General features: G+C 42.4%; 4 protein-coding genes across 7 annotated transcripts; all 4 read right to left on the bottom strand.

Moving 5' to 3' along the window:
- Window positions 1–28,988: 28,988 nt before the first annotated feature.
- PARVG (parvin gamma) lies at window positions 28,989–50,487 on the bottom strand. Its single transcript, XM_021535519.3, has 13 exons — window positions 50,370–50,487; window positions 44,933–45,034; window positions 44,359–44,423; window positions 41,404–41,506; window positions 40,295–40,435; window positions 39,787–39,902; window positions 38,912–38,967; window positions 38,026–38,048; window positions 36,021–36,082; window positions 35,850–35,918; window positions 34,909–35,010; window positions 31,356–31,428; window positions 28,989–29,392 (listed from the first exon to the last, which is right to left on the bottom strand). The coding sequence occupies exons 2-13, from the start codon at window positions 45,009–45,011 to the stop codon at window positions 29,313–29,315; spliced, it is 969 nt and encodes a 322-aa protein (XP_021391194.1). The 5' UTR covers window positions 45,012–45,034; window positions 50,370–50,487; the 3' UTR covers window positions 28,989–29,312.
- A 1,173-nt stretch (window positions 50,488–51,660) lies between these two features.
- PARVB (parvin beta) lies at window positions 51,661–102,093 on the bottom strand. 3 transcript variants are annotated; one of them, XM_021535509.3, is made up of 13 exons: window positions 101,880–102,093; window positions 81,909–81,998; window positions 80,039–80,109; window positions 73,496–73,598; window positions 70,074–70,214; window positions 69,592–69,707; window positions 64,439–64,497; window positions 62,805–62,824; window positions 61,531–61,592; window positions 60,286–60,354; window positions 59,289–59,390; window positions 57,637–57,709; window positions 51,661–54,719 (listed from the first exon to the last, which is right to left on the bottom strand). In XM_021535509.3, exons 1-13 carry the CDS (start codon window positions 101,992–101,994, stop codon window positions 54,643–54,645), a joined length of 1,098 nt encoding a protein of 365 aa, XP_021391184.1. In that variant the 5' UTR covers window positions 101,995–102,093; the 3' UTR covers window positions 51,661–54,642. The 3 variants fall into 3 exon arrangements, with proteins under 3 accessions (XP_021391184.1, XP_021391186.1, XP_021391185.1); XM_021535511.2 differs by lacking the exon at window positions 101,880–102,093 and adding an exon at window positions 85,288–85,366; XM_021535510.2 differs by lacking the exon at window positions 101,880–102,093 and adding an exon at window positions 84,621–84,706.
- Window positions 102,094–103,585: 1,492 nt separating this feature from the next.
- Window positions 103,586–122,666, bottom strand: SAMM50 (SAMM50 sorting and assembly machinery component). The gene is made up of 15 exons (XM_021535506.3): window positions 122,583–122,666; window positions 120,234–120,344; window positions 119,085–119,186; window positions 118,523–118,610; window positions 117,908–118,014; window positions 115,947–116,077; window positions 115,658–115,745; window positions 115,039–115,167; window positions 114,876–114,947; window positions 113,721–113,807; window positions 112,336–112,406; window positions 111,860–111,927; window positions 110,923–111,069; window positions 109,793–109,934; window positions 103,586–109,052 (listed from the first exon to the last, which is right to left on the bottom strand). The coding sequence occupies exons 1-15, from the start codon at window positions 122,601–122,603 to the stop codon at window positions 109,007–109,009; spliced, it is 1,410 nt and encodes a 469-aa protein (XP_021391181.1). The 5' UTR covers window positions 122,604–122,666; the 3' UTR covers window positions 103,586–109,006.
- A 2,461-nt stretch (window positions 122,667–125,127) lies between these two features.
- On the bottom strand, window positions 125,128–141,382 carry LOC110473186 (1-acylglycerol-3-phosphate O-acyltransferase Pnpla3). Of its 2 annotated transcripts, none has more exons than XM_021535504.2 (9): window positions 141,135–141,382; window positions 136,466–136,698; window positions 136,052–136,117; window positions 133,253–133,462; window positions 132,137–132,197; window positions 129,923–130,141; window positions 129,466–129,598; window positions 128,169–128,285; window positions 125,128–127,324 (listed from the first exon to the last, which is right to left on the bottom strand). In XM_021535504.2, the coding sequence occupies exons 1-9, from the start codon at window positions 141,319–141,321 to the stop codon at window positions 127,033–127,035; spliced, it is 1,518 nt and encodes a 505-aa protein (XP_021391179.2). In that variant the 5' UTR covers window positions 141,322–141,382; the 3' UTR covers window positions 125,128–127,032. The 2 variants fall into 2 exon arrangements, with proteins under 2 accessions (XP_021391179.2, XP_021391180.2); XM_021535505.3 differs by lacking the exon at window positions 141,135–141,382 and adding an exon at window positions 140,717–140,856.
- Between the last annotated feature and the right edge of the window lie 2,797 nt (window positions 141,383–144,179).

The following is a 144,179-nucleotide window of genomic DNA, read 5'->3' as shown; positions in this document are numbered from 1 at the left end:
AATTTAGCTTCCTATGTAGCTGGGCTTCAAAATCCATGCTAATCTTTACCCTCATCACTCCCCCAAAAACATTAAAGAAAAAAAAAAGGTTGATAATAATTCAAGGCTAGGTTAAAAAAACAGCCACCCAAAACCATGGAGAGGATGTCCACAATCAGTTTAAGGCAATCTGATTTTTTATGAGATTAGAGCCACCCAACATGACAGCAAAGAGCCTCATGACAACAGAAGTCCTTATCTCCATTTATGCTCCAGCAGAATTGCAAAATCAGTAATGTTCTGACCATACTACAACAAAACTACATCTGCCAATCCTTGCCCAGTTGTGTCTGGGATAAGCCAAGGTTCTGTAGGCACTGAAAGCACTGTGTAACCCAGAGCCCTGCCCAGCTGTAAGCACCCACTGCAGCTCCTGTGCAGCCACACTGCTCTGGTGTCCAGACACCATTTCAAACCCTCCTGTCCTTCCACCAGAGCCTGTTTTTCCCAGGAGGATCAAACAGTCAGATCCCATTCTCATTACATCCTCTTCTTTTTATTTTAATCACATCAAACACATCGCTGAGCTTTTTCCACAGTATATTTAGAAAAATTTTCAAGTGTGCCTCTAGCTGTTTCTCTTTCCCACCTCACTGTCTTTGATGATATTTGCCAGACTAAACACACCTCCTGATCTGCAAGCTAAGGAGCTTCAGCAAGCTAAGGGCTACTGGTTCTCTGCAGATTTAGATCCAAAAGACCTGAATTCCATTACTGAGCTTCAAATTAACCACAGCAGGACAGAAAGACTTTGCCATGGAAATGCAGATAACAATGAGCACAGAGATTCCCTGACAAGAAGATATTCCCTGGTAATAGATTAATGGGCTCAGGTATTTACAGAAGAGAGACAGGGTGCCCAACTTCAAGAGACACTCTCTTCCTTTGAAAAAAATCTCAGATCTACTTCTAAATACAACCACTGACAGCAGCACTAGCCTGCTGCCTTGGTACAGCACCATGTTTCACATTTACTTTTCCATTGCTAAATGGGAAGGAATGGGTATAGAGCAACAGTGGTGGCTGGCTCTACACCATGGTCAATTTGAAAAATAAAAAAAGCAAAGGGTAAAGGGTAAAGCAAAAGCAAAGGGTAACCACGAGTAAAGGAGAAAAAAGAATATTTAAAAGTGCCTTTGAGATGAGGCAGATGGAAGCATCCCCATAGAAGCAGCACAGTGAAAACTGAAGCAGAGACTGAAGACTGCACTGCAGCCACTGTTTCATTTTCTGATCACACGAGGAAATGCAAACTGCTGTCTCCAGGAAAATGATTATGATTTTTTTTGTGAAGAGATAGTAGGAATTAGGACAAACCAGGTAGATAACAAAAGCACTGGGCCCCTGCAGACTTAAGCCCGGGGAAAAATAGCTTCTGTGAGACTTTACTTGGTACCTCGGGTTGGAGGTCAGAAATAGGTCCTGATCCCAGCTCAAATGTCCCTTGAGGGATGACACACATCAAACATGGTTATTTTCAGGCAAACTCTTTGGGGGCCAGTGGTATTTGTCACTCCACAGGCAGCATACCTCCAATACAGAGCCAGAACACAACGACGTCATTGTCACATAAAAGCAACAAAAATCCAAAGACAATAGGACATGAAAAATGCAGCAGATGGCTTCGTGACTAGAAGAAAATCCTAGAAACACTTACTGAAGTGCTGCTGCACAAGAGGCATGGGAGAAAGCAACAAAGGCTGTAGGTGTTATCACAGCACATGCTGTCTCCACAGTGAGCTCTAGCACATGAACGGGACAGGGCAGAAGACAGAAGGGAGTGGGAGGACTGTCAACACCAGCAGATACAGTCTGCATAGCATGCAGCCTGATGTACTTGAATATTCACCTCTCCCTGTCAGGGGAAATGCCAGACATGCTCTCAGAAGAAATTCTCATAAGCCCTCTTGACCCAGGTAAGCATTCCCACGCTGTTGTATGGTGGGTGCAAAATGCTTATACTATTTCCTCTTTTCCAGATACATAGGCATAGTCTTTAAATTTCCTTTGTTGACAGGTGTTGCCCAACTTCTCATAATTTAAAAAAAAAAGTTTCAATTCTTTGCCATCTACTGATCTTCTTACAAAAGAAAATGAAAATGGCATGAGCAAACAAAGTAGAATAATTGCACTGTAGAATGCATGCATTAGTAATCTTCAGTTAGGTAGGGGAAAAAAAGGCAGGTAGATGACATATTCTATATATATATATTTATGCTGTAGGATGCAGCACTGTACAGAGCAATCCAAGGACACTCTAAAGGAGTTGGATCTTGCAAATGTCCACCAGGCTGGCACAAAGGATGGGATAACTCCCCTGCCAGCAGCAGAAGTGGAAATGCTTTGAAACGCCCCTCCCTTCATTCAGGCCATAAGGAGATAAACTGCCTTAGCTGCCAGTGGCCTGAGCTGGCACCAGGTTAAACTCAGTGGAGGCAGGATCTTTTCCTTTTGCTTCTGGTGTGAGCAATTATAGATAAGCAGTTGTGTGAGGGGTGAGATAATCCACGGAGTTGGAGAGGGTGAGAGGTCAAGAATCCACATCAGAGTTGAGGAGGAGTTTCCTTGCTGCTCACAAGGAGCAGGGAAAGTTTTCTCCCATTCAGCATCAGCGAGAGCCTCCTAACCCAGCTCTCCATGAAAGTTTGTTACATCTCATTTCCATTGCATAGGACAAACACACCCAAGGGATTTTCAAAAGCAAGAGGTCACTCACAGAGTTTTCAGAGCATTAATGTTAAATAAAATAGAGTCTTTAAGATAAGGACTAGATCTTTTTCCTCTCAGGACTGTGCAAAAGCTCTGTGGGAGTGGAGGCTTTGCGCTCCCTCTCATCTCCAAGGGGCTGGGTGGTTACAAGGATTTGTCCTGTCTTGGTCACAGTGACAACAGCCCAGAGGAGGCACCCAGCCCACATAGGGGCACATGCAGGTCAGACTATGCTTCACCCACACACTCACACAAAACCTGCTTTGGGCTTAATTGCTGAGGGTTTCATGTTTCTTACAGAAAATCTGTGAAATTGCTTTCCCAGTAGCTTTAAAATCTCCGTATTCCTTAGAAGGGCTCACGGTATATTCAGACATCCTTGTTATGTTTTAACCAGTGCGACCACATAAGAATAATGTCCTCTTTAAATTCAAAAATGGCCATAACCTCCATATACAGCACAGGGGAAAAAAAAATAGTGCTAAAACCATCATTAAGAATAGCCTATTAGCTAATACTGTAAAATAGTGGCAATGCATTTATGCTGTCCTATTAAAGATGAAAAAGTACAGAAGTCAGATAAAAATGTAATTAAAGTCATAGATTTAGAAAGCTTAGCTGTGCACAATGTCCTAATAGCTCTAGTCCCTATATCATCTCCTTGTGAGGGAGGAAAAATTGACACACAGTGACACTCTGCATTCAGAAAAAGAGCTAAACAGTCCTAACAGACAAGAATTTATGCCACGGATTAGAGAAAAAATACAGACAGGGTCAGGCTGTCAAGGAAGTTCAGTTACACATCCTTTTGTGGAGACCAGGTGGTCTCATGTGCTGGTAAATTTGGAAAGGCTGATTGGTGCACCACTACCAAACTGAAAACCAGAGGTCTTGACAAACATTTGAATGTCTTCTATCTTTCCTAGTTATTATAATTTTAAAGTTCATGTCTCTAGCTCAGAGAAGCCAAGGGCTGTCTTTTTTTTATTTATCTTCCCCCTCTCCCTCCACCTTTTTAATTTTTCTTTTCCTAACTAGATGCAACTATTTTTAATACAATGATCAGATGTTTACTCCTTCAGGGGGAGGTTCTTGTCTTAAACAAGGTATTCAAATGCTGAAATTCTAATTGCCACAGAGTACCAGTCTGTGGGGTTCTCCTATATGTAAGAGATTTGGTGGATTGCACTTTAGGTTATTAAATCTGCCTGACTGTTGAACAAGATGGTTTGGTTTAAAAATTAGCACACAGCCTTCAGCATCTCGCACATTTCAATGTCTTTTTTATTTTTCCCTCCCCAAATCAGTTTTCCTTTCTATACTGAGCATGTGGGAATTCCCCCTCATCACTCCCATAATTCTCAGGAATTATTACAGTTTTAGAGAACAATGGCATGTAGACATCACAGCTTCAATCAGGGCCTCAGTGCAGCAATCACAGCAATCCACAAAGTTCAAAATATTCCTTGTTATAGTCTAAATATGGGTAATCAGGAAAGCAGAAATAAATAATTTAATTTTGTAGCCAGGGAAGCAAAGCTCCAGGACAGCCCCCTGAAGCAAGACAACATTTTCAAGAGTCTTCAAACAAAATTTAGTGCTACAGTGACAAAACACCCACAAACTGCAGTTTTCAGACATTTCTGCCTCACCAAAGCTACTCAGAGAGTCCCTGAGCTGAGCACCACATTATGCACCTTTTCTCTTGCTCTGACCTGTCCAGTAGAGCAACCTCAGAGTGGTTTCCCCAATATTTGTCACATAGCTGCTATCATTGCAAAAAGGAATAGATCCCATCTTCTGCTACGGCCCCCAGTGGCCCATAAGAAATCAGGGTAAGAAATAATAAAATAAAACCAATCTTACCTTAAATCTTTTTCCTTCTGCTTTTTCGTTCTCATTTTCAACAAGTCAACTCAGCCAGGTTTTCCTATCCGTGCTTTGATCTTCAAACCAGTATAACATCTATGTTTATTTCCATTTCTATCCCTGTTCAACCAAGCAGAGAGAGATATTTGACATTAATGTTTTGCTTAAGTCCTGTATGTTTCGGTATCTTTCAAAGGTGTTAGGCAATAGGAGCTTAATATTTTTCACTGTTAATGACATGGAGTCGGTAAAAGATGATGACTGGTAAATAAACACATGACAAGAATTCCTTCTCTTTTTATCAGTAGCAGTGATGATGGCAGGCTCACCTTATTAAAAGGCTTTCCTTGATTAACAAGTTTATTTAATGCAGAGCACTGGAGAGTGAACTTCTGGACTGCTTTAGGAATGTGACAAGAACAATAATGCTCTTTAGTACAGACAGGGTTAGGAGACAGACACAACACTGGTTTGCTATTTAAAACTTTGCCAAACTGTTTTACTGAGAAATCATTGTGATTCCATGATATCATACATTCTTTGAAGGATGATTTTATGAATTTTCAGAGGTTATTTCAGTATTTGGGTATACCTTTGGCTCTCTATCAAAACACAATACTAACTTGGCTACTAAGATATCTCAGAATACATTAACTTAGACATGCTAGAGAGAGAGAGTTGAACAGCTACATACCTTAAGTATATTATTTACTCTTGGTTTACACAGGCCTGCAAAGGAAAATCCAGCTTTCCTACCTGCATTTCTTTTTCCAAAGTTCAATGTTCACATATGGTGCTGAGACAATGTGAAAATGCTGGAGTGTTCCCAGAATCATCAAGGCTATTGCTATCAGGCAATGGTATAAATAATTCCGTAGTTCTACAATCTTTGTCTCAAGAACAGTTTTTCCTCCTCTACCCTTAAATAAGGTTTACTTCAAAATGTTATTTTTCTGGCAGCTGGATACCTTGAAATCTTCAGCTGGGCCACAAACAGCTGTTACTTTTTGCATTACTGCTCTATCAGTGCAAACAGCTCTTTTCCTTCTTGATGCCTGCTACTCTTCCATCCCCACACAGAGAAATGCTCCCAGCTTTGTATCACAAGCAATTCCATTAATGCACTCTTACTTTCTCTGCCTATACTACTAAAGGAAATGCTAAATAACAACAGAATCAACAAATGAAGCCCAAGTAGCATATTTTCTTTCAAAACCTCTTCTTACCTGCCCACTGCTGTTCTCTCTAGCACAACACCACAGGGACACACCCACATTGCCTTCTCCCTTGCACCTGAGCACCAGCATTTAAGACCTCTTTGCATCCTGGGGGCTCCTCCCCACCAATGAAGATTTTTGCTCAATGTTAATTGATCTTGCTCAGTGTTATTTGATTTTGAGCAGCCATTGACTCCACTGAACAATTTTGCCAATGAACTGTAATGGCTTTGGAAAGGAATGTACATCTTTCCTCAAGTACAAACCATTCCTTAAAGATAAATAGTTTTGTGAACCATGAAAATCACAGGGCCAGGTAATTTGTGCTGATCAGACACACAATCAGATGATTAGCTTCAATTAGTCTGGAGTTTGAGTTCTTAATTCTTCAGCCACCTGTTCTCAGGGACCTTTCAATACTTCCCATAAGTAAGTTCTTCAAAAGTAATCTCAGGTGATATCACTAAATTTTGTGTAAATATCTTCCTTCAGGAATTATGATCTGTATCACTTGTTACAAATACAGGAAAAAGAGGAAAATGAGAAAAGCCATGTCCAAGAGTCCTTTGGACACAGGAAATCTTTTTGGAGGAACTGCAGTGCAGTGAACCCTGCAGCAGCAGCTGATGTTCCTGTGTGCACAAAGACTGTACTCACAGCAAATATAAGTGTTTAGGTACCAATAAAAATCATTCATTTATAAGATTTTGCTTTGGATCCTGGTAAATTCAGTTTGGCAATGGCTGAGATCTGCATCTCACAGGTGTGAGATGCCACCAATTTCCTGCCTGGATACAACTTGCTTCACATCTCTCACTACATTCCCCAAAACAGCCCTCAGTTATTTCTTTTTTTACCTGGAATAATTAGGACTGCTCTGATGCTCACAGCAAGCCTCCATGGAGCACCCTATTTTCAGCTGTGCTTACATACAGATGAGGATAAAAATAATTCAGGAGGGCAGGGTGATGAAGTGTTTCCTGAGAGAGATTCCAGCAATTTATTTTGATTTCACTGAAATGACCCCATGGACAAGTTTACCACACAGCTCAAGTGCCTTAGTCATAAAAACACACGTGCACCAGAAAACCACCTACGTGTGAGGAGCACCAGCTGTTAAGAGACCCTTGATATTATATACATCTGAAAACAGAGCAGCTCAGGGACAAAAAAAAAGCCTTTCAGCATCAGTGAGAGCCCTGTCTCACTGCTCAAGCAAGCAAGAACATGCCAGAGAGCTGTCATGGAGCTGGCACTGTGTTATTCCCCTCACAGGGACTCCTCTGTGCTTGGAGATGTGGCAGTGCTGCTGCCATAAAACATGTTCAGTTGTGCCAGCTCTAATATGGGTTATGCACTAAGTGTCCCTTGCAACAAGCATTGTCCTAAATCATGCATAAGCCATGCCATAATTTTGAATATTGTAATATATCAATGCATTATCCAAAACGCATCTTCTCAAAATACTGACTCCTCACAGTAAATGATGGGCGCACACAGAAAAATTCCTGTTTATGACACCTTCAGAACCTTGAAATAGCTGTGATTATTTGCACAGAAAAGAAACAAATGCATACAACAGTTTTAAAAGGGTCTGTGATTTGACCCAAAAGGAAATGATATTAAAAGGGTCTGTGATTTGACCCAAAAGGAAATTATATCCTCTGAGAAAAACGCTCTCCAGGAACTGCCAAGGGCTTGTGTATGAAAGAGTGATGAGGCCCAGTATTTCTTTCAATGCCCCATCAGGAGCTCTTTAGTCCCACGGTGCCAAGCACAGTGGCAGAGGGACACCTCACACCCAACACTCCCATTCATGCTCCTGACTGGGAGGAAGAAGCCTCCATCTCCCCTCCACACACAAACCAAGCCCTGGAGGGGAATAGAAACATTCTTTAAATCCCCCTCACCTTCAGTTCTCCAAGTCCTGGAACAAAGCCTTGAGAGAAGCAGCCAGTTCCTAATGCTGCAACAGCATAAAATTGAATATTATGGTTTGTGAAATGCTTCTAGGTGTCTGAGGGCATCATCCACCCAGTGCTGAGGTACCACCACCAACCCAGTCATCCTCCTGCCTATTTGACCTTCCATTAGGAAGAAAAGTGGGAAAGGGATGTAGAAATACAACTATTTTCTGACTTCCTGCCAGCGAAATGCACAAGGGTGTTTCAAATGAATTTTTTGGAAAAGATTTCTGTAGAAATGTTGTGGGAGGACTTCAAGGGAGACGAGTGATACCCTTGATTTCATTTCAGGAAAACCATATGCTAAATTGTAGGAATTAATTTTCCCAGCTAATATTTTGACATTTCTACAATATGGTCAAAATTAAAACAATAATAACTGTATTTGGCTTATTTATCCTGCGTGGTGTCTGAATGCATAGTGGTGGGGGGAGTGCAGATATATTCATTAGTGCAGATTTACATGAGATTAAAGCATGAGTCACGTAGAAGCCATGAGACACAGCTTAGAGCCTTCTTACACTTCTGAGGAGGAACCACAGACACAACCCCTGGCAGCATCCAGAGATCAACAGAGGGAGCAAATCCTTAATGAGAAGAGCTGCTCCAAACCCATGGGCATTTCACTCTCTTGTGCAGAACATCACCATCACTTCACCAAAGGGAGAATATTTTGGTCAAAATCAAACCCCTCCCTATGACAAGTTAGAGGTTTTTGGTTTTTTTTTCCATGTGTATGTGCATCCATAGATCTCCAGCTCTGACCAGGCAGGATGGAGCAAAGGCTCCAGGCCAGGGCTCAGGCTGGCACTCTCACTGGTCTTTCATACAGGATTGCTTCAAATCTGGCACTATTTTACCCTCCTTGATTTATTAATTCAGCAGGTATCAGCTCTGCTAAGAGTATGCTCAGCTTTACTCAAACACATAGCACAGGATCCCAGTGGTGTAAGAAAAAAATAAGATCAGAGATTAAAAGTAAAAAAAATCATAACATGACAAAACTGCCAAAATCCTTTCATAAACACTGATCCTGTTCCTTCAAAAGCTGACAGAAACACTGACATGTATACCAGAGCTAATTCAAACATTACAGAAAAACATTATCTCAGTAATTTACCCTAATTTGAAAGAAGCTGCTTGGTTTCTCCAGAGGGCTGCTGAAGTGGCAAGTTTTGGACTTCACATCCTACAAGCCTGACTGGCACCAGGTGCTATTGTTTCCCTCTCAGGAATATGTATATTAAAAAATTATCACTCTCTCTGAGGAAGCCCTCAGTTCTGGCTGCCCAAGTTCACTCTGGATTTTTCTTTATTGGGCACATTTTAAAAGTTATTTTAAAAACACCAACGTACAGAACTGAGGCTCATCCTAACATCATCCAAAATAGCAACCCTGTCTCTCACCACCACAACCTGTTTTCTCTCTAGCTGGCCCAATACTCCAGATATTGGGTATCAGCACTGCTGGCTAAAGGTTGTGATCTGATGCCCACTCAATTTCTTTTTAGAGACTGTACTACTCATAAAACTAATTCTACCCTAAAATTAGGCTGCAACTAAAACTCGTAAATATATCATGTAACTCATTTTCTTCAATTGGTTTGGTCCCTCAGGGCCCAAAGAAACAAGCAGGAGTAACAAGAATTGAGTTTCCATTAGTGACACAAGAAGGCACAGCTCTGACAGCACAACATCCATTGATGAAGGGAATGTCATGTAACACCATGCAGCCCGTGGGACTTACAAACACTGACTGAACTTAAAGAAGAAACAGAAATTAAATCCTACAAGCACTGAATTATAACTCCTGACTGAAGCCAGCTGCTGCTTACTCCAGATTAATAGGCAGTATGACAATGCTCACATCCAGCCTCAGGTGAAAAACAAAGGAGAACTTTGTCCAGCAGGTGACTAAAGGAAATGTGCATATTTAGAGTTTTCATTCCTTGTTTTTTTTTGCAAGCAACTTCATGATGTTATTTTTAAAGATATTATACTCTTTGCTCTTGAATTCAGAGGTTACACACATTTTCAGCCATCACCCCACACCCTCTCTTACCATACAAACAGTTGCAGCAAAACATTGTTTAGGTAAAACAAACACTGAGAAGCAATGGGGAATTCAGACCATCACAGCACATTGTAAATGAAATTCTAAACTGGCAACTATAACCAAACTACCCCATGAGGGTATAAATATTGGTGGAAGCATAGTTCTAAAACTTCTGGCAGCAGCATATCTTATGAATGGTAAATATTTCCTTCTTCAGCAGATCATATAGCAAAATCCTAGTACAGAACTTACTATAGGCAGGGCAAAAAAATGTAATTTTTTGCATTCCATAAAGTTAAAACTAAATATTAAATATAGGTAATTTTAAAAAAATTACATTCACTATCATTTCTGATTCAGTGTTTCAGGTAGATACTACTGGAAAATAATTTTAATTTAAAATTTGCCTTAAATATGTCCCATATTTCCCTGAGCTAACACTTTCTTGCTTTAATGATAGTCTTACATCTAATGCGAGCTGGGGCTAAGAGGGTCTCACCCACTGCCAGCACCCAAGTAATTCTGGCAGCAGGGTAGAAAAATGCTCAGGACAAAATATCAGAGCTGAGAAAAACACACTAACATCTCAAGCATTCTCTTTTGTCTTATGACATGCAGGATATGCATCAGCTAACTTGTTTTAAAACTGATAGCATAAGGAAGCAGATGCTGCTAACTTCAACTGGGTTGAGTTGTCCTTATGCCTATGTAGTCCCAATGAAATTAATTATTATTTTCAAAGAGCAAGGCACTTCTTTACAAAGAAAAGTTAGAATCAAGCACAATTTTCAAACTTTGTATACGTGGACTCACTTTATCTGCCATGATATTAAAAGAAAAGAAAAAAAAAAAAAAGGTTTAACAGTGAGATTAATGAGAAAATGTCTTTGCCACAGCAACATAACCAGAGAGTGAAGGAGGTGACTGCTGACACTTCGTAGATGCATTACAAGGTAAAGAGTGCCTGGTGGGAGAAATACTGCATTGTGACAGTCAAAGCAGTAAATCTTTTTAACAATCCCCCAGGAAAAATATCCTTTTGCCATAAGGAATGCAGCAAACAGACAATGATGATATGATAATGATACTGTGAGAATTACCAAGAAGGCAGAGCAACCTGCAGACTGGGTTAATACTTTGTCTCTAATTGAAAAGCTAAAGAATAATAGATGGTCCCAAAGCCCTGCAATTTAAAGCAAGCTGCACTTTGTGAATGCTTTCTGATAACAATAGTTGACAAAGGGGCAGCAGAGGTTCACAGAAGCAAAAACTTTCTCTGTATTCAGTGCCTTTCAGCATGGAAAATTAGGTGAGTTGATATATAATTTAGCATTTAATATACCATTTGAACATTGTAAATTGTTCATTGTAAATGTAAGGCAATGTTGGCATTTGGGGGATGATAGCAGCTAATGAAAGCAAAAATTACTCACAATAGAACGAAGCTAATTTGCAGATCATTAATCTTCCTGCCCCATAATTTAAATGCATAATAACACTAGTTTCTCCCCATGTCTCAGCAGTAGCTGAACAACAGTGCTGTTCTGTAATCTCACATCATGTATTCAACTGTTTTGGAGGCAGGGCTGCTAATATCAACAATTATTGAAATTGCTCAGTATTGCCTGCACAGAGCCCTGCTTGTGGTTGCTTTCAGAACCATGCCTCACTTTAGCTATCTAGATGGATATTAGATGTCTTCCTTATGGGAGATTATGTTTTTTTCAGATTAAAACCTTCAGACGGGATAATTTACTTGCTTCAGAAAATGTGGGCTTGTGAACAGGAACATGTTTTTCTCTGCTAATCTTTTTGAAAAGCTGCTACTTTCCATGTGAGGGTGGCAGCTTGAAGAGGGCAGTAGGTGCTTTTCATGATCCCATATTGTTTTTGACATCAGCAGAGGAGTTACAACACGAGAACTGAAAAATCACCAAAGCCTCGGCCTCATTTTGTCTGGCAGAGTTGCCTGGGCTGAACTGCCAACAAACTCACCATCTGCTTGGTGCCACCAAGTGTGTTCCCACCTTGGGAAGGCTTCACACCTCTTGGCAGAGGACAGCCAGGCTGTACGTTCCAAATCTGAAGTTTGGGGTCTGGAGACTGTGTTGGGCTAGATAAGAATGAGACAGACAGTGGGAAGGGGATTGTCCCGCTCTGCTCTGCACTAGGGTACCCTCACCTTGAGTTTTGGGGCACCACGTTGTAAAAAAGACATTAAACTGTTGGAGAGCATCCAAAGGAGCAGCTGAGGGCACTTGGTCTGTTCAGCTGGAGGAGACTGAGACTCTGACATTTATGACAGAGCTCACTGTGCTCTTCAACACTCTTGTGAGGGAAGAGGAGGGGCAGCTCTGATCTCTGCTCTCTGTGACCAGGGGGAGACCCAGGGAATGGCTGGAGCTGTGTCAGGACAGGGTTAGGGTGGGTATCAGGGAAATATTCTTCCCACAGAGCGTGTTTGGCACTGCCCAGGCTCCCCAGGGAATGGGCACAGCCCCAAGGCTGCCAGAGCTCCAGGAGCATTTGAACAGAGCTCCCAGGGATGCACAGGGTGGGATTGTTGGGGTGTCCTGGGCAGTGCCAGGAGTACTCAATGATCCTTGTGAGTCCCTTCCATCTCAGCATATTCTCAGTTTCTACAGTTTGATTTTCTTTCCCTCAACTTCAGGTAACACACTCAAACATACCAAAAGAGCGTATCAAAGGCAGAGCAGCACACAGCCAGCAGCTGGGATGTGTAAAAGTGAAGGCATGGGGAGGGATTTGCATTCATTTCCCTTACACACATACATGCAGACACACTTTTTAAACATCTGATCACAGGCAGGTTTTCCACAGGGTGCCTCGGAAGGCCTCTGCACACCCCTGGTGGGCAGCCCTCCTCCTTCTGCTTCCTCTGTCCCCATCTCTCTTTACTGCCTGCTGCTCACATCTCTTCTGAAACCAGAGCAATTAGCTTTTCACATTATTATTGACATTATTGCCAATGGTACTGTACCTATTTTTAAATAAATAGCCTCTGCCCTCAGAACAAAACCAAAAATGAATACACGCAGAGCCTAGCTTGATTCCAGTTGTGCTCAGCGTGTCAGTGTTCTGACATTTCTGTCACATACAAGTCCAGATACCCAAACCTCAGGTGAGGATGTAATTAGTGACCACCACTGAAAAGCTGGTTTTACAGCACCAGGGATCAGATGGGAACACATGTGAGCAAGGAAAGCTGTTTCTGTATTTCTGTATTGTTGTTATTATTACTATTATTGCAACTTAATGGCCAGAGCTATGTTTTCTATACACAGGATTAAACAAAAAAAAACCAAACAAAAAACAAACAAACAAACAAAAAAAAAAAAAAAAACACAAAAAAGAGCTTTTTTTGTTTCATTTTTTTATTGTTGAAAATAAATTTTTTTTTTTTTTCAACAATAAAAAAATAATTTCCAGTCAACCTTCACTGTTTCTTTCAGAAAGGAAAAAAAAATTGTTTCATTTTAAAACAGAATAACTTAGAGATATTTTAAATGTCTTTAAGATTAATAAATCTTTAAATAAAAATATAATTTCACACTAAGAAGTCAGCAAATTTAATTTCAAAACTCATGAAAACCATGGTCTTTCAGAGTTTTGCCACGGAAAAGGCCAGAGTCCATACATATTACAAAAAGTGGGAAAATGCTGATGTGATGGTTATGGCTTTCTGTAGTTTGTATGCAGAAGTCAGCGTGTTAATTGAGCAAGCTTTCTAAACAATAGCACTCCCTGACCTTGAAGACTTAGGAGTTTTTGGTTTAAAACCTACTTTGGTGTATGCATTGTTCTCTCCAATTAGTTGCAGCTTCCTGATGAACTCTGCTATTTCTAATAAAGGGTCTTGGCTAGTTTGATTTTGAAGCAATTGGTCATTTTTATGGGGAAAAGTCAAATGAGAAGTTCTCAGGATGTTAAAAAAAATTAAATTGTCAATTTTCAACAAAATTGCAAAAGAAGAAGGCATTATATCTTGATGTCTCCATCAAAGCATCCTCCTCATCCTGCAGCACAGGTTTTTGATACTCAGACTTTCTTCTGTGCCTCAGGCAACCACAGACTCTGTGTGAAGGCAGGCAGGGAAAGAACAGCTAGATACAACTCTAAAAGCTGAAGTTAAAAAACTCCTGCTTTCCTACCAAGTTGAATATCATTGCCTCTCTTTGAACCTCCATAGCTCAACATGCTTCATCTGTTCCAAAATTTCACTGCTTTCACAATTATTATTCAGGGGAAGGCAACTGGCCATGATTTTAGATATAAAAAACCATTCTGAAGTATTTCTACACACATATGTATGTGTTTGGCAAAACACAAGCATAAATAAATAAATTATAAAAATCCATGTTTAGTCACACACAAATTACATAAAGGGCATGCCATGGATTCAGGGTCCTGTTCACCCCAATTTCTAGATTAGGAATAGGGTCATCTGGATGGCTGTCAGGATTCACAGAATGACTGCCACACTCACCACAAGTGCCTGAGATTTCTACCAGTCATTACAGCACTGAGGAGATCCTGAGAATTTAGTGGGACAAAAGCCTGGGGCTCACAGTATTGTAAATGCAGGCAAACCTAATGGGAAGAAATGCTGATGTCTGACTCAGTTCAGAAGGTTGAATTATTCCTTTATAATATCTATGCTAAAACACATTAATATACTATATAAAAGGAGGATACTAAAACTACATACTACTTTCTCGTGACCCTCTCTGAGAGCCCAGCCCCAGGTGGGTTGGATTTGCCATCAGGCTCAAACAATCCTCACCTGAATCCAATCAAGCACTCACCCCAGGTAACCAATTCTCCAAACACATTCCACATGGGAAAAACAAGGAGCAGAAATAGAAATTGTTTTCTCTTTCATTTCTCTCTGTGCACCTCTATGAAAAATCCTGAGAGGGAGAGAAATGTGCTTGCCACACTCACAGGTTGGAGCTTCTTAGATTGTAATATTTGTCGGCATGCAAACATTTCACTCCTCCTTCCCAGCCATTTCAAAGCAGAAGTGAATCAGAAGAGAGTCAAATATTGATATTATTTCCGTGGGAAGTTTATAAATACAAAGTTCCATAAGACAGCAGATTCATAGAGCACTCCAGAAGATTGTCCTTGTTAAGGCATAAGGCATCATCATGCAAATATGCCTTGGGCTGTTAAGATTTCCCTGGATTAAAACAGAGCATAAGCCAACAAGCTGGAAGGGTTCCATATCATGGGAGTGAAGTGTTTGAGGCATCCAAAGCTGTGCTTTAGCACATATCCCTGCCTAAATCTATTCAGAAGGGAGTCCTTTTGGAGATGAATAGTCCTGCAGTGAGAGAAAGCAACCATTTGTTGAACACCAACAATGCCCCTCAGTGTTATTCAAGTTATGTGGAAACTGGACCAACACATACAAACCAACACAAAGTGAACTCAATGTAAGCAGTTTCTGATGTTACCTGGAAGATCCAAAACAATTCAGAAGTAGCATCTGGGAGCAGGGAGCAGCAGCACGGTGTCCTGCCCAAGGCTCTGCCATGAGGGGCTGTCCCTGCATGCAGGGGGAGAAGCCAGCCCAGCCTCCTCACCACGCGTGCACTCACTGCTTCCCCAAGCAATACAGGGCCAGTGGGACCTGCTGAGGCTTTTTATGGATGCCCCCATTGTGACATGGCCCCCATGGTGTCGTGGGTGTCACAGTGCACCACAGCCAGCCCAGCCCTTTGTCCCCATCCCACCTCAGCCTGAGGGGCCCCGGGGTGCAGCATAAGGAAGCTTTTGAGTGAATCTTCTTCAAAGAACTTCTCTTGGTCTTTCCCTTGTCTTTCTTATCAGCTGCCCTCCATTGGCAATCTCATAGATATTCATCTGGGAAGGCACCCTCGAGTCTAATCCTTGACTCCATGCTGAGGTACAGTTGAATCTCTGTGTCATCAAGGTTGGAAAAGACCCTGAAGATCACACAGTCCTACTGCAAATTTAACACTGCCTACTCACCAATCAGCTTGGCTCCCAAATGCCGCATCCACATGACTTTGGAATCTCTCTGAGGGTGGTGACAGCGCCATTTCCCTGGGCAGCCTGTTACCAAGCTTGATATCCAGCTGTTGAAAGAATCCAATCTAAAGTTCCCATGGTGCAACTTGAGGTAATTTCCTCTGGCCCTACTTTTTGTTCCCTGGGCTGGTATAATGACCCCAGCCTGGCTACAACCTCCCTTCAGGGAGCTGTAGACAACTATAAGGCCTCCCTGAGGCACTTTCCGCTGGACACTTCCACTTCCCTCAGGCGTTCTTGTTCTCCAGACTGTTCCCCAGCTGCATTCCCCTTCTGTGCACACAGTCCAACACCTCCATGTCTTTCTTGTCATGAGGGGACCTCAAGTGAATGCAGGATTTGAGACCCAGCCTCACCAGCACCCTGTGAGGGAGGACAATCACTGCTCTGCTGCCCACAGGGGTTCTGACAGGCCCCGGGATGCCATCGGCTTCTTGCAATTTCGCACACACTTGCCCTATGATTAGAGAGTCTTAAAAAAAGCCAGGTCCTGTCAAGCCACCTTTTGCTGACCCAAAGCAGAAATCGATGGCAAAATCTTAGGGCAGGTGTAAGCATTTTTAGGGTTTTTTCAGATTTGGAATGAACACGCGGCCAGCCACTGTGGTACGCTGTCCCACACTCGTGGTGACACACTCATCCGAACCCTCCCTCAGGCCATGGCAGCAGTGGCACAGGCCAGGCTTCACCCACCTGGAGGATGAAGACCAGACAGGGACAGCTAGGGTTTCTGTGGTCTCACCAAGACCCTTCCATGCACAGCTGCAGGGTTTAATTCCAGCACCTGAGCTTCACCCTATGACCAATAAGGAGAGCAACACAACTGAGTCCTTCCATGAAATTATTTTATGTAGCATTACACAAGCATTGTGACTTAAAAATAAAGGCATAAATTCTCCTTTCGTGTCCTTTCATGTCTTCTCATTGTGTTCTAGCAGCTATATTGGCATGTTACTATCAGCCAGGATGAGAGTAGAGGGACAGAACCCCTCATTCCACTCACACCACACCACAGCACTTGGGGTTAGAACACTTGGAGGAAGGAATAATTCCTCCATAAAAATAGTGACAGGCATGAAGAAGGCACCTGCCTCTCTTCAGATCCACAAAAACTCTGGGAGAAATTCACAAGAGCAGCAATATCAAAGATGCCTCTTACACATTTCTCTCTTCCCCTGCCCCAGCCTTCCCAGAGCATCAGAGAGGGAAGGACAAGGCAAAGCTAGGCAAAATATAAAGATCTGCAGCCAGATTCTGCATCTTAGTGTATTTATTGATATGGTGTGGGATTAAGTGCAAAGCTTAATGGGGCTGGGAAAAACAAAGCCCAGAAGAAAGGAGAAAAATTGCATACAAGCAACTGATAATGGCATTAGAATCTGAGTGGAAAAGAAAGGTGGCAGCTCCACACCACTTTTTTTTTTTTGTTTCTTTGTTTAAATAGCAAGACAGTGGAGTACCCTTTTGAAATCAGATAAGCCTCAATATTTCTGTAAGAAATTATAGAAGCACACCCTTAGTATTATTTTTCTAGACCCATTATCTGAGATTTGCTCTCATCTACTTGAGGCAATCATTGAAGAATTAAAAAATACAACTCAGTCATCACTTCAAAGGCTGGTTTTTGGCTATGTTTTTTCCCCAAGGGAATACAAAGGTACCACTATCACAATGTCTCTTCCCATGGTAATTATCAGGAATATACTTCAGACACTGGAATCTGGGAAACAGCAAAAAAGGCTGTAAGTGTGACCACTGTGCCTTAAAAAAAAATAACCTTCCTAAGGTGGTTTCCTGTCCCAGTGTGCAGCTCCTCCATCACAGCCAGGCAGGAGATTCTACCCAGGCAGAGCCATCCCTCAAGGTTCTAGCACAGAGCAGCTCTGTTAGAGGTGCTGGTTTACATCAGTGCTTTTTTCTGTCCCTTTGCAAATTAAAGGATATCTCTGCCTTGATTTGTAATCACAGAGAAATGCAGATTTGCATCTAACTATAGTCTTTCTGGCAAACCCCCACCCTCATGGAAAGTTCTTTAATTCAGCACGTGTTTGTTCAGATTTTCAACTTCTCATATCATAAAATGATTCCTGAAATGTCTTATTTACTGGATTATTCACCATTTAGTCATTATATTCATTTGGGCACCTCTAAAGGGAATTTTATACAGATTTTCCTCATGCAGGAAGGCAGATGAGTACACATACCCTCCATACACAGTCAGAAACTACAGAGAGCTGAGAAACAGCATTGTAGAATTGTTCAATTGCACTGAAAAGTAACAGGGCCTAAAAAAACCTGAAAAACAGGTTATGCAGCAGCATCTCCCCAGAGTCCCTTTCCTGTTGTAAATGTAGGTGAACCTAATGGGAAGAAATGCTGATGTCTGACTCAATTCAGAAGGTTGAATTATTTATTTATTATAACTATGCTAAAATACATTAATATATTATATAAAAGGAGGATACTAAAACTACATGCTACTGTCTCTGACTCTAACACAACTCATGACCCTCCCTGAGAGCCCAGCCCCAGGTGGGTTGGATTGGCCATCAGGCTCAAACAATCCTCACCTGAATCCAATCAAGCACTCACCCCAGGGAAACAATTCTCCAAACACATTCCACATGGGAAAAACAAGGAGCAGAAATAGAAATTGTTTTCTCTTTCATGTCTCTCTGTGCACCTGTATGAAAAATCCTGAGAGGGAGAGAAATATGCTTGCCACACTTTCCCTTTGCAGGAACAGTGCCTGCCCCTGCCATGGGTAGGCAATGGGATGTTTTCCTGTGAAGACCACCCTTGGACACCCCTGCTGCCAGCACATGGCATGAGGAGCACCTCACCCTGGCTTTCCTTTCCTATCAATCTAGTTTGCAAAGCACCCTCCTTTTATTTTTTTAAAATAAATAATCTTCATTAGAAGGCAGCAAGCTAAAACAAGCATTAAAACACATCCTCACAGAAAGATAAATATGAAATTAAACTCACAGCAATTGGATTACTAGAGCTGTCAAATCACAGAAAGAATAATTTTAGAGAGGAGCATACCTCCAGCTATTAGTTAATTTTCCAGTACACTAATTCAGGCTATTTGCTGATGGATTTTGCCATGCCTGATTACCAATCAGTTAAAAACCAAATCCCTTGCTTGGAAACTACTGGTTATCTACAGCCATTTCTCCAAAGATAATGCAAGCAGGATTTCCATAAACTTGCCTGATAGACAATTAATTCTTAAACCACTCATGGTGGATTTGCTTTAGTGCTTGGATGAGAGCAAATCAGAGATATTGGAAAGTAATAAGAAAATATCCTCATTCATGGCCCAATACTCTTTGCTACCTACAAATATGGCTAAGTATGTAGAGAGGCTGCCACTGAACAGTCAGCACAATTATCTTCAGCTAATCCAAAACAGTTTATGAGTGAAACCAGAGTGAGCATTTCATGCTGCTACTAGGATTGCAAAGGAGGTTTTCTTGACTGCAGTGGCTCCAAGCCAGCACCAAACGGATTTTCTGGAGCCGCCAAATTTGTGTTGGATTTTGTTCGAGAGGAAAGTTGTGAGGAGGAGGAGGAGGTGGGATCACCCCCGAGACGCGTGTCCCTGCTTCTCCCCACAGGTCAGCACCCCTGTGCCCACACTCCTCCCACCCTGCCTTCCATTTGTGTCCCATGGCTGGAGTCTGTCACTCCACAAGCACTCTGTGAGGATCCTGCTTGGTCTAGGAGCAGCTCTGGAAGGCATCCATGCAGCATCCCCACCACGGCAGACTATGTATTTTGAAAAGGATTTTCCAGTGTGTTCTAATTTGGTTTAATTCCCACTGAATTCACAGCTCAGTCAGTGGTGGGAGTCTTCAAAAAAGAACACCCACGGGCCAGAGAAAGCACTGTTTTGGACAGTATCAATTCCTCCTCTGGGTAGAGGAGGTAGGAGGGAAGGCACTGCCTGCTTGGCACACATTCCACATCTCCTCACACACAGTCACCTCTGAGAGACCTTTATTCTTCTGCCCTCTGAACTGTGTGGTCACTTCCACCTGAGTATTACCACCAGTGCTGGCAGCATTTCATACCCAGTTTTGTAGGAAAAACCTCACAGGAGCAAGGCAGTGAGAAGTCAGAGAATTTTACAGCATGCTCAGTAAAGGTTTGCTGATGGATTTTTATATACTTGATTACCGAGCCATTAAAAAATCTCTTTGGAAGTACTGTCTAGCCACCAGCATTTCCACAGTGGGTATTGTCCTGAGCATTTATGTGACAGCTTACATGCAGCTGGGTTCCAGCAAAGACTCAGGCCACCTGTCTCAGGCTCTGCACCAGCAAAAGCAGCAAAAGCAGCACAAGCTGGGACCTCAGAGCTGGCACCAAAGCACACCACACTCAGCCTGCTGGTCACTGAGCCCTTTCCTCTAAGGGACACAGACCTAAAGGTTCCCAGCCATCCATCAGGATTGTGTTTTCTCGCCTGTGTTACTCTGTCCTTCTGCTGTCAGCATCTTCTTGGAAGGTAAGACAGGGGGAACTATGAGGCTGTTGAGAAAATATAAACCTTCTTGGTGCACCCTCCAGCTGTCCCCCCAGTACCAGCCAAGTTTCTTCCTCCACCAGGCTACCTGTGCCTGCTTGCTCTCCTCCTCCACAGGTAAAATTCAAATCCACTTCCTTCCTTGCCCTGCCACAACTCACAACTGTCATGGGGTCGACAGCTGGCTGAACATGAGCCAGCAGTGTGCCTTGGTGGCCAAGAAGCCAGCAGCATCCTGGCCTGTGTCAGGAATTGTGAGGCCAGCAGGAGCAGGGAGGTCATTCTTCCCCTCTGCTTGGCACTGGTGAGGGCACACCTGGAGTGCTGTGCCCAGTTCTGGCCCCTCAGTTTGGAAAGGATGCTGAGACGCTTGAGGGGGCAACGAGGCTGGAGAGGGGCTGGGACCACAATTCCTGTGAGGAACGGCTGAGGGAGCTGGGGGTGCTCAGCCTGGAGAAAAGGAGTGACCTTATCACGCTGTACATCTCCTGAAAGGTGGCTGTGGTCAGTGGGATTGGTCTCTTTCTCCAGGCAGAACTGACAGAACGAGAGGACACAGTCTTACACTGTGCCAAGGGAAATAAAGGCTGGCTATTGGGAAAAAGTTTTTTACAGAAAGAGTGATAAAGTACTGGAATTGTCTGCCTGGGGAGGTGTTGGAGTCACCATCCCTGGATGTGTTTAAAAAAAAACTGGATGTGGCACTGGTGTCATGGTTTACTCGAGGTGTTAGGGCATGGGTTGGACTTGATGATCTTGAAGGTCTCTTCCAACCCAGTGATTCTGTGAATTCTGTGAATTTGCTGCCCCTCCTCACAGGTCACTTCCTCAGAGGTGCTGCCACATCCCCTCACCCATGGAGCTGGAGGCTCTGGGCAGGATTTACTCTCCCCAGGAGATAGCAAATGACTGTGGAAAAGAGCTACAGAAAATGATAGTCCCCTCACCCCTCTGGGGGCTCTGGCAGCTCCACTGCTGAGAACGAGACAGGCTGAGCAATGGAAAACTGACAAACCCTGATTAATAATAAAGTCATAATGAAAGCATGCCAGCTGGCAGCAGTGTGGTCTGTCAGCAGGGCTGGATTTGCGCGGAGGGAGCCTGCTGTCGTCTGGGTCTGGAAAAATGTGCAGGAATTGTGGAGAGTCAGGGCGTCCCCCCACCCTCCTCCTTGCCAATAAAAGTCCCACCCTGTACCTACAGACCAGTCACAGCATCTGACACACTGCTGGCTATGCTGGCCACCCATTTGGACAAGGCAGCCACTGGAGGAATGGTTGCAGAGGGGAAAAGATTGGGATTTAGGGCTCACACTGAAGAACTCACTGATCTTACAGACCCCCAGCCTGAGCTGGGCACAGATGGGTTCACAGAAGACACATCTTGGCAGGGGATTTCACCTCCATGATGTGCAACAAGGCACTACACATAAAACATGGACAGTGATTCACAGCTACAGATACAATATTTATTAGAGAAAAAGGCCAATTTAAAGACATGGCCAGTGTGGCAAGCACATTTCTCTCCCTCTCAGGATTTTTCATAGAGGTGCACAGAGAGAAATGAAAGAGAAAACAATTTCTATTTCTGCTCCTTGTTTTTCCTATGTGGAATGGGTTTGGAGAACTGTTTACCTGGAGTGAGTGCTTGACTGGATTCAGGTGAGGATTGTTTGAGCCTGATGGCCAATCCAACCCACCTGGGGCTGGGCTCTCAGAGAGGGTCACGAGTTGTGTTAGAGTCAGAGAAAGTAGTATGTAGTTTTAGTATCCTCCTTTTATATAGTATATTAATGTGTTTTAGCATAGTTATAATACAGGAATCATTCAACCTTCTGAATTGAATCAGACATTGTCATTTCTTCCCATTGGGTTCGCCTGCATTTACAATAAGCCAGCCCTGGGATCACATACAAGCACAGTCTGCAGGACTTGATGCTCCTCAAGTATCACCTGTAAACACTGTCTCAGGCCAGCTCTTTGGGGTGCTCAGTGTATTAGCTCAGCTAAATAGCAAGGAGGTAACTGGACAGTAGTTTCACACTGTCACACATCTGCTAAAGCTAAAAGGGCATTGCCATAGAAAATCACTTGGGTGTAAAGCCTTGCCCTGCCTGCTAAGCATGACAGACCAGTCCAGGTGAGACAGCTCAACAGGGTACTTTTGCTTGGATTACACTATGATGTTTTCAATAAACTGCTTCAAAGAAGACAAAAATATGACTTTTACCTAGAGGGACCTGAAGAATCCAGTTCTTCCAAGGAACCTTTCACAAGATGATCATCCTTAATATGATCTAGCTGGTAGCTTTATTAGTACTTTAACATTCATGTTTGTATGTGCTCATTTCTCATTAAACACTGCTTGGGTTTATTGAACATGGTGATAGCTGGTACTACACTTAATAGCCTACTCTGTGTAGATGTTAAAAGTTTGCAGGATCTATTTTTGCTTTTTTGCAATAAAGCCTGAGACTTTTATGTTTTCCTGATTCTAAAATAAAGGGAAGAATTATTTCAAAGAGCATATTAAAAGATAATGAAAAAAATAATGTTGTATCAGCTGGAAGGAGATTGTGGCTTTGGAATAGGAATCAATTTTCTGGACTTCATTTTCTACTCACATGCTGGAGCTGCCTTTTCCCACCTCCACGCAAGAGAACAAGTAGGGACATAACTTCTACTTTTTTTTTTAATTATTTAAAAAAACTTTTGGTATAGCAGATGACACAAAATGTGTTAGCTGCCCACTTCTGCAGAGATGCACAGTGAACCTCAGTAACACACTATGAGCTGAATTAAATTGTCTGCCAAAAGCAAGCAAACTTTTCTAGACAATCTGTTATTTGACACACTCTAACCAGTAAAGCCTGTTGCACCATCTGCTCTGCATAAAGTCCAGGGTACATGTTTTATATGGTTCTAAACTTAGCAGCGAGCCAGAGTCAACATTTCCACAGCGGGGATCCCCTACAAGAAATTCTATCAACAGCTCTTGCCCTCTTGGCTTGGTGTCCAAGCTGCAGGAAAATCCCTTTCCCCAGCCTATTTCCACCTGTTCACTGCCAACCTGGCCCCCCAGGAGAAGCTACACTGCTGCACACACAATTCCTACCTGTGGGCATCCAGAAATCCCCTATAGAACCACAAAGAAACCCCAGGATACAACAACTGCACCAGAGGAGGCTGACCTGTTGGAGTTCTCAAACCCTCCAAAAATTTCAAACCCCTTCCAGCATTTTCCTGCCAAAAAAGGGAACAGAGCCAGGAAAACTACACACAGACAGACACACATATCCCAGCTGCTTTGCATCAAAAGGTAAAAGGGGGAAGGAAAATTAGCTCATTACTGGTTCTGGCTGTACTTCTGCATCTCTAACACAGTGGCTCAGTCAAAATGTTATCTGCTATCTTTGATATTTTTTTAATGTTGCAGGAAGGATAAAAAAATTATTCTTGCATCACTAAAAAACATTTTAAATTCTTATACACAGCAGCCAGCTGGTGTTTCCAGAGTTTTTACACAGCTTTTTGCATTTCAAATACAGCTTCTCTACCAGATAACTTCCCGTGACATCCTGGCAGCTCAGAGTATGGAGAGGGGAAGGAGCTGTTGGACCACCTGTGTCAGCAGCAGAAAGGCAAAAAAGGGAGGGAAATTGGGGTGGACAAGGAGTCAGAATGCCAAAATACTGAAACATGTAGGGGGAAGCACACAGAAAAATAAGATGCTAGAATGAAGTTGTAAAATGAGGTTTATTAATTTCTTCCATAATTTTAGTCGGTGTGTGTGCAGAATAGCTGACAGAATACAAATATCTGACTCCACTAGGAGTCTTTATTTTACTATGACACTAGTATAATTAATGTGGCCCAAACTATGCAGATTTTTTCCTATTTTATAATCAAATTATGTTCTTCAGTTGTGTTTAGGGTCAGATCACATGCCTCAGTAGTATTTCTAGAAAAAAAAATCCATTACATGACCTACTTTGGTACTTGTGGCTTTTTCACACTGTGAGTTTTGTTTTTCCTGGCTTTTGATCCTTGAAAGCCTGACTAGTGCCAGGTTTAGAGACTTTAAAATATTTGTTATGTTGTCTTGGGGATGGCAAATGGATTATATGACAGGTGTTCTTGAAAGACTTCTAACCCCAGAGACAAACCAAACCTCATCACCCCCAGGAAAAAAAAGAAAAAAAAAAAAAGTATTTTCATTACACCACTACCATTTCAGATCACATATTTATATATTTCAACTTCCCATTTACCAGCATGGGCATAACCCTGTATCTGGTCTCTATTCCCCAAAGGAAGCTGAAGCACCCCACTGCCACAGGTGTGCTCCTTGCAGCCCTAGGAAAAGTCTGGTGCAGGTAAATCCCAATAGCACCTGCAATAGAGTGCAAGGAACAGCATGAAGCACCCCAACTGCAATTCCCCATGACAGCAGATATGGGGAGCTCCCATCTGAGCATCCAGCTACAGTTCTACAGAAAAAACAAATCAGTTTATGACTAAGCTACTTTATTCTCCTCTAATATTAGCTGCTATTCTGTATTATTTTATTGGTTCCTTGCTGAGGGGTGTGAAATGAGTTACCTGCAGGCTGAGAGAGGGCATCAATTAAAAAAATCCTTAGTAACTTTAATTTTAGCCAGTGGCTAGAGCAGAATGGCTTGGAAGACTCTGGTTGTAAAGGAATGGCATGGGGGAAAAGGCTTAGAAAACTAAGGGGGGATGGGAATGGCAAAGGCACCCTCATGCACTTTGTTGAAAACAAAATGCAAAAATCCCAGAGTTGGTTTGTTGTGTTTGGGGGTTTGTTCCCTCATTTTTAAGTTCTAGAAAGTACAGCTGATTGATGGAGAAGATGGAACAGTAGAGATGTATTGTAAATGTAGGCGAACCCAATGGGAAGAAATGCTGATGTCTGACTCAGTTCAGAAGGTTGAATTATTTCTTTATTATAACTATGCTAAAATACATTAATATACTATATAAAAGGAGGATACTAAAACTACATACTACTTTCTCTGACTCCAACACAACTCGTGACCCTCTCTGAGAGCCCAGCCCCAGGTGGGTTGGATTGGCCATCAGGCTCAAACAATCCTCACCTGAATCCAATCAAGCACTCACCCCAGGTAAACAATTCTCCAAACACATTCCACATGGGAAAAACAAGGAGCAGAAACAGAAATTGTTTTCTCTTTCATTTCTCTCTGTGCACCTCTATGAAAAATCCTGAGAGGGAGAGAAATGTGCTTGCCACAGAGATGTGCTAGTCCACAGTACTACTGTCCTGATTTAATTATCACTTATCTCAAAACTCATCTCTCCATACCTCAGTCTTTACATCCTGTTCACAGTCTCCCCATCCTAGAAAATTTTGAGTGGCAGAGGAAACCCATCCATCTCCACAGTGAGCAGAAAGGCTCATACACACTAATTTGTTTCCTCCAATGTAACACTTTCATCTAGTCTTTATTAAAATATTAATTGACTAGAAAAAAAAAACACTTGTGAAAAGCTGACAATGGCTTTTACTCTTCGGGGAAATTTTAGCAGCCTGTAAGAGAAAGAACAGCAAGATCTCTTCATACAGACAAAAGCTCAGCTCATGGAGAGCTCATGGAGAGAAGAATTTGAATGAGCTTCTTTCATGGTTTGAAAGTCTAATTGCCAAAGAGACTTAGAGCAGCCACTGTGAGGATGGCTCCCTGCAAGAAACAACACAATAGAAACCATTGGAAAAGAATAAAGGAAGGGGGAAAAGGAAAGGACAAACACTAAGAATTGGCACTCCCACCCATCAAGCAGGTGGAGGCTGCCAGCATTTTCCATCTGGAGTTCCCCTGCTCCATTGCAAAGCAGCAAGGGCCTGGCACCAGGGCTGCAGCCACATGAAGGGGGGGAAAAAATGTCAGTGTAAACCTGACAGGACCCAAGGAGGAGAAGGAGGTTTGACAGCAGGGACAGCTCTCCAATTCCCTGTCTCAGGCTTTACAGGCAGAACCAATCTCAGTCAGTGGCCTGATCCTATTAATGAAAACTCCTCTGTATCTGCATTCCCTTAAAGTCTCCCTGGTAACTCTGCCCCTTCCACTTGCACTTCTCTCCACACACCCCTGCCACTCCACCTCCAGAAATACATCTTTTTATGGATGAATCTGGGTATTTTGGAAAGAGTGGATGATGGAAAGATAACATCAAGCAGGAGTTGGGAGCCCTTCAGATCTGTCCCACTTCCCAGCTCCTGCTGGGACCCAAAGCCACCCCACCACTGGCCTGTGGGACAGGGAAAGCAACAGAAGCTCCTGTAGGGCTTTAGCAGGGACCTTAAAGACCATCCAGTTCCCACACTCCTTATGTGGGCAGGGATACCTTCCACTAAACCAGGTGTTGGAATATTCTTTTTAGCTCTGTCACTTTATTGTTAAAATAGTGCCAAGGCTGTGGCTACATCTCAAATGTAAATAGTGCATTTGTATACTACACCAATTCATGGAGTGGGTGTCTGTATGACGGATTAGTAAAATTCCACAGCATCTTTTAGGAATCAAACATAGTCTCTTTATCAAAGAGGTCAAGCACATCAAGTGTATTATAAATTTGCTCTCAGCATAAAAAGCAGATTAAAACATTAATTTTTGGTCTCAGCATGTTTTTGATTCAAGCACATTAGCCATCTTTTTCCCCCTGTATGTTTCCAAAAGAATGACTTGTTTATAACAGGTTTAGGCAACCTGGTGTTGGAAAGGGAATATGACCATTTCTTTTATTAAATATCAAGATCTAGACTTCCCCTGTTGGAAGTACAAGCACTAGATTTATTTATGTCAGAGGAGTGGAGCATAAAACTCAGAGCACACCGAGAAAAACCCAGCTGTTTCTTTGAGCAGTAATAACCAGGGCAGCACCAGCTAATCTTCCCAGCACTGGTGGCTTTTTCCTAGCCCAGGTCATATGCCTGGAGTCACACACAGTGGAACTGAATTGTGATCACCAGCACAAGGCAAGAGGTTCAGGACAGCTTCCCAGGAGGAAAAGGCCACACTGCTACCAAATCACTGCCCAGGCCCTCCTGCCCCCTCACCCCTGCTCTCCACAAGCCACATCCTGGGTTTATCTGCTCAATAGCAATTCATTCTACACTGAATGCATGTTCTGTGTGCAATGTTACAGCAACCTAAAATTCTGCAAAGCAAGAATGAACTTCTCAGGCCTCCCAGTTGATTCTTGGAAGCCCATTAAGGAATCAAGCAAGGTGCCTATGGGGACTTGCAAATGAAAGAACCAAGTGTTCTTTACTTAAGTTGTCCAGATCAGCACACACAACTAACATTTGCTGGGGAATCTTGGTAGCTCATTGGCACCAAAGATGGTATTTTTATCTGTAAAAATGCCACAAGCTAATTCTTGGTGCAGAAGGGATTGGTCTCGGGGCAGTTTGCACAGCTCTGTAGCCCAGCAGATGTGCAGTGTTACCATTTTCAAAAGACTTAGCAGCATTGCTATCTAAGGATCTTCCCTGGGCTGCATGATCCGGAGGCAGACACAACAAATTCTCCTCTGTAAATGTCAGCAGTCGCACCCCGTGAGCTCTGGTTTCCCCTTAACACACAGAAGGAGGATCAGACCAGAGATCAAATGTCAGAGTTACCCATGGCAGGAAATTTATTCCAATTAGATGGAAGTGAAAGAACAATACTGAAGCTTTCTCTTTTTTTCTAATTATATTTCTAGTTTTATGCAACATCTCAAATTTAAGGTTGAGAGAGGAGATGGAGGTTTTGAAAGGAGTTCTGATTTAAATCCCCCAAGGAAGACAGAGGGTGATTGTTAATAAATCATGGCTACCTTGAGGCACACAGAGGAAACTGCTGGAAGGCTGGACAAATTCACCTAGGAGAACCTGAAAAAATTTGAGATGACTCAGCTGTCAGAGGTGCTGGGAAGCTGAATTCACTGCTCCCACCCACAGTAGCCTCTACCTCCACCAGCTGCAGAGCTCAGCCAGCATCTGCCCACCTCTTACTGCAGACAAAGTGCAGATGTGTGACTCCCTCTCACAACATGCTGGACAGGCATTGGCATCCCTGCTAGCCAGAGGTGGTGTCAGGGCTTCAATTGGAGCTGGACATGGTTTGGCACCGACTTAGCAAGGAAATAAGGGCATCCTTCTACAGCTGTGCAGGAGAACCCCCTGTTCCTGCAGTCTCACACCAGCATATTGTGCTGAGTGCCTTTTCCATATTCGAGCAAATGAGCACTGAAACATTTATAAAACACTCTGTAAGTTCACATTCAATTTTGCTACCTATTCATTTGGCATCCAATTCATATCCTTTTATCTGACAGCACTGGCCACCTCTCTAAAGCAGGTTTGAACTTCAGGTATGTCTCAACCCTCCCACTCTGCTGGGTCTTTTTTCTCTCTGGCTTCCCAAATGACTTCCCAAAGCAGGAAAATGGGGAGGATGCAAGAACTTTCAAAGTCACCTTCAAGAGCAAAGGATGCAGGGCCCAAAATAAACACACATTTAATTTCTTTGCAGCATTGGGGAGCTCAGAGAATACAGAGGGCAGGATCTGGAACAAGAGCTGCAGCCCTAGAATTACTCCAGCTCTGGACATACATTACAGTTGTTCAGGCTATGTATGTGAAACCTTGCATGAACAACATATTTGCTATACAGTGTTAACATAGCAAGCGTCAAACACCAGTGAATGCCCAGGAGCAGTGGCAAACAAAGCTGGGAATCCAAAAACCACACCATGGTCTGCTAGGGACAAAAAAAAAAAGCCCAAAAAGAAGGCATCTCAAGCTCTTGGCCTTGCTCTTCATGCTTCCTTGGTTCTGTAGTTGGAATACAAGGAATACAGAACTCGCATTATAGCCTTCGTATCTCCGTTCACAATATCTGTGGATACACAAAGCAGAGAGAACAAAACCAGATGGGAAGTATTAGTAATCCCTGGAACAGGATGAGTCTGCACCTGCCAAAGACAGGCTCCCACATTTCCCCAGTCATAATGTGAACTTGGACAATGGAATTGCAAGAGGAAGTGAAATAGGAACTACAGAGGTAGAAAGTAATAATTTGTTAAATTAGCATGAAGAAAAGGGACTTCTGCTGCACTCTGTTGCTGGAAGACAAATAAAGGCAAATAATGCAGAGTAAGAAATTCACTAGCAAAAAGCAGAGTAGATAATTAATAGGGATTTATATCTTGAGGTTTTTATGATTATTCTGTGTCAGAAATCATTATTTTTCGCACACTTTTTTTTTGTTGACACTTTAATTTTTATTGTAATATTTCCATAACGTTTTACTGACATTTGATGCATTGTTTTTGTTGGGTTCTTTTTGTTTTGGTTTGGTTTTGTTTTAATTTATTTTTCAGCTTCTTGCTTCTTCACCAGATAAACTGCTCTTTTATTTAAAAATTGCAGTGGAAGAGAGTAATGGATTCAGAGGGGTTTCTGTTCTTCTTATGGTGCTGTAAATCACTGGGAGAAAGACTAACAAAGAAACACTAGTAAAATGAGATCCTTGAAGAGTTTAAATAGTGTTGCTCTAGCAAGGACTCATAAATAATATTAAATTTACTCACTAGCTGAGGATTTCCCCAGTGAAGGTAAAGGACTTGAGGATGTTGGCACCAGTATTTCTTGTACTGATCAGCTCTGTGTTTGAGGCAGTGCAGAACAGCCAGAGGGGAGGAAGGAAAGCACAGATTTATTTCTTTTCACACAAAAGGTGGATCTCAGCATGGAGACCTGAGCCCACACCCATTACTCTGTTAATGTGAACATAAAAAAAAGCTCTTTAGCTTTCCAGGCTCCTAGCTCTGTGCAGGAAAGCAAAAAGCCCACAGTTTGTGAATGCCCAGCATGCAAACTGCTGACATCACCAAAGCAGTAGTGGAAAAAGAGAACAAAAGGAACAACACAGGAAGCCCTAAATACTTTCTCCCTCTCCATGATACCAATGTGTTATGTCCCCAGCACATGCACCCACTCTCAAATAACTAACAGGGGGCTAGAACTGAAATAATACTTTTTATTTTTAATAAAGATTTGACTTCCTTTTTCAGCCACAAGCTTGTAGAGGAATGTTGGCATTATGTGCCCTTCAAGAGGTCAGACTGCAACCACAGCACCACTCATTAATTAACCACATCCCTCCTCCCATCAAGAACTGTCACCAAATTTTTCTGTGGAGAATTTGAACTGGAAAACTGGACTTGTCCAAATGGAACTTGTTTGTTTGTTTTTGTGGTGGAGAAAGAAAGAGGGGCATGCATGTACATTGGTTCAGTGATGGAAGCATTCACTTGCATGAAGGAGATCAAAATTCAGCTCCCAAGCCTGAACCAAGCATAACAGCAACTAAAAACCTGTGACTTTCATATTCAGCACTGACCCACCACTCTTCAGAGTTTGAATAGAGTGATCAGTGTTTCTGATTTTCCACAGAAATTCTCCAAGATATCTTCCAACAGAAACAAGCTTGCTTTTAATGCACTGAAAGTTTTTATGAGACAGGAAAACAGCTTTGCCTCCAGCTCAGCTGCTGTAATTTCCCTAGAAGCTGTCACTGGTTTAAATTTTAACAAATACTGAATTACTAAACAGTTTAAGTTTAGTGTAAAGTTATTAAACTTATAACAATCCAACTTTTTTAGTATAGAAATAATGATTTTTTCAAAAAGAAGTTCATATACCTCTACAGTTCATTCTGCATGAGGAGCTGTAGAGCAGCCACATAATGAAATGTGCCAGTGTCATTTCCAGAACCTGCTTCCTGCAATTATCCAAACTATTGCTAAGCTGGGACGTTAGCAATTCTATTCCAGGTAAGTTTGCATGTTATGACTCACCTTCAGAGTTCACAGGGAAATTCAGAAGGCCTCCCTCTGCTAGCAACTCCAGTGCCAGGTTAACATTGTGGAGCTGTTGGAGAGAGAGAGATATATTAATATAGCTGACAATATTTCCTAACCAACAGAAGGTTTTAAAAAGTATTTCTCTAGTAGCTGAAGATGATTCAAAGGAACATTCATAAATATGTACTCATATTCCTCTCCTCAGTTTTGATGAAGTGCTCTTCAGAATTTTTACCAATTATCATATAAAATTAGATGTAAAATCCATCTCCAGCAAAACATATCCCATGAGGTGGGCAGAAGAATCCATTTATTTAAAAATAGACCTTGCATGCGAAAGACTTGTGTTAATGAGGAAAACAGGCTAGATTCCTAACTTGATCTAATGGATGCATGGAGCTATTTCTGGGTATTTTTTAAACAATGTCCATATGCTTACCACACTTGGAACAAATGAAAAGGGGAAAGTTCTCTATATTTTCTTTAGAATTGCAAAGATCAGGTATGCTTGTTAGCTAGAAGGTTCTGTTGTACTTCTAAAATGTCTATTCACATTAATAGTAGTAATTATATCCTTCATAACACTCATCAGAAATTCATCCCACATGTATGAATGAAGACTGAGGATTTCTTCCTCATTGCTTTTTACCTCCCTTCCCCACATAAAAGCAGCATCACACACATAAGCAGGAGTTGTAATCGATTTTTTAAAAGTAATAACCCCTTCTAACAGCTTAAGGATAGTTGTTTACTTGGCTGGTAATTAGCAAATTCCCTTCCTCTAAAGGAGTAATAAGACCTGAATGAACTTCAGATTGTCTTTTCCTGCCTTCCCTGAACTACTGGACAATTCTTCCTTTTGGAGGTCGCTGTTCCCTGTTATGTTGTGACAACAAGCACAGGAGTCCCCCCTGCATAAGCCAAGCAAAACCCCTGTGCTCTGAAGTGAAGCAACAGATTTATATTTCACCTGGTTCTCTGGTTTACAAGTAACTGAGGCTGCCTGTTTGGATTCAGGTTGGTTTCCTTCCTCTGATGGTCAGCAGACAGGAGAGCTTAAGAACATGCAGTTCTACACAGTTTACTGATTGGAATGAATAAATCAAATGTTTCCTTAGTGAACCAACACAGCTAAAAAGGCATATTTCCCTCTCTGCAATGCATTGGGGATTTTCAAGGAATGGCAACATGCACACTTCAAAAAGCACCTTCAGACAGAAATAGTAATAATTATCCAAGAAAGGGAAGCCTTGAAAATAAGATGCTTTGTCCAGCTGTGCTTCCTGACTCAAAAGAGCTGGACAGTTTTCTTGAACTTACAACTGGGCAGTGGCCAGGACATCTGGGGTGTTTCAGCTCTGGGCCTGCTTTGGCCAAAGAACCAGTTCTGACAAGCACACAAGCCCTCCATCATCATCTTCTTCATCTCCTGACTGCACAGATATCACCCCTAGTTTCAGCCTGAACTATTTTGTGATCATATTTTTTGTCTCAGAAAACACACACCTTTCTACACTCATAAGCACCCAGGGCTGCACTTCTTTACAGTTACTTTTAAGTGCCTTTTTTTGGCAATAAACACCCCAAAAAACCCTGCAACAAACCTGCCCACATGCAGCGTTATCTTTTTGCACCTCAAAATTGATCACCTCCTAAATTTCTGTCATTAAATGGCTTTGGTTAGAAGGAACTGTATGGTGGATGCACCACACTGATCCCAACAGTGCATGTGGTTGTCACCATTCCAACAACAAATGAGATCTTTTAAATCCCAGCAGAGGCTATATCTTTATACTTTACTGCAGCAATTAATGTCTAAAATGACAGGGAGTTAGAAAGCACAGGGGAATTGAAAGACACACTTTGTGTACGAATGACAGCTGAACTATGGCCGATCGATATTTTTAGTTGTCATCCCGCTTTTCATTTTGTAATGAGCATCAGAGGAGAAACAAATGGGAAATACCACTTTGGCAAAGTGTTCAACAGCAAGTCCAGTCCTTGGGAGTAACTTTGCTAAAATGAAATTATTACGTTTTGTAAATGTAGTACACGTTATGTAAAGAATTGTATTGAAGCAGTACCCAACCCCATTCTATTCTTCTCTGATGCCAGTGATGGGCAGGGTAAGAATCAGGAAGTCTGAGCTTTGATTTGTACCAGAATTTTAGGGCTAGCTCATTTCCAGAAAGATATCTGTGAGGCTAGAATAGGGCTGAACCAAAAAGAAAATGATTGTTTATGGAATTTTAAATAAGAATCTATTCCGTTTATTCCTCTGAATAAAGCGAACAGAAAAGTTAAAAATTTCTGTCCAACTCATGGGAACAGACAAAACAATTTTGAAAACTGAGTGGAAGAGAAAGGGAAGAAAAACAACTCTTAGGAAATGCTTTGATTATGTCTGATTAGACCCTTCAAAATATATTTTCCCTGTTCTTAGATTAAAAAAAAAAACCCACTTTTTTTTTTTCCTAATACTCGAAACAGTTACCAACTGACTGCAATGAAATTTTGATGACATTTGAACCTAGGTGCCAAAGAATTGTTCTTTTAAACTTTCTGATGAAAAGCTCCATGGGAATATTTATTTGTTAATATAGGACCGCTGAGAATTTTTGTTACAAATAAATATTGCCCAGGGGCATTAAATTCTGCCAAGGTTGGGAAAAAGATGAAAGCTTCATTTGCACAGGGAAGCCGTAATGCAAACCATGCCAGAGGAGAGATTTTCTTCTCTGGCAGCTCTCAAGCAAAAAAGATCTGACACATTTCACTTCCAGAGATTTGAGCACAAACCAGGAAAAATAGCTACAGTTTCAAAATTTTCAGAGCTACTCAGAGACCCAAATGAATAAAAGCCTACCCACGCTAGAGACAATCTGAAAATACCTCAAATATCTCAAAATATATCAACATTCTAGACCTGCGGAGGAGGCAGCCCAGCACACACTTCCTTCTGGCTGGTGACAGCTTTTACTTTTAAAGCACAGATGAAATCTGCCTAGTAGAGGTGGAAAAAGGTGGCAAGCAGGTCTGGCTGAGTATGTTGCAGCCCCCAACCTCGGGGGAGGAAAGGATGTAAACTCTCAAGAGCTACCCAAACACAGACAGGGCCTTCAAAATGTTCTGGCCATGTTCTTGATTAATGTATGTTTTTAAGGCAGCAAAAAGAAACTCACAAAGATCCAGTTCTGCTATGTAAGATGTTTCATCCTCTTCAAATCCTGTTTGCAGGACAAACTGGTAGAAGAGAACACACCCATTCCCCAGCACACAGAGCCCTGAATTTCATCAGAAGGCTGCAGAAGCGTGGCCATGCCAAACAAGTGCAAGTAACAGGTGTTTGCCTCCCATGAGATGCTAATTTTGAAGAGGACACTGACCTGTTCTGAGATATTTTGACAGCCTGTGTTGGCACTGCCCCAAACCCCCCTCCTGCAAACACCGTGGGCATGGGACTTCACACACAGCAGCAGCAGTGGAAGCAAGAGGCAAAGCACACAGTTTGGTGGCTCAAGCTCTAAATAATGACAGAACAACCTACCATCTCCATGGTGCTGGCTGGAGTCAGGAAGAAATTCCTTAAATTCAGAAAGTAACCCTCTAGTTGTCCAGTTAGGAGAAGTAAGATAACCCCATCTGAAAACTAGATAAGAATGACCTAAAAATTATTTGGCTTTAGTAAAACATTCCAGTAAATGCCATTCTATCAATAAAGGAAATAAAATGTTGCTCAGGTAAGGAGACAGTCTAATGACTCAGCTCCCTCAACCTCTTCCACACTGAACTTCTTATTTAGTTCGATAAGGCTCCGAAATTCATATTTATGAAAATACAACCTGGTAAAAGGACAGCTATTAAAGCAAACTCTTCCAAATAGGAAAACACTTCAGATGAGCATAAATACATAACTATAAACAATAGAAAATTGTGCCTAGTTATGCATGACAAAACACTTGAAAATTTTCTTTTCTCACAGTTGCCCAGTGGAAAAATCCAGAAGAGAACCCTGTTCAACAAAGCCAGGGTGCTTAGCCAAAATTCTCTTGCAATTTCATACTCTAAAGAAGCTCTACATTCAGAGGATGAGATTTTGAAATGTGATGAAAATAAGGCCTTCATACCATGAAGCAAATGCAGCATCAACAATCACTAAATACAGCAATCAACTTGGCTTTCATTTTAATGTTCAGGACACCTTTATTTCCATCCTGACAAAGAAAGCACCCTTAGGAGTTGGGCTGACTCTGAAAATTACGTCCTGTAGCATTACAAGGGCAGCATTCAATACACAGGCTATATTCTTGCATTAATTATTAGCTTCAGAACCTCAGAGACCAAAGCTTGATATCTTAACTTAAACCTGGAAATCATTATGTTGCCAAATTTCAAATTACTGCAATAAAAAGGAGAATTCCTAATGGTGAGAGGAAACATGCCAATGGCTGACAAAACTTGGGTAACATGTAGCTTGGAGTACACTACCTGAGATTCAATGTCTTTCACATTTAATCCTAATTTTCCAACATGCTGGTCAACAAATTGCAAAAGTGCCTAAAGAAAAAAGAAAGAGAAGAAAGTGAAAGGAAAAAAATAACTTTTCCAGTATTTAAGCTGAGCCTAACAGATTTTGATGTCTACTAAAAAGTAAATTACCTTTTTTACAGCATCCAGTTTATCTGGAGCACAGCTAAATAATTCATCAAAGGCATCATCTTCTGTATCAAAACAACATTAATTGGTTTCATTTTTAATAACTGAGAGATCAGAGCTTTAATGTGGTTACAGAAGGAGAAAGGTATATACAACTTAGAATCCAAGGAGGAAAAGAGCAGCAGGGAGGCAGAGAAAGATGCTTCTTTTATATTTATCAGAGGACAGGATGACAGGCTTCCTTCAGCTTGACCACATCAGAGAAAACTATTTACTTCATTCAGTTCTGTAATTTTCACCTGCAGAGGTTTTCAGTTTGTGCTGCCACCATTCTAAACACTGGCTAAGTTTTACATCACCACAGTTTATAACTTTTCACTTTTTTAGGTTTTTTTAACCCTGAACCTCTGGGATAAAATGCAGGGAGCAGAAGAGCTGTATGTTTTACTGCTCTCCCTAAACAGAAATTTCAGTTACACCAAACTTGGGGAAAAAAAACCCAGCCTCCTTCCTTCAAAAAACCACAAGCAAGATATGGAGAAGTTGCCCTTCCTCTGAAAACTCAGAGACCTCAAAACCCGCCAGTTCTGCCACCCAGTTTAAAGTGGGCAAGGAGCTGATGCCAGCAGAGCTGTGCCCAAGAACTAGCAGGAGTCTAAAACTTCCAAGGAAATTAAATCAATTCTAGCAATAAAGAGAAAATAAACGAGTCCCACCCTCACTTCCCTTTTCTGCCCAGGTGCAGCAAAGGCAGGATCCACCTCCTCACCCAGCCACAACCCAGCTCTGGTTCAAGCATGAGCAAAATATTTGAAACTCTGGCAGCACAATTAAATGGAGAAGCAGCTTCTACAGCACAGGAAAGCAAAGGCAGCTTTGCTTAAGGGAAATTCCTCCCCAAAGACAATGACAGAGAAGGTTCCTTTATGAAAGGGATTCCTCAGGTTTCTCTGTTCTGCCTGTTGAGGGTTGCTGTGGAAGCAGTGTCAGGGAATAGGTGAATCCATCAAGGAAATCAGAGAGAGCCCTCTTCTGGAGCCACGCTTTGGGATTTCTCTCTTTGCTAAGGCTGTGTCAAAAATAGAGAGCATCTTGAAGAGTGAATTGCAGATTTCTCCTCCCAGCAGAATCAGCCCACTAGAAGAAACACCTAATTATGGGTTGGGATTTTTTTTCTTCATTTTTTTTTCTAGTGTTATTTTCTTTTTTAATTTTTTTTCTTTTTTTTTGTTTAGGGCAGAGGGTAAGAGTTGGAGTGTTTTTCACAATTTCAGCCCACACTATAGATCACTCAGTGGAATAAGTGATAAATAGATATTAAATTATATAGTTTGCACCTCTGCAAAGGATGAAAATGCTAAAATAAAGGACACAAAAAGCAGAGAATTGAAATGGTTGCCTTGGTTCTCTGTGTGCTCCTTTGCGGCAGGGAAGAGCAGCTCACACTGAACCCTTCTGCAGGCTTTGCACACAGGGACATTTTTCACCTCAAGTGTTTCCCAGCCCTCAAAAACCCTAAGGGTAAAAGCTCTGGGAATTTTGCTTGACCGAGCTGCCATCCACAACCCAGTACCAGTGGATTTCAAAATCTCATTTGCAAACTGTGGGAAGGAAAGTACAAAAACCGGTAGCAATGAGAAGCACAGCTCTGAAGCCTTTATAAATAGTTCCAACAGTGAGCATGGTCCATGCACAAATCCAAGCTGGCATTTTGCCCTCTGCCAGGTTTCTTTTTTGGGTCATCAACCCCCCTTCGTGCCCTGTCCCCCCTCCCATCAGTTGCCTGTAGCCCACAGGCAAAGTGACCACCCACTTTCCAAGCTGTATTCTCTTGGTATGATCAGGCATTAACAGAAGGCTTTTGGAAGAAAACACCAGGAAAAAAATCCATGAATCTCCATTAACTTTAGTGGGAGCATGCTGATTTTATCATGGGGTAAAAATGGATCAGGACATAGTGTATAAAAGCACATAATGAAACACTGAACTTGGCAATGCCAGCACTTACTTGACTGCGCTCCTTTGGTCTCCCTGGAAGTGCAATAAGAAGCAAGAATTAGAAAAATGATTCAGCAGAGCTGATCTTATTCATAAGCTTTGCTTATCTGCTATCCTGTAAAGCAGGAAATAGAATTCAAGGTGGCATTATCTTTATGCCAGAGTGACTTTCTAACAGACATTTTTAAGTAGATTGTGTATCTGTGTAGGGTCTTGGAAGTATATGAGATTTTAACTGGCTCACACACCAATGAACATTTATTTTACAAGCACAATCCTCAATATCCTCTTGCAATAAGCTGCTCATGATATTAGAGCTTGAAGATGATAGTAGGAAAATCTGTTTCTAGTTCTTAGAATGATATGCATTTTTTTTGGTATATAAATTGTATCCAACTAAACTCCTTTAATAATGGCAGTACCTCGCACACTCAGCAAGCTAAAAAGATTTCTTTCACAATAAAATAAGAAAATAATTGCCTCCTTTCTCTTTATTTAAAAACAAGATAGCAGCAAATTTCAAGTAGATTTAAACCTTTGTGGCTTTAGAAAATTTCTAGTTTAGTCTGGCACAGGTAAATTTACAGTACTGGAATTTTGTTACTATATTTGCTATGAAATTCCATGGCAATAACAAATGCTAAGCTTAAGGAATAATCACATATATTGTTTTATATATAGAATAAATAAAGGTATTGCACCATAATGCCAAAGAGGAAGAGGGAATAAAAAAAAAAAAAAGGGAAGAAATAAGAGAAACAACTCACATGCATATGCATGTCTGGGCTTACACCTTTTTCATCATCATGATCCCAGCTACTTTTTGTAAGGAGGAACACACCCACAACGTTTCTTTTCTGATTGACAGTGTAAAAACCAGATATATCCCCTCTTACTTGTTTTCTGTGATATATTCCACTGCATTTGATGTCTTTAATCCTCCGGAGGTGGTCTGTTGAAAGGACAATAAACAATGTTGGGTTTGTCACACAAAAAAAAAAAAATCCATAAACAAGCTTTCATGACCTGTCTGCTGCCTTAAATAATTATAACAGGGCATTTATTCAATAACTCCAGTACAGTTAGCACAGGTGTTTTGAGAGATTTCTGTTTCCTTCTGCTCTCTTCAGTCTCCAACAGGAAATCTCTTACTTCCCCATCAGAGCAAGTCATTGGTGTTTGCTGCTCTTCCCTTTTATGCAGTGAAAAACATTCTGTGTTTACATACACTGGTGGTGCTAATTTTTGCAACTATATCCCAAATTGTAGGATATTCAGTATCCTCCTACAGTCTCAGAATTGACTTGAAGAAACAAAATAGAGGAAGACAGCATGTAGATATCTGCTTGCAGAGAAAACTACCAAAATGTCACCCCAATGGAAGGGGAGTAAGAACTCCTGTCACCTAAATTCAGCATTAAAAGCCTTCATGATTTATGAATACAATCTTCTATTTTAAAATATTTAGAGACAGTAACAGCAGAATTTCTTCATTTGCTTCTTTACAGAGATCAACATCTGCTTTCAGTTTGGACCATTCCCTTGTTTGGCTGAGGAAGAAAAAGAGCATAGTGTTTTTCCCCTTTTAAAGATAGAGTATCCAAACTGAATACTCAATCTAACCCAAAAAATTCAGAAACTGAAAGGTGTGGTTTACAGGAAATACTAGTATCTGTTTCACAGCTGCACACACAGCTGCTCCTAATTCTAAGCAGGTTTGCCTTGGGAAAGGACTTCTAGGATCTGTAACAAATACTGAAACTACAAATACCTCGATGATGATTGTCTCCACTTGAACATTTGGAGGCAGAGCCAGGGTGGGTTCAAAGTGCTTTGCTATTGCAACCAGAAGATGCAGTGTGCTCAGTAAGTCCTTTGCCAAGATAGCTGTTGAGTGTAAAGGAAGAAAACAATGCTCAGTGTGCAAAACATGTGAACTTCCCTCCAACATCATGAATCCTCTCTGTGCAGAGAGCCCCAAAGTCATGGAGGGCCAAAACACAGATTGGGGTTTATATAATATCAAAATTTAGCAATAGCACAGCTTAAAAATGAGACATACAGGGATGCTGAAGGCTCTTAAGTGATCTACAAGCCACACACACAGAGGAGGCAGACCCAGGCGGGGTCAGATATTTCTGTCTCACTTTTGATTCAACTAGTAGCTGAAAACAGGTTTTAATTTAATTACTGTTCTGGCAGCACACTGCCTCACAGCAGCCTTACAGCACAGGAAGCCTGTGATGGAAAATTTTCTTCAATTTCACTTCTGCACCTACATTCCACACTCCATTTCAGCTGACTTTCTTCCAGTTGCAAACACTTGGCCACAGCTTCCAGAATCACAGAGAGTTTCTGTCGCTGTTTTTTTTCTGTCAATGCAATCTTCTCAACATCCAGCTTGAGAGAGCCTAAGTTTTCTTTTACAGAGGGTTCACAGAAAGAAGGATGCATTTTAACATCATTGTAGAGAAAACAACCAATTAGAAACATAAAATGACAGCAAAGCACACAAAGTATTGTTTTAAATGTTCAATATCATTTAAGAGCTCTGCAAAAGGGAGAGGACTCAAGTCACTCCTTGTAGCATCATCCTGCAGCCCTAGCTCTTTCTATTTCTTCTACAGAAATCCAAAGAGTGAATCTTTCCTGTAGATAATGTACAAAGTTGATATCAACTCATATATAGAAGAAATCTGAGGTCATTGCTTAGGCAATTAAACTATGAAAATCCGCCAGTCCTACTCATGCTGCTGTGCTCAGCCTAGGTGGAAAGGAGATAGATTTAAAAGATGTCCCCAAAGAGAGTGAAAAGAGAAAGAAAAATGTAGTAGGGACAGGAGAGATTGAGAAACAGAAATAGATAATGGGCTGCTCCAGGAGGTCACATCTTTATACAAGCACCACATAGTGCCAAAAGCCTCTTAGATTTTTACCAGTTCCAAACCAGAACAGTTCTTTGGACCTAGAGCTTTTAAGTTTTTGGTGGGTTTTTTTTTGTTTGTTTGTTTGTTTTTAAGGCAATAAAACATATGCAGTATTCAGCACAGAGAGTGCTGATTCCATCCAATGTTTCTGGTAGCACCACAAGCCACCTTTGTGTTCCTGGTTTATGAAACTCTCCTTCATCTCAGAAGCACTGAATTTCACACTTCATAGTTAACATTTTCATTATGTCAATTACAGGTATTAAGAATTTCTTAGAAGTACAATAGCCACATGAAACGATAGTGGGAACTTATTCCGAATTGTGATTATCACAGCTGGCCCCCAGTGCAGTGAGAAGTGATGACAGGTCCCTGCTACCATGATTCCTGAGGTTTATTCTCTGATTGGAAAGTCCCTCCATGAGACGTCTGCAATAACTAAACTCAAAGGAGCAGCTCACCCAGGAGATGATGAAGTACCAGCCCATCATACAGATCTTCCTCCAGACTTTTAACTACTATGTGCTCCTCTTTCAGAGTTCCATTGATCCAATCAGTCAAGAACTGCAGGGGAAAACAAAGCAATTATAATCCTGTTGTTCACATAGCACAGCACTCAGGACTATATTGTCTTTCACCTCTGTCTTCAGCCTCTTATTTCAGATCTTGGTTTGCTTTCAATCTCCACTTCCTTTGTGGTTTTTGGTTGTTTTTCAAAGGGTTAGTTTTCCCTAATTTTTAAGTGAGACAGACATCTTGCTACTTATATTCCAAGGAATTATGTTATACAGCTGGGAAAAAAGACCCTCTTTCCACTTCCACCAGGGAAAAGCCTGCACAGTACACTTCCCATTCCCTGCCTTCATCCCACATCACAGAATTCACAAAAATTCAACTGCCAGGCAGAAGTTTGTGAGAAAAGAGGCTTGGCTCATTCTGTGGGTAGTTTCTTGTACTTATCCACACTACTAGCACTCCTCCCTCTCATCTCCTGGTTTTGTTTTCTTTTTCTTTCTGCAATATTGTACCACTCAATCCTCAAATACCTCCTTGGAACTTTCTTACGTGGCAGTCCTCCCATTGGCCTTCCAATATCCTTCCTGCCTTTGCAAAGGGGAAGCTGCTCAGGAAGCCAAGGTCTGGCTACAAAAGGAGAGGAACCACATGTGCTCCTAGATGGGAGAACAAAGCAGTTCCTCAGTGCTTTATCCACATGTGTTTTATCCACATGTGTTGAGGGAAAGGGAAGCATGTGTTTTATCCACATGTGTTGAGGGAAAGGGAAGGTGACCTGGTGAAGCAGAACAGAAAAGCAGTAGCCCTAGCTGGCTGCCAACATGAACATCCCTCTTGTAAGAGGGAAGGGTATTGCTTTTATTGCTGTGATTGTTACAAGTGAGCGTCTGGAGTGGATTATATCCTTCTCACTTGCTGTACACAGAGGAGAAAATTCGTACCAGATTCCTGTAAGCTCGCCAACATTAACAAAAATGTAAGAAGGATTTGAAAAGAAAAGTCTCTGAGAAGCTTGAAACTGCAAAAGAAATAAAAAAAGCCTGAACTGGGAAGCTGTCAAACTGTAAAATGCATCCTCAGCTAAGAAGTAACAAGAGCAGAAAGCTGTGCTCTTCAGCTGATACTTGGTGACACTTCAGATGTGTGAGGGGCAGAGCAGAACCCCAAACACAGGAGAGCAGCCAGAGGGAAGTCAGAAAAGGAGCAAGCACAGCTGAGCACAGACCCATGGCATCCCTCCTGTGCTCTCCCAGCCACATCCACAGCCTGCAGCTCACAGTTCTGCTTTCTGCCCAGTTGTGGGGGCCCCACTCAGCTGCAGAGCAGAGCCTCATGTCTAAAAATGAGCAAACAAAGAAAACAGAAAAGGAATACTTTGAGAAGTTTGCTGCTGGCTTCCGAATGTAACCATCTCCTACTTTACATGCAGATAGGTATTTACAGCAACTACAGGGAGCCATTTCGGATTTCTCACTTCTCCAAAGCCACCTCCAAATGAAAATTCAGTGAAAGCCTCTCTCCCCAGTGAGTTTCTTTGCTTCCCTTGTTCTTCCCTTGAATATTCCTCCCTGTCCCTGTCTCCATCCCAAATGTTTCTCTAGAGAAGCCATCAAATTTTTAGATGAAGAAGGCAATCAAGGGGCACTGATGGGAACCCAGAGGACTTTGTCTCTCTCAGGACACAATTTCCATCTCCTCATCACACAAACAAAAGATGTTAGACAGTGATGAACATCATTCCAGTAATCTCTGACAGGAAATGGATTAAGCACTGAAGATCACAGAAATTTTCATAACTGAGGAAAACTCTTCATTTTTGGCAAACTCAAAATAACAAATCCAGTCTTTCTATAGACAACATAATTGCATTTTGCAGCACTACTTTTCAGACTTTTCTTTTTGTGTAACTTCATGAAAACCTGATACAAAAATCAAATCTTTTTGATCAAATGTGCATGAATACCTAAAATAGAAACACACCTATCTACATGTTTATAAATGCTACAAATTATGACCAATAGCACATATCTTAAGCTGCTTTTCATAATATTTCTAACAATTTCAGCACCTCTATAATGCAAGGAGTTCTGGTCTCATAAGACACATGCAACTTTTCTTCCAGGAGGTTTCATTACGTGAACTGTGCCATTAGAGAAATCGAAACACTGATTGAACACACCGGGGAGACTTTCAAAATTAGATGGAAATAAAGTACTCGTCTATGGAACAGGACTCATCCTTCACAGTTACCTCAAGAAGGCAATGTACCATACAACAGCAGAAAGCTTCCATCCCGAATTCCTGGTGACTTGCACACTCTTCATCCCATGGCCCTCTGCTGACCTTGCCAGCTGAGCCAGCTGCTGCTGAAGGCTGTTGCAAATCAGCAGAGCAATCCTAAAAGCTACCATAGGATCAGTGCAGCAAACCTGCACCATATCTCTCCTTAGTCACAGCAAATGCTGACACAGGTCTCCTTGTGGTCCCAGCCTGGGTTTTTGGCTGGATTCTCGTGGCTGTTTAGCTACCATCACAATGCAAGGGCAACTGGGTGCTTCTGATGTGGCTCGCCCACACAGCTCAGGTTAGGAGAGGTGTCACATCAGAAGCCACTCAGGTTTATATCTGCACTGCACACCCAGCAGTGCTCATGGCATTGGAAGCTTGATCCTGTATGGCCCCAGCCTCCCTCACACTGTGTTGGATCAAAAGCTTATTTGGTTTCACTTGTCTGGTGCCCAAACACCAAAAGAAGAGCTCATTCCCATCTGTAGAGAGTGGGGGACTGGGGTCAGAGAGCTGGGCAATTTATAGGGCCGAAAGAAGTTGAAGAACCAGGTTCCTTGTTTCCTTTAGCACAGCTCAAGGTGAAGGTTAAACTATACAATAAAAAGTGGTACCAGTTTCAATTCTTCCAGTCTGGGGTTGTTGCTTGAGGTCGGCTTTATGAGTTTCCTCTTCTCGCCTGTGGTAAGAAGCAAACAAGATCCATCACAGTTATCAGATATGACTGTGTATAAAGCAAGTGTGCAGATAAATCTGCTATCAGTTTGATAGTCCCAATATAGCTAATTGCCTGATGTAGAAACATTTATTTTTCATTTTAACTCATTCCTTATGAGCAAGAAACTGGTGTAGCAGACTACTAAGTCTGCTGTTGGAAATGATGCTTCAGTGTACTTCAAATGAGTAAAATCTAGATGGACAGTTTTAGAAAGAGGAAAACACTTTGTCAGATCCACATGCGTGAAACTTAAATTTCAGTTAAAGAACCAGCTGGACTTTATGTTGCTTCTTGATGATCTGCCCTCAAAGAGTCAGCAGGCAAATTGCACACACAGAGCTTACTCATTTCTGATACAGCCATGGGATCACTGCTGAAAAATATAGAATACATTTGTACAGCACATTTTCTGTTTGACCCTTTAGGTGGTTCTTTGGCCTTTTTTCTGTCCTGGTCCATAAAGCACATACCTTTAGCGATGACATTCTCAGTTAGGAATCGATCAAGTGTAGAAGGCTGTGTAAATGCATTTAAAAAGTCTGGATCCATTGTCTTTAATCACTCCTGGCAAACTGGTAAAAAACATGGGGGGGGTGGGGGGAAGGGAACATGAGCAAAAGCACGTAAAGATCAAAATTAGTGCTAAGAAAACAAAAAACTGAAGGGGTTTGTTTGTCAACTATTTCATCACTAGCTGCTTTTAAAAAATCTGAAAATATATTTAAATGTGTGCAAATAAAATAGAAGTTTAAAACCATTTTCATTTTTCTTTTGTGTTAATCATCAAAATGTAGGAAAAAATAACCTGAAGACCTGAACTAAAACTTCCTTTAATTACATTTAATTTTATTTTCCCTGTATTAGATAAGTAAAACCCTATTTTAACTGAAGTGAAAAAAGGTTTCAGTCCCTAGATATTAATGTATAAAAGCTAGAAAATATAAAAGTTACCGATACTTAAGGAGTATTAAATCCAGAACCAATAGTTAAATTACTGAGATAAGTTACTAAATATAAGCAGATTCCTTTATTGGTACAGATATGAGGAGACAAGGACCGCTATTGGCATCTGAATAGTGTCTTTAACAAATTCTAGTATGGAGTCCTAGAGTCAGATTGGAAAAAAACTCTGAGATCATTGAGTCCCAACTGCTCACCCACCACTAATGCTCCCAAGTGCCACATCTGCATTGTTTTTGTATCTCACCAGGGATGGAAACTCCAACACTTCCCTGGGCAGCCCCTTCCAATGTCTGAGCACCCTTTCCATGGAGAAATTCCTGCTGGTGTCCAACCTGGCACAGCTTGAGGCTGTTTCCTCTTGTCCTGTCCCTGTTCCCTGGAGCAGAGCCTGATGCCCCCGGCTGTCCCCTCCTGTCAGGAGCTGTGCAGAGCCAGAAGGTTCCCCCGATCCTCCTTTGCTCCAGGCTGAGCCCCACCAGCTCCGTTCCCTTCTCCGGACACGCTCCAGCCCCTCCATGTCTCTCCTGTGCTGCGGCTCCCCAGGTGCCCCGGGCTCCGAGGTGTGGCCCAGCAGTGCCAGCACAGGGACAGTCCCTGCCCTGGCCCTGCTGCCACGCCATGGCTGGCACAGCCCCGGCCCATCGGCCTCCTGCCCCCGGGCACAGCCGGCTCCTGTCCAGCCTGTCCCCAGCGCCCCCAGGGCCTTTCCCGGCTTCCCAGCCCCTCTGCCCAGCCTGGAGCTGCAGGGTTTGGTGTGAGCCAAGGACAGGATCCAAACCTGACCTTGCTGAACCCCACACAACGGCTTGGGCCATGGATCCAGCCTGGCCAGATCCCTCTGCAGAGCCTGCCTGCCCCAGCACATCCACACCCCACCCTGTGGGAATCCAGAGCTTCCCTCTGGCTGCCCTGGCAGGTCTGGGACCCTGGCAGGGGTCAGGAACCCCCCTGGACAGAGCCCCCAGAGACACTGTCTGTGATCTCTGCCCATGGAAAACAGTTTTCATTCTTACAGGATTAATTACCAGCTCTGAGGGTTTGATATCAGTAATAATTAAGTGTGGCATGGGTGCAAAAGTAAAATTTTAGGATTCTAGATTAGGGGTTCAAAGGGGACAAGCTGGAGGAAATTGGGTGTGTCCTGTCCTTTTTCTCCTTCTTCATGCCCTCCATGTTTCACTGTGGTGTTGGCAGTTTTCTGTTGGTTCAGGCTGGGGACACGCTGTCCAACGTAGGTGACAGATATTGGCACGTTATTGTAAATCCAGCCCAGGGAGTTTCTGGTATTTAATGTTTGTAACATCCCACTGAGGGCAGAGCCCCACACGCTGCCCTGCAGGACAGAGCTGGGCAGGGCAGCAGAACATGTTAGAGATAAACAGAATAAACAACCTTGGAACCAGCACAGACCAATTATGGCTTCTGCTTTGGCAGCGAGGCTGAAAGACAGAGACTTTCTACAATCTCAGAATCATCAATACCTCAGATTCTGACACCACCCTGCTGGCTGCTGCCCATGAACTGACTGGCTGTGCCTCCATCCCCTCCCCCAGATCATCAATAAAAACAAGAACCAGGACTGGCCCCAGTGCTGAGCCCTGAGTCCTTGGGACTGTTCACCATCTGGATTTGACTCCATTCCCCACCACTCCCTGGGCCCAGCCTTCCAGACATGCAAGAAGCAAAATGGTTCTCTTCATAAACTAAATGCACATTGATTAATGTGCCAGAAATCAGAATTACAAACTGCAATTGTACTGTGGCCTGCAGAGGTGGAAGAAATTATAGGAGGATGAGGGCTCCAGACACTTAGAGCAGACTATTGTTCTAGCATGAGTAAGAGAACTCATCCTTCCCAACAGTCTCTGGAAGTCAGAGCAGAACAGATGTGATGACCAGCAATACTTTTACTGCTGGCCCACTGCAGAAGAGGGGTTGATGACCAGTTTTGTGCTTTTTAACAGAAAATGAAATGCTCCATATTAGAGGTTCCCTCAGGAGAGTTCTCCTACTCTCTACCCAGGGTGCCCACATTGGGAGCCCTAAGGCTTCCTGTGAAATGAGTGGGAATGGCACTTTTAAAAAACAATCCAGAGCACTTCAATGAGTGGCTAATCCTAATTTTAGGAATGGCATTCCCTCCAATTCTGGTATCAGAGACAGCCCTAGCTGGTGCTGCAGGTGCCTAAAGTGAGATGCTCCCACCACCCAGACAGGCACCTGCTGAAAATACTGTGGTACAGAGATCTCCAAAGTGACATTCCTCTGCTTGATAGCTTTATACACCAAACAGCACAGTGCTGCTCTGAAGGCTTTCACAAATTTCTTACAGGTTCCAGTCGGTGTGTTATGAACATGTATTTTAACACAGATTTTGCCAAAGCTGAGAGAATATCGGGAGAAAATAGCAATTGGATGCTTTTGCACATCAATCTGGTAAAACAAATTGGCACAAAATTGCCAGCAAGGCACCAGGAGAAAGGGTCACAAGAGAATTCATTTCAGTATGCTGGTGGCAAAACTGAATGCTATCTGTAAAAAGCTGCTTGATAAAAAAAAAGATAGGAGAAATTGAGTGATGTAGTGCCTGAGGAACAACTGAACTGTGTGAGATAAGACTGCCCAGATTAAATTAACTGAGAGAAGTTAATTAACAGAGAGCAACCCAGAGGACAACTTACTTTTAAATTAGGTTTCTGATAGCTGTGATGCCCTGGGAAAGTCCAGCTTATAACAGAAATGGTCTGTGTAAACCACAGCTTACTCTCACTCAGCTTTGCAATATTCAACTTGTGTATCTCTTACTTCCCTCAACTATCAAAGTGGTGTGTGATGCCTGCTACACCCCCAGGCTCTTTTTGGTCAAGGAAACTGAACATCAGGAGCCATTCTCAAATTTGGAAACCTGTAGGGCAAGGCCTAAAATTCTGAATTTTCAATAAGGTAGCATAATACCCTCTAGGGCCACAGTCCTGTGTGTCAGTCAGAGTTAAATCTGCTAATTTTAATTGGGTAAGATTAACTTGCCTGGTATCCAGTCCCCCCCTTTCAGTACCTTAGGAGAAAAAACCAGAACCCCAAAATCTATAAGCAGTGCAAGGATATAGAGACACTTCCCCAAAACACTTTAACAGTCTGCAGTTCAGCCTTCCTAAAGCAAAGCTGGGGGCTGGTCACCAGGAGCTATCAACACATTTACTCCCCACTCCCCCCTTGAACATGTCTCTCACCCCTCAGCAGTGAGGAGGTGCAGTTCACATCACCTGAAGCTCCATCTCCTGTTTCTTGCTCTGACCCACCAGCCCCCCATGAAGGCATCAGGCAAAGGCCAACTGATCCACATTTTTCACACCACTGTGTTAATGCTCCGTGTCAATCCTGCCCTACTGCCCCAAAGCCTCCACATCCATCTCTTTCCAAAACTGAGAAAAGACAGCCTGGCGTTACTCTTCCCTGGAAAACCAGCTGCTCATCCTCAGTGCTGTTTTCTGAGCTTCCTCCAGCACTATCACAGCCTTTTGGAAGTGCTAGGAACCAGACCTGCCCAGATTTAGAAAGGTGCACTGCAGCATTCACAGTGGTCTCTGCTCCTCTCCTCATAAGTCCTGTTTGCTTTTTGCATCACTGCTGACCCTTTATTGGGAATTATCTACAACATCTCCAAGATCTTATTCCTACATAGCAACACACCATTGAGAACCCATAATTTATTGTATTTCAGCTCATATTTATCAGTATTGATTTCCCAAAGGCATTTCAGAGTCTGAGAACTGCAGTTCTCCAGCATTTAATAGACTCACTGCTTATTACTTATAATTAGCATTCCCAAGCTGTCCTTCATGTGGCTCTGCAGCATATTGGTAAGGCTTGATCCCAGGCAACAGCCTTTCAGAGGATAACATACTGCAGAAACAACATAAAATGGAACATGCCAGGGTTGGGACACCTCCTTGGGTGAGCTGTTTAATGAGAAATAGGAAAGGTCAGAAGAGTTGGTTCTCACACACAAATTTCCACATTTGCTGCAATCAGCCCCTGACACCCATCAGTTAAATTTTCTGCTCAGAGCTGTGGCTGACATCCTGGTTTTCCAGCCCCTATCCTCCTGCACACATTTTTTTATCAGTACTTGGAATACATTGTAAGAGACAACTGCTTGAATACTGACTGTACAGGCATTTCATTATGGCAACTTTAAATGAAATAGATGCTTAATTATGGGCTAGTCAAAGGAAATGGCATTCTCTGAATGAAATACTCATTCTCTGAGTATGCCATGGATGTACAGGCTTTGATTTAAACCCAAGGGATGTTTGATTTCTTGTGTGCCACCTGCAGTGGCTGCCAAGAAAGTTCTTAGATCAGGAGCTAGGCTATTGCACAAACTTGCAATGTCACAACTACTGATAAACAACTAATTCACAGGGTCACTTTCCCTCCATGAGTCTTCACAGGGTCTGTCTCCCAGATATCCCCAAGGCACCACACAAAGCACTAATGGGAGTCTCTGGCTTACAAACCAGCTGTAGAATATTCACAAGGCACTTTCCAAATGCTACCCAACTGTTTCACCTGTTTCATTTCCTGTTCAAAAAGACAAAAGTCCTACTCTGCCTAGCGTAAACACATTTCATAAGTAAATTACACAAAGGAGGAGGAAAAAAAAAAACAAATGGGAATGTTAATAGTATTATTTCCACCTTTGGGAAACTAGAATTAGAAAACAAGAAAAAAGAAAAAAAAGAATGCACATTTTGCACCCAATTTAAAATTTAATTTTCACTTCCCTGTGTAGTGCCACTTTTCAGGAGCCATCTTTGCTTGTAAGAAGCAGAAGAGATGTTATCTTAGTAAGAACAATCCACACAGACCCAGAAAATCTTCCAGTTACGAACACTGATTATGAAGAAAAGCACCCAAAGGAGCCCCATTTTCCAAACTTACTTTTCTCTCCTTCAGTAACGCTCCAGAAGCTCTTCCAAGACCTTGTCCCAGCAGTCTGGATGCAATTTCTGGGGGAGAGGGCTGAGTCCAGGCTCGGAGGCTCCCATGCAGGGCAGCACAAAGCACGCCAAGGGGAAGTCGTGCCGCAGTGCTCCGCTCTTAAAAACGAAACCATGGTCCCATCCGGAACTGAACTGGCTGTGTGCTGGTCCCTGCTGCAGAGACTGAAACCATCAGGAGCACAAGTGCAGGAAACATGCAGCCCTGCAGCTCCTGAAGCAGCAGAAAATGTTAAAAAGGTATGATCTTTCTTGGATGGCACTGCCCAGCGTGACTGGGCAGCTCTGCCCCTGGCGCGACTCACAGAGCACTTTTGTTTTCTTTGCAATAAAAAACTAGCCAAGAGCAGACATCATGCTCCAATACATCTTTTCCTCATGCTCCTTCAGGTGTTTTATAGAGCAGATCAGGACCACTCTACCTACCTGGCAGAAGGAGAAACCTAGAAAATGAATTCCTTTGTCCTCAGAGAGGAAGTTAGCCACACCAGGGCCCAAACCACTGATGTGAGACAAGAGTTATCTCCAGCAGGCAGTGCTGCTGCTCTTCCTCCCCTTTCACATTTTTTCCAGGTGTGAATTGTATTTATTAACACACCTATTTTCCTCCAAAACCTGATGTAGTGACCAGTGCATGGAGTATCCAGACCTCTGTAGAACAGCAGTAGTCAATCCTGTATGAGTTGCATTTGATTTCATGCCCATGATGCCTGAAGATTTTTGCTTTTTACACATTTTTCATGTATTTTTAGCTTTGCAGACTGTTATATGGTTCCTAGAATTTTCCTACCCTTTCTCTTAGATTTTAGAGAAATAAACAAACCCTTTTAACTTTCCTGAAATTCTGTTGAGTCCTAATCTCAAGATGAGAACCTCTAAAAAGGATATTTTGCTTTACAACCAGAATCTGAGGAGACATCACAAGAAAACAGGGCAAAGAAGTCCCTGAACCAGCTCCAAGGGTAGGTGTTCCTGTTAAGTTCTCAAAGCACATCTCATGCACACCCCCCCACCACAAACACCTGGCTCCACATGAAAATAACCACTGAAGAACAATTCAAGGATTCAACAGCAATAACAAGTTCTGATAATGCATTTTCCTGCTTCTCCACATGCTGCTGCATTGGAGAGCCACTCTACACTCTCTGCACACCAGAGCAAAGGGAAGCTCACCATTCCTAAGTTCTTCCCACAGGTTTTTCCATTGAGAAAAAAAAAAAAATAGAAAACAGTGATCATTATTTGTTTATTTGAATAAATAGTACAGCTGTCCAAAACCATGCATAAACACTCCTGCTGTGAATTTTAGCAAACATAGCATTGCATTGCAACTTGCTTACAGTACACAACTCTTATCACTAAGATGGATGTCTCCAACATATGACAAGTCCAAAATTTTATCTGCAAGGCTTGTTTTTAGTAGTTAGAAATCCAGAGTAAACACTTAAAAAAACAATAGAAAAGACTCTTAAAAAACACATTAATACTGAAAGCACTGAGGGGTGGGGAAGAGGAGTAAGAAATTCTGTAAGGTTTAAATTGATTTTAAAAAAAATTTGCCACTGTCCATTTTTCATCTTGAAAAATAGAATGCAGCTGAGGACTATCTGAGCTTTTTCAGTGGTAATACAGCTCAGTGTAACTGAGTGTTGTCAAGTAAATGCACCTAAAAGTCAAGTTGTATGGACTGGAAGAGACAGACATTCATTAAGTACTTACAAACGTGGGAGCTTTAATGCTGCAGAGCATTCTAGATGAACTCAAAAGGATTCAGACTGGTACCCATACGTAGAACCCCACTCACACAAAGATACCATGAATAACATTTTTAACACTGACTCAGGTTTCTGAGAGGCAAACAATTATGGTGCATGTGTCACAGCAAGGCATAACATAGGCAAGCTTTCAGAGAAGCTTTACCTAATGGCTGCTCCTGGAAACTGGGATGAAGCCACACTTCAGTCCAATCTGCCCTGCTCACAGAGCTGGTTAGCAATAAATAAATGTTTACAGAACAGTGAGCTGGCCAGACAGCCAGGAGCCAAGGAATGAAAAAGGTATTTTCCCTGTGCATCATCTACCAAAAAAACAGGACCCCAACAGAACAGGCTGTGACCCCTGATACAGGGAGCAGTCCTGGCTGCCAGGGACATTAACAGAAGGAATGCTAAAGGAAACCCATGGTTGTAGCAAGGGGACCAGAAGCACAGAATTCAACAAAATAGACACTCTTTTATAACCTGTCATAACCTGCTCACCTCTGCTCATGTGCCCTGAAGATGCCAACTCTGTGATGCCAGCTCAGAAACAGCCATTCCCCTTTCCAAAGCCACATCACCCTCACCCATCTCTTCTTTTTTTTATCTTCTGTTTGCTTTTGACATTAATACTGCTTGCAATTGCAAAAACTATACTCTCTGGAGGTCTTTCCCAGCAACTCAGAGAATATAAACAGAGCTGGCACCTCCACATCACCTGAAGGAAGTGGGGGTGGAATAACAACTCTAACAGACTTGCTACCTGCAAATAACCCTGCATTAAACTAAGTTTGAGAGACCTTTCAGCTCAGTGACCTTCCAGCTTCGTGATACCTTTATTTCTCAACATAAAAGTTAACCCAATTTCCTTCACCTGCCAAGAGAGCTGCCCACCAGGCCTCAGCACCTGTGCAAGTCTCCTCTGTTGGTGCTGTGGGGGAATTCAGTGGCCCCATCTGAACTCAATCTTTGTTCCAGGCTCAGTGTAAACAATGAGAGGTCAGCTCCTTCCTGAAGTACAGGCATCCTGAGATTCCCCAGAGAGCCTGGCAGAGCAGAGGAGACCTGAATTTTTCATGCAAAGAAAGGGTAGCTTCCTTCTTTTTCACACTTCCTGGTTTTTTTTAGTGGTGTGAGGGGAGGTAATCCAAGTAATCCAAATACTAGAACTCAGAATCCAAAAACACAAAGCAAAGAAGCAGAAGCTCATTTCTTTCCCTCCGAGATGAAAAACTGTTTGAGAGGGGAAGGAGAAAATCCTAATTGTAAAATTATACCATTTAAATAGCACGTTTCCTCTTGGATCTGAGCTCAAAGGCAAATAATGTTTGGTGTAAAAAAAAAAAAATTGATTTTTAGGGAAAGGAGATGTTGACTTCCAACAGGAAGCCCTTGGAGGAGAGCAATTCTACCTGCTCTCCTTCAGGGCACTCTGTCTAGTGTTTCAGCCAAAGGAATGGCTGCCCATGAAACAACAGCTGCTGCTGTGATACATAAAAGCAGCAATCAAATTTATCCTCTACATGCTCAAAGAAAAAGGGTGATATTGAAACACATATTCCACATACCATTTACTCTGGAAATGCCAATCCCATTTCCTCCACAAAGCTCTCCTCAAAAATCCACTCAGATGGCTCCTGTTCCAGCACATTCCCTCTGTCATTTCTGGAAGGACAGGGGAAAATGCACTAATCCAGCCTGTGCCTGTGTGACCAGCTCTGGACCAACCTGACTGAAGCTGCCTAACGAGTGACAGTGGCCCTAGCAACCAAATTTCTCCTAGAAAATAGATTAAATAAAAACTAGACATCAAAAGATTAGCTGGTCATTCCATTGCAAGTCGTAGTCTGTGTAAACACTGAATGGAAGTAACACTGAGTAGAAAGAGGTGAAAACAAAAAAATGAAGCTTTTGCCATTAGCTTCAGACAGTGCCTATAATTCCCCTCAGCCCAACCCACCCAACAGAACACACAAACCCTTATTTAACAGAAAAGGCTCAGCTTCTGAATAAATTCCAATGGTGATTTTTCTATTGTTAACACTCTAAGCCTGGAAAATCATCAAATGCCAGTTGCAACCAAGGAGTATGCAAAAGAAAGCCACCTGCAGAAGCAAAGAATCTCAAGCCATGAGGAAAATCTCATGTTTCCCCTGCTTATTAAAGTAGTTAGTGGTATATTTCCTTTCTCAAAAGCACATTTGTGGATTATAGCAAACAACAGATCTTTCTGGCAAAAGTGTGAAATACCTATACATTTTCAAGTGACCTGGGGAATATACATGCATCATTTTTAGCAGGATTGTCTTACAAACAGCTACAGAGAGAACACATTAGCTGTAGGAAGAATGCATGAAATGCATAGCATAAGGCATAATGGGAGCATGCAGAGGTGTGTTTATTGTAACTTCTGCCTGGGGAGGCTGAAGGATGAAGAGACCTCAGCAGCTTCCAGGATCACTCAACATTCTTGTACTTGGTGAACAGGTTGTACAGAACCCTGAGCGTAGACTTCAGGTCCAAGTTGACAACATCTGTGGAAGGAGAAAACCTTGATTTGCATTGTGTTTTCCCTCCTTTTTCCTGGCAGGAACAGAAGTCCCCACATCTCTGAGCTGATGGAATTGTGAATTAAAAAAAAAAAAAAATCCACAGAGTTCTGACCTCCCCAAGCCTTTTAAATGTCCCACACAATGTGCTTCAAAACAGCTTTACAATCATACAGTCACAGCCTAACTTCTCTCTGGGGAACAGAAGGTAATTCCCTTCCCCAGCTAAAATTTGCTACAGAGAAAGTCTGCTTCTGTCAGAGACCTGGGATAAAGACTTTGGGAAACACTCCTGAACCACATCCACAGGTCTGCAATGATGTGAATTAACAAAGTTTGAATCCTTAACAGACTCCGAGCTTTTTATTATTTAGTAACTCATCATGCTAAGCCAGGGAACAAGTCCTGGAACAGCTCTCAAGAAGAAGCTTTCCTGTTAGCACCTCCCCACCTATACTACAATAAAATGCCAAGAATGCAGGGATTCTGGGGGGAGGCACAGCACAGAGAAGGCTGAAGAGGTAGAAAGACAGTTTGGATACAACACATCAGAAATTAGTGGGAAGAAGCAAAAAATATACAGTGAACAACACATATGGAAGCAAAAGTGAGGAAGAACAGATAATTAAAAAATCATCAGAAGTCCTAGGAAGACAGCAAATTGTTATAGGACCAAGCACAATTAAGGTGAGGTCCAAGAGAAAGCCGCAGTGTCTGCTTTGAAGACTCATTGCAAGGACCTCTCCACCCTTCCCTCCCAGCCCACTCTAACCCCCACAATTCATCTCATATTTTTAGCAGTCTCTCAAACATTCTTTCTACCCTTTTTGCCTCTATTATTTTACATATTTCATTTATGATTTTCAGTTTGCATTTGCAGGAGAATCTTCTCCTGCCCCAAAGAAAGATCCTAATTTCTGTGAAGTCGTGCATCCTGAAAAAAGAAATGCCCTACTGGAATAACTAATATTTTTTCCTGGTACCATAGGAAGTTGATACCCAAATTAAAACAAGCTAATCCAAATCAAAACATAAGCTTAACATTGAATATTTTCTTCATTTTTTTTTTTTCTTTTTTCCATCTTCCAGTGCTGGAAATTCCATCTCCATTCCTTGACAATGCAGACCACTGTCACACTGTTGGGGGGGGGCTCAGCCTGGAGAAAAGGAGGCTCAGGGGGGCCCTTCTGGCTCTGCACAGCTCCTGACAGGAGGGGACAGCCAGGGAACAGGACAAAATGAGAAGAAAGAGTCTCAAGTTGTATAAGGGCAGCTTTTCCCAGCTGGGTATTGGGAAAATTTCTTCAGCAAAATGGTTGTCAAGCATCAAAACAGGCTGCCCAGGGAAGTGGTGCAGTGCCCATCCCTGGAGGAACTCAGAAGCTGTGTAGATGTGGCACTTGGGGATGTGGCTTAGAGGTGAACACGATGGTGCTGGGTTCATGCTTGAACTCAATGGTCTTAGAGGCCTTTTCCAGCCTTAACAATTATATGATTCTAATCCCAGAGGCATTTAGTACCCAATTCATGCTAAAGAACGTGGATTCACCTGACAGCTTTCCCAGCCTATTGATGAACACACAATGGATCAGAATATGGCACTAACAGAACTATACACAGATTTCTTTTGCAGAGCTTCAGATTCTCTGTCAAAATGAATTACTGTTCTGTGAAACACATATTGCAATACATGACTGGCAAGATTTTACAAATGACACTGCAGTGAGAAGCCACTGCAGTTTTTCAGAAGCCACAGTCACAGATACCCCATGAGCACACTCGCTCCAACAGCTGGGAACTGCTGGGAATGGCCACACACAGAGAAGAGGAAGGAAAAAATACAAGAGATGGTACATCATGCAGCAGCAAAAAGCAAAAAAAAGAATGTTGTACAAGCTGATTTGGCTCTCCAGCTTTTCTAATTACATTTTCAATCAATAAAACACTTAAAAGCATATTTTGCTCCTTATTGAATCTCCACAAGCAAGATCTGCTATGGTGTTTTACCATTCATGATAGTGTAAGGATGTAAGAGCCTTATGAAAAGGTAACCTCTTCTAGTTTTCATCATTTTTTTCAGAATTCTCAGCATTCTTCAGGAGCACTTTTCATCCCCAATTAAAAACAACATACTGACAGCATATATAAGCCATTTAATACTGTCTTTTGCCTTTTTCCCTCTCTATAACCATCTCCACTGTTTGTTAATCTATTTACTATCATCACTTTTTCTCCTGTTAAGTCAGACCAAATGTTTCTTGGAGAGTCCTCATTTTCCTTTGTTCTGCAGAAGCTTGTGACACATACAAAGTAAATAACACCAGGAATAAAAATTGCTCATTTAGCAGTCAAACTTTTAATTCCTCTTTTCATCCCCAGTGCAAGGGACAATGCAGACCTCATCAATAATTAGAGTTCTGAGACTTAAAGGGAAAACTTGGGTTTTACACTTCTTAGTTCTGACTCCCACGCCCACATGTGGAAGATCAAGATTGTTTGCTACTGGTTCTCCCTAAAAAGAAACCCTAAAGCCTTCCAGTTATCTGTCACTGAAATCCAATTACAGGAGTCCAGACTAGCACCAGCTGTAAGAATTACAAGAATTGGACCATGAAAAGCTTTCTGCTTGGATTGTTATTGAAAACACCAGCTGAATTTATCATGTAGCACAGAACAGCTCCTGAATGACTCACTAAAGCTCCACTTGGACACCTCAGTGAATCTGTTCCAAACAAGCAGCACGGGCAGGATATACCCTAGACACAGACAGTGAATCCTCTGGAAAACTCTCAAGGGGCCCATTCACAGCTCCACTTTGTGGTACTATTGCTAATTTGAATGGAATGTACTCAAAATACACCTGCTCTGATGACTTTCTGCACAGTTTAAAGCCACTAAATACCTTCAGGGCGAGCTTTTGGCTTCTTCAGGCCTCCATCTTGCATCAGCTCAAAAGCAAAAGAAACATTGTGCACCTGAAAGAGGTAAAGGGTTTAGAATCTCAGAGTTACATAGGCATCAAAAGCTTTTAATCAATTTTTTTTAGGTGCTTTATTCTCTCCAGACTTGATAATTCTATTTAAATCAATATTAAACATTTACATGGTTAAGCACAGGAGAACCACACAGTGCTCGGTGACAGCAGTTCCTGGGCAGGCTGTGCAGAGAACCTGCAAAATAAGCTAAGCACAACTGTACATAAAGAGCTTCTGAACAAGCCCCCAGAGGTCACACAGGAGCATAAATTTAGAGGAAAGAAATAGGCAAAAAGGGAAAGCAAATGCAAGTAGGTGTATTCATTTAATCTCTCCTTTGAGGAATAAAAATTACAAAGATATTTGTACACCAGATTTCTTGTCCATGCTTAGGCAAGGTAATTAACATTATGAATTCTGTGCAGTTTTGTCACTGTACATGACAGTTCTGGAGATATATAACTTATTACTCAGGACTTTATTAATAATCTCTTTTTACCTGCTGCAGTTCCTCCTTATTTGTTGTGACAAAACCAATCACTTTCAACGTGGTGTTTTTTCCCCCCAGAACACAGAGCCTACCTTTCCTTCTTCATTTACAAATCCCTCATTCCTCAAGGCTGAGTTTCCACACAAAACCACACTGTGACTTCAGCAATACTGGGTAATCTTTATGAATTCCAACCATTAATATTAAAACTGTAACCAGATGCTGGCTGCAACTCAGCACCCTGCATTTCTAGAAGAGCAAAAATTGAAGATAATGGGACAAAGAAGCAAGAGAAAGCTATAAAGGATGTGTGAGGTGCAATAGAGAACCATCCCTCCCAGAGATGTACCTCTGCTGAGGGGCTGACAGCACAACCTGTGCAGGAGTTGTTGTGAAAACCCCATTTTGAACAGCACTCACAAAGCATTCCATCTTTTAACTTCAGCCAATATTTCCACTTGTAACATAGCCTCCTCCTGCTGCAGCTCAGCCAACATAAATCCCATCCTCTGCCCTGCAGATCCTGGCAGAATGAAAAGCAGGGGGCACCTGCAGGACTGCAGCAGGACCAGGCTCAGGGAATTCTGACAGACCATCACCATATATACCCAGATGCATGTGCAGGTCTGGGAACAGCTGCAGACAGAAGCAGCTTTGGGATGTGACAAAACACAGCCCAATTTTCTCATTGTGAGCATAAGGAGGGACCCAGGACAATGGAGCAAGAGACCCACACACAAGAACGCTTCAGGCACGACTACAACCTAAAAAATTACTGTGATCATGCCAAGTGCTATACAGTACAGAGCACTCATTATTGTATTTATCCATCCTGGATATTTGTGAGCTTTATGTGTTGCCTGAATCCAGGAACAGAATACCTTTCTTCCTCAACTACAACTCATTCATTTCACAATTTTTACTGTTTTAACCATCAAATGCCACAGCCTCTTTGCTAGATCTCCTGAAGAAAATACATCAGCTTCTGTTTCACCTGGCACAAGGAGAAAAGATAAAACAATTGGGGAAAAAAAATAAAACCAATGTGATAATAATGCAGAAAGAACATAACCTGGAGTTTCTACCCACCTTTTGATCAAAACTTTCAGGTGTTAAGTAGAAGTTGTGAAGTGGAACAAAATAGTCCTCAAGGAGACCCATGAGTAAAACCAAGTAAACACCATCTGCAAACTAAAGAAAAATATGAGGAGAAAGCATCTGTTTGTAAATCAGCATTCATAAACAAAACAAAGAATGCTTGGCCCAAATTATGTATTCTGATTTTTTATTTTTTTGCTAGCACAGAAGTGTGACATGGTTCAGGAGTCTGTTCTTGCTTTCCTCATATTCATTTACTTTGCTTGAGGAATCCTGCCAACTTCACAGCAGTGTTAAAAAAACCCCAAACTTCCTGGGGCACATTATATACCCCCAGTCCTACTGCTACAATATCTGGTCATTTCAATCACAATCCCTCTTAAGTTGTATGTGTTAGACATTTGAATCTTTGCCTTTGATCAAAACTTGAAAATAAGACTCCCCTGTCACAGATACAAAGTTGAATTTCATAAAAGAATTTTTCACCCAAGTCAAAATAGACTGTTTATGGTTTCAGCAAATACAAAAAGAAAATCCTACATATTTTCAGCCACTCTGATCAGTGCTCCTACCACCAGATGGCTACTGAAGGGGTAAGAGGGATAATGTTATGCAGTTCTAAGACTTCCCGCTTGTGATCCTGATATGTCACATGTGACATCCTCTAAAACAAAAATTCTTGGGTATCCCTAAGGCACGAAGCAACAATTTCTTGTGACAGATCAGATCCAGTGGCCCATTTATTTCAGCAGAGATGTAAAATAGAAGTGAGTTAATGGCTGGTATTACACCAAGCCAGGCTCAAATGAATTACACATACTCCTGATGTAATTCTCTGGATGCTGTGCTTATCATTTTGCAGAGACAAGATAACCACCTCTCACAGCTCAGTAAACTCTAGAAATAAGATCTGCTTCTGCTTAGCCAAGCCCCTGTCTGAAAATCTGCAATTTACACAGATTACATCCAAGAAGACAAAGCCTCCTACCTGGGTTTCCAACTCCGTCACTTCCAAATTCAGTTTATTCAAGTGTTTGTTCACAAAGGTGATCAGAGACTATAAAAAAAAACCAGCAGAAACAGCGAAGTCAGACACTACACTCAGTGCTGATGTGAAAGGGTTAACATAACCTTTAAGGACATTTTTAAAAACAAAATAGGCATGTTTGCTGCCTGCTTTTGCACCAGTAAGTACACGGTTTGTTGCACCAGATGCCAGAACTCAGCAGATGGAGCTGTTCCATGCAGCTTTGCCAGCACATCAAGCAAACCTCAGTGGCCTGGGAAAACACAGCAATGACATCAGTGCCTGAAGATGAAGTGAACAGTAGGTGCATTTACTGTCCCCATTAATTTTTTTCAGGTTCTTAAAGGTGCCAACAGCACAGTGGTGCACACACAACTCTGTTCCTGGAGGGATGTGTGCAGTCAGCACACGGATTACAGCCAGGATGTAGCCCAGGTGTGGGATTTCTATTCCAGATGCAAATCCTGCCTCTACAAACCAGACCTGTGCTAATGGATTGAAGCACAGAGATCTGTCAGCCCACTTACAGAAGAGCAGAATGTTACCACTTTTATTGTGTGGAAAGAGTTAAGTTAGTTCTTTATCCACTTAAAAGGACTTTTCTAAAAGACATTTAGGCTGGAAAGATAAAAAAACTTCCTGAGACTTCAAAGCATTATTTTAAAAGCACACATCCTTTCTTTCACACAAGGGGAAGGGACAATTTACAACACTGATCTTCACATACTGCTCTCCTAATAAGCAGCTTAACAGCCTGGCTGGAACTATCTGATGGAACTACATGGAATCTCTTATACATTCCCCCATATCAGCAAGAGCTGGCAGAGAGAGATAAAACAGCTACATTACCCCTCTGCTCTAACACAAAACCATGTCAAAAATACATGAGGATGGACAGGTTGTGCAGTGATGCTCAGCCTTAAAGGACAAACCAAGGGACCATAGGAATAAGTGCTTAGCAGCTGGGCAAAAGCAGATCTTTTGTAAAAGCTTTGTATTCAGGAAACTTCTTTATGGGTGAATCACATTTTAATGTTTGGAAAACATCTCCTGGCTCTGATACAGTGATCCTTGGGGATAAATACCCTTTATACTACTTCAAATTCCTCTTCTATTATTTGCTGGATGCTTCTGAATTTCTTTCCAAAAGCAAAAAAAAAAAATAAAACGCAGTGTGGAAAATAAAGCTAGGATTTAACTTTTTACCTTTTTGACTACGCTGAGCTTGTCTGGTGCGTGATCAAAAAGCGTGTCAAAGGCATCACGCTCTGGTTTGGGGGAAAAAAAAATGAAAATCAGAACACCTCCAACAACACAAGTGTGGAAAGCAGGTTTCCTGTCCACAACCTAAAAGTTTTTCTCCTCAGAAAGTCATGTAACAAACAGAGAGTCCCAAGCTAAAAGTCAGCACCCTGTTTTGGTGTCTGGCTATATGCCAGAGCAATCTGCCCTGGGAATTTTAGAGGTAACTGAAAATAAACATATTCACTGATTTCCCTTTTCCGCCATTCAAAATTGGTACACAAAATATGTGGGTGAAAGAAAAATTAAAATGACACACCAATTCTGACTATACCCCAGTCCTAACTTAAACAGCTATGGTTGCATCCACATGCAGTGTCAAATTCAGACATTAATTTGGTTAATTTAAAATTGCTGGTAGTACCCCTGACATCCATACAGCTCAGAACTGAACTCAAGTGAATTCTGATTCAGCAGTGTATGAACAGCAAAGCCTACAGACAGCATAAAGATTTAAATTATGTTTCTACCTTCAAAGCACTGTCTATCAATACCTAATCTGTTTTCAACATAGTTTTTAACAGTTTTTCCATGATCAAATACTTTTTATTTACAGAACACATTTTAATAGTTTTTTACTGTCAAATAAAGAAACACTTATTATCTAAATCCTTTGGTATCTGAAGATACATTATTTAGCCCCTGACGTTATTTATTTTCAAGTGCCTTATTAATATTTAATGCAGATACACTGCAAGAGGAGAAATTATAATTTTGACATATTATAATGGGCAAATAAAGAAAATAAATTACTTCTTTTCATCCTTTACAGGAGCATACATATTAAAATGAGAAATATCTTAATGCCACTAAAATATAAATGCAAAAAAGGAAATCTCTTGGCAGCAACACCAAAAGAAATGGGCTTTGTTTAGAAGACCAGACATACACTTGGTAAAGCCTAAACTTCAAAGTCTAGGAAATACAAAGGAGATAAGATTCTCCATGCAAAGGAATTAGATCTGGTCCTACCCATTATGCTCCACATCTGCATGGAGTAACAAAACCTGCCCCCACAACACATTCCAACCTCATGGAATTGCTCAACCCATTGTCTTGGTCTGCTGAAAGAAAAAATGACCAAATTTCTGTGTCTGGCACAAATCAAACAAACAAACAAACAACAAAAAAAACCAAACCAAAACAAAACAAAAAAAAAACAGAGTTAAGTTACTTACCAAATCTTCCCATCATCATCCTGCAAGTCAGAGAAATCAAAAACATGAAGTTAGTTAGTGAACAATCAGTTTAGGAAGACAAGAGAATGGCCCTAAAAAGGAGGTGTCCTTCAATAAGCAGAGGGCAAACAACTTGTGCAAACTCAAGGGTCTGAGCACATCACACACCAGACCCAACATGCTGCAGGAAAGACCCCAGCAGAGCACCAGAGATGTCAGGGAAATCCATTTGAAATGAATGGAAATGCTTAATTACATTTTGCACACGTTTATGACTTCTTAGCCACACTTTTTATGATGAAGGGTGAGTGACTAAAAGTGCTTGTGTGTGTATTTCCACAAATATAATCTAAACCACACACCTTACAAGAAGCACAGCTATCTATCTCACTTTGTTCCCTCTGAAGAAAACAGATTCTGTGTGAATATGATGTAAATAAAACTGCCACATATGAAATACATACATAGCCAGTGATATCATCAGACATATGCAGATGTTTATCAGCTGAGAATCAGGCCCTGATTTGCACAGAGGAATTGGAAAGCATTCAGTGAATGTTGGATTCTGCTGATTGCTGCATTTTCCATAGGTGTACTTGTGCCTCGATAGGCAACACATTAAGCAGTAACCTTTTAATACTGTGTAATATTAATTAGCTCCATAAAATATATGTATAAACACCCATGCAAATCTGCAAACATCTTTCTTGCTAAAAATTGTCCAAGCCCCAGCCTGCAGATCACATCTGGCAAACCACATCTGGAGGAGAGCACAAGCTCACTTCATTGTTCAGGGGCACAGGACAGGGAGAAGGAATTTTGGCCCACAAACCTGAGCCAGAGCTCTGATCCTCCAAAAACCACTACAAGATCTTTAATGTCCACACAGAGACATTATGATCTCATTTCTGAGTGCTTCCATCTGAAAGATCTTCCCCACTAAGCTCCACATGGTGCTCCATTTATCTTCAAAGCCATGGGAAGCTGAGCCAACTCTACAGGGAGCCAACACTCTGATAAACTCAGGGAGGGCTCATGTAAGCCCCTCTTAGAAAAGCTGCCTTCAGGCCATGTGAAGGAAAACCTCAGCTTTCAGCTGAAGCCAAAATCCATGTCTAGCCTACTCCTTATAAAAAGGACTGTAAAAACATACAGCAAAGTAAGTGGTACAAAAAACTGGAGAAGGAAGAGGTTTATTTATTTATTTTTGCTGAGTTCTCCTCTCCTTACAGTTTTAACTGTTATCACTTCAGTTTGGAGAGCTATGTCGAAGAATTGCCTTTCTTCAAATTAATTCTGCCCCAAAATATCTACATTAGCCCTTCACTTAATAGAGAAAATAGCACTAGGCAGAAAGCAGATATATATATAGCTACATCCAGTAGGCAGGGGGAAAAAATGGCTCACTAAAGTCACTTTTGTGTGTTTTGTGAAGTTAAAAGCTTCTAAGACACAAGAATTTCCAGAGGACACTTCACCCTTGTAGCGTATTTTCAGAGACCAAGTCATTTCCATGTAGTTAAAAAAGCACCACATGAAAGGACTTCATTAATTTAGCAAGGATAAGGGATGATTTAATTTGTCTCATGCTTAGAAATGGTCTCACATCCTGCACAGAAGCATTTGGTGCTTACTCTGTCGTGGTCGTCAGCTCCTCTGAAACATGAGTGGTCTGAAGGAGGCCTTCACGTTTCTGGAAAGGAAGATGGAATTAGCAAAGGAGAAGCTCACCAGAGGCTCATTCAGCATCTTTCAGAGCACCAGAGGACAGAACTGGATGAATTCACTGAGTTTCACAGAGGCAGAAGTGAAACAGCCAACACGGGAGGATTCACCCCCAGAACAGTGGCATCGATCAGGCTGACAGCCAAAGGGATGTTTGGGACATGTGTATTCACACCTATATTTGCAGCTAACTGCCTCACTGACAATCCTCCTCCTCACACCACAGTCAACAGCATGCCTGGAACACAATTTAGAGTTTGTCAGCCCCACCTTAGGTCCCTGCAGGGCAGCTGGTCACATCACGGTGCCAGGCAGCAGCTGGGCACATCTGGCAGCCTGACTCTTCTGGGACAGAAATGACACGGAGGGCTGCTCCCAGACCAGGGCTGCCACAGCCCTCCAGGAGCAGCCTGGCACTGGGGCCACTGCCACACACCTGACAGGGACACACACATCCTCCAAGGAAACACAGGGAGCACAAAAAGCTCAGCTAATGATTTCACAATGAACAGTACCTCCCCATACCAGGTTGTCTCTCCTTATTCTGCATGAATAAGGAGTCTCTACTACAGAGAAATAGCTGTGTGTTGAGAGAGTTTCAAAATGCCTCAGAGGGTGGAAGTGCTTTCACAGAGTGAAAATCTTGCTTAGTTTTGAAAGGAACCCATGGAGATGCTATGTCTGAATGGTGGAATTTCTTTCCACCCTTCTCTGTGCTCAAAAAGCTGACAGAAAGAGCTTGAATCTCAGCAGCCATCTAGGAACCAGGTCTGTCAGAAGGACTTAGGGGAGGGTTAAGGGAAACAAACCTCCCAGGCACAAGCTCTTGTGCCTGGGGGGTTTGTTTCCCTTAGCCCTCCCCTAAGTCCTTCTGACATCTTTACCATCTCAATCGTTTTCACCAGATGAACTTCAAGCAAGAACTTACTAGGGAGAACAGCCTTGAGGAGAAACACATCCTTCCCCAGAAGCAGCTTGAGAATTGAAATCTAAAAACCAGCAAGAGGAATTCCTGCTTTCCCACTCCCTAGTGAATGAAAGAAGGCAGGCAGAGCTGCTGGAAGGGAGGGAGCCTGGCTGGAGGCATGGGGGGCCCTGGGCTTTGTGCTGCCAGCTGGCCACGTTTTCACAGCCCTCACTTCCCTATCTCACCCCTATCTCATCCTGCTCCCCCCAGGGAGCCACGGGAACGGCGCCAGGAGCTTTGGGGGACAAGCCAGCATGACAGCATGGATGGAAAAATGAGGAGGCATCTGACAGGGCAGTGTTTTCCTGCACACAAAACAATGCTGTCTTTATTCCATCCCACCACGTCTCTGCTTCATGAACGCAGTGCTCAGGACCTTCCAGGCACCCTGAACCCCAGGGAGAGGATGGTGCAACCTGTGAACAAAAGTGATGACTCGTGAGTAATGCACCAAGTGCCTGATAAGAAAGAGGAATGGATTCCAGCACTGGCTCCCCAGCTGGTGGAAAAGGAAACACTGCCCAGGCAGCTGAGCATGCTGCTCTCACAGCAAGCCTGCGTCTCCTGACCTTGCAATCCAAAAGCAAATGCCATTCCTTGATAAAATGTTGATTCCTTCCACCACTGGCACCAGACACATTTATTCTTCATCCTGCCTTGACTATGACCTTTCAGTCTGCAACTCAGACTAAAAGGGATTTACTGTCAAAATACCCCAGATCTCCCAGCAGCACTGAGGTGGGACATGCTGCAATTTTAGGAATGAGGCTGAGGCAAGCTAAGCATAAAAGATGGCAATTCCTGAGCCTTGCAAAAATAACCAATACAGCTAGCCTTAAGGACACTTTTCCCAGTTCATTCTGAGAACTTTTTGTTTTTGTTTTCCTGAATTAGGGTATTTCTTCACCACGCAACCTTACATTTAGAATAGCAGGCAGTCAAATCAGCTGGAAAACCTCAGTATTTTCAGTCCTCACTGGAAGCACCACCAAAACCAACAGTTTCTCTCCTCCCTGCCCTCACTGAGGAGGGCAGGAATGACAGGCATGTGTTGAGTGACACCAGCATTAAATCATGTATCACCCTAGACTCTTAACTCAGCACTTAGAGCTGCTCACAGGATTTTAACTAGAAAGCCCACCTAAACCCTTGCTCTGCCAGGACCCTTCTTGAATAACTTGGGCATACAGTGCCATGGTTCCCCAGTTTCCTATTTCACACAAAGAAACCAATTTCACCAGCAAGAAAACTAATTCTAGAGGTGATTACAAAAAGGCTTTCCAGTTACTTCCAAGATACTGTTTCAGGAACTCTGCTCTTGAGAGGGGTTATGTCATGGAGGCCATCATGAAATAATAAAAACCTAAGTGGTTTTCTGCTGGGTTGGTCTTGTAGTTGTTCCACATAATATGGAAAGACAGACAGATAAAGGTTCTTCCTGCCAAGGAAGGTAAAACAGAAAGTAATCTCTAAAATGCTTGTGGGTTTCTGAGCAAACTAACAGTGCAGGACCAAAAAAGGATAGTGCACTGTTTGACAGATTGAGAAATAGCTGTAGCTCAACCTCTAAATCAATTATTTTTAATTAAAAAAACCCCAAACATATGCAACACCTTAAAGTCACAATCTGTCACCTCAAGATGCTAAAGGAAGAGAAGAATTTAATGGAAGGGTAGAATCACCATGGAACTGTGGAGATCTGGATAAACACTCTCAACGTAGCACAGTGCTGTCATATTATCTCACTTTATGGATCAGGACAGTGAAAGTAAGAGAAAAAAGAGCTCACAGCTCCGCTCATAAGATGTTCTGCATTGCTCTGGATGGGCTGTGGAAATGCACAAACCTTGGCTGAGCAGTCACTTGCTAAACCACTTTCTTTTCACGGTGTAAGCACAGTCCTTTTGGGGAAGAAGCACCTCAGGCAGCTGCACAGTGTGAGGACAGCTCAACAAATGGATAAAGATAATCAAAGTCATCCATGAAAATGAGACTTAGCTAGTTTTGCAAATTTCAGAGTGGGTGTGTTCCTGCACCATACCCCCCCCCTGCATCTTGCATGGTTTTCTTGCTGCAGGTTCAGTTTTGAAAGATTTGCACAGAAGTCACTTAAACTGTTTATTTACCCCCTCAAATGTATATCCAAGCAAAAAGAGGCAAAAAGAGGCATTTAAATGAAAACCTCTCCATTAACACCTGATGTTAACTGTGATCTAGTTTGACAGAACCCTGTTCATTACTGGGATATGTAACAAGAGATCACTTAAAAACAAATTGGTAATAGTGGAAAGCACCTTCTTAATAGTAGTTCTCTTACCTGGATTAGGAACAATATTCTCCTCATCACTATTCTGTCATTAGTATAACAGAGGCTAAACAAAGTCCATTTATAGAGATCTGTGTTACTGTACCAGCATGTATTTTTAGACTAGATTATGGATGCTGAACTACAAAAATTCAGTTTACTAAACTAGAAGGCAGAAGTTCTTTCTCCAGAACAAACATGCTCTGTTTCATACCACCCTCTGCTTGCCATTTAAATAAACAAAGCTGAAGAGTTGCAAGCTTTTCCTAGCACTGGGTTAGGGGCTGAGAGAAGCCTCCTCTTGCACAGGGCCAGCTGTGGCCATGCCCATCTCCAGGCTCTAGGATTTGACTTAACTCCGACTACACCTGACACCTTGGGGACACACGTGTTGTTCTCTCTCCTGCCTAGCTTCTTGTCAGCCTGCATGTCATCATGTCATCCTAGTCTCAAGATCCAGGGACTCTGGTGAACCAGATGGAGTCTCCTCTATATCCCTCCAACAGGAAAAGAAGTGAAAACCTTCTCCACAGCCTTCTCTCTGCTGTAGAGGTGGATGGTTCTTAACCTTGAACTAAGGACAAGGAAAGGGAGGCTCTACCTCTCTACCTAATATTTTTTTCTGCCTTAGCAGTTACAGAAGACACTTCACTGTGCTGGGCAGAAGGAGGTTTTTCACATGAGGGTGTGAGAGAGCTGCTGACCACCTTCTGTTCACTTATTCCTCCTTATCTTTCCAAGGCAGACAAAAGAAATTTAAAAATAAATCAGTCTCCAATTTATATTCATGTTACTTTATAATGAACTCACTGTTCTTAAATTTCCTATAGAAAATACACACATTTATTGTGAACCAGGGAGCATCCATCAATTTCTCATTTACATCACACCCTGCATGTCTAGAGCACCCAGGCAGGCAACCTGGAGAACACCATTACTTAAATATAAACGAAAATGAAGCTCATCTAATCAACCACCCTGCCTCTTGTAAGGGGATCCAGGTGTGCAAAACAGGGTGTGGGATCACTTTATCTTCTTCATTCTTGATAGGAAACTCAGCTGTAACAGCAAATGGCACTTGCAAACAGGCACTTGCAGAGCAGAGTGACAGCTGGAACACATCTGCCTGCTGGGAGAAAAACTGGGTTCCCATGGGAAGCTTTCACTGTGATAGAAGGCAAGGAAAAAGAAGAGGTAAAGATGCTTGAAAGTAGAGCCTTAGTAGAGGGAAAGGTTGACACAAAGCAGAGAAAGGAATAACCAGAGCAGTATCTAGGGCAGGGGGGAAGCAGTCAGGGTTCCTTAGGTCAGATCTCTTCCCCATATCTAAGGAAAGCTAACAAAAACACAGGACTGTGAAAGAAATGATGAAAGCCTATCAGGCACGCCAAGGAAAACAACATGGCTAAGTCTGCACATGAAGTCATCGGGGAAAAACAACACTGCTAACAGGCATTCCAGACTGGGGGGATTTTATGTGCTGAAACTCCTTCCTGTGCTGTTCAGCTTCCAATGGCTTCTCTGCAAAAAATGCATGGCCAAAAAGACCTGTACCGGGGTGACAGAAATCACAAGCCCAATGCTCCCTTTTACAAAATCCCATGGCACGCTTTGAGCTTGCTATCTGCAATTGCAAAGGGCGGCCCCAAACCTACTAAAAATGTGCTGTCCTTGGGGTCTCACTTAAGCACATGCAACACATTCCCAGGCATGGGGCTCACCAAACAAGTGGGACACACATTTTCTGAGCCACAAGAGATGGGGTTCAGTGGGTTGGAGCTGGTACTCACCCGCACAACCACCACCTGCACGGCCACGTGCTCGGGCAGCCGGATGGGAGCTCGGAAATGCATGGCCAGAGCCACCAGAAGGTGCAGGATGGAAATCAAATTCTTGCCATGGATGGCTGCAGGGAACAAGGGAAATGAAGCAAGTGAAAAGACACCGAGGTGTTATTTTAAACCAACAGCTCTAGGGGGGAAAACGCAGTGAAAAATGCTTTTGGTCAACACAGCCTTGATATCCTTCTTCCTCTTTTTCCTGAATTACTAATCATTACATTTACTAATGTAACTTCACAGGTAGCAAAGCCTAGATTAAGCCCTTCCTTTAAGTATAACTTACAAGTCCCAACTCTCTCTGATCACAGACTGGCACACCTAACCCACTTGCTTTTCACTACACTGGAGGATACTGGGGAAAAATGCTCTTAGCAGACTTCTTAAGTGATAACACACGTACTGAGATAGAAAATATAATAAAGGGTCCTTACAGTCAACATTCCACTTGATTGTCCAGCCATGGGGTCGGAGTAAATCATGGACAGCTTCCAGGACCGTCTGCAACTTCTGCTTCTGGCCAATTTCTGATTGTGTCACCTCTGCCACATTCAGTTTACGGTCAGCCAATTTTTCTGCGTTTGAAAAACAAACAATAAATAAATAAAAAAGGCAGACAAAACCAAATTAAACTATGTGGAGATAACAAGCACAGATCACTTGAGTCCACTAGGACTTTTCTAAGAGAATTATTTCTCTTGGAAGGAAAAATAGCTGGAAGTAAAACTTTCAACAAAGTGTGTCAGTTCCAATAAAAATGTGACAAAAGTGGTAAAGTCTGACTGAACATGCTCATCAATCAGGTGTCAAAATATCTAACAACTTTCAGCTAGACATCAACCTAGCAGCAATATTAATTATACCTCCCAATTTCTTTCACTGCAGAAAAGCATTTGGCACGACACAGCTTTCACTGCACAAGGAATCTGCACAGGTGTAAAGGACTTTTTTTAAAGATAGTTTAGGACAATAAATGGGAAATATTTTGTGTGAACATTTACTTCAACTTGACAAGCCTTATTTCAGGTTAGCTGAAGGTATGAATTTAAGCTAAAGCACATTTTGTATCCTCAAACCCTCAAGATTCATATGACCCAGGATTAGCTCAGTGGAACTAATTTAAAAAGTAAATGGGTACAATCTTGTCATGTTGTTGACATCGTCACATCATAGTTGATTACTTCCAAAATAAAATAATGCAGGAAAATGCGTAAAATTCCATTACTAAAATTTCAGTTGTGTTCATGTAATGTAATTATTTGTGGCCAAAGTCATAGACAACTCATTCTTTTATTATTTTCTTCCTCTGTGTTGTGGCCCTTGCAAAAGAGACAGGAGCCAAAATTCTCTACAAAAAGAAAAAGCAGAGAGCTGAGGAAGGTGGGGTAGAGTCCTGCAGCCATGAGAGCAATGGGAACAGCTGATCTCTGCTCTCCCTCCACACCCATAAATAATGTGGCCAAACTTGCTGTGCTGATCAGTCCAGCAGACCAGGACTGTTTGGCCATATTCCAATTATATACTATTTCCCTCTCTAAAAGAAAAAAACATGCTTCACCAAAAACTGTTTACACAAAATGAGGTTCTAAACAATCTGAAGACTCTTTCAGAGATGTTTCAGAGTTGTCAAAATTCCTTTTTCCAACAATGGATATATTTCTGCTCTCAAGTTCAAGAGTACGCTTCTTCTGGATGTTTAATCTAGCTAAAGATATCTTTTTTTATTTCTTTGTTTGTTTTTTTTTTAAAGTGGGAGCAACACAAAAGCACTCTAGTAACCCAAAGGGAAAAGACTTGCAGGATATCAACTAACAAATATTTTGAACATCTTGGCTATTTCTAGCAATCCGAAGTAGGGATTTTTAATCAATATTATTTTATCAAGATTATCAAAACAAGCAAAATAATTTTTCAGTCACATGTTAAGGCTCCTGCCTATTCTCAGCCCAGGTTACCTACCAGTCAGCAAACAAATTTATTTCCTTTCACACCAACATCATGTGTACCAGGCCATTCCAGCTTCTCTGAGTGGCACTGCTTGCACCTTGACAAAAATAACCAAACAAGGAGCTCCACCTCCATCAGTCATTTACTAAAATCTTACTTCAAACCACTTCAGCATGAGCCCATTGATAAGCTGTTTCTTTCATCCTTTTCTTTTTTTTTTTTTTTGGGCCTGGCTATCAAGACAAAACACCTCTCTCTCACAAGGAATGGTTAACTAATGCTTGAAGTTTAATGACCACACCTTGTTAGTTTTTCCAGGAGGGAGAAGGAAGGTGCAGGAAGGCACAAAGACATTGCTGAGAACTACACAAGGCTGGGGCTGAGCTCTGATAGCTCCAGGTCAGGGGAGATGCTTCTGCTCTCCAGTCAGGGGCCCAAAATGAAGGAAGTGAGTAAAAGCTGGTGCAGTAAAAGATCTCAGGCTGCAAGATGTCCAGGTCCATCTTTCCTCCTGTCAGATGTGCTACATCTGACTGATGTACACAGAGAACCATAGAACCATTTGGAAAGCCGGGAAAAAACCTTCAAGAGTCCCAGCACTAACCCAGCACTGCCAAGTTCACCACTAAACCACATCCCCAAGTGCAAGACCTGCATGGGTTCTGAACACCTCCAGGGATGGTGACTCCCAACACCATCCTGGGTAGTCTGTACCAAGGCTTAACCACCCTTTCAGTGCAAAAAAAAAATTCCCAATATCCAACCTGAACCTCCCCTGGCACAGCTTGAGGCTGTTTCATCCTGTTCCCTGGGAGCAGAGCACGATCCCTCTGGCTGTCCCCTTCTGTGAGGAGCTGTGCAGAGCCAGAAGGGCCCCCTGAGCCTCCTTTGCTCCAGGCTGAGCCCCCCCTGGTGCTCCAGCCCTTTCCCCAGCTCCACAGAGTTTTGAAGAGCAACAGGATTCAAGCAAATACTCCCCAGTTTAAATTACCTGTACAATGCTGATCCATACCACATTTGGAGGCTCCTGGCTGCAGGCTAACCCAGAAGTGCTAAAAGTACTCTTGCTTCATTCCTCAAGTTATTCTTTTTGAGGAGTTTCAACTGCACACAAAGCTAATTATCATTAACTAAGTTTAAAAGCTTGTGGATGTTCATCAAACACCTCTCACTTAAGGGACCTGTGCCGAAAATCCAGCAACCAGTGGAAGCAGCAGCATGAGGTCCTCCTGCCCCACTGTGGCATACACACACCCCCCCACAGCCCAGCCCACCCCTGAAAACACATCAGAAGTGAGCTGAGAGCAGCCTGGCTAAGAAAAAGTGTGGATTTACACAGTACTGGAAGCCTCAAGCCTCTTTGTTTTCTAAAAGCATCATCACTGGATGATCCCGAGTCTTCACTGTGCTACCTGCACCAGCACACACTTTGCAAAGATGGAAGGGGGCTGCAAAATCCCAAATTCTCAGAGTGTGACCCCTCATGTGTCATCCACACAGGGGTGCACATTTTGAGCACATGCCTAATGCCATGCCTTCTTTTTTCTCTTTTTTCCCCCCAGAACTAATACTATCAGGACCTCAAAACAGCTCTCAACCCAAAAGTAAAATACACTGACAAAAGTTTGGACCACATGGCTTCTGCTTTGCACTACAAACACAAACCTCTTCATTCCTTTTTCTACCCCATTTTTCAGCTGCCTGGACCACAGTTAGGCCACAAAACAGATCAGGAATCATCTGGATTTCCTCCCCTCTCAGCAGACAGCCTAAGGAGAAGATGGAGAAGCTGAAGCAGCTTTCAGTGACATCAACCATCTCATCACATGCTGAGTTACTGCACAGCCTGCAGCTTTGGGAGAGGTGAATTTTGGGCCACCCCAGTCTTTGGGATCACCTTCTCACTCACCCAGCAGCTTTTGCAGCACCTGCCCATCATAAAGGTCCTCTTCAAGCTGTTTGACAATGATTCTCTCCTCCACCAGCACATCATTAATCCAGTCAATTAGAACCTGCAAGCACAGAAAAAGAGGCAAATGTTTAAAAACAACCAAAATATGTTCCTTTAATTCAAGGCAGTGATCAGGACTATAAAATAGGTGAAATGCAAGGATATTTATGTATTTCCAATTTGCAGAGATGAGACTTGAATCAAAAAAAGAAAAAAAAATAAAAAGAAAAAAAGCATCTGATTGCCCCCTATTGCTTTTAATCTTTTTGTCCTGACAACAGGACAAGGCATTTTATCCTCACCTATTGCGAAATATAAAAGTCCAGAATTAAAATCTTGGTCAAATGGGTCTTGATAACCATTTTACAATTTTAACAGTTCCCATATGCTGACTACCAATAACTATGAAAACCAGCCAGTCACCTGTAAAACAGGAATAAGCATAAAGAATCTTTAAAAAGTAAAGGAACTGAGCTAAGTTTCCCAGGTGCAAAAGACAATTATTTATGAACAGCTACAGGAAAACAAGCCTTGACTATTTGAAGGTGGTAGTGATAGTCTCCTCCAATTTATTACTTGGAAATTTAAATTATTTTCACAAAAATAACACATTTCTGTAGGAAGAGACATACTTAACTCCTGCTGCTTCCTAGGTTCCCTAAGATAAGAGTATTGCCAATCACAAATGTGAAAAATCCATTGACTAGAGCCACCTGAAACAATAAGCTTCCTTTAAAGATTCTGTAATCTTTAATTTGCATCACATAAAGTTGCAGATTCTTTAAATTCACTTTCTGATTAGAACCCATATTTCTGCCTCAAAAGGTTCTGGGGTTTTATTATACAAGAGGTGGTGAAACAAAAGCAAATAAAAAATATGCAGGCTTGCAGTGAAAAACAGCCACCCTGGGAATCCTAGGGAACAAGAGCATCTGCATATGTTGGTCACAAGGGCATCCAGCCCGGCTACTGATGTTCATTCAACCTAAAAACCTCAAATAAATCTGGCTAGGCTTAGTGACCATGAAAAGGTTTACAAGCCAAACATGAAATCCTAATGCTTCATGCACCTCTAATCCCTGTCTTCAGTACTTCCAAAGCGTGCTGAAAATACACAGGGCTGAAAGTCAGATCCAAAAATAGGGACAGCGTGTAAGGGGCAAGTTTTAGCTGAGTGATTTGGCAAGTGCTCCATCCATGGAAAGCAAGGATCAGCATCAATGCTCACCTAGGTAAATCACCTGTGCCATCTGTCCAGAAGGATTAAAACCTCAATAATAAAAAATGACTCTTCCAAAGACCTGCCTTTGAAAAGAAAGGTTTTTTCTGGTAAATTATTCACTATTCAGTATCAGCAGCTTGTGTCTGAAGTGGTCTGTCAAGGATGAGCTCTGCAGCAGCAGCATCACCCCCCATTGCTCCCCCAGGACAAGTCAGCCAAGGATCACCACAGCTGGAAGCCAATGAGAAGCACAATGCTATTTTTCACCTCAAAAACTTCAGTTACACGGAAAAAGCAGTTCTAGATAACAAGACATCATCCAGAAAGAGATATTCTAAAGGAGACTCCCTAATCCCATAACTATACAAGCTTGAAACACAGACATCCATGAAAAAAAATCAACTGAAGAAATCAAAATCATAAAAGGTTTAGGTCTTCTGCGAGATACAGACTTCCAAAAATTATCTGAAGCTCAGCAGAAGATATTTAATTATCAGATCCCATTACAGTCCTTCTAAGAGGTTGGATTTCAAGAAGTCCTCAAAAGCTTTGTTAAAGAAAGACTCAGGATGCTAAACTATTTGAAACCATTAATAAACATTTTCTTTTGCTTGTCCTGTGTTGAATGGTATTGAAGTCAGAATCTAAAATCTGCCAAGGAATTAAAAATAAAAGAATAAAATCTACGACCCAACATCCCATTTCCAACAGTGCAGATACACAGAAATCAGTACAGAGTCTTAAAAAAGGAAAATACTTACACTATGTACTAATTAAAAGTCTCACAAAAATTTGGCACTGAAATACTTTAAGTAAAAAAAAATATTAAAAAGACAAATTAAACAGGTCTAGCCATAATTATTTCATCATTTTAACAGCTTAATACCCAAATCAAAGAAAAATATCCTAAAGAACATCTAACTTCTCTACTATTCAGCTACAACTGAATTACAACTTCAAGCTCCACTAGAAAAAAAGAGCTTGCAAAGTGTTTTTTTCAACAGCTGTTAAGAACGCAAAATACTGTAATTAAAAATATCCCAAGCCTTTCTTGATTTCTTGATTATGTCTTAATTAGAAACCTGGAAAAATTTTTCAGCACAGATTTTATTTTTTTTAATCTTTTACAGAGGAAAGACCATACTGCTTATTGGAACTAGGAAGGTGCAGGAATGGTTTCTGACTCTGCTCATGGAATGTCAGCTCTCTCCAGTTCTTTGTGATTTCTCCTTCAAAAAACGCAGAAGCAGGAAATATTCAATAACCTGAACATCTCAAAATTTTAACAGCCTGACACAGGCACATTGATGCTTGGTGGGAAGCAGCCAAGAGCTCTTCCTATGCATGAAAAGATGCTTAGCCTCGATTTTTCTGGACTCATACTCCTCTACCCATTCCTTCCTTCCTGTGCTTGCACTTCATACTATTGAATTTCTATTACTATTCATAATATTGAGCTGTAGCTCAATATTACATTTTGGGCTCATAAAAAGCTAATTTTCTACAGCCTTCTGTCATATTTGGGGCTAGTGCTGTGCTTTTAAAAATTTAATATGATATTCTGATGTCCTCACAACCATGCCTGATATTTCCTGCACATCTGCACTCATCTAAGGCACTTTTGAACTGGACCAAATGCTCAGACATGTGCACTTGTAGCTGCAAAAATTCAGAGTTCAAGGGCATAAGGACCCCACAGTCACTTCTGTACAGTAGTGGAAAAAATGCAAAACAACACAAAACACATGAACACATCTGGCACAATGGGAAAACAGGAAGGCCAGCCACCAAAATCAGCCCAGAAGGAAAACCCTGGCTTCAGTGACCCACTTCCCCTCAGCTTCTGGGGAAATGAGGAAGCAGAGATCAAAGGTATGAAACTGGCTTCAGGGCTGAGCATGAAAATTAATAGCAAAAATTCACATTCAGGCCTCATCAGCACAAAGCACTGACATCCTGAAACCAAGGGGAAAGCTTCTTGTTGCCAAAAGCAACCACAGAGCATTTGGGGAGCTCGGTTTCATCTGGGCACACGTGACAAACCACATGCCAAAGGGCAGTGGCCTCATTTTGGTTTTCTCTTCACCTCAGTAAATCTAAAATAAAAAAAAACCCATAAAACCAGACATGGGAAAAGTCTTCTAGGCCAGTGAGTGTTTTACTACAAATGAGAATGTTTACTCTTTTCAGGCAGCGTCCAGAGCAGCAGTGTTTGGATCTGTAAAAAGTTTAGATAAGTCTTTTAAAGGCTGGAAGTTGTTGCATTATAAGCCAACCTTACAGAAAGCTTTGCAGGGAGGAAAACCACCCTACAACTGTGGCTTGCTGCCTGGGATCAAGGCACTTTCAGACAGGACCCAATTCTTGCAAGCTGATGTTTTCAAATTTTGCATTCAATTAGCAGAAGCTCTTTTTCATATTTTTCCTACTGAAATACAGAAAACGAGCAAATATTGGACAAGTAAAAGAAGCTCACATATTTCAGACACTAAAAAGAGAGGATTTTGTGAACACAGTATTTATACACACATATAAATAAAACTGGTAACTCATCTCTCTTTCCCTGATTTGAGTTTTCAGCTTTAGGTCTGTTCAGCCATGTACCAAATTTTCATTACACACAGAGTAAATGAAGTGAGTTTAAAAAAGCTGCTGGTCAGAGAGGGAACTCTGCTGAACACTTCATCCTGACAAATTGTGACTATTTTTAGAAAACTGTCCACATGGTGATAGCAAACAACACTTACAGGCATAGCTTTTCATATGTGCAAGAAGACTTAGAGCAGGTATTTTCATATCCCCAAGTAAGCAGCCTTCAACAAGGAGATTCTCTATATATTTGCTTTGCTATGAGAGAGAAATGAGGTTTTTGTTGTGTTTTTCATCTGCTAGTCTCTGTATGACCACAATGCTGTACGGTCTGTGTCTCTAGAGCTACAAAGGCACTGTCCAAATCACTTCCAAATGCCCAATCCACAATGCAGACAATTCCTACGGCATGAGGTTAGCAGAAATTAAACCAACATTTGGTGGAGACAAAGGGGTACTAAAGCAGCATCAGCAGCAGATATCTCTGCTGCTTCTTTTGCACTGAGATCCATTTACCCCACTGCATGCAACACTCAGCATCAGTGGTGGCAAGCTGCTGGCACGTCTGACTGGTGCTGAAAGAGATCTGGGCTGGCCCCAATGAAACTGAGTCCCACTGCCAGCTTTGAAAAGCCAACAGGATCTGCTGCTGCCATTGGCACATTCCTGCCTGAGAGAGAAGGAACCACTTGGAGCTATAAAAAACTTCATCTATTCAAGCTCCCACTCCTCACTAGCCCGTGGAGAGCTTTCCTTTCAGGCTCTGTGGGGCAGACACTTTCCTGCTGGCTGAGTTTCTAAAGCACAGCAATTCTCATCCAGCACTGGGGCTCTGGAAAATGCCATGAACCAACAAAGAACAGAAAACAAGGAATAAATTACTCTTTTTTTTTTTTTGCATTATACAAATCCTGTACTATAAAGTAAGCTTTGCCAGCATAATTCAAACCTCTCCCTGGCTTACAGGCTGACACCAACACAGTGTGAATTCACATGGATGCTGCTGAATCTCTGTAAAAACTCTAACTGCTGAGAGGTATGCAAGTTATTAGCAATTAACTGAATTACACAGGCACTCTACAGAACACATCTCTCCTCTGGGGATGATCCCAAGAAAACAAGTCTCCAGTTCCATGCTGCTCCCTGCACCAGGTGATCCCACTCCATTGGAACCTCTCTCCTTGTGCAAGTATGAACTGGCCTAGTGACCCTGAACCTGATTCTGCAGTGCACTCAGACATCCTCAGGTGGTGTTCTGGCCCTAGTTTTCATTCCTCCTGGAGGTTTTCGGGTTTTGAATCTGAAAAAAAAAAAACCCTTGCTGGACTACAGCATCTGGGGAAGACTCAAACTTGTATTAAACTCAACAGGAAAATCAAGTGTCCTGAATCACAGAGCACCTCTGGTTCTTCCATGCAATGGCTCTTGTTCAGCTGATATCATCACTGCTCCACTAGCTCCACATTACATTCTGAGAGGGAGATGCAAGACCACTGTACTTTTGAGAGAATTAAGGATTTAGATGATATTTCAGGATTCTTTCTTAAAGAATGTGCAGTCGCTTTATTTAAAACCACAACATACTCCCGGTGAATTAGAAGAACAGAAATTTGAGCACAGCTCCTTGTTAAGCTCAGTTTGATGTGGTTTTGTGATGCTAAACACATCACTGCAGTGGTAATAACAGATCACTGGGCTTGTTTTAAAGATGTACCAGGTGAGCAGTTTGCTGAGGCATTTGCTGAAGCAGTTGACTTTGAATAAGCAGCCAGGGTGCATCAGGTCTCCAGCAGGGAATATGCCCAAGCTCAGCCCCTCTCAGGAAATGGCATACACTATCTAAAGTTTTCACAGCCATGCAGATATAGCTGGATTGTTGTTTCCAACAAGATGATTTTTAGAATTATTTTAAAGAAATGAAGGGAAAGTGTAGTGGGAGCTATAACACCAGCACAAATAGCTTTTTGAAAGGGATCACACTTGTTCAGGCTCGCCATCCCTTCTCTTCATGCTCAAGCTTGCACTATGTTAACCCCAACAACTTTCTGCACAGAAAAGGTTCTCCTAAACAAGAATCCTTCCAGAGCAAGCCCTCTGTCATGCCAGGCAAGAACTAATGGTACTGCTGAGCCAGAAAGTCTCATTTAACATTAGCACATCTGGGTACACCTCATCAACACCTGAGGCAGCTGGGTCCAGTGATGAGACAGACTCAGAACCACCCGTCCCTGACCCAGCACACAGGTAAACTGAGGGCAGGACACAGGGCAAGAAGAACCTCAGTTCCAACTTTCCCAGGAGATCCTTTCCTTGTCTCCTAGCATTTCAGTCCTCTTTCTTCTCCTGAAACCTCACTAATGCTTTGCAAAGCTCCTTCCCAGCTTTCAGAAACAGAAGGTACTTACATTTTATGGCAGATTCAAGCCAAGCACTGATTCTTGCTGTGCTCATCACAAGGATAAAAATGGACAATGAGCTCTGTAACTCCATGAGCACCCTGACATTCAGCCTTTCCTTGCTCCTCTCCCTGTTGCTTTTACCCTTACCTTGTTGTTGACCTTCCTCTCAGTTTCCACAGCTACATTCCAGTACCAAGCTGCCATTCCTCAACTGTGTTCTTGAGTAACCAACTTGCAAATTACTCCTGCTCACTAGTTAAAAGTTTGAAGGACAAAACATTGATTTCCTACCTTGATCAGCTCCTTGAACTTAGGGTCTTCTTTTGAGTTAGGATCGATCATGGTGCGTTCCTCATTCTCCTCTGTCCAAGGAAGAGGGGAAAACCTTAGTGAGATCCACTTTAAAAAGCACTGCTGAAACTGCAACAACTCCACAGGATGGAGTGGCTCATCAGCTGACAGAGAAATGGCAGTGCCTGCTCATCCTCTTAGCCAGGGGATGTCCTGTGACCCCGGTGTCAGGCAGCTTTAGAGACACGCAGAAAGCACAGCCCCACTTCCCCAAACCAGGGCTGCCTCCCCCCAACCTTCCCCTGCTCTGTGCAGAATGCTTCAGGAAAATCCCTGTCCTCACGTGGGGCACATTCATAGCAGCACATCCCAAACCACAGTGAACTCCTTTTCTCCTTCCCCTCAGCTTGAATTGAACTTCCAATTGAAAACTCCTTGTCCCAGATTGCAGCACCTGGAAGAGCAGAGGGAGCTTCATGCACTACACTCCATGCAGCTGCTGAGATTTGGCCTGAGAGTTTGTGCCTCCACCCTCTGCTTCCCCAGAACTTGGTCACACATGTGCTCCTGAGTGCAGGAACTCCTCAACCTTTGATTAAGCTCATGAAATAAAATTACCCCACTTTGTGTCAGCTGTGCTGGTACATGGGGGAAGAACATGAAATAGATTTCACAGGTGTAAAGTCCTCTATTTCTTCTGCTGATGAGATGGGTGAGAAGTGCTCTCTAATGGCCAGAAGGCAGGCCATATGCAATCCAATCTTCCTACTGATTTTTCAATTCTTCCTATCAGGACAATAAAGGATGGGTTTTGGTATCACTGCTCAGTGAACCCCTAAAACCTGGCAGTGACCAGACCACAGTAACTTCCTGCTGCAGAGCCAGACCTCACTGCTGTCAGATGGGAAACATGACACATCCTGTGCACCAGACTGACCACACAGGATTTAGTAACCAGTATCCAACTGGTTACTTTAGACCTCACCCACACATTTTGGGGTCAGTATTTTCCAGGGCTCTTTATTTTGATTACAAAAATAAGACCGTGCTACCTAAACACACTTGAAAAACTTGCACAAATGAATAAAACATTAATTCTTTTGCTGCCTTTTTCCCCATCCATTCCTTTACTTCCTCATTACTGCCTAGGGTGAGTCAGGCAGTCCATCATTAGGAAGTGACACCCAAAACACTAACCCTGAGTAGGACTTGACCCATAACAGAACATGATTTACCACAGAACTCGTGATGGTCATGTCTTTGCAGGACAGACCTTCAGCAGCAATCCTGCATCTTTTAAAGACACATCCAGCTTTAGTGGTATGCAGAAAAAAAATCACTGCAGACACTCCTAGTCCAGACATATCAACAAAGAACAACCAACACTTCACCCACACCTTAGGAAAAAAGTACTTTGCATTTCCTGCTACTCTCCTAATCAGAAAATCCAAATGAATAACACTTTCTGGGTTTAATTTACTATTTTATTATTTGTCTTGATGTTTGATTAGCTTGCTTCAACTAATTGCATAGATTGAGAGATACGTGGCCAGGAAAGAGAAAAGTGGTTCATTTCAAGAAGTTTTAAAACTTTTTGCTATTAAATTATGCTGTTTCTCTTGTAGGGATTCAGTGTGAGGGAATGGGGATGGACATGGGAGAGAGTCCATGAACTACCTCGCTTGGAACTGCTCTTCAAACTCCATTTAGCCTTTTTAATTTCTAGTCTACAAGTAACATGCAACCTTTTTCAATTGTCACTTCCAATCCCCTCAGCTCCAACTGGGCAATCTGCATTCAGCAGAGAAGCAATGCTGTGTGGGCCACAGTGGCCCCCTTCACAAACCACCCCTGCAGCACCAAACTTTACCTAATAGTGTGTCTTCTGGATGGATGTCCACAGTGCTCGGGTTCATTGGTGCATTGATGGCATTTTTGCCTTCTTCTTGGAGGTCACTCACTGGATAGGAAGGAAAAAAAAAAAACAGAAAGTGTAAAAAATGCAAAGTTGGTTTAAGTGTAGGGGTTTGGTATGGCATCCATAATAACAGACAACATCTGGTAGATCCATTTCAGAACAGGACCACAGTTTATGGCATGAAGAACTGTGGCCACACTGGAAAATAAAACACAAGTACCATCCTTTTATAGCTTCCTAGTGAACAGAGCCACCACAGAAGTGGCTGGAAACTTTTAGCAAGGAACCAAATTCTCTGGTAAGAACGAGCTCAGAGCGATTATTTCTCCAGGAGGAAGGAGTGTGAGCTTTACCTGCAGGATGGCCCCAGCCTGGAGCAGACAAACTGTAAAAACAAACCCCTTTTCTTACAGCACGACCACCACTCATCACCACCCTTTCTACTTGCTACTGGCCTTGTTAAATCCTCAGAGATCCAGGCAGACCCACCAAATAAGATGAAAATGTATTTCACTCCAGTGTTGCCGCTTGATAAAAGAGATGTGCTGTGATCTGGTGAACACAAATCAGAATTTTTTTACTTCAAGCTGTCCTAAACTTACAGCTCTCATTGGGAAGCTCAGTAAAGCACGCTTCATAAATAAAATGGATGTTAAAATACTTCCCTGCATCCTGCCATTAGGAAGGAACTAAACTTGAGGACAAACACTGAATATTCCTTCAGTATTTTCCCAGAGCTTGTCAGTAAGCAAAGCACCAGCACTGCTGTAACACTGTCACATTCTGCAAGGCACATCTCCCCTTAAACTCAGATGACATTGATTACAAGGCATGAAACCACAACAGCCCTAAATTTTCAATGACAGTTCTTCGTAAGCATTAATTAAAATGCCTTATGGCAGCATTTGTGGTAGTTCAGTCTCCTTTGGGAGGGGTCCCACACTCTTTCAAGGGAAAAGCAAGAACTTGGAAATAAATAAGGTTTGCTAGGCAAACTTTTCTCAGGAAAGAAAAGGAGGAAGAGTTAAATAATGGTCACAGTATCCCTGCATGCTCTTCCCTTCAAGAGCAGCCATTATTCCCCTTTCCCACTGGAAAAATATTCCACAGGCTTGACATTAACATGCAGTCTGTGAAGGTTAAAAAATTCTGCATCAGGACTTGCTGTTTTCCTGCTCCATAGAAGTGGAAAAGAGAGATTCTACTGCCACAGAGGACAGAGAAGAATACTCTGCAATCCCCACTCCTTCCCTCACAGAAAATTCAAACAGGTGCTTAAAACAAATTCTCACATTCCTTAATTGCAGTCTTAAGAGGTTACTTAATTCTGGTTCACAGATCACCACTAAAATCCTCGTTATGGACTGCACGCAACAAACCCCATTCTTGTATTTTGAGACCTGATGGTTATGCCCCGTAGCTCCCCACTGCAAACAGAACATCCTCAGGCTGAGATTCAACCTCCTGAATAAAGATGCTGGTACAGAAATTCTTAAGTTTCCCTTTTCAGCATTCCTTCTCATTTTCTTGAAAAAGTCAGGGAGCAAGAAGGCCAGATTGAAGAAGCTCTAACAATGTGCCTTACCCAGCCCTGTTTGCATTATTCCCAACTAGAACTTTCTTACTCCAGCAACTTCTACATTGTGATGCTGCCAGGAGGCACAAGACAATTCATGTGGAAGCTGAAGTTTGATTTTTAAAACCCTGCTAGGACTATAAGTGCCCAAACTTCAATTAAGCCAGACTTATTTAGGAACTACCAGCCTTATTTCTAGACGTAGCACTCTTCATTATCACAGCAGTGCTGTCATTCTGGGAATGCCAAGTGTTAAATTCTGCTTCCAATACTCTGCAAATGTAGAGGAGAGCTGCTAAGTTCCTCTAGGTATATGAAAAAAAGAATGATGCATACATTTCAAGCCAGAATACTTCTAAATGCAGCTAAACTAGATTTATTCCTAAAAGTTCAAATAATGTGATAATTTTTATATTAAAAGTGTATCTCTACTCTTCCTAACAAAAATACTTTGTTTCGGAGCAATTCACTAAAATGGAAGAAAACATTAATGCAAATTTGAGTATTAAGCCCTCATCCCTCATGACATAAAGAACCACACAAAACCTTCACACTTGTCTTCAGCCCGGGTGCAGTTGTGCCAGATCCTATAGTGTAGGAATGTGCCCCCTCTTAACGGAGTAAACAAGGTCCCCTTTGTCCCCTTAAAAAGGAAAAAAGCCCAGAAGTTTCTCTCCTCAATTTGGTTAGAAGATACCTCATAGGACCTTGGGAGCTTCACCTGGAATTTAAGGATAGCAAATTGGACAGGAGCCAAAAAGTCCCACCTAAGCAATTCACTCCTCTTGCCCTGGTTTGGCTTTTCTCCATAAAGAGCTTTTTTATTTTGCCTTTTATTAAAACTTGCTGTTTCCAACACTGTCACAGGAGCCATCCTGCTTATTTGGAGGTAGCTGAGCTATCAAGGGTATAATGCTTATCTCAGCGAGCTTATAAAACCTGGCTTGAAGAGAAAAACCATTACCATGGGACCAAAACATTCTCTGCCAGCAAAGCAAGGCAGAGCTTCTCAAATCTGCCTCCCAGGGAGAGCCCAGCACAGGGGGTGCTCACGGAGACATTCCTGCCACAGAGGAAGGCTTTCCTACCTCCTTTTTTGCGCCTCCTGCACAGCAGCCCGGCCATCCCGGCCCCAGCAGCGAGGCCAGGTCGCAGGCAGAGCCCACGGGGTGTCCGAGTGCCGACGGAGCGGCAGCAACCGGATAAGGCACTGCCACCTCCAGCCTGCCAAACCCCCCTAATTTGGGCACGGTGACACGGGAGCAGGCGCTGAGATCAGCTCCCAGCTGCTGGGGACAGGGGACAGGAGGAGGACACGGAACTTGGCCGTGTCCCAAGTAGGAATCTTTCCCTTCCCACCCTGCCTGCCCAAGGGCAGGCACTCAGGGATGCTGCTGGCTGCACGTGGAGCTTCCCAAGAAGTCACCTGCACTCAGCAACACCAATTTTCCAGGGCATCCTGTCACTGTAGGACACGTGAAAGCACGACTGCTATTTGCAAGGTAAAGAAGAAAATTTATTTCTCCTACGCCAACTTTTATACTTGCCCAAAGGTGACATTGGATTGGAGAGTGAATGGGCCACCTCTCCAAAGACATTGGACAAACCACTAGCACATCAAGTTTCTCCACCCCCATAAAGGAATGCAAAACAATAAGTTGTTTCTAGAAATTGTGTGGGAAAGTTCTCCAACTGAATGAAAACTCAGAAGGCTTTAGAAAATCTTAAGAATCGGGGTGACAGCATTCCCCTCACCTGCAGCACTCCAGAAACCTTTCAGGGACTTTTTCCCTGCTCACTGCCCCGGGCGTTCACTTCTTACTGCTGAGCAAAGAAACAGAAGCAGGAAAGGAAACGAAGCCACAATGCTGGAAAGAAAAGAGAACCCACAAATGAGCAAGCAGAAGCAGTTAATAATCAGGATGGAGCAACAGGTACATTTCTGAGGCCTCAAAAACTATTTTAATGCAAATTTACAACAAAGAACGGCTTTCAGCCCAACCCAAAAGGTACTGTAGAAGATGATGGATATTAAAAGATTGGCAAGTACCAGCAGCAGTGGCTTTGCTGTGAGGTTTATACCAGAGCTGTCCATGCAAGAGGCACTGACTGGCAGAGCAGAGCTGTGCTTGCACAACAAGTTATAATCATGATAGGTTCCACGTGAGGAATTAATGCTCCTTGTCTGCCCAGTCACAGGGCTCCATTTCCCCTTCCCTTCCCCACATGGAACAGCTTCCCCTGTGCTGCTGGCACGGGTCTTTTACTCCCTACCCAATGCTGGTGTAAAACACCTTTCTCTAAAGCCTGATCATTCCATTTCAGAGACCAGTCCCAGCAAACCTGCAGCAGAGAAAGCAGGAAGGGGTAGGACATTGAGAACAGGCTGAAAGAGCAGGGCTTAGTCCAGGCTGGCTTTCAGCAAAAACCCTGTGTTTTCCCCTAAACTAGAAATTTAAATTCACATGAAAAGGTCATTGTTCTACCAGTCCCCTGAAAGCAGCAAGGGTTCCTGGCAGCCCTGCAATATTTTGACAATCTCCTGGCAGTGTCAGCAGTCAACATGATTAAGGCACATGGGAAGCTGTGCTGGCCTTTCAAACAAATTAACAGTGATCAGATCACACACACAGAGACCAGAGCACCAGCTCTGTAAGCCAGGCAGGCTGTCTCAGACATGGGATTACAGGCAGGATTGCTGCACACAACACAAGCAATTAGCCACAGGAAGCTGGAAGTGCCACCAGAGCTGTCATGGATTTCTCAAAAGCCAGAAAATTGCCTTTAAAGTTAGCAGGAGCACTATAAAAAGATGTCCCAGCTTTCTCCTTTTTAAAAGAAAAGAGTCAACTGATATCAACAGCTTTCTACCTTCACTCTTAATTTTAGTGTAATTTTAAAAGTTATCAGCAACAGCACAGGTCACTTCAGTCTTTGCCATTCACAGCTTTGGTAATAAAAATCTGACCATGAGTCTCTGCATTTTACACAAACAGGTGGAAAACGCTACTTAATTTTAGCTCTGGTTATTTCTGACAGCAAGGCTGAATCCCACCCTGCAGAAAGCAGCAGCTGTTGTGACACTGATCCCAGGGTTCCTGTGCTTTCCTTGGCATTCAGCTCGTGCCCAGCTGGCTCAGCATTGCTGCCTGACCACAACTTCTACAGGATGCACTTCCACTAGTGATTCAGTCCTAACTTTGGAAGCTGTCAGGCTGCTTTGTCAAAAGGCAGTGCTTTTGATGTGCTTGGCTCCAGTGCAGATGATCCATTCATTGGGGTAACTCTGTCCTCCTCTCTGGTGGGAGCAGCACGCACACAATAAACTTGTGATGCCCAGGTAACTCAAACTGCACAGGAAGCTCCCTTCCTGCCAAGTTCTTACTGCTTCCCAAGTTTCCTTCCTCTCACCAGAGACAAAAGTGTGATCAGCTGCACTTTTTCAGATGGCAACTCACCTGCCTGCATTCCCTCATAGTCCAGAACACCACGTGCAAAATAGAAAACCCATATTCAAGACCATCCTTAGCCCTTTCAGTGCAGTGACACAACCCTCACTCACATCTCAGAGGAGAATGTGGATCCAGGGAAAATCCCCCTGGTTAAGCAGCAAACCCTGGCATAAAAGATCAGGTTAGCAGCTGGAGCTCCTGCTTTCCATGGGGGAAGCCAGACCAGAAGGAAACAAGTCCCTGAAGACTCTGCAGTGCTGACCTCTTAACTTTAACTTGCTCCTCTGCCTAACACAGGCAGCCCACAACTACATTCCCATCTGACAGCTTAAACATGTACAAAAAGCTGTCTTCAAACCTGCAAGCTTTCCAAGCTTTAACAAAAGGCAGTTTTTCGCCAAGTTTTGCATTTTCTAAGAAAAACTGATAAATGGAAGGGTTTCAGAACCAGGCCCAAACATGCTGCTACACTCTGCTCTTTTCTAGAGACAAACCACTCACAGCTCATACAAAATATACAAAAGGCACCGAGATCCTTCCATAGAGAGAAAAGATCTCTGTGTGTCTTTCTCTGTGGGAGAAAGACAAAGCAGCCATTAACCATAACAGAGAACTAAAAATCCCAGGCAGATCAAAGGCAAAGACTTTACCAAATCCACATAAAGGCACTGTATCAAGGGACTGCATTCAAAGCAGAACTGCGCTAATAAAGCAAATTATTTATATGCCTCAGCAGGCAAGGCACTCACAATGGCTACACTATGGTACCTAAAGAAATGGAAAGGTGTAAATGAAAAAGGAAAAGCAAAAGTCTTTTAGGAAAGGGCTGTAATAAGGCTTTTGGCTTAGTTGCAAAGATCAGGCCACACTTGATTAAACAGATGTGTTAAAATTTACACAGGTAAGTAGCCTATTCTGTGACTGCCAAAAGAAGGATCCCCCCTTTATTTCTGCCAAATGTAAAACATGCATCCAGCATGGTAACAGCATATTCAACACTTGAGCCAGCTGGAAGCATTTATAAGAAATCTGGGCTTTGTTTTGTTTGTGAGAGTGAAATACTGCTTTCAAATTTTCACAAATAAGAATGTTCCTTTCTTGCTAGGGAGTTGTCTGGGGGTGTCTGTGGAAAGAGGATTTCCATTGTTTTGGTGGTGTTATGTTGCTGTCTTGATCAGGCAGGGATCCCTTACAGCAAAGAGGCATTCAGACTTCATCTTGGGCCCAACCTGCCACTCACCCCTCCTTTTGCAGACATTACTGAAAACCACATTATGTCACAGAGTGAGGAAACTGTGTGCCTAGCCCGATAAGAAAGGGGAAAAAACCATAAAGTTAATTTTCACTGTGTAGTCACACAAACATTAATGCTGGGCAAAAATATTTAAAAGAGCAAAGCAAAAAAACAAACAAACAAAAAAAAAAAAAAAAAAAACAAGCTAACAAAAAAACAACCAAAACCCACCAAAAACCAAACAAACAAACAAACCCACTCCACCCCCAGACAGCAGAAATACCGGTGTGGACACGAATGGTGTTTTAAAATATTTGTAAAGTTAAACTTAAAAACATAATGGATGGATACCCTCAAAGATTCAGAGCAGATAGATTCTACACTCCAGGACATGCACTAGCTTTGTCCTGAATAGATTGCTTCAATCCCAAAAGCCAGGCAAGAACTGAAGCTGAAGAGCGCCCTAAAAGCAGCCAGGGAAAGCTACACTCCTCCCCCTGCACCCAATTTTCTACTTGAACATGGGGAAAATGTACTCTTTCAGCCTCCCCCAGCTATAATTCCCTCCCAACACAGAAAGGGTCATTTCTCCTCACAAAGTGATGGTGGAAGGCTGTGTTCTCCCAAGGACACTGCACGACCACCAGAACAACTTCCAGCAGAAGGGAGGATGTGGAGTCAAATCTGACATTTGAGAGCAGAGGGAAAGACAAAGTCTGGTAAGAAAAGGAAAAAACTGAAGGAGATTTCAGTCTTGTGTCCACTCCCAGTATAAAACCATTAAGGCATTTTCAATTTGTTACCATCCATTTTCCATGAAATGCTGTGCTCTCCTGGGAAGTCCTTAGTGTTCTCTCAGGCTTTGGAGCACTGCTACAACCAAAGCTGGTGGGCACAAGCAGCTAAAGGAACAGCACCTTCATGTCTAGGAACTCAGCCCAAGATCCCAAACAAAGCAGGTGATTTCCACAAGATACCAAGCACCAACAAGGCTCCTTTAGCCAAAAGCCACTTCAGAAAATAGAATCAACTCACTGCTTAAGGTATGCACATTTAATGGGTCCAGTGAAAGCAAACCACCAAGGGAGAGACAGCAGAAGCTGTCAGAAGCATTTTTCTATTCTATAATTATATTCTATTCTAAAATAGAGATACCCAGCCCATTCATTCAGCCCTTGTCTGAAATCTGGGAGAAAACAGCACTTCAGTTTTCAGCCTCCTCCCAGCTCTACCTCTGGATCCCACATCCATCTAACCCTGCAAGCTTTATCAAGCAGAACACTCTGCTTCAAGAAAAGTCACTACTGCAGCTCAGGCATACACATTTTACAAGTGACAAGTTTTCCCTTCCTCCACCAACCTTTTTCTACCTCCTCCACATGGTTTGGCACTTCATTTGTAGGTAGGTAAGTGAATGAACCCCCCTTAGTTATCTGCCAAGCCAGTTCCACCTGCCTCAGCTTCCTGCTCTCCCCATATCCTTTGCACAGAGGGATGAAAAGGTCACCACCACCACAAGTAATCTACTGTGCAAATATTTTGTGCTGCTTGTTCTTCTGGACATGCCAAGAGAAGCACAGAGTAACAGACTCACTTCCAGAGGCACTGATGGCAGGTGAGCAGCAGCAAAGCTCCTTCTTCCACAGCTGACAGGACAGAGCTCGACAGCCCAACTCCAGGGGAGTGGAAAGGAGGCTACAGATATGACTTGCACTTCAAAAAAAGCAACTATTTTGCTCGTGCAACATGATTCTACAGGAAGAGCAAGACAAGATAAATGGCTCTGCAGACCACAAAAAGTGCACATGCCTCATTGCTGCAGTTGCCCAAATGTCACACAGAAAGACAAGGAAAACCATGAAAAACACTTACCTGCAGTGTGGCAAGCACATTTCTCTCCCTCTCCGGATTTTTAATGGAGGTGCACAGAGAGAAATGAAAGAGAAAACTATTTCTGTTTCTGCTCCTTGTTTTTCCCATGTGGAATGTGTTTGGAGAATTGTTTACCTGGGGTGAGTGCTTGATTGGATTCAGGTGAGGATTGTTTGAGCCTGATGGCCAATCCAACCCACCTGGGGCTGGGCTCTCAGAGAGGGTCACGAGTTGTGGGAGAGGTTGAGTCAAATAAAGTAGTATGTAGTTTTAGTATCCTCCTTTTATATAGTATATTAATGTATTTTAGCATAGTTATAATAAAGAAATAATTCAGCTTTCTGAATTGAGTCAGACATTGTCATTTCTCCCCATTGGGTTCACCTGCATTTACAATACCTGCAGCAACTCTACTTTGCCACACACACATTGAGAGTTTGCTAGTAAATACCAGAGGACCAGTGGGGGGACAGGCCATGCTCCAAACTAGAATCTTTACCCTACAGACTCAACATAGAGCTTTCAGTGTACCACATCCCAAGGTTGCTTTGCCTTTCCTGTGTCCTACCTGCAATCAGGGCAGTAAAGCAGTGCATTAGAACTGAAATGAAACAGCTGTGTAAGTAAATGCTACAAAATATAAGGGAGTTTTCTCAGTGCTTTCCAGGCATGTCATATGGGGGAAATTATTTTACTTGTTGCTTTGAGCACCAGAGGAGCCTGTAAAAACCAGCACTTCAGTGAAAAGCACTACAGACCTCACAGTAAAAGCCTGGAACTCAGAGCCCACAGCCAGATAAAAGCCAGTCCATGAAGGAAAGGTACAGTGGAGAAAGTGGCTGCCATAAAAACATTCAGATGTTTAACTCTGCTGGGTTTTAGTAAGAAATAGCCCCAGCATTTCCTAATGGAGCTGCTGAAGACTACATAGAAAGAGAGGAGCCCTTCAACAGACTTTGCAGTCCAGTCTCCTAAGAATAGCCCTCAAGGGACATCAAAAACAATCATGAAACAAGAGCCAGCCAAAGAATCCGATCAAAACAAGTCCAAAGCACAAGAAAACATCACCTTTCACAAAGTATCAAAAAGACCTGCTGCTTTTTTTATTCATGCACTTAGTCAGCACACCAAAGCTTTACAGGATTTGCAATTCTAGCTTTTTCTGTGGTGCCTTTCAAAGCCTTTGCACTGGTAACAGCAGGCCCTGTGAGCTAGAAAAGTAGTGCTGGACATCTTAAAGACTTTCAAGCTCAGTTACAGGTCAGTCCCAGACCAGGGAACAGGACACATCCCAAAACATGAGACAAAGAGCTCACGCAACGCAGGTAGAGTCAGGAGGATCTCTTCCCTCTGCTTCTTGCCTCTGGTCTTACTCTGTCCATGACTGCAATGGATCTGGAATCTTTCACGTTCCCCAAACAGAATCACCTGGCCAGCTATGCTACCACATGCTAAACCACCCAACCCCCCTGAGACAACAGTGCCCATCTCCTGTGCATTCAGCACAAGAGTGGAATTCCCCAGCTCAGGCAATTCCAAATGGTGTCTGCAGTCTTGGAGAAAGCTCTTGCCAACCACTGGATCAACAGCAAATGAAGCACTCCACTGAGGATGCCTTCCACCAGGATTCTGATGCCATTCAATGGAAGAAAAGTCCCTCACTAAAAGTTACAATTTCTTTCATCAGATGGAAACAAATATTTAACTTTCTCCCTCAACCATACAGCAGAGAGCAGACACCAAGGCCAGCCCCTCTCAACTTCCCATTACCATCTGTCTCCTTCCCTGACAAGAGACCCTTAAAAAATCTCAGAAACAGAGTCAAATTCAGAAACTAAGAGAACATAATCAGAGAAACCTTCCTTGGAAGGACCTAAAACAGCTCAGGTTGAAGCTGGACTGTTGCTGTGTTAGGTGAGGTCAGGCACAACAGCTTCTTCCCTTCCACATGCAAAAATGAAACCCAGCCACAGTTTGTGTGGTAGACAGCATCAGATCTGCTTTGCAGGCAGCACATCTGGTTTGCTCCTGGCACAGCAGGGTCATTTTGCAGCATGACATCCTGGATGCAATTAAAATCCAGTTTCCCAATGACAGTGCTCCATTACACAAGCTTATTTAATTACCTAATTTCATTACCTCTCCTTCCAGTTGCAGAGAGCTATGAGGGAAGTAGCAGGAAGAGTCAGCAGATCAATACCTGGCTCCAAGTCTGGTTAGGGTCTTGAATTTTGGATTTTATTTTTGGTTATGGATCAGTTTGCATGACACAAAGCCTGGTGGTGACAGATGGGATACATTCTTCAGGAAAAGAGTTTATCACCTTGGAAGGAGGGCAGGCAACTCAAGAGGACTACAAGGATGGCATGAGGCTATGCGGGGAGAAAATTATGGGGGTCAAAGCCCAACCAGAACTTCATCTGGTTACTGCTGTCAAGGACAATAAAAATGTTTCTACAAATGCATCTGCAGCAAAAGGAGTGCTAAGGAAAAACCCCACCTTTTATTGCACACAATGGGGACACATAATGAAAAAAGCTGAGGAAAAGGCAGAGGTATTAATGTCTTACCTGCCTCGCTATTTAACAGTTCTTTAACTGGCTGTTCTCCTGGAACCCTGAGCTGGAAGACAGGGCAGGGAGCAGATCAAGTCCTGGAATCAGTTTTGGGCCCCTCATGGCAGAAAAGACATGGAATGTGTCCAGAGAAGGGAAAAGAGCTGGAGAAGGGTCTCGAGCACCAGGAGAGGCTGGAGCAAAGGAGGCTCGGGGGGGGCCCTTCTGGCTCTGCACAGCTCCTGACAGGAGGGGACAGCCAGGAGGATCGGGCTCTGCTCCCAGGGAACAAATGATGAAACAAGGAGGAAATGGCCTCGGGTTGTGTCAGAGGAGGTTCAGGTTGGATATGAGGAGAAATGTCTCCACTGAAAGGGCTGTCAAGTACTGGAACACCTTCCCAGGGAAGTGTTGGAGTCACCATTGCTGGTGGTACCTACAAGATTTGTATATGTGGAACCTGGGGACATGGTTTAGGGATGGACTTGGCAGTGTTGGGGGAACAATTGGATTTTATGATTTTTTGCAACTTAACTCCAGAATTCTAAGCAGAGCATCAAGATTCCTGTCAGATTAAATTCTGTAGAGTTACCATGCCTGAATTTCCACTGGAATCAATTCGCTGTAACAATACTGGGAGCCATACAAGGGAAAGAGAGCAAACAGTAATCCCGAGGTACAAATTAATAACCTTGGTCCTGTGGGAGAATGTTAAGTGGGAAGTGCAAGCAATTGCTTTTTCCTATAATTTTTGAAGAAAAACCTGTTAATTTTGCAAAGCCTCCAGATCCATCTGCTGGACTAGGCAAGCCAGAGAGCAAACAACACTATTCTATTTTAAAATGACAGAAGTGTCTGCATCTGTTTAATGGCACAAATGCATGCATCTGCCAAACAGACCTAGTGGAACAACACTTTCTGAGGATTACACATTCTTCTATTTAAAGACACTAAAAGACACGACAGCATGCCTCTATACAGACATCTCCTCATCCAGCTCTCAGTGTCCCTCCTTACTCCAAATAAACTGTGTGTGCAACCATCCCACAGCTAATTAAAAATTAGCAGTAAGGCCATATGGCAGCTATAATGGAAAATACACTATTTCTTTTTTTCAGTGGATTTCATTATGATTCAACTGCACAATGAAAGAAATACTAAAGAAGGAACTGGGATTCCAGGAGCCAGAAGAGTTTGCTTGTTTTATGACCAACATGCAGCATACATTGAAAAGAGTCTTTATAAAAGTCTGCATCTGATTGCCAGACAGGTCTTGGGGATTATAAAAAAAAACCTTTTTGACCTGGAGAAACAATCACTGAGAGGCAAAACTGAATTCCCAGTTTGCTCACCACCCGAAAAGCCAAAACCAGAATCTCATCCCGTGGCCAACCCTCTCAGCCTAAAGCCTCTGGAGAGAGAGGGGTCTGCAGAGAGTGCAAGGAAACAAATCAGTGTAAGGATTTATAATCAGGAGCCCCATTGCTCCTCCAGGAGGAAGTGACAGTGATTTAAGGGCCTGGAGCATACACACCCACAGCTCTCAGAACGTGCTGCCAGGTGTGCAGGTTCTCCCCACATCTGGTTTTCAGAGCAAGACTTCACTGGATTCAAATTACAAAAGGCTGACACCACGTGTTCTCCATCATCCTGTTCCAGACAAACCAGACATACACAACAAAAGTCACGAATTGCAGGTAGCAGCTTTCTACTTGGCCATCAGAGGAGCACAAATGAGGGAATCTACACCTGAGCACGATATGCTTCACCCTGGAGGGATCACTTGGCCACTGGCCTATTAGCTATGCACCACAGAAGTCTCTGCTCCCCCTTCCCATCAGCTCTGTGCCCACTCCCAAAGGCAAAGAGGGTTTGCTCACACACAGCTGCTGGTTTAGCCCCAGAGCAGCCTGTCCTGGGCAGAGCTCCAGCACCCAGGTTAGGAACTGCTCCTGAAGGCAACCCCTGGGTAAGCAGTGCTGTCCTGCTGGTCACACTCCCCATCATCCCCTTCCACCTCCATCCTCCTTACAATTCACAGCTCTCCCAGCAGGGCAGAATGCTGATGCAGCCTATGACACCAAGCAGGGACAGGAATGCTGCAGCCACCACAGAATCACAGAATATCCTGGGATGGAAGGGACCCACAAAGCATCAAAGTCTAAATCTGGCCATGCACAGACACCCCAACAACCCCACCTTGTGCATCCCTGAGAGCATTGACCAAACACTCCTGGAGCTCTGGCAGCCTTGGGGCTGTGACCATTCCCTGGGCAGCCTGGGCAGTGCCCCAGCACCCTCTGGGGGAAGAATATTTCCTAAACTCCAACCTAACCCTTCCCTGACATGGCTCCAGCCATTCCCTGGGTGCTGTCCCTGGTCACACAGAGCAGAGATCAGAGCTGCCCCTCTGCTGCCCCTGGTGAGGTCTGACTTCAGTCTCCTCCACCTGAACAGACCCAGTGCCCTCAGCTGCTCCTCATAATGCTTCCTCAAGGCCCTGCACCATCTCAGGAGCCTCCTCTGGACACCAGGCCTCCACCAGGCAAAGCAAGGACCAGCCCACACGTGTGAGAACAGCTCAGTGGGTTGAGCAGTGCCCTGAGAAGAAAAGCTGAGCTCCATCAGTGACAGTGCACACCCACAGCACATCTCACATCTCAGGCAGAGGGTGTACAAGGATGGGGACAAGCCACTACCAAGGTCACCACGCAGAAGGGCTCAAGGCTGGGCAGAGTAAGGCATGTGGATATGGTGAGAGCAGAGCAGAACAGAGCCTGTGCCATCAGCCTCACCCCGACCCTGGTCTGATCATTCTCTGCAGCCACCTCCACGACCTTCAGGTAGTTGGATTCTCTAACAAAATACCTGATCCTGTCAGTTCAAAGAACCTGGAGGTGTGCTGAAGTTATGATTGCTCTAATGATCAGAGGTCAGCAGAAGGAGAAGCCTTTGGGAAACATGGTCGACTCCCTTTCCTTCTTTCTTGCCAACCTCCAGGTCTCCTGAAACAGCTGAGAGGAGCTGGAGGGCTGCAAAGAGAGCAAGAGTCCAGGGCTGGGAAGGCACACACAGCCCCTCCTGCACTGCAGGAGAGACAAGGATCACAAACTGATGATGGTGCAGCTGAGGCAGAAAACTCCTTCTCCTTGTGATACACACCAGTGGCTCTGTGTGCTCACATTCCCCTTTGAGACACCACATCCCAGGAACCCCGCCAGAGACAACCTCAGCAATCTCACAGCTGACATTTCGAGCGATGCCCGGCAGATCTGCACACTTGACTGGCTGCCTTTGAAAGCTGACAGCAATTTGGCATCCAAATCCCACGTGGGCAGCTCCAAAGCAGCAGCTCTGCTGGACTTCCACAGCTACACACCTGAATCTCCTCAGCTGTGACTGTGAAACTCGTGTGCACAAGGCACACACACCAGAGCTCCTCCAGCTGAACAGCAGAGCTGCTGAGACACCAATTCCTGCACCCAGCAGACCCTGCCTTGCCCTGAGTTTGCCTCACACCACGTAAGCCTGGATCCCTCAGCAGCAAGTTGTTCTGACACGCTTCTGCAATGCAAAAAAGCTTGCCAGCTAATCTCCCAAATCTCCTAACATCAAAGGACAATCCAAAGCTCAGAGCAGTGCATTGGAAAACTCCAGCAGCTCTGTCTGTTCTCAGATCCACTGGCCTGTAACAGTCCTTGAAGTACATAAAAAGGCATTTAGCACTGTTATGCATAACTATATTCTCTCTGCTGCACTGCCCTGTTGCCAGTGTGCACATCAGCGTGATGAATGTGTATTAATGAAGTAATCTAAATATCCCAACTCTTACAAACATGAGCACACAATCAGTAGGATGAATGTATTTATGATAATGCACTGCAGAAGACAGCCTGATGTCCCTGCACAGAATCACCAGTGAGATCAGGAGATCCTTCCCACAGACTTGCCATCAGCTGTGGAATGTCCCCCCATCCCATCAAGTGCAGCTCTCCAATCCATCAGAGTCTCACCCACACACAGCCAGATGCCCCCTTCTAAAAGCCTCTCTCTCTAGCTGACATAATTAATAAATCCTTTAGAAGAAATTGAAACAGGTGTGACTGAACACCTGCTCTGAAATAAGGGTAGACTTTAAGGAGAAAAGGATTGAAATTCTGGTTTTGGAAAACTGTAAGTGTTGATTACCACCCTGCTGAGGTTTTACAATGAAGTTGAGCAGAATCCTTACAACGAATCTTATTTTAAAGATTGCAACTCTGGCAGTAAAATTACTTTTAAATGTCTGTTTAAAGACAAGACATTCCTTTAACACTACTGAAGAGCTAAAGAGCTATTTGTGTGTCTTGCTGCATCATGTCTGGGAGAAAACTTGGAGCTGTAGCTCCAAACTCTGTCTCACCAGGAGACTGTGCCTAAAGCTGCACTCTGGGTGAACCACCCTAGCCTAAGTGCAGCTACAGGAGGAAAATGTGGAGGTTATGATACTGTTAAAAGCACAATTCTTGTGCATGTGAAGTTCTTTTCAGTTGAGACATTGACACAAAATATATTCCCAGTACAGCTTTTGCCAGAACAGAACACAGAGCCCAAACCAGCAGTACTCTGCCCAGACTGCAACCAGACCTGGTCAGGGGTGATCCCTACAGGAGAAACAGCAACTAGGCTACACAGGCTCCAACTGCAAATTTAGGTCTGTTTAAATCAGTGGTAGAAAGGATAATAAATTGAGGTTGAAATATGAATCTATGTGTGTTTGCACAGACTTTCTATATATACACACATATCTGGAACAGTATGTAGCTTCAATGCAACTACTACCACTGCAGATAGGAACAGCAAATTCCTTTCTTAAAGAGCACGTAATTCTACTTCACCAGCACTCATCCCATCTTCTGTAGGAGCATTTCAGCAGCAGGAGCACATCACAATGCACAGGCACACTTCTCCAGCTAAGCATCCTCTCAGTCTGCAGCTATTGAAGCCACGGGAAACAGGACAGAATCAGACCCCACACATTTTGTATTTGTTTCTCCATCTGCCTAAAAACTCACTGCCACATCACGTGAGTATGGAAAGCAAATGAAGAAGGTGTGACACCATCAGGACATCTCACTGCAACACCAAGACACGGATTCCAAGAACAGCACTTCAGCATCCCTTGATATGCACAAACCTTGCCCCTTGTTGAGCTGCTGTTCAGTAATCCTGCCCTCTGCAGTGCCATCCTCTCTTTCACTCCCCTCTCCTACTGATTGCAGCAGGCACAAAGGAATGGCACTTTTCCAGGGCAGTTTTGCCCACCCTCAACCATGTCACTGGGACACAGGGCTAATCAATTGGTTCTGTTTGATTTTTCTCACCGACTCCCTCAGATCAGCCATACACACACACACACAGATACAACAGAAAGCTTATTTAGCCAAACACCTGCTGCCCAGAACTTCCACACAGTGTGTCATGAGGAAAAGAAAACCAAGCTTTTGGCAACGAGGCTGGGAGTGAAGTTTGCAGCAAAACTCCTTTCTTTAGTTCAGTCCAGCAACATCACTCTGACAAACAGGAAAGGGCAGATTTTTTCAATTTCCTTTTGCAGATGAAGTTGAAATACAGCACTACCTGAAACAGTATCTGTTACAAAATCTGAAAAGAAGCTAAGGAATCATCAGGTTTAAAAACCATAACCTCTCTGGGCCCTGCCAGCACCCCAACAGTTTTCTAAGGTATTTAAGGCAGATTTTGGAGCTCTTGAATGAGCAAATAAATAAGGATTTAAGGATTTTGGAGCTCTTGAAGAGGTGGCACATGTTGAAAGACCAAAACCACAGAATCATGGAATGCTCTGGTTTGCAAAGGACCTTAAAGCCCACCTCATTCCATTCCTCTGCCATGGCACCTTCCACTAGCCCAGGTTGCTCAAAGCCCCATCCAACCTGGCCCTGGACACTGCCAGGGACGGGGCAGCCACAGCTGCTCTGGGAAACAGAGCCAGGGTGAAAAATTTTCACCACCTTCATGGCAAAAAAATTCTTCCTAATATCTAATGTAAACTTTGGATACATCAAGACAGAGCCAAGTGGAACAGTGGAACAGCAAACATCAGACAAACTTAAAACATTTACAGATTTCCACATAGCCTCAATGGGGGACAGGGAGAGAAATAAAACCCAAAGTGGTCGCAGAGCACTGGAACTGATACATCCCACTTTTCTAAGGATGTGCATCATGACTGATTGTAAGATTAGGAACATACATCTCCCTCCATACTATCCCATAGCCTCTCCTGTCCTTTCTCTGGTCAAGTGCCTCCCCTGTGGCTCTCTAGTACGATCACAGTAGGGTTGAGCTCATTGCTGGTTTTCCTGCTGCAGAGCTCCACTGAAGTGTTCCTACACTCACTGGTGACACACTTTGACACAGCCTGCAGGCATTAATAATCAGCAAGACTTTACTCCCTAGGGCATTTTTACCCAAACTAGGGTTAAAAATATTCCTGGGAAGGAAGAGGAAGGGAGGAGCCAAACAGACAGTGAGATCACTCACCCGCCTTCCATAGGAAACCAGGGTAAAAACGGCTTCCCCACCAGCTGCTCTTTTTTCCTCTCGAGTCAAGGCTGCCTAAAAACCCTCTCCAAAAATACATTGCAGCAAGTTATGAAGTAATTAGCCAAAAAAAAAAAAAAAAAACAAAAAAAAAAAAAAAAAAAAAAAAAAAAAAAAAACAAATTTAGATGCTCATGGTTAGTAGCCGCACATCATGGTTATTGACGATCTGTGATTAAAGAAATTAAAACCACAATTGAGAACTTTTTCAGTATCATTACAAGGAGCTGTGAGCTGTGTGGCTCAGAAGTTGTGCACAAGAAGGAAAAGGATTGATATAAGTGGATTTTAGCTCTCCCACAGACCCTGTCAGAGCACAGCTGGGACAGTGACAGCTGCAATACAAAGGCAGTGAAAGCAAGCAGAAGGCATAAAGAGCCCTCAGGCTAGAGCTTTTGGAGCTGATGGAGGCAAGGATGATTTCGGGCTGTGGTAGCCCCAGCATTCTCATCTGCCGTGAAGAGGACAGGATTTACTTTGGGAAGATCGTTCTGACCTCTGCTGGTCCCCTCAGGCAAACTCAGCAGAAGCCTGGAGGCAGCCCATGAATTCCCAAGGGCTGAGCACATGGGGAAACGCTGACCACATCTGCTCCTACCAACTCATTCAAGGAACACCACTCAGATGACTTTCCAGTTTACTTCTGCTCCACACTCACATTAAGAAAATTTCGTTTCTAGCCATGAAATTTGCTCCTGGGGCTGCCCAGGTCCTTCCACAAGCCACGTTCCAGCCTCTCTCCCCCTGGTGCTCATCACTCTTACCCTTGGTCTCCTCCCATTGTACAGGCATGGCTGGGACAACTTCCACTGCAGAGCTGCCCCACAAAGGGAAAAAAAGCCATTTCCCTTCAGAACAAAGGGGGAATGTCCCACCCACCAGCTCCTCAGGCTTGCAGACAGTGGCATTTCAGACTGGAAGGAATACTCTCACCAAAAGCTGCCCCTTGCGCTGCAGATTCCTCCCCATCCCAGCATCAGAAGAAGCAGGGCTGGGAGGTTCTGGTGTGGTTCCCCACTAAGCAGCAGGCACAGCGACCAGAAGAGGCCCTTCCATTGCCAGGAGGAGCTGTGGCCACACAAGTAGACAAAACCACAAGCAATCTCAGCAAAACCAGCGGGTGGCCCCTGCTGGAAGTGGTCACCTTAAGAACACGTCCTAGTCATGTTGAAATGCCTGAGAAGGGAGGCTGCCAACCTGTCTTAGCTTTGCAGTCACCTTTGACATGCACTTTTTTGGAGCACGTGCTTGGCCTCCTTGCCAGAGATGAGTTTTTTCCACCATCTTCCCTCGGAAGCAAATGAGATCATCTCAGGAAGGCACAACTGCTTGTGCTGCTCCTCAGTAGAACCACGTCAGGGAAACTTGATTAAAAATAGATAACAAAGGAAACACCAGTAAGTCACACCAAAACAGGCAGCAGAAGGAAAGGGAAGCAATTCCTTGAAGCCAGGCTTCAAGGCTGAACATTGTGTTTTTAAAAATTAAAAAGCTGTCTTCTGAATGTTGCTGGCAATTCACAGACTCAATATGGGCAAAACGTGCTCAACAGCCAGCTGAAAGGAGGCTGAAACTTGAATTACATCCCTACCTCCATACAGCAGACACTAGAACAAAACCAAGGCCAGTTTTAAGCAGCCATCAAGTCACAGTTGTGTTAAGCCATAGGGCAAGGACACAGATTTCCTGCTGGCAGATTCCAGGAGCCTGGGGATAACAGGGACACAGTTTCTCCACGGAAGGCAGTACTGGAGAGCTGGGGAAGCTGGAGAGAACAGCACACACCATCCCTGGAGGACACTGCACTCGGAAGGGCACACTCGCAGCATTCAGGGCTGGGCCAATTTTATCAATTCCAGCAATGAGACACCTCCCGTTTTCAACAGCAACAGCGCTGCTATCTGCACAGCCCTGGCGAGGGCCAGCGGCTCTGGGGACACCTCACAGATGTGCCCACGCCCCGGGTCAAGGCTTGAGCCACCCAGCGTGGGTGCTGCTCCATTGGGCTTGGGCTGGGGAGCTTCTCCAGGCTCTCTGCAGCGAAGGGAAGGCTCTTGCCTGCCTGCCCAGGCAGCACCAGCAGTGACATCCCACACGGACACACTCGTGCAGCCTGGAGTGGGTGTTCCCACGCGGAATCCCTCAGAGCCAGGTGGGTGGGATGGGCGTGTCTGGTCTCCGGGCACAGTGAGCACACCAGCATAAAGCCCACGGATGAAGCGGACGCGGAATGAAACGCGGGCGGACTTAACCATTCCCTCTGGCGTCTTCAACTCTCGGACCACAAGAAAACGACGGCCACAGTCTCGTTATTCACCAGGAATTTATTTTCTAGCACAAAACGGGTTCTGGACTTACCTTCGCGGCCACGCGACGTGGGCTGATGTCCCGCCCTCCATCACTTCATTCTCCCCCGTCGATGCCATCAGCCGCTCCCCATCGCTGCCATCCGTCCCCCACGGTTCCCGTCTCCCCCATGGCTCCAGCCGGCCCCACGCCCGTCCCCAGCCGCGCTGCGGCTCTCGGGGCCGGGGGGCGAGCACGGCCACCGAACAAAGCGCGGCTCGGGGGCTCCGCGACGGGACGGCGGAGCGGCACTCTCCTTCCTTCCCCCCGCGCCGGCCAACTCACCCTCCTTGGCTTTCTTCTTCCTGGCCAGGGTCCCGCCGAGCTTGCCCAGGAACGACTCCTCTTTCTTCATCCTGTGCGGCCGCAGCGTCGGGGAGCGCACGGGCGCGGCGGACATCGGCTCTGCCGGGGCTGGCCGGGGGAGCCGCCCGGCCCTGCCCGGTCCCGGTCCCGGTCCCGGCCCGGTCCCGCCCGGCGGCCGAACCAAGTCCGGCAGCGGCGAATCGCCGGCCCGAGCGAGCGGGGCGAGCCCGCGGCGTGCGCTCGCAGCGCCGGGGCGGGCCGGGAGCCACAGCGCCCTGCCACGGCCGGGAAGTCCGCGGGAGGAGGGGCGGGACGGGCCTCGGACACCCCCGGGGCCGGGGGCGGGCACCGAGCCCACCGAGCATCACCTGCGGCCGGGCGGGCGAGCCCCCGCCCCGGAGCGCCTGGACCCGCGCGGGGGCGGGGAAAGGTGGGCGAAAAGCATTGCCCCGGTGCCAGCACAACCGGACCAGAGTGGTGTTGATTTATTAAAAAAAAAAAAAAATATATATATATATATGGATATTGATCTAGTACCGATATCCAACTGTGGCGGACAAAAACTCTCTAACAGTTTAAAGTTAGAAAGTGTGTGTTTATTGTGTGTGGGATAGCTCCCAAATCCACACCGCACCTTCCAGTTGATTAGAGTCCTTTTATCCGTACAAGTATTGAATACCCAAAATACAAATACATATTCATAATTTTGGTACATCCCATTCCCCGCTTTGTATGCTAATCACTCCAAAAGCTATTAAGCATGCGTAGTTTGTTCCTTGAAATGGGTCGGTGGTCCCTTTCATGGGGAGGGGTCCCAAAATGAGGAAGTCAATGAAGTTTTCCTCGTTCTGACCTTTCTACCTTGTCAATGCAAATATGACAAATGAACTCTTGGTAGAACTCCCTTTCCTTGTCTTCAATTGGTTTCAGAACAGAGGAGGCCACAATTGTCTTATGTTCCTAAAAGCTATTTGTCAGTTTCTATATCCTTCATTATAAACCCAGATAACTAAACGTTGTGCTGACAAGCAATCAATTATTAATTAACTCCTAACTCTTAACTTCATCAAGGCCTACTCATTTATTTTAATTAACTCTAGTAAGACTTATTTCTAACTAAAATCTTAGCTCCTCTAAAATCTCTAAATTCCTCAAAATTCATGTTTCAGTGTTAGGCTTGAAAGTAGGCGAAGATCAAACTTGAAATGACATCCTTTCTTAAGAACAGATTTATGTATTCCACATTTTGCAACACAAGCTTTGTGCTCCTGCCAGCAGTGTCCCTGTCAGCAGCCCTTGCCCCAACAAAGGACCGCAGTCAAACCAACCCAGCTTGGCTCGGGAGCTGCACACCCAGCTTATATGGGACAGATTTGCAGGCTTGACCTGACACAGAAACAACACTGCAGGACACATCCACAGCAGGATGTAGCAGAGAGAATTTTCTGAATGGGTTTCACTCAAGATTTAACCCGAGCTAATCCCCTCTGTCACCCAGACCCATTCTTGTCCCTCACCTCCAGCTGCTTTTTTTTACAGTCACTTTGGCAACTAAAAGTAAAACCCAACAAACAAAAACCGAAATAATCCAACCCAAGCCTTCCAGTGTGACTGAGCACCAAGTCACACAAGGGCAAGTGCTAGCAGAAGGGAAGTGAAGGGCACACATGACCAGGCTGGAAAGGCTCTTTTGAATGGCAGTGCACACTCTGTGAACTTTATTGAAACTGCTTCTTTGGAACAAACAAATACATTTCATTTCCTGCAACAACAGTATGTTGCCTGTAGCAGAGGCTTTTAGACTACAAATAAGAATTTACCAGGGGTGGGATCAATACCAGTTAAAAAAACACTTTGCAAAATTAAATCATTAGCAAGGATGTCAACTGCATTCTCCTGGCATAAGCCACATGAGACCTTTTGCAAGTGCAAGCTCCATTTTCAGTTCATCAATAGCCTGAATTCATACAAAACCCACACATTAATGTTGATGCCAAGCAGGACTAGTAGATATTTTCATTTCATAAAATGCATACTAAAGTCTTAGATTACATTTAGCTCTAAGGCAGTGTGGGAAAAGCATTTTATCCAACCTCTGGGGGGAGAAAGCCCCATAAAAATCGATCAGTTCTCATACCAGATTTTTTAAAATGAAATTGCAATCAGAAAATGTGTGAGTACAAACTTCGAGCAAGAAAGCAAACAAACTGGTTCATTTACACACACAGAACAAATGGTAAATAAAACTTCACTGACTCCAGTACAGCACTCAAGATGTAACCTCTTTAATTAAAGTGTCTTTTAATAATTGAAATTAAGCCACACAGATAGATCCATTCAGCTCTGACTTTGAGGTCCTATTTATTTATAATGTGTAGCTAAGCAGAGAAAGCATTCAGCCTATTGCAAAGAAAAAGGAGGCAAAGTTGTTTGAGACAAGGGAGAGCCCATGGCAACAGTAAGTCAAATTACACTTCAGAAACACCAAAACAAAACCTGGAGCCTTTTTAAGACCCATCAAACAAATAGGGCTCTTCTAAACAGGAAATGAAGAGCTCCCACGGCTGCTTTGATCAGTGTTAGGGTGCAGTGATTTAACTGGCTAATGGCCACTAACAGGGACACAGCTGCTGCTGCACCAGGTCAGTGGCCTGCAGCTCGCAGCAAGCCCACCTACAGGGTTTAAACTCTCCATAATTAATGAGATGCCAGCCCTCTGCAGCCAGAAAATGCTCCGTGGTACCTTCCTCTCATTAGGGATGAGATTCCTATGTATCTCTTTAAGAATATATTCAATATTCCAATAGTTAAGTGAATGCTCATTAAAATAAACTGCCAGAGCATAAACATGTCATTTTAGAGAATTACACTAAAAAACTAAGCCTTGTTTAAAATTTGTTTTTATTTTCAGTGCTGAACTGCTACTTTAATATTTAGCAGAACATTTAAAGTTCTGAATCCACATCTGCTCATTTTGACATTGCTCACTTTCTTCTTGATAGAGGTGTTGCTTCCTTTATTTTAACCTCATAGCACTTTATAATGCTTTCAAAATTTTAGCCCACCTGAGGTTACTGTAATTAGATATTTCACAAAGTAACAGTGACATTAAATATATGGTCTCTCTTCATCAGATATTGAAGCAAGGCAAACCCAGCCACTTAAACCAGCAAATCATTGCAGTCTTGCTCTATTATAACACCACCTGCACTGACTTTGGATATAAAGACACAAGACACAGTTAATTTTTCTTCTTGGTCTGACAGATAAATGAAAATGTGTTTGGGTTTGCTGGTGTTCGGGTTTGATTTGTTGTTTGGGTTTGTTTGTTTTTTTTTGGGGGGGGGGCAGGGTTAATAATGTTATTTTTTAAATATTGAGAAATGTACCACCTAACTGATGCCACCGATTTGCTTCACAGTGTGTTCCATTATGTATTCTATTTACCTGAAAAGCTTGTACAAAAGACCATTTATCCATGCAGATGTTTGGGTTGCATTTTTTTGCTTAACAAGAGAGGAAAGCACAGGATACACTCAGCAAAGTGTCTCATCCCAATTACAGTGAAATAATCCAACATCATTGCAGTTGCTAACAGCAATTTAGCACCACTCTCACAAAACATACATCCACTATCTCAACAAGTTTGCCATGGTTGAGAAGCTGTGCAGAAATTCTCCTGGAAAAGATTCCTACTGAAGCTGTGGCTGCAAACTCCAGCCACAGTTTTCTTTTGTTTTTCTTTTTTGTTTTCTCTTGAAAACAAGAATAGCAGAACTGTAGTGTACACTCAAATTCTGTAATTTTGGGATTATTTTCCTTATGCTCTCTCATACAAAGTTTAGGATAATCTTTTAGATATCTGACCAACTCCTTTATAGTCCCACAAAGGACTCATGGTGTTTTCTTTCCCCGTAACATCACAGTAAAAATTCACACTTTTTCATGTGAGTGCTCACCCAGCCCAGAGAAGAGAGCCAACCTGACCTCCCCTCACTTTTCAGTGTTTGATCACACATGGGAAAGTCTTGGGATGCTTCCCTCAACAGGCACAACAGGGACAATTGTTTCTGCACAAATGCCTGACAAAACCAGCAGGTATTTTGCAAAGGGAGGAAGTACTAAACTTTAGCTGCTACACCCCTGCAAAGACTGGCAGCCAGATCTGTGTGAAAAAAGGCACAGAGTGACAGCAAAGGTACTTAAGCTGAAGCACACTTCTGTATGACTGAGGTCAGCACTGGAATTTATTTTTAAAGCATATATTTTCAAATACAATATGCCCTTACTATGGCAGCAAACCTGCCCCTTACATTCTCACAACCTCCCAGTTTCCTCTTCCATCTTCACCTAAGCCCCCCAGAAATATATTCATTAACAGCACCCGAGAATACCAGATCTTCCAAATATAAAGAGCAATTTCAACTTTTTTATATAAGCAGAACAGCTGGAAACCACCCACAGTCTTAGAAGTGGTGATGGAAATATTTGCCATACTTCTGGCATGCTACTGGCACCTTCTCACAGGCTCGTGGGTGCCCTGACACATCACTGAGATCCTTCAAACCTTGTCCCAGAACAATCCTCTCCTCCCCAGGCCTCCCTCAGCCCCCAGGAAGGGCTGCAAGCAGTGACTTGAGACCACAGCTGAAGGGACTCTGCCAGCCTGGTGGGACCTACAGCCTCAGCACTGCTCACATGAGATCAGGAGGCCACAAGCACATTCCAGGTGTGCTGTCTGGGGACACTCCTTGATACCTTGCTGTCCCTAACAGTGGCATGCCTGAAAAGCAAGAGCAAGTTCACTAATCCACCGGTAAATGATATCCAAAACTGTCCATTTAAACAAACACCAAGCTTCTGAATCACAGTTCTGACTGCAGCCCTTACTCCTTTTATCCTTTCAACTCTGGCCAGAAACACAACCACAAAGAACATGGATTCAGATCTGCCCAAAGCTGCTCTCCAACTGAACACTATGGCAGCTTTTACTGGAATTCTGATTTCTACCTTACCCATTTTAAGTATCTGGGCCTCTGCAGCAAAATTTAAATGGAAGTGTATTAATCATACATTATTCCATAGAAACAACTACATAATCCAGATGCTTCTTCCAGAGGAATTCAGACATACTTTCTGTACTGGATAGCTTTTGTGCACTTGTGGTATGCCGTAAGGAAATGTTACTTTTCAGCCTAGTGCAATGCCAGTAGGAAAAGTGATGCACATGGAGCCTCATGGAATGTGATTTTGCTCTCCTTATCCAACTGGACCATTCTCTGGTGAATGGCACAGTGAGGTCTGTGAGATGTGCTCAGAAGATCTCTTCAGCCTTCAGCAGTTTCTTCCATTCCTCCCTTGATGCTGACAGAGTTCTCTCAAAGCTTCATTGTAGCCTGGCTGGTGTGTGGTGTGCACACCGAGTTTGGGCTGAGCTTGGGGTCTTATGTCACAATAAAGTATGGCACATGAGCAAACACAGTGTGCACAAAATAGAACTCTTAAGGCAACAGAATGCAGCTAACTTTGAACTCCTAGAAGAAAACCCTAACAGTATTTTAGTATCTAAACATTCACATTAAAAATATTTTTATACGTCAAAATGTCAATAGTGCTGGAAAAAACTAACAACATTTGTTAACATTCTTAACATAGTTTCATATTTTATCTCATAACAACAAAAGAATCATCAAAAATGCTAGCTTAAATATGTACTTGCTACAGTATCTTTTAGATAAACACACTGAAAAAGTTTTTTTGTATCAAATTTTGCTATTTGAAACAGCTGACTTCTGTCATTCACACCATCTTGAACATCTGTAAGCCTAGTGCTGCCACTTTATAAGGGGGGAAGGATGTTTAATCAAGCAGAGCTCTGCAAATCCAGACAGTCCAGTTTCATATTTTGGAGAATTATCAACTAAACCAGATTAATTACTGTGTTACACCAACAGCAATACATACCAATGCTAAAGCAATGTATAAAACTGTGTTCTCTTTTAAAAAGGGTGGAGTTTGAGCGCTGACTTGATTGGGAATGAGCTTTCATGGCAGTCCTGACATATTCAGCAAAGTCAGGCAGAGCACCATCATGTCCAAAGCTGTCTTTAGCTGAGCAGAAATAAAATCAGTTTAACAGCCACGTATTTCTGTTCTACTCCCCCAGAATCTTCTTTGTATTGTGATTTTAAACCTGCCAACACTTAACAACAAAAAAGAGTGAATGTAGAGACAGGGAAAGTCCAAGTTCACATTCTCTCAGCATGACAACACAGGGTTGATACACATAAAAACCATCAGTATGCAACTACCTCCAAAGATGTTAGGACCAAAGTAGTGAATAAGTCTACCCTTATAAACTGGATTATACCCCAAGTGATAAAGTCAGAGGTGACTTGGAGATGAAATTAGCATCTCAACAAGTCAGAAGATAGACACAAAGAGAAACCAGGTAATTCTATACATTTGTATGTCTGGAGACACTTTTTGCAGCTGCTACAAAAAGCTGCTTTTGCAAGACATAAATCAACAGCTTTGCTGAGAGCATTAAAACACTCAAAGTTCAGAGCCCTGAACCTTTCAAAATTATAATTTTAGTATTTACTATGCTACACAGATGACTTGAATTTTTACACAATTCAGATTTTAGGCATTTAAACAGGTGATTTATAACAGTGAAACATACTCAAATCAGAACATTTTGATTCATTTAGAACCATTAAACTGGTATAATTTTTGACTTGTAACAGCTTTTTCAAGGACTTGTGGTTGGAGAAGGGAAGGCTGTGCAGACCAATAAAACTCTAATGATATGAGCCATATCCAAGAGCCAGTATCTGACAGAACTCTAATACTTCAAGAAAAAAATAACAACTAAAAGGTGTAAGATAGACTCCTACAAAGACTCTCCCATCTTTGATAAGAATCAGAGGTACAATGAACCTTTAGAGCATAATTATTTAATGTAATTTCTTGTGGAGTCCAAGAGGTAAATCACTCAGCTGTGTATCTGCATTCCAAGGAAAAAGGACCATTTCGAATTATATTATAGTCTTCATTTCATCTCCAAAGCACAATTTAATTCCGTGATGAAAAATATTTCTGTATTATAGAAATCTTATTCCTGCTCCAAACTGAACACCGTCACATATCCTGAAAAGAAACAAACAATAAAAAATGTAAGTGATATATAAATTACAAATGAAATGAAAATCAATTCTCCCCATCTCCAAATTCCCCAAATTAACTGACGAAGGTTTTTTAAAATAAATGTTTTGACAATCTGTTATCTCTATGGAGTATTTACATTTCCAAATAAAGCCCATAATTTTGAAATTGCTATTATACATTCACATTGCCCACAGAAACAATCCTGCTGCTGTATGAAAGACTGGAAAATACTCACAGATAAGAACACGCCTCCTGAAGCTTTTTATTGCATATTATATTTCCTTGATGCAGGATAATTGGTTGCTAACAAATTAATTTGGTTTTTTTTTCTCTTTATCTATAAACTTGTTTTCATTTTTCAAGCAAAGCCATTACACTAGGTATTTACCAAAGACAGCAAATGAGGTATTTATCCAATCATTTGGGTTTAGAAGGCTTAAGAACACCCCACAATCTGTTTGAGTGATCACTTCTCCATGAGAAATGAAGCTGCTGCACAGCTATTGGAATATTTCAACAGCTGCTCTCAAGGTAAATGAACTGTGGCACTTGGGAAGCAAAGTCTTAACCCAGCTGTGAAACCCAGGTGAGTAAAGTGGGCTGGGAAACAGCACCGAGACGTCTCTGTTGGTATGGACTAAACAAAACCACAAGGCACAAGTCTCTCTGAGACAGCAGCCAGCAGTGCAGGGACTCTGCAGAAGCTGGTGTAGCACACCGACCTGTCTCCAGCCTGTACTCCCATGGGGAAGCAGTAGTTGAGCTCGAGCCTGGCAATGTTGCCCAGGCGCAGCACTATCCCCGCGCCGTAGGACCAGCGGATGCACTCTGCCAGCCTCTGCAGGTGCGCCCTGGGACCGTCACCTGCAGCCAAACACCAAGGCATGAGCAGCACAGCAAGAGAGCAGAACCAGAGTACAAATACTGTGATGCCAGCTGGATTCTTGGCTGGACTCTATGTCCCACTATAGGGCACCTACTAGCAAGAAGAAGGAAATGAGTATTAAAGATTTCAGTGTTTTTACTGCTCTTTTCCAGTGCTTGAAGGAAGCCCACAGGAAAGATGGAGAGAGACTACTGACAAGAGCCTGGAATGACAGAACAAGGGGGGATGGCTTCACAGGTTTAGATTGGATATGAGACAGAAATTCTTCCCTGTGAGGGTGCTGAGGCCCCGGCACAGGTTGCTCAGAGAATTTTTTCCCATCCTTGGAACTGCCCAAGGCCAGGCTGGATGTGGCTTGCAGGAACCTAGGATAGTGGAAGGTGTCCCTGCCCATGGCAGGTGGGAGAACAAGATAAGCTTTAAGGTCCCTTTCAACCCAAACCATTCTGGGACCCTATGCTATGCTACTATTTTTAAGTTGATTGAAGTATCTCGTTCCCATATGGATGCCACATTTCTTACATCAAGTGAAGCAGACATCAAATATTACTATATTCTACAACTGACTGAAATCATATTGAAAAGTCATACATTAATACACTGAAATGTATCCTGAATAGAGTTAGAGATGGGAGGAAAAAGAATCCTATCAGCTACCACACCCTCATCTATTGCCACCACTTTTTCTTTAGTTCACCCAGTAAACACCAGAACTCCACTAAAATATCATTAAAGACATAAAAAAACCATAATAGACACTACCATTATTCTCCTGGCTCTCTTTCCTACAAGTTGTGCTGGAAATCATGGAGAGAGCTAAATAAACTACTGGCAATCTGTCAAATATAAAAGCCAAAAGCAGCAGGTTTTTGATAGGCAACAAAATATGAGTGAACACACACAGAACAACTCTTCTTTTTGCTTTTATATGAAGACAAGAGGGTTTTTTATTCTGTTGAATCTTACCATAGTTAAGATTGCAGAGATTTCCAGCATTAAGGAAGAAATGTGTTCGGAAAAGGTCTCCAAACCCTCCACGGCCAGGCCGGAAAGGGAGAGGAGTGTAGAGATGCACCCCTCCAGCCCAGTAGGCTTCTCCTCCCAAATAATCACCTGTTTGGCCAAAATGTTGGAATAAAGGCATTTACTGTGGAACATATTAAAGGAATCACTTGTTAAAGGTACAAAAACACATACACAAGTTGTTTTACATTCCATAATTATATTCCACTTCTACCCTTTACAGCTCTTCCCATTTGCTTCCAACTCGCTCCAAACTCATCACTATTAGTTTGAAAAATTAGAGCTTCCACATTTCTTTAAACCTTCCAAGGGAAGTGCACTTTTCTTCCTTCCCTCATCAGAACAGCCTGAGGCATGGCAGTTCATCAGAATTACCTCCTGATCACCTCTGCAATACTTCCCTTGGTAATAAAAATGGGCAGTTGATACAATTGAACTATTAACTTCAAAACAGACTGGATATTGAATCCACTGATAACAGCAGAGTAAGGAATAGAACTGAGGAAACTCCTGGCACTCCAAACACCTTTCCCCTAAGCTACATGAACATAGGCTGGATCAAACAAACTGTTGCTATAACCATGTTTTGGGAACTTTTCCAGCTTGAAGGTTGCTTAATAATTAAAATGACACACTGGAAGTGTGCAAGTTTGAACACACACGTAGTTTATATAATTAGTAATTAATCACAGCTTAACTAAGAACTATCTGGCTTTATCCCATGGTGAACTGATCTGTAACAGCATATCAAAGCCATAACACCTCTTTAAAGTAGAGAATGAGTGTAATCTTTATCAGGTTATACAAAGTTTAAGGACTCTCTGTGACACACAAATATTTACAGTATTGTCAGAGGAGGGGGATTTAAAAAGTGTCAGACCTTCACTCTGGGGTCCAATGCTGTACATACTGAATCCACGCACACTTGTTGGTCCACCAAGGTAAAACCTAGTGAATATAGATAAATTTAATTTAATGCTTCACTTAAAGGTGCCTTTGTAACAAGTTTAGTAATGTAATCTTTAAACACCAGCATTAGAAGGCAAAATTGGCTACAGAGTGAATAGAGTCACAATATGGCTTTGTGTCTGAATAAATCTATGCCTGATACAGAATTTTGCAGGTTTTAAATACCATTTTGCAACCATAAATATGGGTAGGCAGAGCTACTACACAGCAAATTATAAATTTTTACCACCCCAATATGAAAATGGCTTGAGTATGAACATGCAATTACAGCTAACTACAAACATTTTATTCTCCTTCGAACTACTACTGTTTTTCTCTTGTGCAGAGTTTTCTATGTACGATACCTCTGTTGCCTGTAAAAAACCCCCAAACATTTAAAAAGCTTGCCTGTCAGCTATACTGGATGGCCTGTCTCCAATAGGTACCAGCATTCCACCCCAGAATGATGCTGAAACAACCTTTGGAGAGAAAAACAAGTTGTTTATTAGCAATTATTCCTCAGGCAGAGCCCCCATCAGTCTCTCAGAGTTATAGCTCCTCACATCCTGTGGATATCACACCCTGTATGCCAGATTTGCAAGAGGATTTTCAGGAAACTCTTGATGGCTGCTGCCCTCTTTCTTTTATGCAGTGCTGTGCCTTGAAAACGTCAATATAGCACATTTGAACCAAATGCTACTTCAACAACAGCTTAACAGAGCACTCAACTTCATCCAGCACCTCTTGTCTTGAGAATTTTCATGTCTTGGATTAAGACAACACTGCTGCCATCAATTATTCCTGGCAATTTGAAACCCACAGGAGACTGAGTCCAATAAGAAGTTGCCAAAAATGTACAATTATAAATGAACCTTATAATTACATGAAACCACATTCTGTGACTCACTATACTGACATAAAATAAATATACGGAATTACTCTTTATCTATTAAAAGTAATTCTTGCAATTCAAGTCACTGAAATAAGTAGATTTAATCATTTGCTTGCTGCCTGTGTGCCAGGTAGAAGTATTACTGATAGACAATGACATCTACTGTCAATACCTTTAGGATAGAAATTATTGTAGCCCCTGACTTTTAAATCTTCATGGTACAAGGTGCTGTTTAATTCCCCATTCAGCTCTGAGAAGAATTTACTGCACTATCTCCATGTGATAAAAAACTTCTTTCTAAATTCAGTTAAGAAATATTCCTGGGATATGTTGAAATCCTTATTTCAGATTTTCAGTATTTCAATTCAAAGTCCTATTTCCACCTCATACTAAATCAATGCTGTCGAAATCAGCCTTCCCATTTTTTCCCAATAATCTTAAACACAAGAAACAATTACATGCTCTGATACCAAGATGAATAGTTATATATTCGACATTTCAATTAAAAAGGAAATTAAACCAAGATTATACAGAATATTCGTGAAGATTTTAAACTCTTAAGCTTTTCAAAAACTTCCAAGGTTTTTGAAAAATCCCTCCTAAGGAAGACCACAAAGCACAGACATGACCAACATCACTTCTGGAAGGAAAATCATTCTTATGGATAACTGTGAAACAAGTTCTCTCCAAAGTTTCCACTTTTCAAGTGATCGTGCACAGCAGGAACGTAAAGTTAAAAACACAGATAGTCCATTTCCCAGAAAACAGAATCAAGTGATCTAATCCAGCCATTTTTCAGAATCTTTTTCCTAATCCATAGTGGGAAATAATCGTAAGACATAGGTTTAATAGCCCCATAAAAACCTCAGGTCAATTACTAATGTATCTTTAAAAAGTTTACCGAATCCCAGAGAAGTTGCTTATTCAACTGAAATTCAAAATCCTCTTTCAGAAAGCTCACATCTCCACCTACATAGCCAGCCAACTCCTGCAAAGACAAAAATTTATGGAAGTTGCAACAGGTATTATATGTTTCTTTCCTCTAGAAGTTCAGCATGTCTGCATCAGCACAGGCAGTGGGTTTTTTTTACAAGAAATACAGAAACACTGGCATGCTGAGGCAGCTGGTTTTTGGACTGAGCCTCAGAATAATGAGTTGCATTTTTTTCCTTTTCCAAATATTAAACCAAACTATTGCTTTCCAAGACATTTTGTAAATGAAGGCAAAATAGCATGGAGCTGGAAAATGCAGCATGCGAAATCAAGACTGTATTTTCCTAGATCTGAGAAGATTTCATGTGGTGAAGAAGGGCATGACACAATTTGTTATTTTCCACTCTTATGAAGTGACTGAACTAACTTAGTCTTAGAGGCAGGATCTAACAAATTACACAGTACCTAAATCCTGACTTGCAACCACTTTTCTCGCTCACAACAGTACACTGCTGCTTATTTTTAGTTCCAGTGGCATTTCAAATCTGCCTCTAAAGCATTAGAGAAATTAATGCTTCTGAAGTATTACCTATAAGGCAGAAAAGCCAACTTTTAGAAAGGCTCTAACTGTAACAAGAGGGAAAAACATTTTCTCTACCAAAATGATACAGGCATATGCCTTGGAGAGTTATTTTTACCCAGTCTTTCATTTTTAATTCTCAGACATAGAAATTATGTAAGTAGCAAACAGGACTACAGCCTGGCAATCTGCATGACAGTGTTAAAAAAAGAAGGGCTAATTAATACCCACTGAAAGTGTGGTGCAAATACTGTCAGGGATATTGTCTCTCAGCTAATAAATAATATAATGCTGATGGAGAGGCTGTGCTCTTTAACTAATGACATACAAATGAAAATTTTCCACCATAAAAAAAAGTTTATTAGGCTTAAAAGGCACTCTGGTAAACAGAAAAGGTAATTACCAGTCTGCATTGCCTCCTAGTCAATTTTAGATTTAATTTCTAACTTTAGACGTTGTTAACATGAACAACAGTTAGATAAATTAAGACTTATTTGAACACACAGATAAACCCCAATAATAGCACAAATGATTTAAAGCTACCTGATTAATTTTCAGCAAAGCACCACATTTTGGCAAGATTGAGGAGTTCCGGGAATCAATTACCATGGCATGCTGAAAAGAATAAAAAAATTTTGGTTAGGTTCTCATACCTGATGACTCAAAGTCACTGTGTTTTTAAAATAGTATCATGCAAAAGCCTTACAGAGAGAGAAGATTTTAGAGAGTGTCCACTTTCCTCTCGAACAGAAAAGGATGCTGTTCTAGCAAGGCAGCCAAGCTCTCTCCACACACCTTCCCACTTCAGTGTGTGATTGGTCTTCCAGATGGGAAACTAAAATAAAGAATTGAGAAAGTAATGAAAACAACTGTTACAAAATTAAAATAAATATTTTTTATATTTGAGTCTATGGCTTTCTTCCCAAACTTCTTGAAACACACAGAAACCTTTTTCCATTTCAGAGTTATGCTAATTCTGCTCCAGCCAAGAGAGATGCACACTAATTAATCCATTCCAAATGAAAAATATCTTGGATTGGGCTGATACAATAAACTAGGCAGTCAGCCCCCTCTCTGAAATAATAATTTTTAAAAAATTGAAGAAAAACATATTGGCATTTTTATACGGCCAAAATGAGACTGAATTGTAACAAAAAAATCTAAGATGCAAGACTTCTATCATTTTCAAAGCACTGACCTCTTTCAAATGAAGACAAGTCAGCCCTGTGCATGAGTGCTTCAATTATTCAAAAAGTAAACCAAGTATTTTCAAAAGCCCAACTGAAATGTAAATGAAGCATGTGTTATACTCGCGCTACACTCACATTAAATTCTGTTGATATTCCTCTGTCTGTTTCTCGAAGAGAGCTCCACGGGAACTGTCCAGTTACTTTGTACACATTAACTGCAAAACTGAAACACAACATTACTGGCAGGTTTGAAAGGGAAACAGGGAAACTCTGAATAACTACAAACATTTAAGAAACCAGCTCTGCTACATCATTACCAGACCCTCAGGAAAGAAAAAATATAATTCTTACTCAGTGAAAGATCTTATTAATTGTTTTATATTCCTTCACTAAAAAAAGAAGTAGTGAAAAATGCATCCCCTACTTTCTTTCAAAGTTTCCAGGCCGTGGCTTGAAGAAGGACAGGCCATATGAAGTTTCCTTTGTTCCATAGGAGAACTGGAAGGTCACCTTTTCTGCACGTCCAAGGAGATTTGGGAACTTGAGCCCAAGCACCTACAGAAAATAAATAAAAAAAACCCCAAACACTAGACCAACAAACAAAAACCTCCCCACATCATAACATTTTATGTCGTTTGCCGTCTTGCATCTTAATCATATGCTGATGACAATTCAGAAACAACATGAGAATTAGAAATTAAGGTATTTAAAAATACTTCTAACTGAATATGGGTTTTTTCTCAGTTTTCTCTCTGCACTGGCAGCAAAAGCCAACAGTGCAAGTTACAATCAAAACATCAGATTTTTATTGCTGTTTAGTAGCTGCTGACTTCATTTGCACTCTCACTGAGCCATCAGTAGTGATGTTACTTCCAAGAAAATCTCCAAGCCTGCCTCAAAGCCCTGGAGAACAAATCTTTGGTACAATAAGGAGCAGCTCTGCAACTGCAGACTCTCCCACTGATCCTCAGGAAAAACTCCTGTCAGGGAGAGTTAATCAGAACCAAAGCAAGGGAAATTATCATGACAGAGCCTCTTCCCTGTAGTTTTGTTTTGAGCAAGTTTTGTTTTGAGCAACCAGACCCGATGGTGGCACAACACAATTCTACAGTTCTCCAGAAACTACTGGAGCAGTTTTGCCTATACTAATACAAATTCCTTGCATCCTTCAGGCAGCTCTTGGCCCTCTGGCAAAAAAGATGGACACAGACACAGGCACTATCACTGTACTACTGTTGTGTGGTTTATTGGAAAAGAATATTAAAAAACTCACAAATCCTTACTGCATTTGTCTGACAACTGTTGGAAGCAAACCAGTAACTTGAGCTTTGTAATGATGGTTTTTATGCCATAAAGAGAAAAGGCTTTTAGTATGAAGTACTAGATGTCTAAACTTCAGCTGAATTTAAGGGATTATAATAAATAAATCTATTCAGCTTTGAAGGAAACAATCTGGGTTGCCAATATCAGTCTATTCAAGTCATGCTTTTAGAGCGTTCACAAATTGTACTTCTCTGTGATAAATTAAAATCAATTAGAAGAGGAAGCTGAGCACAAAAAGAGAACACAAGAAGCTTTCAGTCAGCTCTGAGCAGCACTGGAAGCAACAGGTAGGATTCCCTGCTGGTTTCCTTCAGGCCACAACACCCTGGAGCTGGCTCCTGTGCAAAACACCATCACCTGAGTCATGAGGGATCTTATCCAGGTTAAAAATACCCCTAAGAGGAAAAGGATGAGCCCTTTGATCTGGCTTATCCACCAGCCTCAGGCACAGTTGCCCTGTGCAAGTGAGAAGGCAAAAAGGGTGCAGGATGAGCACCTGAAAGCACTACCTGCTCACAGCAGCACTTCTGGTAAAAGCACATTCACAGAGCAGCAGTACAGCTGGTACTTCCTGGGGCAATTGGTAAATATTGTTCACACAAGACTTTAATCTGATGCATCCTTAATTGAGTCATATGAAAACAAGTTCCAAAGTTTGTAGAATTCATGAAAACCTACAGCCCAGAATAATTGATACCAGGCTAAAAGAGAAAAACTAGAAAAATTTCTAAGTCAAATATAAAGCATTTTGACTGAGAAGAAAAATACTTCAAGTGTATCTCATAGAAACACAATGCCAAATTCCTTACTAATCTCTCCAGTAGATGAAACATCTTAAATAGTACAAAGAAATAATTCATGAAGTTTCAACAATTAAAAAACTAACATGCTGAGCTGGAAGCTATGAAATAGGCTTTGGCTGAATGAAAGCCTGGCACAAAGGCCTGACAAAGTCTTAGTAAGACTGGATTAAGACTGGATCACCAAATTCCTTGCTAGGCTTGAAACTGAAAGTAAGAGAAATATCAAAAAACCTTACAAATAATTTGAAATAATCCGTACCATGCTGCCTTCATTGTTGCCAACCATGGTGTTATAGCTCCCAGTTAACCTTCTCAATTCTGTTACCTCAAAGGTCACATCTAAACCATTTGGAAGGGCATCATCTCCTAAAGAAATAAATTAAGTGCATGTTATCTCTAAAGAGATATTTTAAAAATTGCAGACAGAAGGTTACTTGAATTATTTGAAAACTGAGTTAAGGTATAATATAAATCCATGCTACAAAGGGAAGTGGTTTGAGAAAAAGATGTTTGGATGTGAGTACAAATTTGACTCAATCATAGGATTACTGGCTTTAATCATTTCATGTCAATGTGATATGCAATACAAGTACAGGACACATTTTCAAGTTTTCCCCTCACATGTCCCTTGAAACTGTGGATTAAGGATAACTTACTGTAATTATTGTAAGCGCTGAAAATTCACTCATGGACCTACACATATATGCAAACACGTGCAAATACATTTCCTTCATAGGGATAACTGATGTAGATACATCTGTATCCACAGCATACCAACCTGTTCATCTAAAATATATATAAAGTTATACAAGACAGGGAAATATAGGTATGAATATATGAAAATAAAGGTGAGGATAAATGAGGGAATACACACCTTGGCAGGTATCAATCAGAACATCCACCTGTCTAAAGATTCCAAGACGAAGCAACTTCTCACGAGCTTCATGTGATTTTCTCATCACCTACAGCATGAGAAAAGTAGCTCAGTCATAGAATCAGAGGATATTTGGGATAGAAGGGGCTTTCAAGATAATCTAGTCCCTTTGAGTCTTTCAGGTTAACAAAAAATAATGAGGATAAATTAGTTAAAATGCAGCTAAGTTGTAAAATATTCACAGATTTTGTATCTAAAGACATACACGTGTGCCCCTTCAAAACAGAACACAACCACTTTAACACTTGCATATGCAGAAATAATTTGAATCCAGGGCATCTGGCTCAATACCTTCATATCTTTCATTAGTTTGCTTCCTAATTACTTTAATAGTTAAAACAGTTATTCAAATACGTGCAAGTAGTTACAACTTATTTAGGGGGCCCCTGCTCTTGACAGAGTTGTCCCATGTCTGAAAGGAGTAGCCAAAGCAGGAAAACAAAGAGAAAAAAAATTAATTAATTTTTTTAATAGCAAGCCTGTTAATCACTGCAACACTTACATCAATGAGATTTTTTGCCTTGAAAACATCAGAGATTTCATACATGATGATGTCATCTTTGGTCCTTCCAAGTCCATCAAAGTGCACATGCTGAACCACCACCTAAACACACCAAATGTTTTACACACAAGTACTGGATTTGCATCTAATAACAAGGATCAGGGTCACCAATGCACAAAAATTATTGTGAGAAACCCTGATGATTCCTAGGGCTAATTCCTGCTAACCTACACCATCAGAAATTACTGCTTTCTAAGATTCTGGGATGTAGTTCCCATAACACGAAAATGAAAGAAAAGAGATCTCTAACACCAAAGCTAACACTGGTTGTAGCATAAGAAACACTGACAGACTGCAGCTGCTGGGGTTTTAATTAAAAATGTTGTATGGACAAAGAAGCAACTGCAGAAATCACAAAATCATTACGTACATAAGAGAATTATGCAGTTAGTCATAGTTAGCTGCTACTTCTTTCATCATCTATACATAAGCGAAGAATTAAAAGAAGAAAATCAAACAAGTGTACAAGCCACAAATATTTAAACTTTATTAAAATCATCCCTACCACAGAAGCAGTGCAGTTTGAAATGCAACTGAAAATCACTCCCATTATGAGGTTTTATACTTACATTTTGATACATAATCACCTGAGACAATTTCATTGTAAAACTCACAGCACCTTCCATTCCAGTACAAATGAAGTACAGCAACTGCATTTCCCTTATTTTTCCAATATTTTCAGTGAATTATAATTTTAGGGGTAAAGGTCAAAAAAATCCTGCTTCAAACAGTTATCAAGGATTGGAACAGACTGCCCAGGGCATTCACCACCCCTGGGGGGATTAAAAACCACATGGATGTGGCACTTTGTTTAGTGCTGGACTTGACAGTGCTGGGTTAACAGTCAAGATTCTGTGATCTTAGAGGTCTTTTCCAACCTAAACAATTCCATGATTCTACACCAGAGTTTGTAAAAGAGACTATGCAGATTATGGTACCTCTATCATAAATATCTGTGTGACTCTGTGCATTCATGTATAATACAACAGAAAAATAACAGCAACCTCCTATTACTGCCCAATTGCTGAAACAAACTGCCAAGGTATTTACTTCTCCCCACAAAATTCAAGATGTTGCACAGGCACTTACATCTTTGTTTTCAAGAATTTCCTGCTTGCTCTCAGGTTCAACTTCAACCAGTTCAGCTTCCTCTCCCAAGGCACCAAAGTCTGGCCCAGCCATTGGAAGAGGCTCCAAACTCTGAAAGCATAAAAGAAAACTGCATTTAGTAGGGTACATGGATTTGTGATTGTTACCTTTTGTAAATGAGAAAAACCCATGGTTCTCAACATCAAATCCTAAGGGAAAAAAGCAAAAGACAAAATGAAAAAAGCAAAAGCAAAATTAATTACCTGAACACTTGACACCTACCTGCTTGCTGAAATTTATCACAAGAGCTAAACAGCTTCCACATTGAATGATTTCTGAAAAATACTCTGCATTCTTTCAAAAAAATAGCCTTAACTTTTAAGACAAGCTTTTTATGCAAAAAGATGAATTCCACCTTCTTAAAAAAAAAAAAAAAACAAAAACTAAAAACTCAGGCTGTCACTTCTCTAGTTTGGGTTTTAGGAGGCAGAAGACTATGAATGTCAAACAATTTTAAAAGAGGGTGTTCTCAGAATGTTAGTTTGCTTTGCATGTATTTGCCTGCCTTTATATTTCAGTATTTCTTTTAGGGGTAGACTTTCAAATATGGCTTGAGAACCTCAGGTTCTGACCATCAGAGCCAAACACATTAATGAAACACTGCATGGCTTTATTTACTACACCTGAAAGAGTTCTAAAAGAAGACTTATCAGAATAGCTGCTTTCCTGAAGAGCAAATTGTTGTTGCATATCAAACTCCAGTTAAAGGAAGACAAAAGCTTCTACCACTGCCACAAATTTCAGACAAGTGTGAAACACTGTGTATCCACACAATATTGTCTAGCAGTTCACACCACAGAGAGGGACACAAAACAGAGACTACAAGAAAAAAATCTTGAAACAGAAATTGCATTAATCATGGTATTCATATACTCTAGAGCCTTAACCAAAGGCAGCTCCCTGCAGCTGTTCTTCAGCCTTAAAACTGAACAATTAGACCTCTATGTTTCTTCTTTAAGCACTGGTAGATGGATTTGGAGATTTGTGCATCTCCTCAGGATGATTTCAGGCATGTGAGGCCCCTCAGCCCTCTCCAAACAATGCGAGGCTCCAGCCTCCAATTCTCACCAGAGGCGCTTCTCTTTGCGCTGTCTTTTTTCACCTGCTTGGTTTTGGGTTTTGTTCAGTTTGAGTAATTTTTATTTCCCCAGCCTCGTTCTTACCAGCCCACCTGCCTGGGGGAGGTCAGCTGGGGGAAAGCCTTGGGAACGACCTGAAAAAGGTATTCTAGAGGTATTCTACAGGAAGAAATTTTGTACTTAGTAAGATTTTTTTCTCCTTTGTGAGGGATTGTGAAAAACGCCAATTGCTTGGTTTTTAAAATCTTAAAAATAACAAAATGGTTATAAAAATAATAATACAATTAGAGTAACAAAGTTTAGAGTTAGGACAATTACAAGACAATAAAAAGCAAAGAATTACGGACGTCCGGATGCTCTCGGACACTAAGTCACAAAAAGCATGCCTTGTGAACAAAGGAATCACCTTTAAACCAATACACTTGTTGCATACTCATACATCCTTTATGGTTATGCATACATTCTATTTAAAACAAGAAACTCTGTTGTATGTCAGCTGTTTCCTTTAATCCCTATGGGATCTTTGAGTCTGAGCAAGGCCTGAAGAAATTAGCTTCTTCTGTTAAGAAACAATAAATTCCTCTGCTTTGGAAGATTTAGGTGTTCCTCTAAGCGAGTATCTCATTCCTAAAAAAAAACCTTCCCCACAAAACTAGTCTCTATTTTAACATTATGCTAGAACCTAAAACTACAATTAACACACTACGTAAGACAATTAATACAGCATAACTGACATTGCACCTATAACATTCATTGTAACATTTGCGAAAAGCCCATCATAAAATATGCATTTTTCACATGAGGGTGCTGAGGCCCTGCACAGGTTGCCCAGACCAGCTGTGGCTGCCCCATCCCTGGAAGCATCCAAGGCCGGGCTGGACGGGGCTTGGAGCAACCCGAGACGGCGAAAAATGTCCCTGCCCTTGGCAGCGGTGACCGCACGACCATAAAGGTCACCTCCAAGCCGCCACTACCAAGGATCCCACAAACCCCAAAAAAGGAGCTGGGAACGAAGGGAAGGCGCCTCCGAGCAGGGGCCGCGACCCCTGCGCCCCGCCGGGCCCCAAGCGGCACAAGCGGCGGGCTCGGGGCGGCTGAGGCGGGCACGGCCCCGAGCGCCGCCCCGGCCCGGAGGGCGCGGCGGGGAGCGCCGCGGCCTTTGGGCGGCCCCAGCCGCGGGGGCGGCGATCCGCAGGGCCCCGGGGCTCACCCGGGCGTGCACGGTGCCCATGGCGGCGGCGGCAGCGGCGCGGCCTCGGCGGCTCCGGCGGGCTCGGGCGCTCAGGGCCGCGGCGCGGGGGCGGCCATGACAGCCGCGCCCGCCCCGCGCCCATTGGCCGGGCCGGCGGAACGGGCGGGGCCGGGAGCGGCACCGGGGCTCGGCGACAGCGGGGGTCAGCCCGAAATCGGGGAATTCAGCCCGAAATAGGGGGTCAGCCCGAACACAGGGGGGTCAGCCCGAAATAGGGGGTCAGCCCGAACACAGGGGGGTCAGCCCGAAATAGGGGGGGTTCAGCCCAAAATCGGGGGCTCAGCCCAAAATCAGGGAATTCAGCCTAAAATCAGGGGGTTCAGCCCGAACACAGGGGGGTCAGCCCGAAATAGGGGGCTCAGCCCAAAATAGGGGGTCAGCCCGAACACAGGGGGGTCAGTGCAAAATCGGGGGGTTCAGCCCAAAATCAGGGAGTTCAGCCCAAAAGTGGGGGGCTCAGCCCGAACACAGGGGGTTCAGCCCAAAATCGGGGGCTCAGCCCAAAATCGGGGGCTCAGCCCAAAATCAGGGAATTCAGCCCAAAATCAGGGGGTTCAGCCCGAACACAGGGGGGTCAGCCCGAAATAGGGGGCTCAGCCCAAAATAGGGGGGTCAGCCCAAAATCGGGGGATCAGCCCAAAATCGGGGGGTCAGCCCAAAATAGGGGGCTCAGCCCAAACACAGGGGGGTCAGTCCAAAATCGGGGGGGTCAGTCCAAAATCGGGGGTTCATCCCGAACACAGGGGGGTCATCCCAAAATCGGGGAATTCAGCCCAAAATCGGGGGCTCAGCCCGAACATGGGTTCGTCCCAGACCCGGGGAATTCAGCCCAAACCCGGGGAATTCAGCTCAAATTCGGAGGTTCATCCCAAACCCAGGAGGTTCAGCCCAAACTCGGGAGGGTTAACCCAAACCCGAGGGGTTCATCCCAAATTCGGGGGCTCATCCCAAACCCATGGGATTCACCCTGAACACAGGGGTTCATCCCAAACCCGGGGAACTCATCCCAAACCCATGGGATTCACCCTGAAGACAGGGGTTTATCCCAGACTCAGGGGTTCAGCCCAAACACAGGGGTCGATCCTGTGAAAAATGCATATTTTACGATGGGCTTTTCGCAAATGTTACAATGAATATTATATGTGTAATGTTAGAAAGTGCTGCTGTATTAATTCTCTCATGTAGTGTGTTAAATGTCATTTTAGGCTACAACATAATGTTAAAATAGAGATCATGTACGTGGGGGAAGTTTTTTTTAGGATTAGAGGAACACCCAAATCTCCCAAGAGAAGAGAAATTTATGGTTTTCTCATCAGAAGAAGCTAATTGCTTCAGGCCTTGCTCAGACTCAAAGACCCCATAGGGATTAAAGGAAACAGCTGACATACAACAGAGTTTCTTGTTTTAAATAGAATGTATGCATAACCATAAAGGATATATGAATATGCAACAAGTGTATTGGTTTAAGGGTGATTCCTTTGTTCTCAAGGGACGCTTTCTGTGACAGTGTCCAAGAGCATCTGGACGTCCATAATTCTTTGCTTTTTATTGTCTTGTAATTGTCCTAACTCTAAACTTTATTACTCTAATTGTATTATTATCTTTATAACCATTTTATTATTAAACTTTTAAGATTTTAAAAACCAAGCAATTGGCGTTTTTCACAATCCCAAACCTGGGGGGTTCACCCTGAACACGGGTGCTTCATCCCAAACCCAGGGGGTTCAACCCCAAACCCACGTGTTTGTTTCACCCCAAGCCCACTTGTGTCAGCCAAAACCGAGGGAATTCACCCCCAAACTGAGAGGATGTGCCCAAAACATAGGGAAATTCACCCCAAATGCACGTTTCATCCCAAACCCAAGGGATCCACCCCAAACTCGGAGACTCGGATTGGGCACTTGAAACTGAAAGCTTGTGTTGCAAATTACTTACAATTGTGATTATTATTATTACTATTATTTTACATTAAATTGTTATCGCTGGGTATTTCTGTACTTCATCTTCATGTCTGTATTAGGTATTTATAGACAATATAATTAATTATACTTTACTGATATATTTTATATTGGCTTTTAAATACCTATTAAATATAACATTTTAACATATCTATTATTCATAACAAATTATTTAATAGGTTATTATTTTATTTATATTTAGTTATCTGCTAAGTTAGTTTTAGCTCAGACACAATGCACCCTTTGTTATCTCCTTTTACACTCAACTTCATCTCTTTTTCTATTATTTCTGTTTAAATGCAACAAGGTATTAATAAAATAACTGATTGCAGAAGACAAACAAAAACTCCCATTGAAACCAAAAAAGGACAAAAACCCACAAAACTTTAAACTGAGGTAGCATTCAGGTCCAGCTGCAGTGTGCATAAGCATCTCTCGAACTTCAGAGTAGTACTCTTAAAAAACACCTCAGAACCATCAATGACATCAACACATTCTGATTTAACTCACACAGGGGTGAACTCAAGAAAGCTCAGAGACCATGGTTACAGAAGAGATTGTGGTTTTATTTTAAAAAAGGAGACAAAATGGGAGCTGTGCCCAACAGAAAAAGTGGTTAAGGTTGATTTAAACGTAGTTAATAGAAGTATTCCAACAAAGACCAGAAGCAAAATTTGGCATTTCTGATTTAATTCTAAAAGAAACTGGCAAGCTATTGCAGGAAGACAATTTAAAATAGATATTGTATATTTTAATTGTAGTTAGAGTAACAATTCCAATATTTTTTTTGCAAGTCTGATGATATATACACCCAAGAAATGAACAGAAGAGTTGAAGTAGCACCAGCCTTGTTGAGTACAGAAAGAGAGAGCTCAGCACTTCCTCCCCAACCTGAAATCTATTTGAATATTGTAAAATGCAGCACTGCAAGTTTAGAGAAATCACAGCTGAGAGACTGTTTGAAAGGCAGGCCCAATTCAAGTGCTACATTTTTCCCAAAGCTCACATTCCCATATCCCAGCTCCTGAGCATCACAATCCAACCCCTCTCCCTAGAGAAGAGACCCTCAAGCAGCTCTTCCCTGGGTTGCACAGAATTCCCTTTCTTGAATGAGAATCTTCCCAGGGTCATATGCTCCCCCCAAACAAATGTGCAAATCAATTTTAAAGCCATTATTGTTTCCTTCTTCTTAAAAATTGTACAAGACCTGATAAGCCAAGAGAACAGTAATTAATCCTAACATCCACTAGGGCACTGTCTTTGTTAAATCATTCAGAACCTTTCTAGTGGAAATGTTTTAAGCTGCCAACTTCTCAATAGAGGTATGATTTGGCTAAATTTTCTACCTGTTATTTGAGATCTCTACAGAGCTCCCTGAATATTGATACTTCCACCAAGCCTCACACTTTTGCTGCACCTGACAATCTTGGGAAGCCTCCTTTGGGTTATCCTACCTCCCTGAGACAGGAGAGACACCTTTCTTTTTCTTCCTTTAGCAACAGGGAAGTGAAAGAAGGAAAGAAAAGTCTCTGAAACTGGAGGAGAACAAATAAAAAACCATCAGGCAACAATTAGAGAGACAACCTAAACATCATTCACCACTTGCTATACATGGATTTTTGTTTACATCTTCTGTAAAGCTTAACACCTTCTCCACACACTGCTTGCTACTAATTTGTCACAGTCACTATTTTACCTACTTTTCAATACTTGATCAAGTATTAAGCCTTTATGTTAAATTCCAAAAACAAATGTCTTCTGAAGCCACTGAAACTGCACTTGTTTACACTTCAGGGGAAGGTGCCCCATTTCTCATGTCATTTTCACCTGAAGTATTTCAGGAAGGAAAGAGACACAGAGGGAAGGTAACAGGAACTGCAGAGTACATACAACAACCTAGAATAATACTGTTCCTACAGTACCTTGTGCAGACAACTTTCCATTAACACAACAGTATGTTTAAATATAAGGCAAATGGACACTGGAGGCTACTAAGAAACTCACTTGTGTATTCCTCTTAAGGGAGTAAAAACCCAATTTCATTTAAGTGCTATCAAAGTAATTCTAACACATAATATTGTTAAGACTTACATTTAAAATAATGTTCTGTTATCTATGCTTGTTTGTCTAACAATCTGCTTACAGAATTTACATTTTTATTCTGCAAGTAATTTTAAAAAATATTTCTTTCCAGAGAGACACTGTTTAACCCCAAGTCTTACTACAGTTGATTGAGCTGGTGCTTCGACAGAGCTATAATCTGTTACTTAGTATAGCAGCCATGTTTTTATAATCCTTAAAACAATAAAAGTCCCAAGGCAGATTTGTCAGGAAGTTGTAAACAAGTAATTCCCCAAGACTTATTGGCAACAAACAAAGTGATCCCTTGTCTAAGTTTTAATTTTCTCTGCCACATTTCAATTTCGGAAACTGTGGAATCTACTTCCCTATTAATACTCTGGAGCAGTTTGGAAACTTGTCTCTGAGGAAGTGTCAACATCTATTTCCAACGCAGACTCATCAGGATTTGGGAGGAAATTAGGATAGGACTTTAGGTCAGCCTGCTCCTGGATGTCAGCAGGAGCATTTTTCATAGCTGAGTGCATGAAGCATGAAGATTCCCAGAGCCAGCTCTCAATGTGGGCAGCAGAGTGAGGCATTTTAAGGTGGCAGTATGAAGAATGAAATTCCACAGTAGATGGGACAGTTTGACATTTTCTTAGTGATCCATAGTTGTCTTTCCTGTTAAAAAAAAAGAATGAAGGAAAAGGAGATTATTCATGCTTCAAGGACATTTTTATCATGCTTACAAGTAGCAAATACAGTTGTTCACCTTCCCAAAGACCATTCTGCATTCCAGTTTACAATCAACTTGTTATCACCAACCTGAACAACCGGATCTTGTCTACGCTCTAAACCATCACCTTAATCACCAGGTTAGCCTTTTCTAATTTAAGAAACAGGAAACTGAAGTTTTATACAAGAACACCCTATTTTTTAAAATGTTTTGTCTTCTCTCTTGCAGTGCTTTTGGGGGAAAAAAAAAAAAAAAAAAAACAAAAACCCAACAAAGCATGCCACAACCCGTCTTACAAACAAAAATACCTCAACTTGCTATACACAGACACTTCAACACTGCTTGAGCTGCTTCACCACAAGAAAAATGGTGTTTGTGTTTAATCATGATGGAATGAGCAAAGAATCCCTCTGAGAAGTTATTTCTGGGACAAACTTGTGATTCTGTGTTATCCCAAAGCCTGTCTCAGATGAAGAGACTCAGGATTGGTAAGACCAGAATAGGAGAGACTGCTAAATAAGGGTAAAAGCAGGAAGGTGGCAATTCCCAAATTTACTGTGGAAAGGAATCAGAAGTATCATTAAGAAGGAAGAAAAGACACTGGATTACATCTGCTATCAAGTAACTGAGAACAATAGGACAAATAGCAAATATATACCAAGAGCTACAATTTTGCTCAGAGAGATGCCTCAAAAGCCAACTAATGTTATTCAAGTAAAGGCTTTAAGTGGTTTCAAAAAGAGAATTTCTAAAACTGCATTATTTGCATGCAGCAGCACTGCACTTTACCTGGTTGTACAGAACAGCTTGCTTTTAGCCTGGGCATAAACTGTGGCAGCAATCTGAAAAAGCTGCTCCTGCATCCATCGAACGTCAGCAGGCATGTCAGGAAACCAGTTCACCAACCTGCAGGCAAACCAAAACACAGCTTTTGTAAGCAGGAGATGCAATTTGAGTTACATTTTTACACAGCCTGTCCCATATCCAAAGCAGCTTTTTCCTCCCCAAACCAACTTCCCTAACCAAGTTGTCCATTTCTTCCCAACCTCCCTGAATTCCCATCTAGCCCTCTCATCTCTCTTCTACAAGCTAAGAAAAGGGGCACCACAAATCACCAAGTCTGAGTGGCTGATCAGTGTGTGCATTCCACACCCTGTGACCAGCACAGGAATCCTGCAAAATATTTCTGTCTTGCAAGACCTGTGTGGTAGGAATTTCTGCTTGGTTTAAAGCAAGGTGGAAGAGGGAGGAAAAAAAAAGGAAAAGCACAATGGAAGAACAAAGAGAAGGCAAAACAAGAACAATGTACCAAACGTACTTTTTTCCTTATGATACCCCTTAACAAGAGTCAGCTACAATGGGACAAGGAGGAAAACCCCATAGAGACATCTGGAGAAACATGCTGCCCTTCCCCATCCACCAAAAATGGCACAGAAGTGCCACATTCAGTGGCACAGAAACAAAATACTTCACTGGAGTGCTACATGATTTGATTACCAGAACTGATTTTTCAAGATTTTCTAAAGATAGTCATGACATCTGCTGCTCAAGGACTGGAATTCCCTTAAGCAAGCACAAAGCTTAGGATTCATGGTGCATTCATTGAGCATAACTTCACCTTGACAAGAATTAAAACTTAGCAAATTAAGCCCTGCTTCGAGAGCACAACTTTCAGTCAACATAAACAAAACTGGTAGGAGAATTGATATGGTGAGTAAACAGTGGATTTCACTCCAGACTTCAAGAAGAAACACAAGAAGGATGTGAGGAGAGTTCAGATACCTCTGCACAATACAGTAATGAAGAATGTACTCCTGGAAAGCACAACTAAGGGTGCTTCATTTGAGCAATTACAAGGTAGCTATTAGTAATATGACTGTGTTAAGAATCTTCTTAATATGCTTCTTTACCTAGCTTTGGATTATATAGGCTTTAGGATGCATCACCTAGGTAGAAGTAATGGGCCTTTTGACAGTTACCACTTGAATTATAGAGCCCCAGAATGTCTCCAACACTGAATAAGCTCTCAATGAGTGCATTTCCAAAATGATGATAATTCTAGAAGAGTTCTTTACAAGCTCCTTACCGTAAAGCAACCGAGTAAGCAGACTCCACTGGGAGTGTGTATGGCAGCAGCAGGTAGGATATCACCCGCATGGGGAAGAGTTTAGAGAACTGAGCATAGAATCCATTCTGTTCTTTGCAAGCTTCCTGCAGTGCTTAAGAATAATTATTAGGGAAAAGATGTTACACTATCTGAAAGCAGATTCAATCATTTTCTCAGTGTTTTGTAATATCCAATCAACACTATGAATTGTTACTGAATAAAGCTCAGTTAGAAAATGAAAGAATTCATCTCGGAGCACTCTTACCATAAATTTTCTCTATGATATTTTAAAATATGACAACACAGACTCATGCCACAGGGACAAAACACATTCTCCAGAACTACTAAGCAATGGATCTAAGAACTAATGTAAAAAAATTAACAAAAAGTCAAAGTTTGCAATTCAGAGTTAGAGAAAACAGCCTGAAGCACAAACCTTTACGAAGTCTGGGAGGTAGACTCTCAAATATGCTCTTCTCCAAAGGCCATGAATTTGGCTTTAGCTGGTCATTTAAGCTGGTCATTTTCAAAGTTTCTATTCTGTTGTTTTCTGTCAATTTTCTTCTCTTCCCATACTCAAAGTATTCTTGTGCAGCCTCATGAGGGTTTCTTTTTGTGAAGGACAAGTGGAGATAAATGGAGTCATTCAGAATACCTGAAAGAGTCAAGAGCTTTCACTTAGGTTTGATCCACAGGTCTCCTGAGTACCTGTACAGCAGCTGAGATGTGTGTCTCTGAACAAAGATCTGTCCTGAGGGAACACCATCATCTACCCCACATCAAATGCACCTGGCTCTTAGGATCCCACAAACATTTAACCACAGTGATGGCTCTTCTGAAGGTTTAGGTCTTACTTTAAAACAGGTTCTAAACAAAAGGAAAAAGTCAAGTCAATGAAAACTGCCCTGGAAATATACAGCCATTTACCAAAGTTATTTTCTTGAAAGAAAGCAAAGGAATTAAAGGAGAGAAGGAAAGCTGATTTAATATGTATTTGAAAGAAAACACCTAAAACACATCAGATATTCGGGAAATTGGACATGACAAAGTACTCACGTGAGTACTTTGAGGCATTACTACAACAGAGTTGAAAAGGAAAGAAACTAGGTTACATTTTTTTTTTAGTAATATCCAAAGTACAGATCTAAATAAACGTGGGTTGCATTGCAAAACTGGTGCCAATTAAGAAATAGCACTGATAACTACCTTAGAAACAAGCACTAGATCATGAATACAAAGAGAAAAACACAATAATTTACACTTGGTTTCCAGAAAATCATTAAAAAATTACATATGGAAAAAGACTATGAAATTTGACTATAATCTATACCTGCATACAGGGGGTGAATTAATTCCTACAGCTGAAATAACTTAATAAGAAAGGTGATGCATAATGAATGACCTTGGAAGGGTTTTAATTATCATTGATTAAGTTTGATGAAAAACAACCCTGTGACAGAATAAAAACAAAGCTGACCACAGGATTAGCAGTGTGAAAAGGAGGACAATACTGCAATACAGAGAGGACATGGGGCAGAGAGACTGAGGAAGAACTGCAAGGAATGTCAGATATCAGTGCCAGATGGGAACTTGCACAGGGAACCTGTGGGTGCAGGACAGAAACAGAACCAAGCTCAGCACAGACAACCACAAACCAGAGGCTCTTTGTAAAGTTTGTGCTTTTAATCACATGGTAAAAGCTATAAAGCAAGACTTTCTCATTAAATAATAGTAATACATAATAATAACATTATAGAAAATCAAGCTCTTAAGCAGAACTGTGAGGTTCTTCAGTGAAAAGAATGGTTTCAGGACAATTTGAATTTTCAGTAACCAGGCAACAGCAGAGTATATCAAAGATAGCTCATATTCTGAGCTGGTACTTTCTGTAATGGTGCAGAAGTCCCATTTCCATTCCCATTCCTGTGATCAGACCCCAAAATCTACAGGGCCCAGGCACATTTAACACATGGTTAACTTCATCCTAATATCAAGTTACTGTTTTCAACTTGTCTCAAAGCTTGCAGAGCAGTAACATTTATCATTACAAAGCATGTTATTAGAATTCTAGGAGTAGAGTAGCACAACTCGTAATTCTTCTTCCTAAACTTATCTGGGTGTTAACAACTGCTCCATTATAAGCTGCCACCTTCTAAAGTCTTTTCTCACACAGAGGGTTTGTCTGTGTCTGAGTTTTTATTGCTGTCAGCCAGCTCCCACTTCTGGACTACCAGAAAATCACATGGATGACAGCAGCGAGGAGGCAATAGATAATACAGGTTTCAGAGGATTGGGAAGCAGTAGCTTACTATGCCCATCCTGCACAATTAAGACAAAGCCAAGTAATAATATGATTTGCCTGGAACTGGAATTCTTTGGAAATTTCATTTAACATTTACTTCCCCCAGATTTGACAAAACTCCAAAAGTTCAGTTTTTGTGTGGCACAGCTCACCTCAGGTGAACTATAAATGTTGCTTCTCTACAAGAATGAAACTATCATGATCCTTCCAAAATTCTCAGAGACCAACCCCCTTTTTAGCTACACACAACCCCCTCACCCTTTTTGTTTGTTTTGATCTGGGGTTTCTTTGTTTTTTAAATTTAGATTAAGACCATATAATGAATAATTATCTGAAAGTTTAACATACCATTCTCCTTCAAGAATTTAAGAGCATCCAAATATCCCTGCTCACAGATCTCTCCGAGTACCTGCAAATATACAAATTAAAAAGGAGTTTCAATTTCAGATCAACAGTTTCCAAAATGAAAAGTCACTTTCACCCACCTTCCACTGTTTGAAGAAAAAAGCCACCTTAGCAATTGCTGGAATACAGCAAATTCAGGTTAATATGGCTATTGTGATGATGCCTATGTGATCATGTGCATTAACTTATCTTGCAGCTGTTGAAGATGCACAGAATGATGGCATTCAAATAATTTGGAAGACTTCCCTCTCCTCATTTCCTTAATTAGCTCTTCAGAAGCTGCTAGCAGCAATGAAGCAGGGTGTTTGGAGTGTGCTAATTCCCCTCCTTCCCTCCCAGTGCTTCTCACTTCCCAAAGCTTTGAAAATTCACCTGTGCAATTCTGATGCTCAGGCTCAGACCTATCTTGGCTATGAAAAGATAACAGATGCAATACCAGCTCACCTACACAAGGGTACTAGTAAAAAAAAAAAAAAAATAAAGCCTGCATAATTAGAATTTAGAATTTGTCTTGAAATGGTCAAAAAGCCCTCAGTTAAAGCATATCTGCAGCAGTCATAAAAATTGCTTCTTTGCTGTACTATATCCCAAGCCAGTTGAAAGGATCTGGTTTTATTTTTCCAATTTTTACAACAGCAGTTCAAGAGCATTTCCCTCTTCAGATCTGCAGTTAACAGCAATGAGCAAAGTTTAAAGGCAACTTGCCTGTGCCAAATATTAATTAAGACCTTTACAAAACCATGAAACTTTAGAACTTCCTCTTATTTCTTAGCAGGTAAACATGAAAGGACTAAAAACTGACAGTTGTCAATTTTCCAGTGTTGATTTTATGACAGAATCCTGTGACAATTCCCAAATAAATACGGAAAGTCAGAAGCAGGACATGCATTTTTAGCCCAAAAGAGGCTAAAACCAAGGAGGACATAAACAAAACAGGAAAAAATAGAAACAAACACATCACCAAAGAAGTTTGTGTGAATGTATGAAATGCTAAGACACTGCAACTTTCTGCAGAAGCTTTCATGAGGAGAGATGAAGCAAAGGAAGGCAGGGGCTGACCTTGGGTTCAGGTGGAAAGAGCGCCTGAGTTAAGCGATAAAGGTTGCCCAGGCTGAACTGAATGCTGGTGTTGGTCACGTTCATCTCATGGAAGTTGGCTGACTTGCCCTTGGGACAGATGTCACATTCCCCAGCAAAAGGGGACACTGTGATGGTGTTCTTACACCCATAGTGAGGCAAGTTGTCACTGATGCCTCCGTCCACGTAGCGCTACAAAAAGGAACACAAACAGCACATCTCAAGGGCTGACAGTGCCTGACCAGCAGAGTCCCCCACACAAGAATGAAACAGCACTTAAGGCTCTAGCTTAAGCTGGTGCTCCCAAGCTAAATATTTTGAGTGGCATGATCTGTCCTCTAAAACCAGTAAACATTCCTACCTACAGCTCCATAGGCAGCACAAGCATATTCCATTTAGGATCTTTCTGTATGTTTTTTAAAGATGATAATCCTACACAACGTGCAGAGAAAAGCAGCTCAACGCTTCAAACTTCAAGTTCCAAGACACTAAACCATTCCAACTTAAAAGTACTCTTCATAATTAGAATTTGATAGAAAAGCATCAGAAAAGATTTGGACATCAAGTAAAAATGGACAGTGCTTCAGAAACTCTGCTGATCACAGACATCTACTGTGCTTTGTGTGCAAGTTCCAGGTTATGCTTTTGTCTCCTTCACACTTCACATTTCTGGAGTTTTAGTGCATCACTACCTGAGACATTTTAATATCCAAGCCCCAAATTGCTCTGTGTTTTGGGGTAACCACTGTCTAGTGCAGCAGCTGCAGTGGCTACAGCCAGCCCCTCCACTCACTCACAGCAGCCACAGGCAACTGCTTTGTTCCCACACCACCAGCTCTGCTGGCTCAGAGGCTGCATTTTGCTCCTTCCTTAAAGGGCAGCAAACCTAAACTGTAGGTCCTTGTCAAACATAAATATCACAGAGCAGGGATTTGAGCAAGAGCAACCCAAATTATCAGTTTCAGCTGCCCTGCTACTCAGGCCCTGACCACTCTGAGAAACACATTAGGAATTAGCAAGAGGGCAGCTCATGGCCTGTCAGCTTCCCAGGATACCATCTGGATGCAGCTCCTGCCAAACTTTAGGTGTGTAATGCAATCACTAAAGTACAAGTGAAATCTCCGAGTCCTTTGTGACATTAATAAAAATATAACAGGTCTGGCAAAGGACGACCCTTCTCGTGAAATTATTAAAAGGTGGAAGTACATATGTGAGTCACAGTTCTACTGATCTAAATGATTTTCATGATTTGGAGTATCTACTCAGCTGTTCCTCCAAGTCATTCTTTAAATCTAAAACCACTGCTGTGTTTGAAAGGAGTAAAAAAAAATCCCAATACTCAAAAGCTTTTGAACTGGCAGTTAGAGACACCTCTTAAATGTTATCCTGAAGCCTTTGTTTTACAGTATATTGGCAGGTATGCCAAGCAGTGAACAGCAAGATGCCCCAAAGTTTACATTTTTGACATTCTTGTTGTGCTTAAGCCTATAGGAGTCATCCCAAGCATATGCAGCTGTGCTACTCTTACCAAGTCACATCCAAAAATGCCTCCTAAGCATTAAGATAATCTCAAAATAATTGCAAAGATTAGAAGAATATAATTATTCCTTTCTTTCTTAAAAATATGGCCAAATAAAGTGTTACTTGTATGTTTTTGTACTCTGAACTAAGCCCTTTAAAATAACATTGTTGTCTGGTGACAAGAACTGAGCAGTCAGATTAGCCTGGATCCACCTAAACCTTGGATTCAATCCAGCGTCCTGTTTTCATAACACCTTTAATCTGGAAGAGTTTAAGGAGACATACAAGCTTTTGAGGCACAGATAAAGAAAATCCCTATGCAGTTCTAATCACTTTTGCTTAAATTTCAGCATGAAGGAAAAAAAAAAAAAAACACCAAAATATTTCACATCTATTCTTGACCTTTTAATACTTGCAAATTGCCTTGAGAACAGCATGAAATCAAAGGCATTTAAAGTTTTCTTTCTTTCTTCCCTTCTCCTTGTGCAGGGAGCACCAGAGTTGGAGGGAAAGCAAATGCAAGTGAACAGAACAGAGTAACAAAAAGCCACCAATGTCACTGCCTTGATTTGAAATGCAGATCTGCTTCCAGACCTGTAATTATAACACCTACAACAAGTCATGCCAACTTTCCTGCAGGTTTTGTCTCTTAAACAGGGGATTTTAGGGAGCTCAGTACAGCCATGAAGTATTAAGGGGCTTTGTAACCAGCAGCTCCTGGGAAGCAATAGAGTATACCAACATACTGATATTTTACCTATAAAAAGTAAGATTTTTTACACTGAATATAAATGCCAGAAGACATTAAAAAGCTTTATTTGCACTTAACTGAACACAGATCTTTAATCCAGTTGAAAGGCAGATCCCCTTACAGGCAGAACATGAAGATATACAATAAAAGATATTACAAGGGTTTTTTTTTTACCAATTATATGTGACTCTTCCTGTAAATTTATGCATCACTTCCTCCAATAAATGTTTATCCATAGGCTACATAATTGTTATCTTATAGTATCTTTTTATTTCATTAATGAATTTTAGGGGACAGAGGAGGGACAGAGAGACAATATGTGTGTTAAAATACTCATATCTTTCACACATTTGGTAATTCTGGTTTTTTGGAAAGTTATTACAGCTATAGTACTAGAATATATTATGAAGTTAATTACTTTACAATAGGATAACAAAAAACCTCACAAGTATTCTTAATATTTTCGGAATATCTAGAACTGTTTTTATATCTTAACAATAGAGACTTACCACACCTCTAAATGATGGTGGAATGAGGCCACAATAAATAGGGACAAATGAACTACAGATTAAAGCCTGTAAGAAAATGAGACCATAAAAATTAAATATTAACTGTTCCATTACTGATATAAACATCTATCTTTATAAATTCTTATTCACTAAGGCTACAGTTTCATTAGATCCACTACACTTTTAAGGCATTTATCCTTTTTTATGACTGATCCCTTGCACCTCTGCCCTAAAGCAGTTCACAGACACATTGACTGGGAAAACTATGAATCTGGTGTAAAAGAGCTTGAACTCTTCTTTAAAACACTGTCAGAGTGACAGTACCTGAAATGTTTAAAGCAGAAACCCAACAGATAATGTTAAAGAGACCTAGGATTACAGAAGTCTCTAAAAGTTGCCAAAAAAACCCCATACCTGTATAACTTCTTCTTTAGAGTTAAAATTAGATATCAAGGTATTCTTGCCATCTGATACTCTGGTTAGTGAAATACACAGCCTGCCTGATGACAACTGGTGTGTGTTTTCTGGAAGATTTTTCATCAGCCCATCTCTTATTATCTTGATCACATTAAAGGAAGGATGAAGAGGGCCCAGATTTCGCTTTCTCGCTTCTTTGGCTAATGCCAGGACATCTGCACAAGCCTGAGCTGAAAAGAAAATACATTGCATTTAACAGCAGAAACACAACACACACTTGGACTAATAAAGCACATCTAGAGCTCCAAATTATCTCTCTTATTGCTAGAATGAAAATACAAGAGCTTTTGGTTTTTTTGGTTTGTTTTTTTTAAGTAACTGTCCAACATGTTTAAGAAGTTCAGGAGTTTTCTGAGAGACAAAAAAATCCCTTTAAAAAATGAACCAAACTTAAGTTTTCAGGGCACCATTTTTCCTCATCGATACATAAACACACTAAAGGGAGCATGAAGTGTGATCTGGTAGGAATGCCAGGTAGGTGCACTTGTACATTAACAGACACATAATAACGTTTTCTCCAATAAATCGATGTTTGGGAACTTCAAACCACTACAGAAGACAGGACTGCTCCTGAAAAACACTAAAATACTTTCAACATTTAGTCACAGAAGAAAGAGCAGCTCATCCACCTGCAATGGTTTGTTTGAACTTAAAATGTCACATTTCTCCAGGGCATACTTTGAGGAAATTCCTTGTCAGTTTGGTAGAGGAGAGAGGGGGGGAAAGTCAAAGTAACATCAACCTGAGTGATGGACTACAAGGTCTTCTAAAAATATTTTCAGAACTTACTAGAACAGATATAATTCAATTTATCAGGTTATATGTGAGCACTGCACTAGCAACTTAAACTCCACTTAAGCCTTTGAGCTCAGATAAGTTTCCAAAAATATTACATTTCTACAATGTTATTCCCCCTTCAAATAGCAATAACTAAACATTTATCATTCTCAGCTGAGAGCCTATGGCCAAAAGAGCATCTCTACAAAATCTGAAGTATCAGACACATTTTGTTTTTACCACTTCAATTGTTTCATTCCATCCTCACAGAGGGAAATCTTGGGCCACAAATCCACTGGTACCAGTAGCCTGACACACCCCAGAAGACAGAAAACAATTTAGACACAGCTCACCGTTCATGGACAAATATATGTTTATCTTAGTAAAACACATTTTACACACAAATAAAAATATTGCACAAGTCACATTCTGACAAGTGACAAGGTTACCTCCAAAAGCAGAATCAGGTAGTTCCAGCAGTTCTAATTTTCCCTGCATCCAGATATTGGTTACCAACTCCCTTTTTTTTATTTAGCAAAGTCTTCTAAACTTTCTAAAAATAGCCATGTTGGAGGAGTCTGAGGTACTGACCTACCAGAACTCTGGCCAGGAAGAGCAGTATTGGAGCATATACAATATTTACCTTTTCCAAAATAAATACAGTTTTGAAACCTTATGCACCAAGCAAGTCACTTACTTTGTCTAAAATACAAACCAACAGCAAACAAATGCATGCAATTTGATTTAGCAGTTACCTGTTGTCTCCACAAACAAGAATTTCTATGCTCAAAGTAGTTCATAGGAAAAAAAAAAAAAAAAAGCCGACGTATTTTGTTTATTGTAACCTATTTTAAACCCCAGAAGGGCTCCAAATCAAGAAACAAAAAAGGAGAAGTTCTAAGAGTACATGATCTTAAAACATTGAAAATTTATAAAGCTTTTTGCTATTAGTTCAACAGACTTCAAAGTAGTCCAACTTCTTTTCCTTTTCCTTTCCAACAGGACTAAAATAGTTACCTCTTAGACTGGTGTATTCCAAAACAGAACCTTTCCAAAAGGGACTGAGGGCTAGAGCTCAAGTCAAACTGGGATTTTAGGCAAGTCTTGGTCCATCTGTTTTATTTTTGAAACACAGGAGAGCTAAAGAAATTAATATTCCTAATAAATGTGAACTGTTTCTTGTTATAGTTCTGCATTCCTATTTTTGTTTGTTAACGATTCATTTGTTTCACAGAGTAAAACCCGAGAAGTTTATCCCACAGAGTAAAGCCTGACATTATATTTGCAGCCTGCACTAAACCTGCTCTCTTGAAGTGCCCCACTGAAATGGATGATCACAGCACCACCAAAATACCAGATCTCCAGGTCATCCAAGGAGCAACTTTAACATTCCAGTTTGGAATAGCCTGGAGTGCACTTCATCCTCAAAACAACACTCATGGCTAAGCTTCCCAACCTCCCCCAAATTTAATGAAACCTCTTTGTCAGTCTATAAAACTACACTCTTCTTCCCCATTCAATGGCTAATAATGGCTAATTAATGGCTAATGGCTATGGCTAATATTTATCCACATTTGAAGTTCCACAGACTCCCCACCTATCCAGCAGGTGATCTGAAACAACTAGCTACAACAAAGGCTGTAAAAAATGAAATATGCTCTTCAATTCTAGCCACAACCCCAGCACACAGGGCAGCTCAGGCCTGGGTCCTGCCAAGCCCCAAACATCTCCAAGTGTGGAGACCCCACAACCTCTATGGGAAGCTGTTCTATTATTTTATCAGTCTCATAACAACTGTCTTTTCCTTACACCTCATGTGAATTTACCAGGTTCCAGCTTGTGCCTGCTGCCTCTCATCCTTCCTCTCACCTCTGGGAAGAGCTGGGCTCTGTCTACCCACAGGAAAATGTAATTGTGATTAAAAACATTGGATTTGCTAACACCTCCAGCTGCAGGAACTACAAACACTGCACATTAAAGTCTATCAGAGTAAGAGAGGCATAAGATAGAAACTCACTAGAGGTATCCTATTATCATTGTAAAACAGTGTTTCTTTACAGCTTATTTACCATCCTCTGCTTTCACACAAGCTCACAGAAACGGCAGCTAGAAACTCAGAGAATTAGCATGGGAATACCTTATTAGCTCTGCCAATTTACAGCAATTCACAGACTTTAAGAATGTGTGTGGTTCTAAACTGTCTCCCAAATGATGCCTTTGATTGTTTTTTTTTTTTTTCCCCAGTAGAAATACACTTGCCCATGGAATCTGCTACCTTGGACAGTGACCACACACATGTTCCATTAGTTAGAGAAAAATCAAAAATCTCAGTCTGCATATGAGATTGGTAATAACTGGGAAAGGTAATAGTTTGAAATCTACAACTCCTAAAGTGCCAAACCTAAATTTAAAAGCTGTTATTAACTCATACTGCCAAACAAACAATATATATTTTCCAGGCTTTAGAGTGTTTGACAGCTTCCTTCTCAAATAATTTAAGGCATAAAACTGGATATGTTCTAAAAATACTGGCTATTGGAGAAAAATACTATGTTTTAAAAGCTGATAGCAGGCTCATAGTAACTCAAGTGTATCATGCTCAGACATTACAGCAAAATTAAGCAGCACAAGTTTACAGCTAAAGCTTTGAAGAAATTAAGCTTATATGCTAGAGCTCAGTGTCTAAAGCAGCAGGGACAAGCATTGCTGTCCTGTACTTAAAGAGAACTTCTGTTTGTTTTTGTCAGTGGATTTTTTTCCTCGGAAATTTAACAGCAAAACCCACAAACCTCTCCAAATTTAAAAGAGGTACTCATAGTTTTCTTTCTCTTCTAAGACGAAATCTGAATTTACAAAATCCTCTAGCTGTAAACCAGTCAAGGGTGCTGCTAGCAAAAACAGTGTGGAGCCATGAACTAGACAGATGTTACTTGGTGGATTTCTTTACTTTAGAAAGAAAACCATTATCAGATTTTCAGATATTTCGTATAGGTTTTTTTTTTTTTTTAACTGCAATCCTGCTGCTATCCTAAGCACCGTGATATTTTGATAACTTTTATCAAGTTTCATTCATTAGAAAAATGTATATCCATGAGCCCTAAGTAGGTAAAAGTAAGATGTATTTTTCCTACTGCTGGAAAAGAGCAGTAGGAAAAAAAAAAGTAGGGGAAAAGCACACTACATTCCGTTTCAAACTAACATCCTTAGTAATAAAAACAACATAAAACGTCAGAAAAACAGCACAAGCTGACCTCTATTATTTAAACGACAATTCAAACCAGTGATTTTAATCAATCTACTGTTTCTAACCATACACCTAAGCGACCTTTGCAACACTCACCGTGCCCAGCTTAGAGAGGAAAAGCACGTTAAAGCTAACCTAAGCCCTGACCTTAACTCGCTTAGCCTTACCCCAGAAAGGAGCAGCTTGGGAGGAAGCAAGATAAAGCTACCGGCACTTCAGGTGCGGGGAGATGCTCTATTTGCCAAGGAAGCGCAAACAGCGTTTACAGCCCACACGGGGCTGGCCGACCTGCCCCGGAGGGTGTCAGGGCTCGGCTGCCCCCCGCTGTCCCGGGTAAATCCCGGACTTTGGCCAGCGGCGGTGACAGCAGCCCCGCAGGGATGGACGCGCACGGAACTCCGACCTCCGGCTGCGCAAGCGTGCGGACGGCATCGGGCACCGCCGACAGCGCTCCCCGAGCCGCGGACCGCGCCGGGATTTCATTCCACCCACGGGCACACGCTTCAGGCCTGAAGGGAAGCAGAAACTCGGAGCCGGCCCTGCCCGCCGCACCTGCCCCTTGCCCGCCCCGGCGCCGCCGCTCACCCAGAGAGCCGCCCCCGACCAGGACGGCGCCGGCGAGCGCCCCGGCGGAGGCGCCGTAGATGTGCCGCGCGTCGCGGATGACGTGCGGGGCGCGCTCCTGCAGGCAGGTGGCGGCGCCGATGTGGTAGACGCCCAGGAAGCCGCAGCCGGCGAAGGACACGCTCCAGCCGCCCTCGCGGTCCAGCATGGTGGCCGGCGGGACGAGCGCGCTGGGGCCGGGGCGCTCCGGTGGCGGCGGCCGCTGCCCGGCGACTGAGCGCGCTCGGCGCGGCCGCCCCTCACGTTACACGCGGCCGCGCCCCCGCCGCCCGCCGCGCCGCAGCCAATCCCGTGCCGCCGTACGGTGGTACAAGCAGCCCCCAGCCAACCAGAGGGCACATGCAAATCAGGCCCCGCCCCCCGCGCCCCCGCCCTTGGCAGGGCGCGCTCCCGTGGGAGAGACGCGCGTCCCCGACCCCGCGTCGCTCGCTCCCCTCGGTCCCCCCAGACCCTCCGGACCCCTGCCTCGGGCAGTGGGTCTGGGATCAGTGGGACACAGTGGGTCTGGGATCAGTGGGACACAGTGGGTCCGGGATCAGTGGGAAACAGTGGATCCAGGATCAGTGCAGCACAGGGGGGTTTGGGATCAGTGGGGCACAGTGGGTCTGGGATTAGTAAGGCACAGTGGATCCAGGATCAGTGGGACACAGATGGTCCAGGATCAGTGGGACACAGTGGGTCCGGGATCAGTGGGACACAGTGGGTCCGGGATCAGTAGAACACAGTGGGTCCGGGATCAGTGGGACACAGTGGGTCCGGGATCAGTGGGACACAGTGGGTCCGGGATCAGTGGGACACAGTGGGTCCGGGATCAGTGGGACACAGTGGGCTCCAGGATCAGTGGGACACAGTGGGCTCCAGGATCAGTAGGACACAGTGGGTCCGGGTCGGTGAGCTGGGCTGCCGGAGCCGGCCGGGCGGATGGATCCCTGTGATCCGCAGGTAGGAAGGGAAGGGATCCGGGATGTGCCAGGCACGGTGGGCAGCGGGAGACGGGCACTTAGTGATCACCCCGATCATCCACTGCTCAAAGAAATCCACTGCACCAGCGTGTGCAAGCATTCATATTGCCTGATCTTCTCTGTTTAATACTCCTGAAACTTAAAAAAAATTGATGGTGCTAGTAACACGGCTTATAGTGGGAAGATGATGGAATAATCTCCTTTCAAGTTCCAATTTCAATCTGCAAACAATTCTGTGTTCTTTTTCTACCACCATTTTCCAGAAAGAAGTTCAAGCAAAGCAGCTAAATGCCATCTGAAGTCTAGAATAGCATCATCTGACAGAGTTGCAGTAGTACTGACTGATGCATCAAAACTAAGTGTCAGGTACTGGTGGACTTCTCATAATCTTTAAGACTCTGAAGACCTCATGCTTTCAGCTCTGCAGGTTTATTTTCCTAAACAACAGCTCAGGTATTTCTGTGTAGTGCTGCATTGCAGGCCAGAGATATGCTCTAAATAATTTTCTACTCAAGTCCTCTTAAATGCATCTGAACATATCCAGGTAGGGTTTATTTCCCTGTAAAAGGGGCAGGTTTCTTCTAAAATTTGTAAGAACTGGCATTTGTATGTGACTCTGTCACCACAAATCCCTGAGTTCCTCTTAGGCTCACCCTGCAATGCTGGTAGAGATTGAATAGCTCAGAAGGGAATTCACAACAATTACCTTGCCCAGCAGGGAGATCCCCAGGGCTTGACTATGAAAATAAAACAAGAAACAGCACCTCTGAAATCCTCCAGGATTTAATTGGCTCACTCAGGACTGCAGAAATCCTCTTTAGCTACCAGCATGCAGCATTATATCATAACAATGGGGTGTAATAACATCTCAGAAGATGTTCATGCTTTCCAAAAACACCTTGGAGTGGTTATGTTGTGAGACCTTTAATTTAAAGAAAGTACTGCCATGAAGAGAGCAGAATTCAAACTCTTTTTCCGTGGATTTGAAGCCATAATTCTGCCTCTAATTGAGCACCACAAGCATTGGGCCATATTTCCAGTTTTCCCACTTCCAAATTACCTCTTTTGCCACTTCTGTCTTGTTGGGCCATTCCCCTTCATCCATTCACCTTTTCAATGAGCAGAGCAGGGAGTGTCCTAATCCAAATCCTGCCTGTCTTTAAGGTGTTTCCCATTATTTAGGAAAAAGAATTGAACCCCTTTCAGTTCACAGGGAAGGAAGAAGCTGAAAAGAGAGATGAAACCACATTTCACACCTCCTAGAAGAGCCTTCTTTCATTAAAAATGTGATTGTGACTCCTTTAACTTTTCCATGCTCTTCTAAAGGAAAGGCTCATCTGTGCTGTATTGTATTCACTTCATGTGTACTCTCATGCTATTTACTCAGACCATAAGTGTAGGAGAGTACCATTTCTTAATCCATATTTTGGAAAATGGACACCAAGGTGTTCAGAGAGGGACATTTCTGGATATGTACAGAAGTCTGGCAGGCAAGCAGGGGATTTTCAGAACATTATCACATCAATAGGTTTTTCAGGGCTAAGCTCAGTTTTGCTGGTAGACATCAACTCTGTTTAAAAATGTTTTTTCAATCCCTAAACTGTCACTAGAAGGTTGTTCCTGAACCACATTTCCTGAATAGTCAGGAGAAGTCCTATTTCTCCTGTAAAATGGCCATTTTATAACCATCTGCTCTTCTGCTTTGGGTCCTTTGACATTAGTATCTCCTGTATAACACTGACAATGGAAAAGGTGCTGAGTTTTATTCCCTTTATCCCCCATTCTGTGACACTCAGGGAGCTCAGCTCCTCTGGCTTCCTCTCATGACACAGGTGCTACAAATGCACCCCAACCAGTAAAGCAACTGGTCCTTCTGATGGGGCTTCTCCAGAGCTCTGCACAGTCCTTGCTAGGGCAGCTGAATCACAGATTCTGATTACTTGTGCTGTGATGAACTGGTAAATCCAGGTCCTTCCCTATCTCAATTCACATCAGTGTTTTAAATGTATTGCAATTCCCCCAGTACACAATACCAAATTCATTT

This window comes from Lonchura striata, chromosome 5 (genome assembly GCF_046129695.1).
Source record: "Lonchura striata isolate bLonStr1 chromosome 5, bLonStr1.mat, whole genome shotgun sequence".
Lineage (NCBI taxonomy): Eukaryota > Metazoa > Chordata > Aves > Passeriformes > Estrildidae > Lonchura > Lonchura striata.
The sequence above is the reverse complement of the archived record's forward strand: the minus strand, read 5'-3'. Positions and strand labels throughout refer to the sequence as shown.

Excerpts from the sequence above, each read along its gene's own strand:
- PARVB (XM_021535509.3), bottom strand. The coding sequence starts at position 101,994 with ATGTCCGCCGCGCCCGTGCGCTCCCCGACGCTGCGGCCGCACAGGATG. Across the intron at positions 60,355-61,530 it reads AGCTCAGCGTAGTCAAAAAG|TCTCTGATCACCTTTGTGAA; the intron begins GTAAAAAGTTAA and ends TTTTTTTTATAG. Across the intron at positions 59,391-60,285 it reads TGACGGAGTTGGAAACCCAG|TTTGCAGATGGTGTTTACTT; the intron begins GTAGGAGGCTTT and ends ATTTTTCTTTAG.
- SAMM50 (XM_021535506.3), bottom strand. The coding sequence starts at position 122,603 with ATGGGCACCGTGCACGCCCGG. Across the intron at positions 109,935-110,922 it reads TCTCTGCAATCTTAACTATG|GTGACGGTCCCAGGGCGCAC; the intron begins GTAAGATTCAAC and ends GTTTGGCTGCAG. Across the intron at positions 109,053-109,792 it reads GGAGTACAGGCTGGAGACAG|GATATGTGACGGTGTTCAGT; the intron begins GTCGGTGTGCTA and ends GTTTCTTTTCAG.
- LOC110473186 (XM_021535504.2), bottom strand. The coding sequence starts at position 141,321 with ATGCTGGACCGCGAGGGCGGCTGGAGCGTGTCCTTCGCCGGCTGCGGC. Across the intron at positions 136,699-141,134 it reads GGTCGGGGGCGGCTCTCTGG|CTCAGGCTTGTGCAGATGTC; the intron begins GTGAGCGGCGGC and ends TTTTCTTTTCAG. Across the intron at positions 136,118-136,465 it reads CTAAAGAAGAAGTTATACAG|GCTTTAATCTGTAGTTCATT; the intron begins GTATGGGGTTTT and ends ATTTTCTTACAG.
- PARVG (XM_021535519.3), bottom strand. The coding sequence starts at position 45,011 with ATGGATCCAGACTTTTTAAATGCATTTACACAGCCTTCTACACTTGAT. Across the intron at positions 44,424-44,932 it reads TGAGAATGTCATCGCTAAAG|GCGAGAAGAGGAAACTCATA; the intron begins GTATGTGCTTTA and ends TTCTTACCACAG. Across the intron at positions 38,049-38,911 it reads GAATATATCACAGAAAACAA|GGAGACCAAAGGAGCGCAGT; the intron begins GTAAGAGGGGAT and ends TTGCACTTCCAG.